Genomic DNA, 144,179 nt, shown 5'->3' on the forward strand with positions numbered 1-144,179 from the left:
CCCTACGCCCCTGGGCCTGCACAGCTGTCCCGGACGCGGCGTCCGAACAGCCCTGGGAGATGAAGCGTCCCCCTGGGGGGTGTGGTGCCCGCGCTGGCTTGTATGCAGCGAGCATGCGGGAAATGGCAGTGGGGCACGGAGCTGCCCTTCCCCTTGGGTAGGCAGGAGGGCAGCTAGATGGGGCTGTGACCTCTGTAAGCATACTGGTGGCAGTGCCATTGTTACAGTGCTGCTGGCTAGAGGACAGTAACGTAGGTATGTCTACCCAAGCCAGAAATTACACTCCTCATGGCAGCGTAAACATACCCTAACTAGCATATCATAGCCGTGCAGGACTTCAGGGTTCCCATCCTCTCCTTCCCCAACACAGGCCCCCCACCCCTAGACTGCAAAAAGGATCCTCTGGAGCTATTCACAGCATAGATCCTGTGACCCCTACCTGGGGAATTCTCATTCCATGCCGACTAAGCAATCCCACACTTCCAAGAGGTGTTTCACATATAAGTCACAGTGAGCAACTCTCTGGTCAGGGGTACAGCGTAAAAATCCTGCTTAGCCATTAGAACAAGAACTGTGAGTTAGGATACCCGGGCTCTACCACGGATTTCCTGTACTGTCACTGATTACTGTATACCAGGGCTATACTTAGGACTGCCGAGCAGTGTTCCCTATATTTTTTTCCAGGCATGGGTGGAATAAATTTTATGTGCACCAACGCATGTGCAGCTGTGCACCACCAACAGAAACACATGCTGCTTGTTGTGGGTGTCTGTCAGTACTCTGCTCAGCTGGGCAGCACCTGAACCTATCCTGAGCAGCCGCACAAGTGCTCAGCTTACACTGCTGCTACGTCCGAAAGTGCCATGTAAGTATGTGTGCTTGGTGCAGAAGAGAGGCAGTGGATGGAGAGAAATCAGTCCCTATGATATGTTTCTTCTCTCTGTGCTGCCAGATGGGGCAATCAGGCTCTGATATGCTGTTTCTACCATGCACCTCAACACGCCTCCAGCACCTTATCACACACCATTCACATTCCATTTGCCAAGGGTAGATAATCATGGGTGGTAAGTTATGAAATTTTCATAGCAATGCAGGAATCCACCTCTTTTTCTTGTGCTTTGGCCATGGCCTGCTGTGATTGTTAGCGAGTTACTTTAGCCATCGGGACAGGATCAATGGAGATGATAATATTGATCTATCTCACATTTTAAGGAATCAAGGTGATCTAGAAATACGAGCACTAATATTATTCCTAAGGGCTAGAATTTAACTACTTAAAGGATGGAAGCATTACAGTGCTAAATCTCTGGAATAAAGAATCTGTTCTAGAGAAACAGACCTCCAAGTTCTCTTTAAGGGTGTGTCTACACCAGATACAAGCCCTGCAGCTGAGCTGCAGCTGGCCCAGTTCAGCTGACTTGGACTATTTGTGAGATTTAGAAATTGCAGTGTAAATATTCAGGCTCACACTCAGGTCCCAGCATTCACCTCCATCCCCATGGGTTCCCCAGGGCCTAGCTCCAGCCCATATCTAAATGTCTGCATGTCTGTTTTATAGACTTGCTGAGCCCAAATCAGCTGACCAAGGTCAACCCCAGGTCTTCGATTGCAGTCTAGACATACTGAAAAACACATTTCATTCCAGAAACAAACTGAAATGGTGACCACATAGTTTTGTATTTTGGTTTCACTGAGTATCCGTCAGTTCTTTGGGTAGTGCTGAAGTATGACGGAGTCAAACTGTACAACTGATGTCTCCTGATGGCCTCAGGAAAACTAGATGTGTTTCTTGTGAGATGATTCCAGTAACACAACGCTTTGAAAGGACTTCTCCAACTACCCAGGAGGTGGCCCATTGCAGCTGTACATGCAGGAGAAAGACCTAGGTGAACTGAAAGAGGTTCATGTCAGGGTTGTATATGTACCTCTGATAATCTTTGCAAGTAGATTTGAGACACTAATATTTGTTTCCTGTTAATACCTATTCCCTTCAGCTAGTTGTAAAGATTCCATTTAGCAACTGAAAGTTGCTAGATAATAGAATATAAGATACAAAACTAAAAATAATTTTATCATTTTAAATAAAATAATCATTAAGAAACCTGATCCCGTTTCATTCACATGAAGTTAGCTAGCCAGACTAATAGGACGTGCTTCTCGCTTTGGCATTCATACACCTTGTGGAAGCAAGGACAGTTCTGAAAGATCAGGCCCCATCTGATTTAATTGTTCTTATTTGAGATTGCCAGTACTCCACAATGTAGTTAAGTCTAATACAAGTAGAAAGAGTTTACTGAAATGAAAAGTCTGTCACTGCACTTCTTTTATTAGAACTATATAACATGTATGTGCATTTACAACTGAAAACATAATTTAGCTTAGGTTCAGAGCAGATGCTGGTAGGAGAAAACAGCAAAAGTAAATGAAAAAGCACAGAAGAACCACAAAGCACAAACACATGCACTTTTTTCAGCAATTGTATACTTTCATGTAAAAGGCTTACATTTTTAAATAGTCATTATGTAGAACAGGAAGAGGTATCAATAACAAAAGTCAGACACTTGCCTTGGTCAGTTTCACACCATCTGTTCACATCTGACTTGTATGTAGGCGATCAGGGGAATCATTGCAAATTATGCAGTTTGCAAAACACCATAGGGGATTTTTACAGGGATTCCCCCCTTTATGATTGCAATATCTTGCGGTGTGCCCCTCACCTATCTGCTCACTCTACTCTACTTTAAATCAAGCCATTATAGGGATATTAATTCTTTAAAGTGCCATAAGATGATATACTCAAGTAAAATCAACTCAGGAGAGCACTAGCTAAGGATTTTTTTGCAGTTACCTTACACTGCCTTCATATCCATAATACTCTGCCCATAGCTCTCCATTGCATGCAACAGTCTCTCTCCCTTTTCTTTTTTTGGCTGTGTGATGAATTGGCATTCATATCAAGTACTGATAATATAGTGCAGCCGTTACAGGCAGGGACGCTCAACCAGATGGTTTAGATCTATAGCTGTGATAGTAGCCAACTGAAATAAGTGAAACTTCTTAGGCTATATCTAGATTGCAGGGTTTTGTTGACTTCCATTTTGTGAACAAAACCTGCAGAGTGCCCAGATTGCAAAGTGAGTTCCGTCGACTGTAAGCTGACGGAACACAGTGCTTTTGTCGATAGCCGTACCCCACTCACCGCAAGGAAGAAAGTCGCTGTCAAGAGAGATCTGTTGACAAAACATGGGTCTGGACATTCCTGGGGGCACTTCTGTCAACAGAAAAGGCCTCTGGGAAGCCATGCAGGTGCCCCAGCAGACACCCCGTCCACAGCAATCTGTGCTCTATGGTTCCTGCCTCTAGCCCTTTTTAAAGCCTCAGGGAGCCTGTGGAACCCCACAGCAGGAAGGTGAGAGTGTACAAGCAGCAGAGTTACAGGCTGCTCAGTGCAAACGCCCTCACAGGCACAGCCAGCAGCCAGATGCAATGGCAGAGGCCCACTGAGACTCCCCCCAGGCCCTCACAGGAGCAGCCTAAGGCCTCCCAGGACTCTCCCCTGGTCTGGCCCAGAGACTGAGGCCCTCCTGGATCTCTGGGCCAAGGAAGAAACTCTTCAAGACCCCAGGCCAGGCAGCAAAATGCCGAAATCTACAGCCCTATGGCCACCACCCTGGCCAAACAAGATGCTGCCTGATGCTTAGAGGTAGGACCACCCTTCTGCCCCTGCTACAGAGAGCTGAAGAGCATCTGGAGGGGACACCTGAGCCTCGACACAGGGTTTGAGTCACCCCCCAGCACAGCAAAAGCCCCTGGAGGAGGAGGGGGAGGAGCAGGCAGCCAAGGCCCAAATCCCACTGCCAGAGGTGGACTCGGAGGCTAGCAGCTTCATCCTGGACCCAGTCCCTGGCAGCCAGGCCCCATCCTGGGCATCGTCAGAGCTGAACGAGGGTCCCTCCAGTGAGTACCCTGCGTGTCAGACACCCCAGTGCATGGGAGGTGGGTGCACATGGGGCATGCTGCAAGTGTTACTGGCTGGTGTGGGCGGGACCTCTTCCTGCGGTCCCAGCACGTGGAATTAAGTGCAGCAGTAGCATTTGCCATCTGGACCCAGTGGACAGCCCCCAGGCATGGGCGGCATCCTGCTACCAGGCTTACAGGAGGCTGGATGAGCCTTAGGCCCCTGGGGAGGCCCTCCCAGCACCTGCCGCAGCTGGAAGCAGGCTAGCCACAAGGGCGCCAGCCTGACCCCAGACATCTGTCACATGGGAAGGCCTGCAGGTGAAAGGCAGCTGTGCAGCACTGTGAGCCTCGGGGGTATGAGTGGGCCCTGGGGAGGATGAGGCTGCTCCCAGCCCACCCCCCATCTGGGACCCCTCTGTGGCCAGGCACCCCATTTGCTGCTAGCCTGTTTAGGGCAGTGGTGGGGGCACTGCATCAGTCAGCCTGGTTCTGCAGGCAGCTGTCACCAGCGTCTGGTGGGACATACTGTCCCAGCTGCCTGTGGCCACCCCACCCCCACTGGACCTCCTGCAGGGCACCCTAGACCCCTGCTGGCTGCAATGGGCTATGACCATGGCCCCATTCCCTGGCTCCCAGATCCCTTCTGCTCCCCCTGCCCACCCAGACCTTGGCACAGGCCCTACCTGTCTCTACCTCCCAGTGGTCCCAGCCCTGGTGGGGGCCTTGAACACATTGCAGGAGGGGATTGCGAGGCCAATACTGCTCAGGGTCCAGCTCCCCCTTAGGTTTGCGGCCCCACACCTCCTGTCCCACACTCCTCGTCCCAGTTCTGAGGCCCCCATCCCATGCCCCCCACACTGTAAATAGTTCAAAGATGGTCGTGCTTTGCTGTAAATAGTTTTGTATTTCAGTTTCCTTTGCACATTTTTTCTTTTTGGTTCAGTAAAGCACAGTTAGTTAATTGTTCACCACACCTGCATTCCTCGTCATTGTATGCGGGGGGGGGGGGGGGGAGGGTTGAAAGGGAGGGGTTGTGGTCAGGGTGCAGTAGGGCTCGGGGACCTTGGGAGGGTTACTGGGGTTCTTGGGAGCAGCTCTCCCTCCTGGAATCCCAGATCTGGAGCCCATCTGGATGGGCCTGGTGGATGCTGGCTGTGCCTGGCAGCTCACATGCACAACCCTTGCAGCTGGCAGTCACCCCTCCACCAGAAAGTTACCATTAGTTCACTGGATGACCACTTCTTTTGGGTGTATTTCGCCAACTGACAAACTGTACTTCCATCCTGGTGCAGTTCCAGATGGGCATTGAATAGTTCCTGGCTGGGGTTCAGCTGTCCAGTATAGGGCCATCAGCCATGGCATGAGAGGGTAGGATGTGTCCCCCGTGATGGGGAGTGTCATCTGCAGATCCCCAGCCACCAGCTCTTAGTGAGGGAGGAATGTGCCTGCCTCTAGCCTCTGGCATAGGCTGAAGTTGCAGAACACACGGGCATTGTGTGCCCGGCCAGCCCAGCCAACATAAATGTCTGTGAACTGTCCACGGTGGTTGACCAGGGCCTGCAGCACCATGGAGAAGTATCCTTTCCAGCTGATGTACTTGGCTGCGCTATGGTTTGGGGCACAGATGAGGATGTGGGTCTAATCAATGACCCTGATGCAATTTGGGAACCCCAGAGTGGCGAATCCGACCATAACTTTATTAAGGTCTCCCAGATGGATGGTCCTCTGCAGCAGGATTGTGTTGATGGCTCTCACAATCTGCAGAGGGTGGTGACTAAATACACAGGACAGGGACTGAGGGAGGGAGTACCTGGGCCCCAAGGATCCCTGGCCCCTTCCTGTCCACTCTCCCTGAGCTCTCCAGGAGCTCCCCCCAAAAAGGCTGTCCCCTGGTAGCAGGGCTGTGTGAGGGTTGGATGGCATCGTCCCCCAGGGATGGGGCTTCCCCCCACCCCAAGTCCACCTCTCACACTCCCAAAGCCCACATACTGCTGTTTGAAATGGCAGTTAGTCAAAGTGCACTACAGAATTTATAGTGCATTCTACCAGTATCCACAGAGGACACGTACATATGGCAAGATAGTAGAGTCATATCCTGGTTTGCCATGTGGTATCTGCCCACGTAGACAAGATTCATTAGGCATTAGTTTGGGCCAGCATCTACAATCTCATTACCTACTTACAAGAACTGAGATTTTAAAAATTTCTTGAAGGCTTTTGCTTTGAACCGCAAAAGGTATAAAAGACAATCAAAGATAGAAAAGAGTCATGGACATGTAAAACATTAAATATCAGCAGTGATTTCATTACTATTGAAAATGCTTACACTCCAGATGCCTTCATAAATTGAATAGCTTTAGCATGGGAATCTGACCAGCCTAAACTGCATTGCAGTAGGTTGTTACCATAAAGAAAAATCTACATTATAATCACATTCATAAGACTCTGCCAGCCGAGAAGAATCTGATGATATACAAAGAGATTTCCTAATACTTCCATTATGATGTGGCTTTTGAGCAATGAGAGATCTGTTTTTCACATTGAAAAGACATTTAAAAGCCAACATTTGCTCTATGTAATGTTTTATTAGCACTTTTCCACCAGTCTAAGTACAAGAAAGTGCCATGTTTTCTATTAGTGAGATAATTATATTCTTACACTAGCATAAGATCCAGCTGACTTTTCATGTGCAATCCTGTAAATGATGCCAAATTATGTAATGTGGAGACTGGCCATGCATTTTGCTAAACTTAATCCTATAATTGTTTTACTCTTGGATAATAGTTGTACCTGTTAAAGGTCTCATAGCATACAGGGAGAGCTTGGAGAAACACAGAATCCTAGGGTTGGAAGGAACCTCAGGAGGTTATCGAGCCCAGCCACCTGCCTAACGCAGGATTAACCCTAAGTAAATCATCCCAGCCAGGACTTTGTCAAGTTGGGCCTTAAAAACCTCTAGGGATGGAGATTCCACCATGTCTCTAGATAACGCATTCCAGTGCTTCACCACCCTCCTGGTGAAAGAGTAAGAGAGAGAAAGCTGTGCTAGTCTATATACCACCAAAACAAAAAAGCAGTCCAGTAGCACTTTAAAGACTAACTATTATTTTGTTAGTCTTTAAAGTGCTACTGGACTGCCTTTTTGTTCTGGTGAAATAGATTTTACTAATATCCAACTTAGAACTCCTGCACTGAAACTTGAGACCATTGCTCCTTGTTCTGTCATCGGTCACTACTGAGAACAGCCTCTCTCCATCCTCTTTAGAGCCACCCCTTCAGGAAATTGAAGGCTCCTATCAAATCAACCCTCATCCTTCTCTTCTGCAAATTAAATAAGCCAAAATCCCCCAGCCTCTCCTTGTAGGCCATGTGCTCCAGCTTCTAATCATTTTTGTGGCCCTCCACTTGACCCACTGTCCACATCCATTCTATGGGCTTGGGGGCAGAACTGGAAGCAATACTCCAGATATCAGAGAGGTAGCCATGTTAGTCTGTGTCTTCGAGAACAGCAAGAAGTCCTGTGGCACCTTACAGACTAACAGATATTTTGGAGCATAAGCTTTCACAGGCGAAGACCCACTCCAGATATGGCCTCACCATTATAGATGCAGTTCTTGATTTTTAGAGAGAGTCAAAAGGAGCATGCTAAGGCAGGCATTTAGAAGAATGACATAGGTTTGCTCCAGAAAATGATGGAGGAAACAACAACAGGCAACTGCAATTATTTGTGTAGCAGTAGTAGGGTGCTGTGTTAGGTGACTTACAGACAAGTAAAGGTCATTTGAAATTCAATTTATTAACACCTCTCTATGCAGTTGGAAATACCAAAACATCTAAGTTATCAATGTCACAATAAATTTTACCTAATTTTTCCCAACTATTTCTGCATAGTCACATCCAGTAGCAATGTAGTTTGTTTTTTATTCAAACTTTCCAGTTTTATTTGGGCCTCCCCAACACACCAATTCGTTCAGATATGCAGCATGCAGAACTGCTGACAAACATAACTGTGAAGTCAAGAGAAAGGAAGTGAATTGTTAAGAATAATACCAAAGCTACTGACAACAGAAACAAAAGGGATGACAATATAAAAGGAAAGAGATGACACAGAGTTCAGTTTGAAGATCTCCCTCTTGCCCAAAAGCAGCATCTTTGTTCGGGAGGCATTTAGCTGCAGGAAGCTGAGAGGATACCATACATTTACTTTGCTAAGGTTTACAAAGGGGACAGAAAAGAGTCACCTCAGGCATCAAATGATGTGTAAAGCTGGATTATTTTTTCACAATAAAAGTTTACAAAACCTGAGAACAAACAGAAATTTTCCACTAACCTTTTTCCTTAAATGACCAGGAAAGCAACCTATTGGATTTAAACCACCCCCAGGATACCTCCTGTTGTGAGTGCAGGGAGACTGGACTCCATGACCTTTCAAGGTCCCTTCCAGCTCCATGAGATATCATGATGATACTTTTCTTCCCTGCCAGCTGCCGAAAGCACATCACAGGCAGCTCCACACCATGAAGGTGTGTCCCAGCATATACGTGCACGGCTTCCCCTGGCATTTCTCCCCTTAAGGAACGACCCCTGAAGCTGGCCGAGCTCTGGCCTCATCCCGACGCCATGCTGGGGCGCGACCCTTTGCAAGGACTTACATACCCGCCTGAACCCAGTCACCCCACCTGTGCGACCTGAGTCGGGGGGAAGCATGGCCAGGACCAACAAGCAGAGCGGGGTCGCCGAGGCCGGGGCACGAAGAGAACCCAGGTGTCCGGGCTGTACGTAAAGGGAGGTGGGGGCGGCTTTCCCCGCAGCAGAGACAGATAAGGCGGGAAGCCCCAGCAAAGCCCACGTGGGCGAGCGGCGGCCACCGCAGCTGTATTCCGCGCGCGGGCGGCGCCGAGCAGCGGAGGAGGCTGGGAGGCGAGAGCAGGGCGGGGCTGCTCGAGTCCCTCCGGGGAAGGGGTGTGTGTGTGGAGTCGCCACTTGTCCCGCCCCTTCCCGCGGTCCCTGGCTGTGTTCCCCCGCGCCTCTCCCAGCGCCATGTGTGTCCGGGTCACGCGCGCCAGCGAGGAGGCGCCGCCGCAGTAAGTAGCGGCTCGCGGAGGGCCGGGGTCGGGTGCGCGCGTCCGTCGTCGCTGTTACTGCTGGGCCGCGGGTAGACTTCAGTGTCGCCCCCCCGCTCCCACAGACAGATAGACGGACCGACCCTCACCCCCCCGACAGACGGACCGACCCCCATTCCCCCTCCCCGCGCACAGACAAACGAACTGACCGATCCTCTCTGCCCCACCCCCCGAGACAGACCGACCCTGATTACTGCTCCCCCCGCCCCAGCACAGACAGACGGACCGACTGACCCTCACTCCCCCGCCCCGCACGCAGAGGCGGACCGGGCTGCCGGGGCTGGATCGCTAGTGGCAGCTCCCCGATGCAGTCAGTCCGGGGCTGCACCCGGCCAGTGGCCTGTGCCTGGCAGGGGGAAATGGATCTGTGCTACAGGGAGGTGCTCCATGTGGGTATCCCCTCCCCATTGTTCCCATTGGCCTAATGACAGCCAATAGGCGCTGCAGCGGACGGCGCTTCCCTGCCGCGCACAGAGCCACGTGCACATCTGCTTCTTCCCACCGACCGCCTCCCACGTGCGTCTGACGGGCGCCTGTGCCCCCATCCTATGCTCCGTCCTGCCCAGATGCTCTCACACTGCTGTACCTCCTCTCAAGCCATGTCTTCCTGGCCCCTATGAGTTGAGGTGGAGCCCGTCGTCACTCCCTGATGTGGCAAAGGGGAGAGAGGGAGGGTGGAAGCCTGGACATAGTTTAAATGCTGCATCCCAGCTCCAGCGGGCTGGCTGGGAGGGGAGCCTGCTTTCTGGAGCTGACTCCCTGACCCACTAGTAATCGAAATAACTACTGAAATTTGGCATAGCATTGAGCAGATTTTGGAAATGTGTCTGTACTCGCTGTCTAAGATGGTGTATTCTATGGTAGATTTGAAACATAAATGCATTTGATCCTTATTTTGCTTGTTGTATGCACTACTGCTCTACAAACCTCTCTAATAAGACTATAACAATAAATGTAAGTGAACGTGATGTTTATGAGCAATTACTTCTGCTGAAAAAAGTGGGTTTGCTGTGGAACTATTTGTCTCACTGAAGTATGCCATGTTACTGAAAAGGCTGCAAACCACTGATTTAGCATTTATTGCAGGAGGACCTCAGGTCTGGTCTTGTCAATATCAGAGCACTGATCCAGATCAGCAGTAGCCCACCTCCAACCCACCCCACCGACCTCACCTGATCAGTGAAGTTAGGGGGAGCAGCTAGTTGGTAACAACAACAAGACAAAGTTTGTTTGTGTGAGTGCATATGCATATGATAAAATAGTGATTGATATATTTATTACCAATAAATGTGGTGTTTTGCCTTATCCCCCTGCAAAAGATCCTGCATAATTCTTTTAAGTAGATTTACTTTAGCTATCCTCCAGTCATTTGGTACAGGAGCTGACTTAAAGGATAGATTGCCAACAACAATAATAGTTCTGCAATTTCACATTTGAGTTGTTTTAAACGCCACCTGTAGTTTATCAATTTGTTCCAAAACTTCCTCTAATGACTGCTCAATCTGAGACAGTTCCTCAGATTTGACGCCTGGAAAGAGTATCTCACATTTGGAAATATTCTTCACATTCTCAGCTGTGGAAACCTATGCAAAGAATTAATTTAGTTTCTCTGCAAGGACCTTATCATCCTTGAGTACTCGTATAGCATCTCAATCGTCCACTGCTTGTTTTATTAAGCGTCCTGCTTCTGAGGTACTTTAAAAAAATCTGTTTCAGATTAGAAAAATCAGTTTACAAAAAGAACAGCCCAGCCTCCACAGTCACTGACCTAGCCTTAAATGAGGAGAGGGGGGAAAAACATGAACAGGGTCCTGCGGGGTTGGCATTTCCCCTCACAATGGCTCTGCAAAAACCCACTATTGGGGGTGGGGGAGCGAATTGACCAACCCTGCTCCAGCCAGTAGGAGGGGAAATTGATGAACCCCATCAGCTAGGACTCAGGCAGCCTTGCTGCTTGAGCCCCAGCTGGCACTGGGTTGTCAATTTCTCCCCCACCCCCCTTGCACTGAGGGGAAACTGATGAAATTTCAGGCACACTTGGACAGTTCTTATGGCTCACCAGTGTGTCACATCACACTGGTTGAAAAGCACTGCCCTAGATGTATAGCAGCTTCCCTCTCATGCAGATGCATAGTCATTAGTCATGTATTTGTTCATGCATATGCAGAGTCTGTGGCACATTCTTCTGGTGTTGTCTTAATGCTGCCACTCTCTGAAGAGGACAAAAAAGCAATCAAGTAGCGCTTTAAAAAGTAACAAAATAATTTACTAGGTGATGAGCTTTTGTGGGACAGACCCACTTCTTTAGATCTGGAGATAGTGCTGTACTAGCCTTTCAGCACAATTTCCAGTGCAGCACTATCTCCAGATCTGAAGAAGTGGGTCTGCCCCACAAAAGCTCATCACCTAATAAATTATTTTGTTAATCTTTGAAGTGCTGCGTGACTGCTTTTTTGTTTTGTTAAGATACAGACTAATAGGGCTACCTCTGTTATAAAACTAGGTGATGGGGCAACAAAGTGGCAGATGAAATTCAATGTTGGTAAATGCAAAGTAATGCATCTAGGAAAACATAATTCCAACTATATGTATAAAATGATGAGGACTAAATAAGATGGTACCAGTCAAGAGAGATTTTGGAGTTACTGTGAAGAGTTCTCAGAAAACATGCACTCAGTATCCAGCAGCAGCCAAATGTGAACAGGATGTTGGAAAGCATTAGGAAAGGGATTGAGAATAATATCTTATTGCCTCCATATAAATCCATTGGTATACCCACATCTTGAATACTGTGTGCAAATGTAGTTGCCTCATCTCAGAAAGGATATAGTGGCACTGGAAAAAGTTCAGAAAAGGCAACAAAATGATCAGGGGTATGGAATGGCTGCCACATGAGCCTGGGACTTTTCAGCTTGGAAAAGAGACAGCTAAAGGGAGATATAGTAGAAGTCCATAAAATTGTGACTGGTGGGAGAAAGTGAATAAAGAAGAGTTATTTACTCCTTCTGTTAACACAAAAACTAGGGGGTCAAATGAAATTAGTAGTGAGCAGATTTAAAACAAAAGGAAGTACTTCTTTATGTAATGCCCAGTCAGCTTGTACACTTCCTTGCCAGAGGGTGTTGTGAAGTCCAAGACTATAACAGGGTTCAAAAGGAGCTAGAAATTCATGGAGGATAGGTCTGTCTATGGCTATTAGTCAGGAAGGGCAGGAGTGGTGTCCCTAACTTCAGTTTGTCAGAAGCCTGGAATGTGTGACGGGGTGGATCAATTGATGATTCCTTGTTCTGTTCATTCCCTCTGGGCTCCCTGACATTAACAGAATGCTGGGCTATACGGACCTTTCATCTGAGCCAGCATGGCTGTTCTTATGTAAGTTTGGAGAAGAATTAAAAATGGACACTTGTCTGTGTGGTGTTAACTGAGGTCCCATAACTACCGCACCATAAAAAAGAGATTTAATAGGAAATAGTAAGATAAAATGAATTACTGATACAGCATAGTGTTTTGTACTTCTGATAAAATATAATGGTGATGCCTTGTTACTGCAGTGTCACAATAGATTTAAACTACTTCTTTTATGAAGGTAATCTTTTTTTTCTTTCTCCATTTTTTTCAATAGGACTTATCAGGGGTTGTCTGTCAAGCTGCATTCATCATGATAACTCCAGCATTTGAACTGAGCCAGGATCCAGATTTTCTTACTATAATAATCAATATACCTTATGCCAGAGTTTCTGAGTTTGATGTCTATTTTGAAGGGGAAGATTTTAAATTTTATGCTAAGCCTTACTTTCTCAGGCAAGTCATTTATGAAACTCAAGATTTTAAAATCCATATAATAAAAACACTGAAAAAAGAACGAACTTTTCTGTGTCTTATGAAATAGTCTGCTGGTGCAGTTCCTGTACTATGGGGAGCAGAGAGCTGGCTGATGATGTAGTACTGGTTTTCTTCTTGTTTCCAGCTGCTAAATCACATCTAAAGAAGCTAAGCTATATTAAACACTTTCCTGACATGACTTTTTCATGGGAAATAAGCAATACTATCATGAATGGTATAGAAGGTCCATCAAGCAATTTTAATATTAAGAAATCTTCCAAGCTGAAAACATTTAACCGTTGGCCCATTCTTGTATATTTTAATTTTAAAAATCTTTCTTCTCTCTTGTTATGGAAACTTCAAGCATCAGAGCACCAGTTCTTATCTTTTTGAGCATGGTTATAAACCATAAGTGGGGTTGAGAAGGTGTGTGGACAATGGTATATCAGTAGAAAGATCCTTCTGTTATTTTAGGCTGCCTTGTCATTCTTGATCAACTCTCTTCATTCTATAAAATGGTAAAATCCTTTACTTATTCCACATAGCGCCAAGGCTGTCTTCTCTCTAATGGGGTAACAGGAACATCACAGTCTCTCTCTCAAACACTGATCTCATTCATTATTGTATGGGGGAGGGGAGTAAATGTTCAAAGTAGCACACGAGGTTTTAGCTACATGATTTCCATTAGCATCCAATGAAAATCATGTAGTTAAATCCTCTACACTGCTTAAGGAACAGGCCATAGAGTTTTAGTGACTGAATTGTAAGTCTGGATGATAAATCTGGCATTTGATAAGATTTGTCGTCTTTGTCTGTAGATTAACTCTTCCTGGAAGAGTTGTGGAAGATGGGAGAGAAAAGGCATCTTATAATGTGGAAAAAGGTATGAGTTAACAATGTTCATCTTTTTTGTTATTAAAAACATAGCACATGAATGCTACCAGTGTACCTTTTGCTGCGTTGTAATTAAACAGAACTTCTAATTTACTTGCAGCAAAGCATATTTAACTGGAAATCTTCCTTGTTTTAGGTGTTTTAAAATCTGTATTTCCCCTTATCATTTAAACACAAATGCGTTATGTTAGCTGAAAAGGAGAAAGGTAATGACATCGTCATCTTCTGTTTATCTCTGGCATGAAGAGCTGGACTCATGGTGCCTAACTAGTTCTGAAGCCGTACCCACTACTTTGGGTGACCATCCCTCTCATTTTGGTGTCACAGTCCCATATTTAAGGCAACTCTCTCAACCTTTTTTTTTAAAGCCAATTGTCCTGTATTTTCAGCTTCAACGCTCCCCCTGCTGGGCAGTTGTGGTCAGTGCAGCAGTCTCCTGTTTGTGGGCTGACAGGAGAATGCCCGGCAGGCTGTGGCCAGCAGGTGGTGATGTCAGGTGGAGCTCAGAGGCAGATACACACACACAAAAGCAGCCTGAGGAAGGCAGCCAGTGTGTGATGGAGGGTTAGGGTGTGTGTGAGGGTCTATCACCCCTCCACATGTGCACCCTAAAGCAGCATTTCTCAATGGGAGTTGGGGGTAGAGTCAGCCAGCCCTTTCAGGCTGTCATGCTGAATCCCATATCCCTGGCACTCCTCTGGCCCCCATTGAAGCTGAGAGCTGCAGAGTTGAATGCCCAAGTTGGTGAGCCCACAGGACTGGGGACAGGAATTGAGGTATGAAGCCCCAATTCCTGGTGTGCCTGACCCCACAGGCTGAAGACCTGCTCCCCAGTGCACCATTCCTTTCTGCCACCCCCCCCAGTTGGACCCCCAGTCCCAGAATGCCACTAGAAACCCACTAGGCTAAAGCCCTGACCCCTGCTGTTCCCCCTCTCTCCTGCAAATGAAGCCGGGAGCTGTGGAACTGAACACCTGAGCCCTGGTGACTCCTGTGTGCCCCTCCCTCCACCCAATATTAAGTAAAAATTGCAGTGCAGTATGACCAGACAGGAGTGAGAGGGGCTTTCATAACATAGCTTTCTGTATTGAAGGCTGAATTCTTCATGGGTATAGATGATGATGTTTCTATTAAAGGGAGGCCTGGGTATTGGTTTCTTCAAAAGTGACATAAAAATATGTCCCTGAACCAAGATCGCTAGCCCAGTCAGCCATCAAGAAATATAAGAATGAATAAGTTTCAGTAACTAGTAAGAGAGCAGTTCTCAAAGACAGATTTCTGGCTAGACTTATAAAAGAACCCAATGGAAATACATCAGTATTTCTGCATCCTACATCCCATCATAAGTAATTTATTGCTGTGGACACAGGACTAATAAAGTTCTTGTGGAGTTCCAAAAAAAATTCTAATTGTGTTGAAGCAGCAATCGTAGAAATGCTATAAAATGTTCGTATTTGCTATATTTGCCTTATCTTTCATATGGTGATGTCAAAACAGTGAAGTAGACACACATTTTCAGGCCTTATGGTAAATAATATATACACAGGTTGCTGAAGATTTACAAATGTAATGTCTGGATTTGGTAATCAGATCTGTGTTGGGTTCTGTGCATTGTCCATTGATTGCTGTGGGACTTTGTGCAGATGTAAATACAAGAACTGCCTGTGTGAAAGTGACTGCACAGTTGGGGTTTAAAATTGTAAATTATCTGGTTCAACAATTTATTCAATTACTAAAACAAAGCCCCACAAGATTGTTTTGTAACCAAGACATTGTCTTACACTAAGATACAATCTGCTGCCTCCAAAGGCATGTTTATATACCTGAAACAGCGTAAGAATCAGAATAGTCAATGTATCAGAGAGGTAGCCGTGTTAATCTGTATCTTCAAAAACAACAAGAAGTCCTATGGCACCCAAATAACATTTAGGTTCAATAAGGAGAAATGGTTGTACATTTTTTTACACATTTTTTCTCTCTTAAATTGTTATACGTCTAGCCCAAATTCTAACTTCTCTTTCAAGGTGTTTTTACAGTTCAGCTGCCTAAAGAGACTCCCGGTCAGTATTTTGATGGCTTAGACATGCTGACAGCTCTGTTAGCACAGAAGAAATCAAGATCAGCTAAACCATTAGTGGAAGAGATAGGTAAATACAATATGTTTTAAAAGCTGAACTTGTGTGGTTGATTTTTTTTCTTTGTGTTTGTAATCTGAATTTGTAAGCAAGAAAACTCCCTTGTGTGAAGTGCCTTACATATTTACATTGTTTAAGGGAGTGTTTTGTAATACTTATATTTGCAGTCTTTCAAAATATCTAACACTTATTCATCCTTTGTTCCCCTGTAGTCTTTGAATGATGAATGAAGGTTTGAGATTCTGCTGCTGCTTTTATGCTAAGATATCTCAATTAATACGAGCTCATAAGATTAGCAGTCCCAGGTTCAATTCCTTCAAATGACTTAAGGATATTGCTACATACAGAAGAAGGCTTGGATAAATGTGGTTAATTGTGTGATTGCCTGTTTTCCCATATAATGAGCAACACCTCTTTCTTCACATGTGGTGATATTTAATATACGGAGTTGGGATGTTGCAGATGAAATCTTGGTCTTGTTGAAGTCAATGCGAGGTTTGCTGTTGACTTCAGTGAGGCAGTTGTTTCTGTCTTGGTACGCATCTGGTTTATCTCTGAGCCTCCATTTTCTCAGGTAGGAATACAGGGCTTTAATCATGCATGGAATATTAAGTGAGGATCTGTCTGTATGAAGCATTGCTCAGTGTTTGAGCATTTTGAATGGTCTTAAGGCATGTTCAAGGGTAGAGCACAATACAGTATCTCTCATCAGGGTGATAGAAGCAAGCATAACTGATGAGGTGCCAATGACAGTGACCCGTAACCATTCCTTCGGAGCTGTTGGCTACTAGAAAAGTTTTTCTAATGGTTTAAAAAATTAGTAAAACAGAAAAAGCCTGATTCATAAAGTAGTAATATTTTCATCAGCTAATACTTTAATCAACATGTAACTTGAAGATCATTTTCTTTTATTACACAAAACTTTACTAGGAACCTCTGCTGAGCAAGCTGAGGAGGAGGAGGAAGAGGAAGAATTTGACTGGGAAATTGAACAGACCCCTTATGATGAAACTGCAGAAAGCGCTTTTCGTTTACAGTGTTATTATGGGTTTGGAAATTTGAAATCGGGAGTTTTCCGACGGCTGCAGGTGTGTGATTTTTCTGTAAAATTTACAGTGTTTGGTATGATCTAGCATTCTGATTGTGACTGGACATATAGCCAGTGCAATAACGTTTTACATGTTAAATTTAGTAACCTGTGTCTGTCCACAGTAAATCATGCCAAATCATCCTAATTCCCTCCTTTGACAGGGTTACTGGCTTAGATGATAGCAGGAAACAGTAGATATTGTATGTCTTGATTTTTAGTAAGGCTTTTGACATTGATTCCTCATGACATTTTCATAAGCAAATTAGGTTATGTCTACAGCACAGCATAAAGTCAACTTTAAGGCACATAGGTCAATTTTACAATGTGCCCTGGGCCTCAGAAATTTTACAGGGCTGTCCCCCTTCCCAAGGCACCTTCCAAAATCTTGTGGCTTGGGGAAGATTTCTTATGATGGACTGGAGCTTGGCTCTCTCTCTTTACTGGAAGAGGCAAGGGAATCCCTTCATTCTTGCCTCAGCTTTTCTATCTTCTAATGCTTCCTTAACTTTTCCTTCTCTTCTCGAGCCACTACTACTTCTGATGGGGTAATGGCTCCTTCCAGCAGCCACTAGACACCAACGCCCTCTGGGATTCTTTCCTTCTCTTCTGTTTAGTCTTTGGGATTAATAATGGCTGCGTCTAAACTGGCAAATCCTTTCAGAAAATCAAACCCTCTTCCAAAAGAACAAGTAGAGTGTGCACACACAAAATGCACTTCTTTGAATTCCTTTCGGAAGAACACGGTGCTTGTTCCGGAGGCCATCTTCCTCTCCCAAATGAGGAAAAGTGCCTTTTTCTGAAAGAGTCTTTCAAAAAAAAATCTGTAGATGCTCTGGGGGCCCTTTGTTCAAAAGAGCAGTCTTCATGGTGCTGGATTTTTTTATCCCTGGCCTGGTCTAATAGCACATAAATTAATTGGTCTTTTGCCATGGAATTTGTGCAGAAGGTCATACTGTACCCATATTAATGTCCCATTAGTTATCATTATTACAGTGAAATTCAAAATTAACTAATGATTGCCACTTTCAAATTAATAATGTTGAAGTACATAAACAGTCCCATGATCTCTGGTGTTGAGTGTAGAATTCAGGGGAAGCTGGGAATATGCAACATGTTGTAGGCCCTAGACAGGCCCTAGAATTGCAAGAACAATAATTTCTTCTTTTTGTCTGTATTTTTATTGCAGGGATTCTCTAACTTGATTGCACTGCAACTCCCCCTCTGACAATATGAATTACTGCATGACCCCAGAAGAGGGATCAAAGCTCAGGTCCCATAGGATGGGGGAGAGGAGAGCGAAGGAAGCCCAAAGGCTTCAGCACCAGATAAGGGAGCCTCTAAACTAAGCCCCACCACTAGGTTTGATGCCCTCAGATTTTGGCCTTGGGTAGTGGGGCTGAGGCTTAAGCTTTGACCTCGGGCCTAAGCAAGTTTACGCGAGCCCTGGGGACCCTGCTAAAATGCAGTTGGGGCCAACTTTAGGGTATGCACCCACAGTTTGAGAACTGTTCCTGCAGGTTTGAGGCACTAATGAAAAAGAATATATATATTTCTTTGTAATCAGGAGAAGAGCCCAAGCAGAATTTATAGTGTTTGAAACACCTAAGGCATTTGGCCATTTTTTTATATAATCGGCATAGAATCAACAGCAGATACACTAAGATTCAAAAAGAAGTAGAACTGTAAAACATAGGGGAATTATAGGGTCCAGGACAGAGCTTTTATGTTATCTTGTTTACCATTTCCACTTTAGGCAAATGTCTTAAAAACAAATAAATGTAATTAAACTATTACACATAAACTCAAATTATGCACTTACAAGCTGTAGTGCATAGCTTTCCATTCAGGGATAGTTGTTAGGGCCTCTTATCATCCTAATAGCTCGCCCTAGTGTAAGGTTGTTCAGCACTGCTTCTGAACTCCCCTTTATTCTTATTGCATTTTCAGGATGAACTCGGTGAGGTTATTGATCTGAAGGATCCAGACTTAACATCTGCAGATGGACGCAGACAGAAACGACTGGAGAGTGAGGCTGCCAAGTTTGATCCTGATCATTATCTGTGAGTACTGTTTTATTCCTCCTGATCAAGTAAATATACATCAGCTAAAGTAAATGTATGTTGCTATTTAACAGACGATGGATATTAACATTCCTTTTGAAAATATTACTTTACTTTTCATTTGCCTGACCCTTTATGTCTCATCTATCTAGATTTAGAGTGTATTCATACATGTGACTTTGACACAAGCTATTACTCATCCACTTCAGGCTTACTTTGTGCTCAATTAAACTCAAAGGCCAGTCTGTACTAAAACAGAGCTGGTGCTGCTGTGAACTGCAGAATATTATTTCATAGCTGACCCCTCAAACATCAGGGTAACCATTCCTTTCCAGCACTTTAAGTTGTAGACATGGTATCTTTGTTTTCTTTAGTAACAATGGCAGTCTTCCCATAGATGGATTCTTGTGGTTCTCTGAGTTCTGTAATCATAGAATCATAGAATAATAGAGCTGGAAGAGACCGAAAAAAACCATCATGTCCAGACCCCTGCCCTAAGCAGGACCACACCCATCAGATCAGCCCAGCCAGGGCTTTGTCGAGGCGAGACTTAGACACCTCCAGGGATGGAGACTCCACTACTTCCCTGGATAGACCATTCCAATGCTTCGCCACCCTCCTAATGAAAAAGTTTTTCCTAATGTTCAACTGGACCTTCACAACCACAACTTGAGACCATTGTTCCATGTTCTGCCATCTGTGACCACTGTGAACGGCCTCTCTCCAGCCTCTTTGCAACCTCCCTTCAGTAAGTTGAAGGCTGTTACCAAATTCCCCCTCAGTCTTCTCTTCTGCAGACTGAACAGTCCCAATTCCCTCAACCTTTCTTCATAAGTCATATGCTCCAGCCCCCTAATTATTTTGGTCGCCCTCCGCTGGACCCTCTCCAGTGTATCCACATCCTTCCTATACTTGGGGGGCCCAGAACTGGACACAGTACTCCAGATGCTGCCTCAACAAAGCCAAATAAAGAGGAATAATCACTTCTCTGAATCTACTGGCAACGCTCCTCTTGATGCAACCTATTATGCCATTAGCCTTCTTGGCTACACTGGCACACTGTTGACTCATGTACAACTTCTCATCCAGGTCCTTTTCTGCAGAACTACTACTCAGCCAGTCGGATCCCAACCTGTAACAATGCTTGGGATTCTTCCAGCCCAAGTGCAGGACTGTGCACTTGTCCTTATTGAACCTCATCAGATTTCTTGCAGCCAAGTCTTCCAATTTGTCTAAGTCATTCTGGACCCTATCCCTACCCTCCAGCGTATTTCTCTCTCCCCCCTAGCTTAGTGCCATCCGCAAACTTGCTGAGGGTGCAATCCAACCCCTAATCCAGGTCATTGATAAATATGTTGAACAGAACAGGACCCAGAATCGAACCTTGGGGCACTCCACTAGAAACCAACTGCCATCCTGACATCGAGCCGTTGATCACTACCTGCTGGGCCCGACCTTCTCGCCAGCTTTCTATCCACCTTACTGTCCATTTATCCAGTCCACATTCCTTTAACTTGCTGACAAGAATATTGTGGGAGACCATATCAAAAGCTTTGCTAAAATCAAGATAAATCACATCCATTGATTTTCCCCTATCCACAGAGCAAGTTATCTCATCGTAGAAACTAATCAGATTGGTCAGGCATGACTTGCCCTTCATGAATCCGTGCTGACTATTCCTGATCACTTTCCCTTCCTCCAAGTGCCTCAAAATGACTTCCCTGAGGAGCCTCTCCATGTTTTTTCCAGGTATTGATGTACAACTGACCGGCCTATAGTTCCCTGGATCATCCTTCTTCCCTTTTTTAAAGATGGGCCCTACATTTGCCTTTTTCCAATCATCTGGGCTCTCTCCTGATCGCCACAACTTTTCAAAGATAATGGCCAAAGGTTCGTCAGTGACATATGCCAACTCCCTCAGAACCTTGGATGAATTAGGTCCGGGCCCATGGATTTATGTACGTTTAGGTTTTTTAGATAGCTTCTAACTTGTTCTTTCATCACCAAAGGCTGTCCACCTTCATCCCACAGTGCATCACTTATCGTGTTAGTCTGTGAGCTGTCCTTGTCCGTGAAGACAGAGGCAAAGAAAGCATTAAGTACTTCAGCTTTCCCTACATCATCTGTCACTAGGTTACCAGCCTCATCCCCGCAACCTCTCTGATCACCTTCTTGCTAACATGCCTGTAGAAACTTTTCTTATTATCCTTCACATTCCTTGCGAGTCGCAATTCCAGTTGCGCTTTCACCTTCCTGATAACTGCCCTACATTCTTGAGCTATACATTTATATCCCTCCTGAGACATCTGTCCAAGTTTCCACTTTTTGTAAGCTCCCTTTTTGTGCCTAAGTTTTCCAAGGATTTCCCCAGTAAGCCAGTCTGGTCTCCTACCATATTTACTTCACTTCTTGCGCATCAGGATGGTTTCTTTCTGCGCCTTCAATAGGGCTTCCTTAAAATACTGCCAGTTTTCATGTCATGCCAGTAATCATGTCATTTTTGCTCAAGCCACCTTCTATTTGTTGCTGTCATGAATGAGTGCAGGGAAAGGGTATATCTCTGCAGAAGGAGGTCAGGTAAGCCAATGGGAGGAAGACAAACTCTTTTGCACGAGAACAATTGCAGTCTGAGGGGTTTTTGTGTGGCTGAGCAGCCAGAATGAATCAAGTAAATATCCTGGCCATCTCATAATCAAGAAAAGCACAAAAACTTATGGATAGATTACATATTTTGAAAAATAGCAAATAAATGACTTCCTTTTAGGAGGTTTCTTTGCCAGGTTTAGACCACAGACTTCTCTTTTCTGCTTGGAGCAAAATGACAGTCTTCAGTAAGAAGGAATTATAGAAACCAAAAATAAACTTTGTCACAGAAGTTGTCAGCCCCACTTAAATCCAATCTGCCTGTTTCAGTACAAAGAGTATATGTCCAAACCACAGAACTCTTTTCAAAGAAGTACTTCAGAAAGAATAGAAAGAGTCTCTTTCCTCAAACAATCAAAGCTCTGGAAAGTAGTTCTTACTGCAATTGAAATAGTTTTAGGTCGTAATCTAGTGTCAGTTACAGGAATGGTAAATTTCACCCTACAATCTTGCAGCCTGTACATTGAGGCTAAATTCTTTGAAATCAGTAGACATTTTGGGTTCATAGGCTGCAGGCTCAAACCTATTAATAGAGTTTACATTTACATATACATATTTTGATACTTGTTTTAAAAATACAGTTATTAAACAAAGATTCTAGTGGCACTTTTTTAAGCATTTGTGTGTCCCAAAATGATGCTGCAGATGTATTTTGGTCTGCATAAGACATGTGTCTATCAGATTGCTAGACACTGGATTTTCAAATAGTTAATGCATTTTTGAAAATCATGTAAACTATCCTTAATAATATGTATTAAATCCCACCCGGTGAAGTCACATTATTTGGCCATATAATACAATCTTAGACCTACTTCATTGCTGTTTAGTATATAAGTCTGTCTTTCATGTGCTATTTGTTTCTTTTTCTTTTCTTTTTTAAAGAATCAAAACAAAAGTGATTTGAACCTCTCCACTTCCTATCATATCAGACTCTCTTTTTATGATCTCCTTAAGTTCTCTGTTCTTTGCAGTGTCCTTTTTGGTTAGTTGCATTTTCTGGGAAAAGGGAGTTTCAGTATTTCTCACTTGGGCTGGGTCTACACGTGCCCTGAGCTTTGAAGGGGGCATGGTAATCAGGGTGATGGGAGATTACTGATGAAGTGCTGCGGTGAATATGTAGCACTTCATTAGGCTAATTTTGCCCCCGCAGCAACTTCGAAGTGCCCGCGGCTACACGCATACCCCCTTGACAGCTGCGGGTGAGTGTAGACAAGCCCCTGGAGTTGTAATTGTCCTCATGTACTATAAAGGAGGATACCTACTGTGGAAATAACAGAGATGTGTGCATCACCCTTGCAGAATAAAGAAAGAGGTGACATAGTATTTTGGGAAATAATTCTTTTATAATGTTCTGTCAAAGACTTGTCCCTCTTCCTTCTTATTCTGTGGGCAGCTGCTAAAGCGTGGATTTTTGTAGTAGACATCTCTTGTGCTGTACATCACTGAGAGGTCCTGATAGAAGAACAAAATGACTGTGGATGGGAAGTGTGTGTGTGTGTGTATGTGTGTGTGTGTGTGTGTGTGGTGGGGGAATACATAAAGCAGTAGATATAAACAGGAAATACTGTCTGCATCAAAAAAAAATAGGCTGGGCTATGGCCTCAAATGAGAAAAAACTGTAATACATTAAAATATACCCTGCTATTTATTACTGTAAGTATAAGACACTGTATTTTTTATTTGGTAAATTTGAGCAGTACTCATTATGACACTTGGATATCAAGAAATATTTCCTGCATTTTCTGGTTAAAATGCAGAAAAAAATTCTCATTAGTGTACCTCTCAGTTTTCTTATTCCATTGTTGTATGGCCAGTAAGACAAGATAGGATGATAGCAGAAGCTTGAAATTTTGAAAATTCCCCAGAAGATCATGTGATAGTACATCCTTTGTCTGTTAGATAATGATGGAAGGAGAAAATGGACAAAAGGCTCTTAAGGGCAGGGCTTAAAAACCTGTCTAGGCATGGAGAAGGGCAGTAGGCTAAGCGTGGTAGGTAGGTACCCAAGGTGATGGCCTGCGTTTGGAGGGGGCAGGGCTATGATGTCACTATAAAAAGGTCCAAAGACAACAAACAACCTACAGAGAAATCCAGGCCTGAGCCTTTGCCTCACTAGTTAGCAGGAAGAAAAGATTTCTAAGATGCTCACCTATAGAGCCCTGAATGAGCTGAGCTCTGCTTGCTTGTGTGGCCACCTTTCCCTGTGTAACACAGCTATTTCTGCAGTCAGCAGGAATACACTGAGCTGGAACCCCCTGGATGTGAAATGGAGTTTTCTGGCAGTGCTAAGGGCTGTCAGTTTTGGAAACTATTTTCTCCTAACTGGTCCAAAACAGATCAAATTTGCTAACCTTCAGTTCTTGCTGAATTGCACATCTACTTCCCCATGCTTTGAGGGCGGTAAAAGGGTTGGTGTGTTGTTCAGGTTTTCATCTAATCTTTGGTTAATTATTTTCTGGTATTGAGCTGATTTTTTAATAATGTTATTGAGTTCATAGTGTAGGACAAATGCCTCTAGAGTCAGGGATTGGTGTATGTGCACTATCCATTGAAAAAAAAACATGCAACTCTTTTCTGCAGGGCTGACTTTTTTGAAGATGAAGTCATTCAGCATGTTTTGAAGTACAAGTCCTGGTGGGTTGATGCTTATGCGAAAAAGGTGGCTTCCCAGGGAAGAAGTGATCAGGAACATGTTAATCAGACGTCATTCGGTAAGATGTATACATTTTGTTTAATTTTTATTGCTTCTGTTCCACATTACTTGGCAGAAAACTGTCTTCAAGATGAAAAGTCACGGTTCTAGCTAGGCATTTCCAGTCCTGTCATATTAATACCATCCTTCATCGTTATTTGTTTGAAAGTTGATTATAATGGGTGGTTTGGAATTGCTGAGTGTCTGTTTGGACGAGAGATATTTGGCATCCCTCCTGCAGAGTTTTGTGCCATTTGTCATTATGCAACCTTGTATTCTCAGAACAAACTATTGTTTTAGTTCTTTGTCAGCTGTTCTCAAAGATTAGATTGGACACATCAGTGATATGTGATGGTTTAGATCCATTTTAAGAGCCTCTTAACAGTTGACAGTCACAAAATCTACATTCAAATGAAAACTCTTTGGCCATGTCTACAGTACAAAAATAACTTCGAAGTTGCTTACTTCGAAGTAACAGACTTCGAAGTTGAGCATCTCCACACTCCCTGCTTCAAAGGTAAACTTCAAAGTAGGGCACTGCACCATTCCTGGGACTAGACTAAGGATTTTGAAGTTGGGCTCCCTTACATGTGTAGGGTCTCTGCTGGCTACTTCGATGTAGCTCCTAACTTAGAAGTTAACTTCCAAATTAGGTCCTAGTGTAGACTCACCTTTTATGTTTGGACATTTATATTAGCTGGAAGGTGGGGTTGCCCCATGTGTTACTAGTACAGGGGTCAGCAACTCCCAGCACGTGTGCCAAGAGTGGCACGTGAGCTGATTTTCAACAGCAAGCGAGGTGGGAGCTAAACCTCACCCCTCCTCCCTCATGCAGCCAGGATCTTGCTCAAAGCCAGGCCACCTGTGGATTAACAAAAGACCAGCTAATGCTACCGAGCACCACCTAAACGGTAAACTTCTGGATCTTAATTTATTAATGAAACTGTTGTAAGTAGGACTGTTAGGGACTTTAAAATGTATCACTGGACCATACCTAAAGGTCAAAAGGTCAAGTTTTGTCACTCTGCCTTGGACAGGTTGCTGACCCCTGTACTAGTGTATCTCCTTTTTGCAGATTTTTATAAGTGATTTTTTTCTGGTACCGGCCATTTCCTTTTCTGAAAACACAGCAGTGACTGATTTTTGTATCCTCTCGTAAATATGATTCAGACACTGCACTGTAAGTCTCATCATTCAGAATCATTTACATAAAACTGTCTTAAAATCAATCAATATCTCTATATAATTTACAAATCCATCTTTAGACTTTTGTAGGTTATATTGTTTCACAGGTGCTTATTTCACATATATTTTATGTGTCCTTGGGGCTTCTTTCTTTTCCTTGTTTTATGACCTGCCAGATGTGTTTCAGCATTAGAGAATGAACTTGTGACTGTACTAGTAATGGGTATCTGTATGAGACTATTGTTTTTGTATATAGTGGTTTTAGAGTTGTCTCTTAGCTTTATACATGTTTCTCTGATTGTCATATTGTCTGCTAGATGACTTAGGGACATAGGATTTGCCATAATAAATGATAATTGTTAATTTGTCAAGCTTAGGATCCATAGGTATAAATATTACTGTGTGTTTCTAGGCTCTAGTTCCTTGTAATCTGAATTTTTACACAGGAAATAGAAGGGAATCTGTGTAGTGTGCATTGCAACAGCTCAGGGGCATTCTTTCATTATCTCCATCCAGCCATTGCCATAAGGTACGGTTAATACACACTTCATGTAAATTGGAAACATAGTGGATCAAAGATGTCGAACAAAAGTGTGAAAGACTTGAATACAAAAAAGTATCCAAGGGTTATTCCATTTGCTCTCACTGTTGTCTCCTCATTTAAGGAGGTCATTGCCACATTTGGCCACGTTACAGAATACAATTACAATGAAGAATATTGTGCAGATTATATTGTTAGAATAATAGGAAATTTTTGCAAATAATGTTCCTGAAATAAAATATGAGCTTTGTAGGAAACAACTCACAGAAATTACTCAGAAGCCTGACAAGTCTAAGTGACACAACTGGGAAAAGTTATGCAGTGATTGGGACATTCCTAAGGGACCATCTCTTTCCCAGATGGCTCAATATTGGGTGAAAAGTGTCATTTTGATATCACAAGCATGATCAAAACCACTCAGTTAGCTGAATTTAACTCATGCTATTTTATGAATCCTGTGTAAATCTAAATGACTCAGTAAAGAACTGTCTGGTGTTTACATTATGTAATAGCAGCAGCCAAAATAAGTTGTTGTCTGAAAGAGATTTGAGAACACAGTTCCTATTGTGTCAGTGGAAACTTCAGGAAGATATGACAGGGATCTGTCCTGCTACCCCTTCTAAGTTTCAGACGTATTCCTTTCCAAACCGTATGAAGAGAAATTCTTGAATGTTTCTTATTTATTGTGGACAAGACAGTGTTAAGGCCTCACCCAAAATTCATCCTCAGAGTGGTCTCGAACATCATCTGAACCAATCCATCCACAAATTATATTTGGCACTGTGAAAATAAATTGCACACTAACGGAATCCAGGATTTTGCTTTATTGTATTGATAGGTCAAAACCATTGGCACTCACTCTCTCTAGTAGTGGCAATAGCTGGGAGTTTGAAAGGTCAGGAGTATCTCATCTCAGATAATGCCAGAATTAACTACAGCAACGTGCTTCCTTGTGTTAATAGCTGGCTGGTGAATCTGTCCCACCTGGCTATCAAGACACTCCAGAATAATGTTTGTATCCTTCAGACATTTGCTAATATCTGATATCTGAGGTGAGAACATGAAGCCCTGATTTTTGTCAAACACTGTGCACTTAGGGGCTGGGTCAAGAGCAAGTTTAGGAGAGCAGTAGTACAGTTGTGGTTTGGTACAGCTGAAACTCCTCATTCCTTCTTCCTGGAGTAATTCTTGCCAGTCACTTGTTGAGAGTCCACACTGATACATACTTGAAGAAATATTGGCAGTGTGGCTCTTCTAATCTGTCTTCCATCCCTGATTTTTGGAATCCACATCTCCCACAGGCTTTCAGTTGCAAGGGAACTGAAAGAGGGTTGTTGCCACTCAGCTCTAGCACAGGAGCCATAAAGAGTCGCAGGGTACATTTGCAGCCCTGAGGGACACGGTTGTGTAAAAAAACCAAAAGATATCTGATCTTATGCTCATAAGATGCAGGGGCTCCTACAGTGTTTGAAAGCAATGCTTGTGGAGTACATGTATTCAGCTCTCATGTACATTTAGTTTGTATGTTGTGTAAAGAAAGAGGAAGACGTTCACTTACTAAAATCAGTGAAAGTTTAAACTGAAAAGTGAAAAATTATTTTTATGTAATTATCCACCTTCATCTACTTTAGTGTCTTTTTTTACTTTGGCTGTGGCCACACATTGCCAAAACTTCAAAAGGGCCATGCTAATGGCCAAATCGGAGGATACTAATGAAGCATTGAAAGTAATATTCAGGACCTCATTAGCATGCTGCCAGCCACGGCACTTTCGAAAGTGTTGCATTGCACTCGCGTGCATCTCGGCTACATGGGGGTCCTGTTTGAAAGGACCCTGCAGACTTCAGCCGATAGGAATCGGGGGTTTCAAAGTCTGTGGGGTCCTTTTCAAAAGGACCCCGTGTAGCTGAGCCGCGCGCAAGAGTGAAACGCAGCACTTTCGAAGTGCCATGGCTGGCAGCATGCTAATGAGGCGCTGAATATTCTTTCAGCGCCTCATTAGTATCTTCCGATTTGGCCATTAGCATGGCCATTTTGAAGTTTTGGCCAAGTGTTGCCACAGCCTTTGAGTAGCGACTGAGTGGATATTTGAGCTAGCCTGACCATGACTTATTTTGAATATCTATTAAGGTAATAGAAACATAAAATAATCACTTTTCCAGATTGAAGATGTTTGAAATGGGCCTGTATCTCCATTCTCTGCAAAATACTTTTTTTTTTAAATTTCGTATCTTCTCTGTAATTTCTTGAAACATCTGTGTTAAAAGTTTTGCTCCTTACCTGGTCAACCTAGTAAAATATCAGTCTCCTTCCATTTTTTTTTTCTTACACCAATTAAATGATAGTGAATGGTTTATTGGTAACACTATAATTTGGAGTGATACACTGACCATTTGATAATTCCTTTTAAAGGGTGTTAAACTATCATGACTCTGATATTAAGAAGCAATTTAAAATACATTCATATATGTTCCTGACAATGTACAACCATTCCAATTTACTCTGCTCCAAGAAAAAAAAAAAGTGCAGTCTTGCATCATTATTTGATCTGCTATGTGTTACTGTTGAGGAAAGGATATTAAGTTACTCTATAATAGGTGCCTGGTAATCTCTTGTGGTATTTGTCTTGTTCTGAGTTTCCCGAGATAACCTTTAATTTTATCCTATCTTACATTTTGAGCGTGGGAAAATCTTAAATTGTAATAATAAGAGACATCATTTCAGCACAGATTAATGTATAAAATGTTTTAAATCTAGTTTAAGAATTTATGTATTTAGCACACGGTAGGTGATAGGTGAGGCTACTTTGCATGAGATTAGCTTTAAATATTATGAAAATATTGTTATACAAAACACATTGGTAATGTAGAAGCATGCCTGGCACAGACTTAATGTGGCAGAAAATGTAGTTATGCATTTGTTGTTTTGTTAAACTTGAAAGGTGCAGAAATTTTTAAAAAGCAGGAAGAAAGAGAATAACTAGATAGGTAGTTTTGTATGTTAATGAGCAGTTTCAGGCGTAGCTAATTTGTAATTTACAGTCTTTGATAAATGGAAACATCTTTACTGGACAACTAGAAGAAAAGTATTTTCCCAAAGGAGAAATTTTATTAAGAACATCTGGCACTTGGTATCAGATAAACTAATGAACATCTCATCACATACACCTTGGGGAATTGTTGAAAATCTTCTTTGCCAACCTCTAGTGAATAAAAGTTTTCTCCTTATATATTATGTCCAGTTCAATATACCTTATAAAATGAAGTCTTAACATACACCTCTTCAAATGTGTATCCTTCATGCTCTTTTACATTTGTGGGTTACGGAGTTTGATCACCATTTCACTTGGTTTACGTTGCTTTTCTTATACTCAGTATAAGATGCAGTACTCATTGCACACACACTTACGCCTGCTGAAATGCTAATTTCAGATGCAGAATCCAGTTCGTTGTTGTTAATGGCAAATGTTTTAAAAAGTTAGTTTATATTTGCCATTTTTCACTTTTTCCCTGGGATAGTTAGGAACATCAGGTTTGGACTGTTTCCTGTTTCCGGTCTTTCTAACCTTAACACTGTTAACCCAACTGCCTGAGTTTCCCAGTGTCTCTGTGTCTCTGCAATGTCCTGTCCCTCTCAAGGGGCACTCAGTAGTTGTTTGCTCCCTCAAGAGACCGTACGTGCAGAAGCCTGTTAGGTTAGCTGAAGACTTACTATTTTCTTCAATATAACAGGGCTGAAATGGTTTATAGTGAAGCTAGGAATGTAACTCTTTATTCACAACCCAGACATTTGTCATCTGTGTATATATTTTAGAGCTATGACCATAAAATTTGGTATGTAGCTGCCCCTTACTCTAACTTGAACCCAAGTCATGGATTGGTTGTGTGCAGAAAATGGGAAATGCCTGAAATCCCAGTATTTCCCAGAACATGGGAAGAGGCAGAAGGAAGAGGGAGGCAAAAGGGAGGGGCACAGACAGGAGGGACATAATACTGAGCATGGCCACTGGGGGCAGCTGCAACACCAAGAGGGAAGTCAAGACCCAGTAAGTAGCTCCCCTGCCCTAAACCCAGAGCCTGCCCCCGCAGTTGAAAGAGCCTACAGGCCACAGAGGGAGCTGCTGGAGAGGCGCAGCCCTCAGACAGCCTGCAGGCCAGGCAGGCGCTGCTGGAGAGGGACAGCCCCTGGAGCCTGGCCCCTCTCCAGACAGCCTTCAGGCTGTTGGAGGGGAGGAGCAGTTGGATGGGGGCAGCACACCAGAGCCCTGCCCCACAAGACAGCCTGCAGACTGCAGGGGAAGGGGAGCCTGCTGGAGGCCGGGGGCAGCTCCAAGACGCTTCCCTCCCCCCCATGCTCACAGCCTGCAGGCGGAATGGGGGCCACTGGTGTCTGGGAGTAGCTCCCAGATCTTCATCTCTGCTTAAACAGCCTATGGGCCACGGGGAGGAGGAGGAAGAACTGCAGGAGCGAGAGGCAATCCCCAGAGCTTGGGCTCCCTGACAGCCAGTAGGTCACAAGGAGATGGAGAGCAGCCCTTGGAATGTGGCCAGCCCCTGGAGTGCCCCACCAAACAGGCTGCAGGATGGAGGGGGCTGCTGGAGCCTGGGGGTAACCCCCAAAGTGCTGCACCCCCAGACCAGTGCATGGCCAATGGTGGGGCATCTGGAGGCCAGTGTCAGCCCACAGAGCACTGCCCAACTCCCTGCTGCAGGATGGGCTGGCGAATACCCCAAGCAAAGACCCCTGGAGAAGCTTCAGGCCTGGGGGCCCCCGGAGTGCTGTCTCCCACGCAGGCTGGGGAAGTAGGGGGCAGCTGAAGGCCAGGGTCAGCCCACAGAGCCCCAGCCGCCACCTGACAAGCACACAGCACCGGATCCCTCTCTCCCACTTCTCTGGCCCGCTGGAAGGAACTACTGCCACAGTAGTGTCACCCTCGCTGCCAAAGGCAGCCCAGGTAAATACATCCATCTACCCACCTCCCAACCACCTGTCCTGAGATCATTGCCCTAATTGTTACTTATTCTTGGTGGGTCAGACTGACCCCTTATTCTCCTTTGGGTATCCTAAGCCTGCATGTCTCCAAGGTATTGAACAAATCTTTTATCTTTTCAAGTGTGTGGCTGTTTGTCCTTTAGGCTACATCAGTGATTTGTGGCACACTGCAGCAACCTGTGTCTGAGTCCGGGTCCATAGACTCAGGTTTATGGGACTTGGGTTACCAAGCTAACAATAGACGTGTAGGCATCGCAGCTCAGGCTCTGAATCCTAAGGGGAGGCGGGGCCCGAATTTGTACTTTGACATCTTTACAGCTGTTAGTGCTGTAGCTTGTGCCTGTTAACCATGGCTCTGAGACTTGGTGCGACAGGCCATATGGACATGCCCTTAGATTCCCTCTTTGGCAGCCATCTTTTCTGTCTTCCATTTTGGGATTGTTTATATTCTTTTATATTGGCCTCAGTAGGGTGGACTTTCCATTTGTACATAGTTGTGTGATAGATTTTAGAATGAGCTCTTACTGAAGCTTCTCAATTGGAAGCTAGTTGAAATTTGAAAATGACTTCCCCCCCCATTTGCCGTTACTTTTAAGTGTGGACAGCCTGGCATGACAGCTGCTGCTATCACATTAGCACCCACCCTAATGTAGCAAAATGCAAATGTTTTCTTGTCAAGTTATTTCAGAAATTAGTGGAGTTTTTTCAAATGTATTTAAACATTGCACATGTGGGCTTATAGATAAGTTAGTATAAATGAGCCAGATAATTTACTGAAAAAGTCAATAGATTTTATAGGGGGAAGTTTATTAACTTAACTACTTCTGTGTATATATGAAATAAGGGAGAGATACTAAATCATTTTGTACTGATGGAGAATAAGGATGAATTGCCATCTTTCTTGCTGCATTGTCATTTCTCACTAAAGCATGGCAACAGAGGGAGATCAACTTTCACAAGATACGACCAGCTTACATTTCTGGGAAGTTGGACATAAATTGGTTTCATTCCAAAGATATGTTTAGTTCACAAAGATGGTTTTATAGGAACTAAATTCGAAGTATGTAGTGCTTTTGAAGCAGAGAGGGACAGTAAAGATTTTTCAAAAAGAAGCATATGCATTTTGCCCATTTGCAGTCAGATGCCTTATGAAATAGTGTGTATGTGCTGGAGTCTTTGGTGTTCATTATATTTGTAATATTTTATGGTTTGTTTAGATAAACTCTTGAGCCAAGAAGGAGGACTGCATGTCTTACAGAGAAGATTGTCTGTAACCAGGAGGGTGTGGATTGTATGAAACTGTGAGCAATGCTCCAGTGTAAACACACACTTCCTGGATTTACTGCAATTGTTGGAGGAATGTGACATGGTTATGTTAAATAGAAGGGGTTTATGCATAAAAGAGAAATTTGTTTACACCACATAACTATGAAAAATACTCTAATTCTGTGGAACTGTACTTAATATTTTCTACATTAGTTAACTGAAAAAAGACAGTGTGCTAAATAACACACTCTCACACCACCACCACTTGAACACTGACATAACATTTCTAGTCTTAATGAAGGAAATATAACTTAGGTTCCTTGCGTTCCTTGACTTCTTAATTTCCTTTAAAAGGGATTTCTTTTTGATATAGCATGAGATTTGCTCAAGGATCATTTCTAGTCAGTCATCAATTTCTTCTGTATTTCATGGATCATTCCAAAGTACTGTTGCACTGCATTTATACTGTGATCACAAATGATGTTACACATCATTCTTTGGATTCCTTTAGAAAACAAGTCTTGCAAGAGAACAGATAGTAGCAAGTTCATTTAATTTGTGCTATTTTATATGTGAGACTAATTTTTTTATATGTTCTGTACACTGGACCAGAGATTGTGCCAAATTTGGATTCATGTAGAAAATTTTCCCTGGAAAATCTAATGGCAAAAATCTTTAACTGATATAATCAATGGCTAACATAATATATAAGAGCACAAAGTTGCATTGGGTTTCTTAGATCTGTTGGAAGGACCCAGACATATTCTTACTATTCTGCACCTGACAGCTAATCAGAGCATGTGATTTTTTTACTTGACGCTTTAAGAATGCTAGTAGGGCAGTAAAATGTGGTGATTCATATCCGTTCTTGGAATAAAACTGAACAGTGACTATGTTGTATTTATCCATATTTATAAAAATGTCTGTAGCAGTGTTCAAGATGCAGAATACTAATTCCACATAAAATCAAAACTTGGTTAGAATGGTCATAAAAGGAACTCCCAACCCATTGAAATAGACTTCTCCAGCTTCCTGAAACACAGATTAGCTTTCCTTCAGAGCAAAGGAGGAAGTCAGTTCCAGAATTCCAGACAGCACCTTGCCACCGAAACATCTCTTGTTTCCATCTAATGCCTAGAAGCTTGAGCATCTCAGAATGTTGCAGCTGTGAGATTAATACATAAATAATAATAGCTCAAATAGCTCTTACTAAACAATTTTACTACTTTAGAATTCAAAGCCAACAAACAGATAAAATAGCAGACTGTGCAAATCATGAAGCAGGAGTGTGACTTGCTCTCTATGGATAATATAGTAATTGGGCATCTTCTTAATACGCTTAATAAGATAGACACTTTCTTTACTAGCTACAAATTCTGAATGGGTTTAAGGTGTGGCCTCATCTGAAGCATATTGCTGTAATCCAGCCTTAAACTGTAAAGAGACAGTTGGCTCTGCTGATGTCTGTTTCTGTAGAAAAAGGCCATGAGCTTCTTGATGAGTACACATGATGGAAACAGAACTTGGCAGCTGCTGCCGCCTGACGTCTGAAAGCAGCTGGGGAATCAAAAAGACACTCAGATAGTGAACCTGAGTCGCAGATGGCAGGCATGCTCCCCTGTTCAGATGTGCAAATATAATTTTGATCAGTGTTTGAAGTTATTACAAAGTGAAAGAAGTATCCCAGCTTTCCTTCATACTTACTGTTAATTAACTACATTAGCTCAGTCTTACCTCAGTTTGGTTTCTGCCACCTAGCTCTTTTCTAATTTCAATCTCCAGAGGCTCTGGTTCTGGGTGAGTTTTTCAGATGTCCAGTGTCTCCAGTGATTCGTAGAGAGGACGTCAACAGCATTCTGAAGGCAGGTACACCATGCCTGCGCATAAACCCGCCTCACAACACTCATGGAGAACAGATAGTGAGAAAATGGTGCGCTCAGCAGGATCATTGCCCAGTCCTTCCCTCTGGGCAATGTAAAAAACGACAGAGAGTAGCTGTCCTAGAGCCACACCTGTCTGTTCCTGTTAAGGTCTTGCAGATCTGTTGAGAGCACCAGTATCAAAAGAAACTGACATAAAAAAAATAGCATGAATGCTGGGGGGTGACATGCTGACCTCATTGAAATGAATGGCATAATGGACTTGGGGACAGGATTTTACTCTTGATCTTCGTACAACACTGTGAAGAGATTGTCAGCCAATAAACCAGTACAGCTTCTAAATCTTGCTGAGGTAGCAGTTCAGATCTAAAATCAAACTTGTCTGGATTCAGAGAGAGAGAGAATTACTCTGGGGTTTTTGTTTGCTTGCTTGTGTGGGTGTTTTTGTTTGTTTGTTTTGGGGAAAGTCTGTTTTGTCATGAAATGCTGTGGGAAATCTAATATCTTGTTTCCTTGGTAAGAACTTCAGAAATTTTCTGACACTGTCTTTGGCCCTGATTTTGTAAAGCTTTGTATAGTGCAATCCTACTGAGCCCTGAGGTTTTAATATGGGTACAAGGGTTTGTCCACACAGAGTAACTTATATGATTGGTACCTTGGCAAGTCGAACACCCTATGGTGTTGTGTACATCATGGGGGAAGCCCACAATAATTGTTGTGTACTAGCTACTTCATGTTAACTCCATGACCACTTCTACACATGCACAATCTTCTGGAAGACTGGTGCCTTCTTCTGGAAGATCAGAGTAGTGTCTGCACATGTAAGGCGCTCTCCAGAAGGAATCCGGAAGAAGGTGCCTCATCTTTCGGATTCCGTACTCCACTATGGAACCAGGAAGAGGGCCTTCTTCTGGAAGATTCTTGTGGAAGAAAGCATGCGTACACGCTCACAGACTACTTCTTCTAGAAGAAGTAGTCTGCCTTGGCGGTGGCCTGGTAGAGAGCAGACGCTCTAGGCAATTCCAGTGGGGCTCTGTGGTCTCTGGGTCCTGCAGCTTTTAAAGCTGCAAGGACCTGGAGACCCCATGGCAGGAAGCTGAGAGTGTGGAAGGTGGCAGCATGTGCCAGCCACAGTCCACCGAGGCCCTGCAGCACTGAAAGGCCCTGAGCTGTAGAGATGGCCAGCAAGCCAGCACCCCGCAGCACCGAGGGGAGCCCTAGGAACCCAGATGAGGGCAGCCAGGACCCCGACCGGACTCCCAAATGGAAGAGCCCCTCATGGACAGAGTGGAAACCTGCTCCGGAATAGTTTATTTTGAAATAGTGCAGCTACACACAAAATGCATTTTGAAATAACGTTCAGTTATTTTTGAAATAGAGCTACCGGTTGCCCTATGGCTTATTACGAAATTATTCTCTGTCTACACAGTTCCTGTTTTGAAATAGGCGCTATTCTTCGTACAATGAGGTTAACCAATTTTGAAATAAGCCAAACGCTATTTTGAAATTATTTTGGAATAGTGGTTGTGTAGTGTTGACGCTCGCATAGTGGCTGCTGTTACGAAATAACTTTGCTGTATAGCCTTAGGCTGCGTCTATGCTATGAATCCTATTTTGTTTCGGTAGAAGGGTTCTTTTGAAACCAGGGTTTATTTTTGAAGGAACCACATCTAAACGACTGTTTTTGCTTTTTTGAAGCAAAAGCCTCTTCCAACAACACGATCATGTGAGATTATTCAAACAAAGTGTGAGATTTGTAAATCAGTGCTTCATTTGCATTTTTGATCTCCCTCATTTGCATTCCCCTTTCAAAAGGGGAATGTAGTGTAGACTCAGCCTCTGTATGCACTGACTGAGCTATTAGTACACTTAGAAGTATATTAAGCTAAACCACCGGAGGGCACTCTTAGTGCATAGTAAAGAGTTTTCACACACAGGCTACAGTTACACTACTGCAATTTGTTGACAGAAGTCACTGTCGGAAGAGATTTCCCAATAGAACTTCTGTCGACAGAGTGTGGTCATGTGCAAAAGCCGATCAGAAGAGCACTTGGCTCTGTTGACAGAGCGGCTGGACTGCCTGGCTGCTCTCTCAACAAAACAGGCACCTGGAAACACAGCAGACAGGGCTGCCCATTGTTCTGGATGCCCTGTCTGTCGAGAGAAGGCCTGCCCAGAGTGTCCACACAGCTTTTTTTGTCAACAGAATCTGTCAACAGCAGTGTTACGCCTCGTGGCTGAAAGCCAGAACCCTGATGGTGAAAGTGCTGAGTTTTGTCGACAAATTGTGGACAAAACACATTTTGGCTGCGTCTGCACTAGCCCAGAACTTCAAAATGGCCATGCAAATGGCCATTTCGAAGTTTACTAAGGAAGCGCTGAAATACACATTCAGTGCCTCATTAGAATACCGGCAGCCGCCGCACTTTGAAATTGACATGGCTCGTCCAGACGGGGCTCCTTTTTGAAAGGACCCCGACAACTTTGAAATCCCCTTGTTCCTAACAGCAGATAGGAATAAGGGGATTTCAAAGTTGCCAGGGTCCTTTCTAAAAGGAGCCCTGTCTGGATGAGCCACACGGCGGTGAGCCGCATCAATTTCGAAGTGCAGCGGCTGCTGGCATTCTAATGAGGCGCTGAATATGTATTTCAGCGCTTTGTTAGTAAACTTCGAAATGGCCATTTGCATGGCCATTTCGAAGTTTTGGGCTAGTGTAGACACGGCCTTTATGTGTGGATGTTCCACCAGTTTTGTCGACAGAACTCACTAGTGTAACCATAGTCAGAGAATTATTGCGGAATAGCTAGTAGTACACTTTAAATTTGCACCCTGGCTGACTTCACACTAGCTTCCCCCGTGTAGATAAGCCCTAAATCAAGTAAACAAATGTTGAATAAAAGTCTGATAATCAAAGTAAGGATGATTTTAGGTTTTCTCACTGGAATAGGTAATGTTTTAAATCTGTGATTCGTAACCAGTTTGATTTTATGAGATTGTGTAAAAAAGTATACTGTTTGGTAAAATGAACATTTTGATTGTAATTTATAGTTTCTTGTCCTTTTAACTTTTTTAAATAGTTTCCTTTTCAAAAGAAGAGAGAGAGCAGCTGGCAAAATTCACAAATACATCTTACCTGCTGGATAAAAGAACCCGTCATCAAGTGTATTTTGGTTTAATTGATATCCTTCTGGCATACTGTTATGAAATTTGTATTAATGAAGGAGACAAGAATGTAAGTAATTTTTCTCTCCTTAATGAAACTTTAGAAGTGGCTCAGAAGCCTGTCTGCAAGACACTAATTTTAAACTAGACTTTGTTCCAGAATTAAATGTTAGATCAAGTATAGTTTCTATATTAGCCTATTGGGCAGCAGCTTACAATTGGAATAAGTCCAAATAATTTTTATGCTAATGCTCCAGATCTGACACGTCATTTAGCTGTGGGAGTGAAAGGGAAAGAAGATGTGGTGAAGGAAATATATATTAAAAAAAAGAAAGAAAAGAGTCACTTCAGGTTATTTCGTAGGTTACTGGTATGCTATGACTTGATTATCCAGATAGGGATTACATTAAAGAGCAGATGTTTGATACTGGTTTTCTTATTTTTTGGGGTAATTTTATAATAGTTAGAATGGTTTGTAATAACATTGTTTGGTAGCATAAAATATCATTGTGGGCATGTAGGAGGAAGGAAGGTAGTTCCTCAGAAGTTGCTATTTTGAATTGCTTTTGTTGAGGGAATTCTATAGCTTTGAAGCTTTAAAACAACTCTGATTTTGTTATAAAATGCCTCTGAGGAGTGGGAAACACACACTGAAACAATGAACTAAAGCAGAACTTTTGAAACCTTTAAAACTGCCACAGAAGACTGCGCCCAGTTCTGAGTATTCTCATCCTCCTAGCTCACTGCAGCGTATGGGGAGGGAGACCTCTGCACCTTTGCAATTCCAGGCTTGCCCTTCCCACTTTAGAAGGGTGTAACATTGACAGACCCAGGTTTGTCAGCACCAGGCATGGAACTTGTGACCACATGAGCTAAAGCCCTGTGCTCTACCACATGAGCTAAAGGCTAGCTGCCTTTCAGCCAAGGCTGTAGAGCAGAGACTTCACTCACCCTCATATGAGGTCTCAGTGCCTCTGGATACAACATGCTTCCCTGGGCTGAGGAGGCACATCCTGAGCTTCTGAGACTTTACAGCAGTTCATCCCGGCCAACGCACCAATTGTAATGCTGACAGACCTGGGTCGCTGGCACCAGGGATTGAAAAGTCTGGCCTTTAGCTCATGCAGTAGAGTATAGGGCTTTAGCCCTTCTGATTGTGGGTTCAGTCCCTTGCGTTGGTGACCCAGGTCTGTCAGTGTTACAGGAGTAAATGTAAGTCTCCTGCTGTTTGCTTACGTTCTGTCTTCCATAGCCTCCTGTTTGCCTTCAGAAACAAAAGAGCCAGAGCATCATGTTCTCCTGCTATGTTCTCTCTCCTTCCCCAGAAAGTCTAAGCCTGCCCCTCTCCCCCATCACACACTGGATTGAGAGAGTGGGCACTGTTGAGCTCTACTTTGGTTTGGAAGGTGCCCTGCAGACCAGTGTTGATACTTTCAGAGGGCTGTTACCTCCCCCCTGTTTTGCTACCAGAATGGAATATGCAAATGGTCCAGCACTCTCCTAATTGGAGCAAATCTTTAAGGGGAGAAGTTAGAATTGTGTGCAGAACTTTGTAGGGCAGTGTAATAGTAGTGGAACTTTGTAGTGTAATAGTATAATAATACCTCTTACGTATATAGCATTTAACAATTTCAGTATGCTGTGCAAACCTGTGCTAATTTATCCTTACAATAGCCCTGTGAGTTAGAGGGGTAAATATTGTTATACCAATTTTTTTTAAATGGGGGAACTGAGAGATTCAGAAGTTAATGATTTGTCCAAGGTCACAAATGAAATCTGCATCAGAGCCAGGATTATAAATCAGGAATTCCTGACTCCTCATTCCACTAGAGATCATACCTTACAAATCCTGTGAATCTGCTATGCTTTAAAAAGAACCACACTGTACATGCTTTGCTGATGTAAGGTTCCCCCTCTTCCCCTCCCCAGAAGCCAAAAACCTTGAACAGTTTTCAGGGAAAAGATTCATTTAAATTTGAATTGTGTTGATTCATTGGGCAGACATTCAAGGTGCTTGGAGGAAAGTATTTGTTAAGAGACAGAATTATACTACAATACATTTTTCCCCTGATTGCTGTTGTGTTTCAAAAGCTTTGTGCATAAGCTAGATATGCCCAATCATTTAAATACACACATCACTATTTCATATTCATAGATATTAGTAACCTTTGCAGTTTTAAACATTTAAGTTACTGCTGATATAATAATATTAGAAAATAGCTTGCCAGCAACTTTGAATGTTGAAATAAATAATATTTGGTTTGTGCTATCTCCTCTCATCAAAATCAGGTTGAATCATCATGGAATATCAGGAAACTGAGTGCAACTTTGTGCTGGTTTGAGGTAGGTGGATTTCAAGAACTGTAGTGGTGGCATGTGTTAACGTTCAGCTTATTCGTAATTATAGATGTATTGAATGTTTCTAATGTCCTTTTGCTGTAATCAATTACGGCTACGTCTACACGTGAAGCCAACATCGAAATAGCTTATTTCGATGTAGCAACATTGAAATAGGCTATTTCGATGAATAACGTCTACATGTCCTCCAGGGCTGGCAACGTCGATGTTCAACTTCGACGTTGTGTGGCACCACATCAAAATAGGCGCTGCGAGGGTACGTCTACACGCCAAAGTAGCACACATCGAAATAAGGGTGCCAGGCACAGCTGCAGACAGGGTCACAGGGCGGACTCAACAGCAAGCCGCTCCCTTAAAGGGCCCCTCCCAGACACAGTTGCACTAAACACCACAAGATCCACAGAGCCGACAACTGGTTGCAGACCCTGTGCCTGCAGCATGGATCCCCAGCTGCCGCAGCAGCAGCCAGAAGCCCTGGGCTAAGGGCTGCTGCCCACGGTGACCATAGAGCCCCTCAGGGGCTGGAGAGAGAGCATCTCTCAACCCCCCAGCTGATGGCCGCCATGGAGGACCCGGCAATTTCGACGTTGCGGGACGCGGATCGTCTACACGGTCCCTACTTCGACGTTGAACGTCGAAGTAGGGCGCTATTCCGATCCCCTCACGAGGTTAGCAACTTCGACGTCTCGCCGTCTAACGTCGAAGTTAACTTTGAAATAGCGCCCGACGCGTGTAGCCGCGACGGGCGCTATTTCGAAGTTAGTGCCGCTACTTCGAAGTAGCGTGCACGTGTAGACACAGCTTACATGTTGTAACTTCCAAAATAGACTACAGAATTATTTAACATGGATCTTTCAGGAAATGCACTGTACACTTCGGGCTAAGCTTACTGTATGCAAGATATTTTTGGACTGGACAGATATTTGGTAAAGTTCTGATATAACTGTCAGCAAAATATAATATCCATTAGATGGAACACCGGTGTAGATGACAAACAGCTGTATAGAGAAAGTGAAACACATTCTTTGGCAAGATGCCTGCATCTGATGAGTAAGTCAGAACAAAATCAGGTGCTTTCTCTTGCGTGAACTGGACTGTCATTCCAGAGAAGTATTAAATATATCACTCTCACCACATAACCATTTTTCTTGAATTAATAAAGCTTAATTGTTGGGTTGGCTGGTTTGTGGTATAAGGATATTATAGCAAAGCTATGGTCTGACTAAAGTAGGATTTTTCTTCTTATAAAAAGAGTAATTTCTATACCAGTTTGATTCTGTAATATACTAAAATATTTGTCAAGTTGGCATATTAAGTGCAACCACATTCATAGAACTAGAAAACAATAGTATAAAACTCCAGCTGTTTGAACAAAGGCCAGAGACAATCTTCCTGTTTCAGTGGCTGAAGAATGCTTTAATGGTAAGACAGCATCTCTCAATCAGAATATTTGAAAAGTACTTTAAAAATTAACTGCAAATACTGGAAAGTGGCTTTATTTTACTGGACAAGTAATTTTAGAAAAGATTATTTTAATTGTTATTTTCACATTGAGCTCACACACAAAAGTATGTGTCCCGTTTGAGGGGATACTGATCATGTATTACTTTAAAACATTTCTGTAGTTCTATCTCCATGTTTCTCAGATCAGTTAAATTCTTTGATTTTAAAATGGTTATAAGATATTAAATTTATTTCTGTCAAAGAAGGTAACCACAGTATGGTAAAATATAGGTCATAAATATAGTGGAGAGTGCATTATCATGAAACGTCACTTTTAATGACTAGAAGTCCCTCTGTGAGTGACCAACAAACAATGCAGATATAAACATGAGTGAAAGACATTTGTTTTGCTAGAAAATCCCATCATTATGAGGGCCAGCTGACAGATAATATAAGATATAAATGTAGTGATAGTCTCATTCAGCATCATTATGGATCACTAGTTTTGCAAATTACTAAGGGGCAGTATAATTTTACTTTATGAAGATACATGCATAAGTCTTCATAAAGATTTTGTATATAACAAAATGTATAAGTGTTAAACCAAATGTGTATATTCTTTAAATGAAAATGTGATAAAAGCTAGTACATTATATACAGTAATGCATTGTAAAAGGATGGTGTTAAAATTGACAGGCTATTATCATTTCTATTTAAAATGCCCATGTTTTACTTCACCTTGGCTACGTCTACACGTGCAGCCAACATCGAAATAGGCTATTTCGATGAATAACGTCTACACATCCTCCAGGGCCGGCAACGTCGATGTTCAACTTCGACGTTGCTCAGCCCAACATCGAAATAGGCGCAGTGAGGGAACATCTACACGTCAAAGTAGCACACATCGAAATAGGGATGCCAGGCACAGCTGCAGACAGGGTCACAGGGCGGACTCAACAGCAAGCCGCTCCCTTAAAGGGCCCCTCCCAGACACAGTTGCACTAAACAACACAAGATACACAGAGCTGACAACTGGTTGCAGACCCTGTGCCTGCAGCATAGATCCCCAGCTGCCGCAGCAGCAGCCAGAAGCCCTGGGCTAAGGGCTGCTGCCCACGGTGACCATAGAGCCCCGCAGGGGCTGGAGAGAGAGCATCTCTCAACCCCCCAGCTGATGGCCGCCATGGAGGACCCAGCAATTTCAACGTTGCGGGACGCGGATCGTCTACACGGTCCCTACTTCGACGTTGAACGTCGAAGTAGGGCGCTATTCCTATCTCCTCATGAGGTTAGCGACTTCGACGTCTCGCCGCCTAACGTCGAAGTTAACTTCGAAATAGCGCCTGACGCGTGTAGACGCGACGGGCGCTATTTCGAAGTTGGTGCCGCTACTTCGAAGTAGCATGCACGTGTAGACGCAGCCCTTGCCTGTCTCTTTCCCACAAACTGGTTTATACCAGTAAACAAGAGCTGCGTCTACACGTGCACGCTACTTCGAAGTAGCGGCAGTAACTTCGAAATAGCGCCCGTCACGTCTACACGTGTTGGGCGCTATTTCGAAGTTGAAATCGACGTTAGGCGGCGAGACGTCGAAGTCGCTAACCCCATGAGGGGATGGGAATAGCGCCCTACTTCGACGTTCAACATCGAAGTAGGGACCTGTAGACGATCCGCGTCCCGCAACATCGAAATAGCGGGGTCCTCCATGGCGGCCATCAGCTGGGGGGTTGAGAGATACTCTCTCTCCAGCCCTTGCGGGGCTCTGTGGTCACCGTGGGCAGCAGCCCTTAGCCCAGGGCTTCTGGCTGCTGCTGCTGCAGCTGGGGGTCCGTGCTGCATATACAGGGTCTGCAACTAGTTGTTGGCTCTGTGTATCTTGCACTGTTTAATGAAAGTGTGTCTGGGAGGGGCCCTTTAAGGGAGCGACTTGCTGTTGAGTCCGCCCCGTGACCCTGTCTGCAGCTGTGCCTGGCTCCCTTATTTCGATGTGTGTTACTTTGGCGTGTAGATGTTCCCTCGCTGTGCCTATTTCGATGTTGGGCTGAGCAACGTCGAAGTTGAACATCGACGTTGCCAGCCCTGGAGGACGTGTAGACGTTATTCATCGAAATAGACTATTTCGATGTCGCAACATCGAAATAAACTATTTCGAAGTTGGGTGCACGTGTAGACGTAGCCAAGGTTTGCAACACATTTGAAACAGAAATTGTTCTTCTTTGTGATACGATAATAAAAAACTAGGAGTTTCTCCACACTTGTTAGGGCATAAATCTGATGTTGTGTGTCCATTCCAATCTGTGAGTGGGAATCTTATGCATTTTAACAATCTCTCTACACAACACAAATGGAAAAATCAGAGGAGAAAAGCTTTGTCAAAACACATGTGGCTCTACTAGTTCTGACAATGCATTATACATTTAATTGATTTTGTAATGTTTTTGATGTTGTTGGCTTAGTGAATTCTTCATAGTTTGAAATATCAAAAATTTATAGTATATTCTAATAATCAAAGTCCGGAATAGTACATGGCACAATGGAACCAAACTGCAACAGTGTTTAAGTTATGCTCCAGCACCTTCTAAATGCTGTAGCAATACTAATAATTTCATCACAATGCAATATTCTTCATTTCCTTCTTGCCGCCTCTACAAAAACACGTACAGCTGTGCGTCTGAAGTTAAAAAACAAAACTACTTCAGATTAAAATTTGTTTAAATGTGTTTTACAGTTATTGCTTTCAAGGATATTTTTCCCCCCCATACGCTTTAAAAAACTCAGTTCTGTACGCTGAAACTCAGCTCCTGCAGTATTTTCTTCATAGCCCAGCTCAGAACCACTTCTCCGATATATGAGAAAGGACTGTCATGTATTAGGTGTTTGTACAGGGCCTAGCACAATGGGAGGTCTGGCTATGCCCTGTAGTTGCTATTGCAACATAAATGTTTAATAATAATTGTTTCAGGGAAGGCACGGGCTAAAAGCCTGCTTCAGCTGCTCATCTCCAAAGCTCAGTATGTCTTGACTGCTGCACTCTTTTCCAGGCTTCATAGCCTGCAGCAGTGTGCACTGTTATCTTCATCTTGTTCCATGACTGCCAATTGGACTGTAATTCTGACCCCCCAGTCATGCCTCCTAACTTCAAGAAATAGACTAATGAGTAAGCTTTGCAATCCAATTAACTTCCCTTTATGAATGAGAAGGGGAAGCAAATGGTAACTGCAGTCTGGTTGCAGACCAAAGACAAAATGTTAGACTCTTGGCTTCAGCAAAATGGCAAAATCTGTAAAAGAAATAGTAAATTTTGTGGCATCTTGAAAAATATCCAAAACTACGTAGTTGCAGCATTGCAAAATCCACATATCCCTGATTGAGTTCACGTCTCTCAGAGCTATTGTCTGAGGCTGTCTTCATATGTGCAGAATGGATGCTTGCATTGATTTACCCATGGTTCGTGTTTTCAGCCATGTTTTTATTCATGCCTATGAACCCTATAGAGCCGACACAGCCAAGGCAGAGTGAACTGAATTTGGTGCATTTTTGTGCAACTTCCAAGAGAAGTGTTCTGTTGCCACCAGAGCTATTGTCTCTCAGGGAGGTGGATTAGCTACGCTGATGGGGGAGCTGTAGCACTGTATGCAATGACAAACTCTAAATTTGTTGGGCAAACCATGTTGTCTGCATCAATCTCTAAACAATGTTGCCTGAGATATGGTTTGTTTGAACTGACTGCCATTTTGCTGTGCATCAAATATGCACACTTTATGTCTCTAAATGTAATGACTAACAATATATAAATAATTAAAATGCTGATCAGTGCATTGTTAAAAGAAAAAAAGTTTGCAGTATTCATGTGAAAAAGTGCTGAGTGATCAACAGTAGTCTTTTTTTTATTAATTTTAATCCCTTGCAAATTCAGGATGAAAAAGGTATTTTGTTAAAAAAATTAATAAATGGAAAGTTTTATCTTTTGAAGAGTGAAAGATGGAAAGGAAATCATGGAAAGAGAGAATCTTTAATAATTCACTAATGCCTCTGGCCTGAGTAAATTAGAGGTCTCCTTCACTCATATAGGAAGGACAATGAGCTGCCTTCTCCAAGGAGATATATTTATCTCTGTTTTCAGTATCTATAACTTTGCTAAAAGGGATAGGCATATATAATTTTTAGAGCTCTTTTGTGTGTATACATGTATTGTGTTATCACATGCTTAATTTTTGTTTATTTTTAAAAGGGTTTTTATAGCTTTCTTTAATATACATAATGTTACAAGGTAGAATATTGCTTTTATGTGAAGAATGGCAAAATCTTCTGTAAAATGCTTTATTGTAATTTGCCCTAAATTCAATATTTTTTCAATTAAAAACCACTACAATTTATCAGACTTCTATAATTATATCATGCAAGTTGAAAGTGCTGGGCCATGTTTCTATTTAAAATTAACCTGTTGTTTTTCTTTTTTGCCGTATTTCTGCGTGTAGCTATGTCTTTTAAAAATAAACTACTCTGTGCGTTTTTGTTCAAGTGAATTAATTATTCAATTGCATTCATACACACAGACTTTCACTAGTATCCCTGAGGTCCTGGTATCCTTTGGAAGAAGAGTTTTATGTTATCCACTCTATAGACATTTCAGATTAGTGACACGAGCCTTCAGTGATACAGTCATGATATTGCAACTAGGTGAGATACTTCATTTTTTCTATATATTAATTAGTCATATACAGTGAAGTTTGGGTATACTGTATATGTATTTGTATCGGGGCTTGTCTACACAGCACATCAGTACGCACCAGCCTAGGTGTAAGTTTAATACACTCCAATATGCCACAAACTTACTGTCAGTGTGAACATTGCTAATGCACTAAAATTTTCTTAATGCATGTATTAGGGAACAGTTAGGCTATGTCTACACTAGAAGCATCCATTGACAGAAGTCACTGTCAACAGAAAAGGCTCGACAGAACTGCTACATGCAACTTGCTCTGTTGACAGAGAATTGCCAGACTGCACTGCTCTCTGGTGACAGAAAGCAGAATGGCAGCTCTGCAAATGGCTGCCCAGCAACTGGAAGTCCTCTCTGTCGACAGAAGTGTCTACACTGCAAGGCTGCAGACAAACCTCTGTCAATAATGTATTATCCCTCAAAGTTTTGAGGGATAACTCTGTCGAGGCAAAAGCAGATTTCTGTTGCGACTCTGTCAACAGAAGGCCTTATGAGTGTAGGCTCTCCCTGAGTTTTGTTGACAGAACTCTTCGGTGTAGGCAGAGCCTTAGTGTATGTCATTAGGATCAGCACAGATAGTTTCTGCATGGTGTGCTGGTGTACACTAGAATTTACACTGCTGCTGGTGCACATTAAACACATTATATAGACAACTCCTGTGTGGGTGTGCATGCATATGTGTTACAGAAAGGGAAAAGGTTTCTTTTTACTGGCAAAAGCTTAGTTATGAAGCTTTTGTCATGTGTAATTAGGTGTTATACTATAGTACTGTGCCCTGTTTTAAAGTATCTAAATTATATTTTTTATTATAATTACATTATGTTTCTGATGGTGGATCATGATCAAAAATTTACATGTACATCTGTAGTTTGTTAGCTCTTCATGTGTTATTTACTTGTCTGATGACAAACTTGCAGAAATAAACGGGGACTCCCGTTATCCTAAGTGAACTGTGAATCAGGCTGCAAAGGCAGTTTTGAAAGTGTGGCCTGTATTTGGTTGTGGCTGACATTCTGTTATATGAAACTCTGCTGATTCTGACATGGACTCCTCCACTGAAATATATACAGGCATGCTACACAATCTGGATCATCAAAGCAGCTTCCTCTCCTCGATTCACCACTTGGAAGAATTATTCCATTAAATTAATACTTGTGAATGGTGCTAAGAATTGTTCTGAAAGTAAATTTACTAATAAGTTCATATTCTTAGTGGGCTCATTTTCCAGAGATCAGACTTCTGCTGATCTAAGACTGATCTGATCTCATCACATATATGTTTTTCCTGTTTCAAATAGTAGACATATGAAGTAGGGATGTTATAAGTTAACTGGTAGAGGCTGGAGCAGCCCCCCACCAGCTGCGGGCAGGGGGTTGCTTCACCCTTCCAGGGCCACGGCAGGTGGAGGTGGCTCCACTGTGGCCAGAGCAGCTGCATCCAGCCTCATTGAACTGTTCTTGCTCACAGCACACTGGGAACCAACATTGTTCCAGATGTGCTAGAGTGCCCCCCACTCACCACAGCACGGTGGGCAGGGAAGCTCTAGCTGCTGCCCCCACCTTAATTGGTTAACCAATCAGGTGGGATTTTGCATCCCTAATCTGAAGTCCTTTATTTCCAAAAATATGCTGTCACTTGGTCCAGATTAATACTGGCATATGGGTAAACTAGTGTTTAAGAAACAGTTTTGGGGACTTTTGGCTCTGTGGTTCTTACTCAGTTGCCCCAGCCATTTTTCCTAAGCTCACTATTAGGTGAAATGGGGTAACAATAAGGTCAGAAACAGAGATTTTTTTAAAATGAGGTAATGGCTAGAAATATTAAACACGGACAAATTAAGTATTCCTAGAGATAAGTGTCTTTATAGTGCACTAAGGTGGAATACATTCTCACTGAACTAATGCATTGTTTTATCAGTGACCCAGAATGGATTGAAATAACAGTCTTGTGATGGGAAAGCATCAAAATAATGCGGTATAGATCATGAAACATTCTTTATCATTTTCAAGTCATAATTATGTATTAGTGGGAGAGGAGGAAATCTACAGGCATGTTTTTCAGTGTGCTGCCTCTTCCTTTACCTATGCAAAATCAGGCTGCATTAAGTAAAATAAATAAAAACCAAATACAGGTTGAATCTCTTTACTTCAGCACTCCCTGATCTGGCAATATTTGTGGTCCGGCATGATTTTAGTTAGCCAGATGTCCACTTACTGTGCGTGGCCAAATTTCCTGCGGTCCCGTAAAGTTTGTTTATAAGCACCAGTCCTGGCTCTCAGTGTTCTGTGCTGTTATTTAGTTCTAACTTACCCCTAAATGTCTTCTAAGAGCCCAGTAAGTGGTAGAAGTGCTGGTAATGCTGTAAACAATAATGACCTCCTGTGGTTTGGCAAATTCTCTGGTTCAGCACTGGTCAGGTCCCGAGTGGTGTGAAAACAAAACATATAGTAGTGGGATGCTATAAAGACATGTTTTGTTGTTTTAAATTGAGGAATTAAAAGTGGACTGCTCTACTTATTTATACCTTTGCGTTATTTCACACTTCAGGAGTAAAGCTGTTGTCATTTTGATGTCCTAAATGAATCTCCTAACAACACAGTGTTTATTATTTATCCTGTTTCAAAACCATTATGTCAGTTTCAGTTGTACAGTTGTACGCACCCATGTTGATATCCTGGGTTGCTAAAATCACTTGAAGCCATTCTGTGTACTTTGAAGTGTTACATTCAAAAAAACAGTTTATTCTATACTGATAACTTTTGAAAATTATAGATATTACACTGTCCCAGAATTAATACCTGCTATATAATTCTGGGATAGTGTCCAAAAAAGACAGCTGCTTGTTCCAATTACCACTGACAGCACAAAAGTCAAGTAGTGAAGTAAAGCAGGGAGAGCATCTAGTATCCTTTTCAATTAACTCAATGGGATTGGTATAGCATGTCTTTAGAGTGGAAAAAATTAAATCCTTATGATATCCAGCATAGCATGTTCAGGCAGTCTGTCATGGGCTGTCAGCATAGCACAGCTGCATATGGGCTAGCCTGGTTGGCCTGGTGTGGATGTTGATAATGGTGAAGACAGCATGTCATGGGTTTCACTGCAGGCTAGTGAGCCTAGGTAGGTACCTAGGCAAGGATTGTGCTGGGTTTGTATCGCTTGACCTGTTCCCACGTTGTGCTGTCTTCTCTACTGATCTTATCTATGCCAGCTTCGTTCAAGATAGTTCAGGTACTATAACATCCTCCACAGCTTTTATTGTCTCTGATTCTCTTGTGGGAGAGGCTCACCTGTAAAGATACAGTTTAGACCTCCCTTTACCAAACCTGGTTGGGTTTTAAACATCCTGATTTTAAAAGGCCCAGAGCACCTTCAGTTCCTATTGAATCATTATGGCCCTCAGTGTATAATTTAAAGGAGAATACTGTACAATGAGCCCTCAAGTTAGTAGGGGGAGGGGGTTGCATTCTTTAATTTTTGCACAAGTGACGGGGGAGAGGGAACCAGGCTGCAGCCTGGTTCCTGGCTCTCCTGCAAGTGGGCTGGTAAGTTTTCTGGCTCCCAGACTGCCCAGCTCATGGCCAGTGAGTTTCCCAGTTCCGCCAACGCAGGGCAAGGCAGGGCAGGCAGGAACCAGGCTGCTGCTTGGTTGCCAGCTCCCCTCTGTTTGCGGGACCAGGAAACAGACCAGCCCACTCGGGCTGATCAGTTTCCTGGCTGTTTCTCCCTGCCTTCTTCCAGTGTCACAGCTGTCAGCTGTGCTGCTGGAGGAAGGCAGGCAGAAGGCTTTTAGCTTGCCTACCTGCCCACAGTGGGGGGCAGCTAGGCAAGCTAAACGCCACTCCCCCCTGTATTCCCCCCAGTTGCAGAGCTGTCAACTTGACAGCTGCGCCACTGGGGGGAGACAGATGGAAGGGGCCACAGGGCAGCTTCAGATTGTGCTTAACTTCATTAAAGCAAGTTACGTGCAACTTGAAGCTGCGTATTTTGAGTGTGTACTGTATAAGAACCCTACCAAATTGGCAGCCAGGGAAAATGCATCATAAACCATGAAATATGGTTTCCCCCTGTAAAATCTGATCTTTAGTATGCATTTACACTCCAGTATGCAAATTTCCAAGTGAGAGAGGGACACCAGTGTTTCTGTAATTGGGGGACCCTGATCCAAAAGTATTGCCAGGCTTATTCCTGTGCTGCCTTCCGAGCTGGGTTTTCAGAGAATGGCAGCTGTTGACCTGGTGCCAAGATCTGAAGGCAATGTCCTGCCCACAGCTGTGGAGAAGTCAGGATAACATGGTATGATCTTGTCACCCTTACTTCTGCACCAATGCCTTCAGAGCTGGGCAGCTGCAGAGCAGTTGCTGCAGACTGAGGACCCGACTTTGTGTACAGCAGCCTAGAAGTATGGGTGGCAGTACCATACCATGCCATCTTCTGCGCTGCTGCTGCTAATGACATCTCTGGCTTCAGAGCTGGGTTTCCAGCCAGCAGCGCTTGGTTTCCATCTGCTCAGCTCTGGAGGCAGCACTGCTGCTAGCAGCAGTGCAGAAGTAAAGGCAGCAGTACCACAGTTCCTCTAAAATAAGCCGGCAGACAGCGTTCTCTGTAAGCTGTGTGCTTATGCGGCCACTCAGGAGAGTCTCAAATGCCACCCAGATTAGCAGAGTGCGCACAGCTAGGTTTTTGTTTCTACTAGTGGTACACGTTTGCACGTGCCTCAATGCACATAAAAATGTATTCCAGATATGGATGGAAAAGAGTAGAGGGAACATTACTGGCAAGACACCATCACGCCCTTCCCCACAGTCCTTATTGTTTCAGGACCCCTGCAAGTACATCACAGTGAAATTTCAGGTTTAATTAGCTTATACTATGAAATTTACTATTTTAAAATCCAACGAACCATGAAATTGCCAAAGTGGACAATGAATTTGGTAGGGCACTAGGTATCATATATCCTGTGAGCCATCTAATAGGCATTTTAATACTTAACAGTTGAAAGAAAAGCATTGAAAAAATGGAACTACAACAGGTTTAGTTTCATTCAACTGCATGCCATGAATTTCTTGTGCTGTATTGGTTACCTAGGAAACCATTGCGGGAAGAAATGTGATTGGCTGTATTGGTAGGTTGATTGTCAGAGTTGTGGGTAGAATTTCAGACCTCAGATTGTGCATGTAAGGCACAAAAAAGTGAACACTTTCCTATTTTATTTCAGTGTATGTTTTCATTGGTAAAAGACTGCAAACTGTACTGAGTGTAAGTCATGATGTTCTCTAAATGTTACCGGAGAAGCTAAATATATTCTAATTGGTTAATTTGGAAAGGGAAAATCGACCTAGTATATTGGGCAGAGGGGCAAAATGGTTAATATGGTGATGGTGATATAAACAAAGATGATTAATCTTAGCACTGTTGAAAGTGCGAGTATTTTTGTGCTCAGATTTTTTTTGCTACAGTAAGGTCTCGGAGTATGTGAACTCAGAGTACGTGACCGTGCTGTTACGCCACTGACCCCGATTCCCATTGTAAATCGTGTACCGTGATTTCCAGTTGTGCTTAACTCGCTCCCCTCACCCTGGCTCAACCCCACTGGCTCTGCACGCTCTGGGCTCAGCTTCCGCCAGCTCCACTCAGCACCAGCACATAACTCCTGCTCACCCCCCACCCCTGCCTCTGGCTCTAGCTCACCACCCTTCAGGTGTGACTCCGACTCAACCTCCCTGGTCCCCATTCAACACCCCCTGCTGGCTCACCGCCCGCGCGTGGCTCTGGCTCACCTGCCACCCCCACCCCTGGCCCTGGCTGTGGCACACCACCCCTCACACTTGGCTCCATTTCACCCTCCACTCCCTGCCCCGGTTTAAACCCCCCCACTCACGGCTCCAATTCAAACCTCTCGCATGCAGCCCTGTTTCCATCCTCCTGCCCCAGTTTAAACTCCCACGCATTGCTCCAATTCAGCCCCGACCCGCCGTGTCACCACCTGTGCCTGGCTCTGGCTCTGGCTCTGGCTCTGGCTCCAGTTCAACCTCCTTCTGCGTCCCGGCTCACCGCCCAAGAAGGGCTCTGACTCACCACCCCGCACGCAGCTCCAGCTTAACTCCACCCCTCTCCCCCCTGCAGCCCTAGCCCACCCCAGCCTTATCTCCGCCCCACCTCCCACAGCCCCAACCCTCCGCCAGGCTTAACCCTCCCCAACTGCCCCTGCCCCCACCCCAACCCCAGGACTTACCTTTCCTCTGTTTCCCCGGCTGCAGAACACGTGTTCTGCCGGGGAAAAAGCTGGACCGCCACTTATGCAAAATGCAGGTTACACAGGGGTACGTGGAACGAAACCCTCACACCCTCTGAGACCTTACTGTGTTGTGTTTGAGAGATTAGGGCACTTAAGGCCGTAAATTTTAAAAAAGCACCAGAATATAACTAATTTTAAGTGTATTTAGTAAACGCATAATTTATCAGAAGAGAAAGTGAAATAAGTATGGACCTATATGTGAATTTGATAAAGCTCAAACCACAATAATGTAAAGTTCTGTGTTTGTACTATCTAAACAGCATAGCACAGATACACTCAGTAAATGTTTGCTTCTTCAAAGGCCATGGGAAAATCTTAGAAGTTCCTTGGGCTTCTCTTTGTTTTGTTTTGTAATGCCTAGCGTATTGCACCTGCTACTGAAACCATAATAAAGGTAAGTAAAGTATTATATGGTGGGTTTCACGTTTATAGTGTAGACGTACATCTTGGATGCACTGAACCACCAATTGCAGGCTTTACCGTATAGTCAGACGTGACTTGCTTTCATCAGTAGAAAGCTAATACTTGTAATAAATCTTACCCATAAAACCATTCCACTTAAGCATGTACTTAACTTTCAGCAAGTGAGTAGTCTGATTGACTTCATGCTCAACTGAGGCCTTTTCCTGTAATGGAAGAAACTGTAGCATAGTGCAATAGTATATTTAGAATTTAAAGATGTATAGGATATGTGGGTAAGGAACATCATTGCAGCTATGGCAATATTTGATGTGTTCAGTTTATTGATAACATACACCAAATACATAGGCCAAAGGCTAGGATTCTGTGTACTAGATGTATACTGTTCAAACGCTAAATAATAGCTCTTCAACAGAGCACAACACTATGAATGTTCAGGAACAGCTCCTAGGAACTGGGTCATTCGTGCTCATTAAATAAGTAGTCTGTCAGTTTTTCCACAACCAATAATGGGCCTAAAGATGAGTCATTAAACGAGTTAATAATAATTTTTTCAGAAATTACTGCTATTCCAAAGTGTTATTGAAATGATGTAATAGAAAAGTGCGCATAAAAATAGAAAAACTATCAGCAAAACAGTTGGACCGGTGGGTCATGAGGGAAGATTGAGAGTGAATTTTCATTAAAGAGGTAGGGCTACATTGAGAGTTTACTCTCAATTATCTCAATATTGATTTTTTTTTTTTTTATTTGTGAGTTGGTTGATTACAATAAGGGGCAGAAGAGACATTCATTTTCATCTGTTCTTTCTGATTAGTCATAGAAGTGCAGTAGGCTAATTTATATTAAGACCTCTAGAAAGATTTCTCATGTTTTCTGGATGATCGTTGCTTTCCGTGTTTTTAAGTGAATTTACAACAAAGCTAGTTAAGTCTGAATTCTTTGACTGCAGTAGCCTGTCATAGCTACATTATCTGAATGCATTTACATTTGTTTTAGATTTAATAGACTGATTTGTTAGCTATGGGTACATACAAGCTATAAAATTGCTTCAAAATAAATATATCAAAGCTGAATATTAAAATTCAGATTAATCACATGTAGCTTTGGTATATTTACATAAACATTGTTTATCCTTTTCAGTAAACCTTCAAATATATATATTTTTTTCAAAATACAGGAGACTTACATTATTTATGTAACTAGATAATGCTAATTTGTGCATTTTACACTTATTAGCTGCTTGTAGAGATATAATTCTATACTCCTTTGTGTGATGTTAAAAATATCTTATGCTTTTTTCAGCATACGTGTGAACAATAAATAATTAATGACTATTACATACACACACACATATAAACAAAAGATTTATTCATACTTCTCAACGTCTTAATTTCTCCTGATAGCTGTTAGTACCAAGAGCTTTCTGCTTGTTTCATAACGTAGTGCTGGTTATAGATGGCAGCGCTTCATGTTTGGTTTACTTTCAGTGGACTTTCTTATAAGACTGAGAGACAGGTGATTGACTGAACCTGCAATCAAATTATAAAATGTATTGCTATAAAATTACCATGTTTGCCAACAAGTCTGGGACTTTATTTGCTCATGAGAATCTTTTAATATTAAGAATTCTGCAATAACTCTTGTGCCACTAACACTACGTATTGCTTTTGATACTTTTAAATGAAATTTTAAATGAATTCAAAACAGACTAATGTTCATTTACATTCCTTTATGTTAAAATACACACACGTGCGTGCGTGTGCATGCTCACACACACACATTTGGCATAAAGATTAACTGAGTTTTTAGTATGCCTCTCTTTGCTTAAATATTCTTGAGATTTTGCTTCAGAATTTGAAGACTAAATTGGTGCAGAAAGAAAGGCTTGGTGCCATCTTCTATATTCCTCATATATTCAATTTCATGCAGTCTAATGTCTTTAAGAGGCAGTCAACAAGTTCAGTTGATTTCTTTAGATGCAAACTCATTTTGCAGTTTGCAAGAATGTGGAAAAAACAGAAGTCTTTGGGGAAAAAAAAGCTTCATTTACTTGATTTGATGCTGTAGGCAGAAAAAAAATCTCATTGAGGAAATAAAAACATTGCTGAATGAATTGCATAGTTTCCTGTTACTTCATAAATGTTTTATTTTAAGTACGTGAGCTGTTGAGCCTGTGAAAAAGTTATATTACAGTGACTTTATTTATATCAAATGAGTAATACAGATTTAGTGCCAAATTATACCCTCCAAAACACAAACTCGACGTGGGGCAAAAGTCCTTCTGAAACTCCATGGCTGGGTCTACATGTGCCCCTTCCTTTTGAAAGGTGCATGTTAATGAGCAGGTTTGAATATGCTAATGAGGCGCTGCAATGAATATGCAGTGCCTCATTAGCATAAAGGTGGCCACGGCAATTCGAAAGTGCAGCTTTTCGAATCGCACGCCGCCCATGGAGACGGAACCTTCTGAAAGGACCCCCCCCAGTTTTCAAAATCCCTTCTTCCGATCACCAGATAGGAAGAAGGGCTTTTGAAAACTGAGGGGGGTCCTTTTGGAAGGTCCCTTCTCCATGGGCGGCACCCGATTCGAAAAGCTGCACTTTCAAATCGCCATGGCCGCCATTGTGCAAATGAGGCGCTGCATATTCATTGCAGCGGCTTATTGGCATATTTCGGACCTGCTCATTAACATGCTCCTTTCGAAAGGAAGGGGCACGTGTAGACCCAGCCCATGAGATTAAGATTGTGGAGTTTCTGTTGCAAGCAGTCATAGCAGTGAACTCCAGCTGAGTCCAACAATCTGCAAACAGATACACTGGCTCTTATGGCACTTTGTATGTTTATGTTTAATATAATGACCTCACACATATTTATAAAATTGTCATAGATTCTCTCACCGGTTTGGGATCTTTTATTTATTTACATATTTTTAATTCTGGCCCACTGATTTTTAAACAATCAGAAAACATCTGTTCAATGAAAGCAGTTTATTAAATGCTCAGTGTAATGTAATACCGTAACTTTACAAATTAAATTTTTATAAGTTAATATTTCCACTAGTTAAGACACCTTAAAATGAATTCCATTTACCACACTTAGGGTTGTTTCTGTGGTTATTGTGTGACTTGGAAAATTTTTGGTGCGACAAATACCTAAGATGACACAAAAAATGAGCTTGTGCACTTTGTCGTACACTTAAGGGGGTTGTCTACACTACCACCCTCGTTCGAAGGAAGGATGGTAAGTAGGGTGTTGGGCGTTTACTAATAAAGTGCTGTGCTGGATATGTAGCACTTCATTAAGCAAATTCCCCCCATCGGCAACTTTGAAGTTTTAAACTTCGAAGTACCAGCTCGCGTCTAGCCACAGCTTACCCACCAGTACTTCAAAGTTCTTCTTCGAGTGTCCCCGTGGGTGCTCCACATTAGGTGTCGGGCTCGCCCGGCGCCGCAGATCGGATCTTCCAAGCAGTTTCTGCCGGACCGCGCATGCGCCGGTGCGCGCCGCTCCCCCGCGCGCTCCCGGCCATGTGCGCGATCCGGTCCCCGCCAGTTCCTCTTAACCGCCGTCGGCTGCAGACGGAATCCAACTAGGCTAAGGCCAAGTAGTGTATTCAATGGCTTTATCTGTTTTTTCTTAAAGTTTTTTTCAGGCACTTAGGCTACTATAAGCTAGCCGGTTGTTATTTTGTAAAAAAAAAAAAAAAAAAAAACAACAACGAACAAGCTAGGAGAGCAGTAACAAGCGCCGGAGGCCAGGAGCTAGGGCTATCAGCCCTCCGGCTAAGGCAGACCATCGGACGGGGAAAACGGCACAAAGAAGGTGCTAAGTACCCACTTAAAAACACAAAGACTCACCAACAATGTCCTCTTCAGGCTTTAAAAAAAAAAAAAAAAAAAAAAAATGCTGCTTCTTGACAAGGCCCTCCAGCCAGAAGTGCCGGAGCGGCCGCAGCAGGAGGGACCCTCCGGGGCCCTTAAAAGGAAAGCTGCCTCCCTCACCCCATCAGCGCAGAAACGGAGGAAAGTATCTCCAGCCCGATCCCTGCCGGCAGCAACAGCGAGCGGGACGGGAGGAGCAAGCAGCCCCCAGCCGCAGCAACAGCTGATCGGCGGCGGCACGGAGAGCCACGTGGAAGCGGCTCAGCCTCCAATACTCAGCCAGCCGCCCCGCACCGCAGGCAGGGCGGCGGCTAAGCAAACGCCGGTACTGGCGGCACCGCAGGCAGCGGCACCGACCCCCGGGGAACCGGCGGTGCAGAGCGCGCAGGCACGCAGCCTGCCGGCACCGGAGGACACCGCACATGCGGCATCGCCCTCGAGCGTGCCGAGCTCGGTGCAGATGGGGCCGGAATCCCCTGTATGCTCCCCAGCCCGATCCCTGCCGGCAGCAACAGCGAGCGGGACGGGAGGAGCGAGCAGCCCCCAGCCGCAGCAACAGCTGATCAGCGGCGGCACGGAGAGCCACGTGGAAGCAGCTCAGCCTCCGATAATCAGCCAGCCGCCCCGCACCGCAGGCAGGGCGGCGGCTAAACAAGCGCTGGTACCAGCGGCACCGCAGGCAGCGGCACCGACCCCTGGGGAACCGGCGGTGCAGAGCGCGCAGGCACGTAGCCTGCCGGCACTGGAGGACACCGCACGTGCGGCACCGCCCTTGAGCGTGCCGAGCTCGGTGCGGACGCCGGAATGCCCTGTATGCCCCCCAGCCCGATCCCTGCCGGCAGCAACAACGAGCGGGACGGGAGGAGCGAGCAGCCCCCAGCCGCAGCAACAGCTGATCGGCGGCGGCACGGAGAGCCACGTGCAAGCGGCTCACCCTTCGATAATCAGCCGGCCGCCCCGCACCGCAGGCAGGGCGGCGGCTAAACAAGCGCCGGTACCACCGACCCCTGGAAAACCGGCGGTGCAGAGCGCGCAGGCACGCAGCCTGCCGGCACCGAAGGACACCGCACATGCGGCACCGACTTCGAGTGTGCCGAGCTCGGTGCGGACGTGGCCGGGATCCCCTGTATGTCAGGGGCGGAGTTACCTCCTCAAGGGAGGGGGAAGACTGCACACAAGAGGAGGCATTGCAGCCCCTCTCCGCACAGGGCTGTGTAGTTGCTTTCTCACAGCCCTCCGCTATGTTGCAGACTCCAACTAGAAGGCAGGGGTCCCCCCCCTCCTTGGCCTACCCAGAGCCCCCTTCTCCATTTCTGCAACCAGCCTCACCCTGGCTGGGACCACCTCCACCCTTCCTGGGATTTGAACCGCTGGACTATTAGGCAAAGTCGCTCTCTCCAGGGTCTCGACGGTCTCCCTCCCCCAGACGCAAAGGGTATGCACCAAGGGAGTGGTCTAGGTCACCTTCCCAAGACCAGTGCTTATACTGCCGTGGTCGCCCCTACCACGCAGGGCATAGACACCATCGGCAATCTACTAGGGAAAGATCCCTACGAACGATCTCGTACCCCCAAGGGCAATTGTGACCGGGGACAGAGACTTAAGCATCTCAGGGGGGACTGGTTATGGAACCCCGAGATTTTTCCTCGCACACCTCTAGTGAGAGGGTGTACCATCATCAGCAGGAACCGGAAGGGTCCAGAAAGACGTACCCCAGCGGTTCCTCGCTTTCCTCCCCGGATGAGGCTACGGCCCCGGGGGGCGTCCATCCTCCGGACGATCTCAAACAGTTCCAAGAGCTGTTTTACGAGGGTGGCCTTCACGCAAGGCTTCCAGACAGCAAAGGTGCAAGAGCAACACCATAAGCTCCTCAAAAATCTGAGACCTCCGGCCTCCTCCAAAATAGCAATACCGCTGATGACGCAATCTTGGAGCCTGCCACTATGATATGGCAGACTCCTGCGACTATTCCGCCTGTCCACAAAAGAGCGAAAAAAAAAAAAAAAAAAAATACTTCGTGCCCACGAAGGGCATGGAGTTCCTGTTCAGCCACCCACAACCAAATTCTTTGGTGGCCGAGTCGTCGCAACGTGGGGGAATAAACAAACATGCCAAAAAGCTAGAGCTGTTGGGCAGAAAGGTCTACTCCTCCTCCACGCTACTGTTGCCAATGGCAAATTACGCAGCGCATCTAGCGAACCATAATTTCAACAACCACATTAGGTTGACCTCCCTCATGGACTCGCTTCCAGAGGGCACGAAACCAGTGCTCAAGGCCATCATCCGACCATTTTATAACCAGTGGCAAAGGATCACCACAGACACATGGGTGCTGGAGATCATAGCCACGGGGTACGCCATCCCCTCCCAGTTGCTCCCACCGCCATGACCTCCACCCGGGGCCCCACCTCCAGGAGACCTCCCATGTAGCGAGGCTCAAGCAGGAGGTAGACCATCTCATGCTCGTAGGGGCAGTGGAAAGAGTGCCGGAGCAACTGCAAGGGAGAGGGTTCTACTCGAGGTACTTCCTCACGGGGAGGTCCATCTTAGATTTTCGAGGCCTCACCGGTACCTGCGCAAGCAACGTTTTCGGATGATCACAAACGCCTCCATCCTTACGGCACTAGACGATGGAGATTGGTTCGCAGCCCTCGACTTACAAGGTCCTACCGTTTGGGCTCTCCTCAGCCCCCAGAGTCTTCACCAAGACCTTGGCAGTGGTGTCAGCCTACCTGCACAGACAGGGGGTATTTATATTCCAGTATCTGAATGACTGCCTACTCAAAGGGGCCTCAAAGGAGGAGGTACTACGCATAATATGTGTCACAGCAGGCACGTTCTCTTCGCTCGGCCTGCTTATCAATCTGACAAAATCAAAGACAGACCCCACACAGGACATAGAGTTCGTAGGGGCACGCATAAATTCTATTACAGCGAGGGCGTATCTACCAGAGACTCGCTTTCGGGCCATCGGCTCCCTCGCGCAAGGCTTCACCTTCAGCCCTATGGTGCCGGTTCTGACGTGCTTACAGCCGCTGGGCCACATGGCAGCAGCAACGTTTCGTACAACAGAACGCCAGGTTACACATGCGCAGCATGCAGCATTGGCTGGCGAGCGTATACAAACCGGCAGCACACACTGTTCACAGGATGGCGTCGCCCACAACGGAGGTGCGCAAATCCCTGCAATGGTGGGTAAACCCAGAGAACCTGCTAACAAGGGTACCCTTCCACCAACCACACGTATTGGTTTTTCTTACTACAGATGCCCCCCTCATAGGGTGGGGAGCACACATGGGCGAAGAGGTGACGCAAGGGCTGTGGTCCTCTATGGAGCAGTCACTGCACACAAATATACTGGAGCTCAAAGCAGTGTTCAACGCCTGCAGACACTTTCGAGACCAACTGAAAGGCAAGGTAGTCGGGATCAGTACAGACGATACCTCCACCATGTTTTATATAAATCGGCAAGGAGGAGCTCGGTCCCGTGCCTTATGTGTAGAAGCAGTCCGGTTGTGGAACTGCTGCATCGCCAACAATGTAACCTTGAAAGCCTCGTACTTACCAGGCGCTCGCAATGTGAAGGCAGACCAGCTGAGCAGGCGTTTTCGCACTCACGCACGAGTGGCAGATCCGTCCCGATCTGCTGCAACCGATTTTTCCACGCATGGGGTTTTTCCCCAGATAGACCCTGTTTGCTACTCAGCACAACAAGAAGTGCCCACAATTCTGCTCCAGGGCAGGACTGGGACGGGGGTCCCTGAGGGATGCCTTCGCGATCTCATGGAGGGGCCCCCTGCTTTACGCTTTCCCTCCCACAGTGCTCATCCACAAAGTGTTGCAGAAAGCCAGGAGGGAAGGAACCTGAATGATCCCGATAGTCCCAACGTGGGATCGACAGCAATGGTTCCCCCTATTCCTGCGCATGTCGGACCGGCCACTGAGGTCCCCTCCGGTGGCGCGGGATCTGCTCACGCAAGCCCAGGGGTCCATAGTGCATCCGCACCCCCAAAGCCTGCGACTACAAACGTGGTTAATCCATGGCTCAGCTCCCTAGAGAGCACATGTACGGAGGAAGTGCAGCAAGTCCTAGAAAGTAGCAGGAGGACTTCCACCAGGAAGACCTTCAAGCAGAAATGGACTCGCTTTACGGCATGGTGTTCTACCAAACAGCTAGCCCCCTTTCGGTGCCTATGGCTGTGATATTAGAGTATTTACTGGACCTCAAGAGAGGAGGACTCTCGCTATCCTCGTTTCAGGTCCACCTGGCCGCCATTTTGGTGTTCAGACACGAAGAGGAAGGGCACACGGTGTTCGCCCATCCCATGGTTACCAGGTTCTTCAAAGGGCTGGTAAGCCTATACCCCCCTCAGAAACCGCTTCCACCTCTGTGGAACTCGGACCTGGTGCTTAATGCGAAAAGGGGACCACCGTTTGAGCCTTTGGCCACGGTTTCCCTCCGCCTCCTTATGATGAAGACGACCTTTCTTCTCGCAATCACGTCAGCTCGCAGGGTGAGCGAGCTTGAGGCAGTTATGGCAACGCCGCCCTGCGCTGTTTTTCCAAGGAGGCGGTAACCATACGGCTGCATCCAGCCTTTGTTCCTAAAGTTTCTTTCTGAGTTTCATACTAACGAACCTATTGTTTACCCTTGTTTATCCAAAGCCTCATAACTGTAACAAAGAGGTGCGCCTACACCTCCTGGACGTGAGCAGGCGCTAGCTTTCTATATGGACAGGACCAAGTCCTTCCGGAGAACGGATAGGCTCCTAGTCTCTATCGCTCCCAAATCAAAAGGAGAATGTCTCTCTTCGCAGAGAATCTCTAAGCACATCGTATCTTGCATAAAAATGTGCTACAAACTCAAAAAGACTCCTTTACTGGCCACGCCCAGGGCTCATTCCACTAGGGCGGTGGCAGCATCAACAGTCTTTTTTCAAGGGCGTTGCGCTAAAAGACATTTGCAGAGTGGCGACCTGGTCATCCTGTGACACCTTCGCCAAACATTACGCCCTTCACAGGGTATTCCAAGAGGATACCCGTCTCTTGGCAGCGGTCCTCTCGGGGACAAGCTGCACATAATCCGATTACCCACCTCCTATCTTGGGTTACTGCTGGGTAGTCACCTAATGTGGAGCACCCACGGGGACACTCGAAGAAGAAAGAAAGGTTACTCACCGTAGTAACGGTGGTTCTTCGAGATGTGTCCCCGTGGGTGCTCCACTACCCGCCCATCCTCCCCGCTCCGGATCTCTGTTTAGTGTTTTGCAGGAGCATCCGAGGCGGTTGGTCAAGGAACTGGCGGGGACCGGATCGCGCACATGGCCGGGAGCGCGCGGGGGAGCGGCGCGCACCGGCGCATGCGCGGTCCGGCAGAAACTGCTTGGAAGATCCGATCTGCGGCGCCGGGCGAGCCCGACACCTAATGTGGAGCACCCACGGGGACACATCTCGAAGAACCACCGTTACTACGGTGAGTAACCTTTCTTTTTGAGGAGTAAAGAGATGTCGAAGTTGCCCCGGCACTTCGAAGTACCGGTGGGTGAGCCGCGGCTAGACGCGAGCTGGTACTTCGAAGTTTAAAACTTTGAAGTTGCTGTGTGGGGGAATTGCTTAATGAAGTGCTGCACATGCACCACAGCACTTCATTAGTAAACTCCTAACTCCCTACTTCACCATCCTTCCTTCGAAGGAGGGTGGTAGTGTAGACAAGCCCAAAGAGTGTTTTTTTTTTTTAAATCTTCCGAATAAATTGTTTCCTCCTTCAATCTTGATATGGTAGATCCTCCCATCTTTGCACTGCACAAAAGAATTGAAATTACCCATGCATGGAACTTGGGAATCAAATTGATGCTCTGTCCTCTGTTTCCAAACTACAAAACAAAGTTAATAGCAGAAAGTGACTTCAAGAAGAGAAATTTAGAGACAATCAGTGTCTTAGTCTGCTAGGCCATTAAATCTTAAACTTGAGTAAAAAATTGATTGTACGTGAAGGTCAAAAACAAATGCCCCTAGGACAGAACTTAGCATTGTGGATTTTATGGTGATGGGCCAGCAGATGAGTAACACTTTCTAGAATAGCTTCATTAATTTTTGAATACTATTTTTATATACTTCTTACTTCTTTCTTTGAGTATAGTCCCTATGTATGTGTGTGTGTGCACAGGTGCACTCTTGATTGGAGAATGCGGCATAATGTCCACCAGCCCACACCATCACAGAGCAGTGCCTCCTGCTCAGAATGAGGGTGCACAAGGAACCATGAGCACCCTACTGCTCAGTTCCTTCTTAGTTTCCTATAGCTCAGGACAGAGAGTTCTGCTGTCTGCTCTGTTTGCTTCAACCTGGAACGCACTGCTCCCACGAGTCTCTAGGGAACATGTATTGTAGGCACAAAGATTATGATCATCACTGGGCTCCCTTCCCTTATGCCTTTCCCCAGTGGAGCAACCGCTCTACAAGAGCCTGAGAGAAAGCACCAGCGCCCATTTTTACTATGCCACCTAGCAGCATCTCTGGACTGTCCTGTGCTGTCTCAAACGTTGGTGCCAAACACTTCTGTGGCTTTGATGACATGCAAGAGGAACAAGAATCTCAGGCTGAAGAGATTTCACGACTGTATAAATGCTTCATCTCTGGCTCAAGCAGTAATGCCACCATTACCCTCCAACACTGATGATTTTAAGATGTTCCAGGACCACAATTTGACAGAATAATCAAGCCTTCATTCACTGGATATTGGGTGGTTGCTTTCTACGTCTACGCTGCAGGGACCTGCAGGGACCTGCCCTCCCTGGCTGGCATAGGCCTGCAGCAGTTCTTTCACCTTCCTCTGCACCTGTTCCTGGGTGCAAATGTGGCTCTTGCTGGCCAGACTCTTTGCCACGCAGCCATAGACAACCATGTTCCTGCATTAGGTGTGGAGATCCTGGAGGGTGCTCTCATCCACCCAGACCTCAGTGAGGTCCTGGATCTCCTCACCCATCATTCTCCTTCTGTCTGAGTCATTCCCCTCCAGTACAACATTTCTCCAGTTTCTCCACACCTGCCACTTAATTACTCCCTATCGTACAACTTCTCCTTTTCTATTTCTCTCTCTTCCATATAGACCCATGGTCACCAACACGCTAGCCACATGTGGCTCTTTGGCTGGTTGAGTGTGGCTGGTTGGCTTGAACAATAAATATTTCAGAATAAAGTGGCTCGTTTGCTATAGCAGTAGTACTATGATGACTACTGCTTCAGAGCAGGTTGGACATCACAGGAATAGACATGCAAAGTCTGGGGCACTCCTCTGATTAAATCTGATGATTGGACAGCAGGGAGAGTTCTGAGTTAACCTCTTGAAGATCTTAATTTTTTATTGATTTAGCGTGTAATTTAGCCAATTTAAGATTAAATATTCTAGGAGGTGCTCACCCAAGTAGAGGAGACTGCTGGATTCCCTTTGTACACCTTATTTTTTTTTTATTAGCCATGCTCATTTTCCCTGTTTAGTAAAAAAATACATTTCAAAAGCGTTCTCACTAACACTTAAGCTTTAGCGGCTTTGAGGCTTTTTAAAAAATGATTCAAGGAAATGCTAGATCATTAGAAAGTATTTGTAGCTGAACCTCTGCTTTTAAGGAATGGGGACATATGAAAGAAAAATGAAGCAGAACAAGTCTCTCCTGGCTGTGAAATAAGAAAATGTATTTCTGCTGCCAAATGCTCATCTTCCAGAGAGTTATCCAATAGCTTTAAAATGGAGATTGTTTTAGTTATTAGGAAAGTAGGATTAGTTGTTTTTTATACCAGATGTTTGAGCTGCCAACAAGATTGTCACTGACAACAGGACGACCAGCGTAATGAATACTAAGGGCCCGTCTATGCTTAATGGGAGATTGACATGCCAGAGAATGATCTCCGAGAGGTCAGTTTTAGTGGGTCTGTTATAGATGTATTAAATGAACCACTTGTTGCTCTCCTATTGACCCTGGTATTCCATTGGGTCGTGAGAAGTAAGGGAAGTCACCTGGAGAGTTTCTCCTGTTGACTTCCCACTGTGGGTATGCTGAAAAATTTGACTTAAGATACATCAGCTCCTGCTACCTTATACATCTAGCTACAGTTGCATATCTTACCTTCACTTTCTCTCTAAGTGTAGACCTGCCAAAAAAGGTTCAGATGCTGCAATGAACATCAAATGCGCACACCTCTGTTGACTTCAGTGAGTCTCTGTGAACGCAGAGGAAGTCCAGTGGAAGGGAACTTTTGCGAGTGTGACCTAAATCTCTGTCCCTTTATTTTATTTTATAAATGAAACGGGAGAATTCCAATTCAATGATTGAGGCACTAACTCAATATAAAAAGTTAGCAAGATTGCTGCCATAGATTTAAAATGTTGCAGTGAAATGTTTGTTGAAGTGTCATGTGTTAGATTGTAATGTTTTAGCTTTATTTATTTTTTTTTTAAAAAGCATGAATGTTTTTCCAGGTAAAAGTGCTGTTTTGAAGTGTTTGTTGGACATCCACAAGATTTTTCGAGAAAATGACCCTGCCTACATCCTTAATGATCTCTACATTACGGACTATTGTATTTGGATTCAAAAAATCAAGTAAGTTTTAAACAAGTTACTATTCTGAGAAAATGTTTAGCATATTTTATCCAAGAACAGGTGTTGATAATTTGTAAAATCCTAAAAATGGGGGAAAATAATCCTTAAAATCATAAATTGAAATCTGTTCAAGCTTTCACGTCCTGAACTTCCCTAACATTCTCTTCATGCACGACATTTTATTTTTAATAACAATGGTAGCAGTGGAAGAAGGGAGGGTTTTCTCTTACATGAAAGTAGACATTCAATTTGTTTGCAGACTTTTAATACATAATGACAGTGCAAAGTGGCAATTTTATAGGAGTGTTCCGGGGGCTGCTGGCCACTGCCTCTACCATGCCAGTGACTGGAGCCTCAGGTCTGTTGAATCACAGCTGGAATTGTGTGTGGTGTGCGCCCAGCTGTGCTGTAGGGCTTTCCGAGGAAGGCTAGCTCCAACCCCACCCCTTCTGCCCAAGGCCCTGCGCCTCCCGGGGTCCAAAGCCAGCCCCCTTTTCTTCTTCCGCACCCCCAGTCCCCGGACTCAACGAAGTCTAGCCTCAGCCCTGACTGCACCGATATCAAGAAGCCTCAAGGAGTTAAAATTATTAACATTTTTGAAAAAAAGTTTATGACCATGTTCAAATCCTGAATTGGATGCTTTGAGCCAATACCACACATACAATATTTCATCTGCCCTAAACAGCTTATTGAGGCATTTTATGTTTACTGGTTGTACCAATGTGTTTCAACCCCTAGAATGAGGATTTAACACAGATCCAACTGCATAAGTGCAGTCTCCACAGATTTCTTTTTAGGGTAGAGAGGAAGCTGTGATGGATGAAGCTGTGTTAATTTAGCTGATCCTGTGTCATCTAGTACAGTGTTTCAATACTCCAAGCAACCGTGTAGGGTACAGTTGCACCAGTAGCTCTACAATGCCCTGGTACAGCCATGGTTATAAAATGTACCATACGTGGATGTGTTAAAACTGTTCTGTGAAGGTCTTGCTATTGAAGGTATGGTAATGGATGTATGGTATAACGTAGTATCATCCTGAGATGGCTTGATGATTTGTAAGCAACCTCTAAATCTTAATCTGTATCTTCACAGACAAAAAAGCAGTCCTGTAGCACCTTAAAGATTAACAATATTATTTATTAGGTGATGAACTTTTGTGGGACAGACCCACTACTTCAGATCTGATATCAATTGTTCTCCAGATCCGAAGAAGTGGGTCTGTCCCACAAAAGCTCATCACCTAATAAATAATATTGTTAGTCTTCAAGGTGCTGCAGGACTGCTTTTTTGTTTTGTGAAGAAACAGACTAACACAGTGACCTCTCAAACTTTATTATAACACTGAGAGATCCACAAGAAGTCGTGAATCCTCTAAATTCACCAGTTCAAAAAAAGCAGATTATTTCAGATGATATACACCCCCAAAAATTCAGAGCACATATTGGAGCAGAAAGGGAAATTTTCATATGAAAGAGAATTATGTATTTTATATAAAATATGGATTCAATTTAAATAGGCCAAGGTAGAAGCCAGAGATGTGTCATTATTCTAAGGGTGATTTTTTTTTAGTAAAACACATGTTGTTTGACATCACCAGAACTTCTCAATGAATAATAGCCCTGCAATTCACAATTGTCCATTACTAAATTCTATGTATTACCTGATTTTTTTTTTCATTTTTTCATTAGTATATTTTTAAATGATGATGAATTTTGCTTCCAGTTTGAAAAATAGGGAAAAATCTATGGTGTAAGACTATTTAATCACGGTGTGTCAAAATATTTCCAGTTTAATCAGTTTTCATTTCTTCAGTTAGGCCAATTTAGGCCCACACCCAAAAGAGAGCTACCGGAGAATTCATAAGCAAACTGAAGCTTTAGTTGAGAATGTACAGTAAATGAAGATAAGTGTTTTTTTCTTTTTTTTTTTTGGGAGGGGGCAGGGGGGAGCATCGTTCATGAATAAATGAGTCCAAGAAGAAAAGTGTTGCTGCTGTCCATGTCAGTGAACGTAACATTTAGAAAGCTAGTCATCGGAACGTAATCTTTCTTCAGAAGCAGTGGGGGAAATGTAGGGTTGATACAAGGAACTGATAGAGTAATACATTTACTGCAAGACACATACATTAGATACAAGTTAAGCAGAACTGACATCCTCTGGAAAGAAGCAATTAAGCTATCTTACTGTCATTATGATATGGCACAATAGTTGCCTGTCATTAGGAGAACAAGAGACAGAGGAACTGCAGAATCAATCTCCTACTTTAGGCCCAGAAGCAGGAAAGCATTTAACCATGCTTATGCCTATTTCTGTTTCAGGATAATACTGAACCATAAGCTTGAAATTAAGCACTTGCTGCAGTACTGGCCTAAACAGAGATCTTTTCTTAAATCAGAGCCTTAATGTTTTCTACTAACAAACATTGTAGGAAATTGTTAGGGTCATATAAGGTTCCAAATAATATATAGGGAAGTCAAAAATAGGCATTGGCTGTTACGCTAACAGGGATTCTCAAACTTTGTCAGTGTGAGGACCAAATCTTAATAGAAAAATCACATGAGCCCCATCTGCTCTCATGTTCAATCACCCAACATTCCTCTGGGCAGCTGCTGCAATTGCTTGTATTGAAAAGGGATGGGTGGGTATGAATATGTATTGATAGCTGTCAGTTGTTCTTTGTAAAATAAATTGATACTATCTGCTTTTACTCTTTGTTGTATTGTTCTGTCTTACTTGTTCTTTGCTCCCTTTAACATAATGCTAAGATGCACTATCCCCTTCCTCCATGGGCATTCCTCTGCTCTTGTGGCTAGCAGCTTCAGCCCAACTGATGGTTCAAAGATTCTGAAGCCAGGTCCTGTTTCCTTGCCTCAGATCTGTAAGCAACTTCTTGTACAGGTTGAGCCCTTTTTGTTTCCATCTGCTTTTGCAGGTCTCCTAGCCCCTTTTTCCCCACAAAAAAAGCTTGGATATTTGTGAAAATGAAGACAGTCTTATTAGTTCTCCTTGGTTCTGTACCAGTGGACAACAGTTTGGGAGCTGCTGGTTAAGGACAGTTTTACATACTATAGCACTTTCAAATCCTAATCTAAAAGGGTGTCCTGGAGTTCTGATTACTGAATACAAGGCCTTGTCCCCAGTACAATTGTGTGTTTGTAGCCACTTATTGGCAAACTCATCTGATCTGGTTAGAGCAAACAATTTGAATTATGTGCACAATGCAGCTTTTCTGATTCAGAGCTGGAAATAAATGTGCTCACATCTCTGCCTATAAGGCTGTCTGTTTATATGTTGCTTCAGTAGGAAAGAGAGAGAGTGCCCAGAAGCAGCTGTGATGATTCTTAGGGTATATAGGACAGTGAATCGCTTTGTTCTGCCCCTGCCTCCGGCTGGATTTGCGTGCTTGTGCTTATAACAGTGTCAGCTCCCTGACACCATCAGCCTGTTTGCCACCCAAACAATCTTCTGTGGGCTGTGCCAGCCCTTAGTTCTTGCCTTGCCAGTGAGCAGTAGGTCTCGCCTACATTCCTCTTTTTGGGAGAGTTGGATGTTGCAGAAGAGGTGTTCTCACTTCCTCAGGGACAAGATCTCGGTGGTGACAGAGGGGCTAGAATTTCTTGGGTGCCTTTGTAGGCCTATGAGGCTGAGTTCATGTGGGAATGCCATGAGGCCTTCCCTTCCCAGTATTTGATACCTCACACTGGGTGATCTTACTGATGACCTTGAGGCCCAGTGGAAACCACAAAGATTCACCATCATTCCCTTCCTGGAGAGGAACTCAAACGTCCTCAGAACCTATGCGGGAGGAAAGAAGGGAAAACAACAGACGGAAGCAATGGTCCTGGCAATCCCACCAAAAAAAGTTCCCGTTTTCTCCTGTCAGGGAGGTTGCACCAGGCTGTTCTGCTTTTACTGATGACAACAGGCAGTCTAAGGTCTGCTAAGGAGGGTGGCAGATGCATTCCATTTCCCCCAGGGGAGATCCAAAAGACATCGCAAGGCTCTCGGATATCCGACAGAGTACTGTGCCTAATAAAATACTGCATCTCATCAGGTAATGGTTTTCTGGAGGCTGCCAACGCTGTCTTGCATACACCAGCTGCTTGTGCCCCCGTGCCTCAGGGACAGAAGAGAAATATTCTAAGACAGCCAAGGGAGCAGAGTATTAATTTACATGCCCTGCCCTGAACTCTTCAGAGCTGCATGCTGCCTCAGAGGGAAGTGGACAAGATAAATCACAGTCTCTGTCTAATGAGCCTAAAGGACTAGATCACCTTGGAAGGGGAAAAAAAAATCTTCACCTCAACCATCAAATTACCAAGTGTTGCTTTCTAAATATGACTTACTACTCAAATTCATTACATTTCCAAACACCCTCCCTCAAGAGAATAGAGAACAGTTCCAGATCTTTCTGGGGAAAGAGAAGCTGATTGCCAGATCCTGCCTCCAGGCTATGGCCGATACAGCTGACACAGCCTCCTGCTCAATGGCTATCCTAACCCTCATGCACAGAGAGTCCTGGCTCCACTTGTCAGGATTCCCCAGGAATGGTAAGGCAATAGCTGTGGACTTGGAAGTAATCGGTGGGTGTCCTCCACTCTCTGGGGATATACACTCAACACTTTCCAAAAGGGAGTTCCGTAGGTCACAAATATAAAAATCCTGACTGCTACCCGAGTTCTTTAATAGTCACAGACGATACAAAAAAGGTAACACAGAGAACCAAAAGTAATACCCCACTTTCCTCCTTCCTTCCAACCATAGCATCCTGCTAAAAAGCTCTTTGGATGGTATCTTTGAGAGCAGTGACTCCATCCAGATGTGGCATCCTTCAGCTGAGAACCCAAATATAGTAAAAGCTCGGTTATCTGGCACATTGAGTTAACTGGTATGCAGATTCTGGCAGCAGAGAGCCAGTGGGAAAAGGCTCCCAACAGTCTTCTGCTACTAAAGCCTGTCTCTGGTGCTGCCTCTTACTGCCAGAGCCTTTCACTGATGCATGTAGCCACACATTGCAGTGTGGAAACAACTTGCTTTTTCACTATGATATGTAGCTACATATATACCACATGCTGCTGCCAGGTATGTACAGATTAGAGATTACCTTAGTGGACAGACAGAGACCATATATGCATGAGTCCCATTTTCTCCCCTGATCACGAATGCCTCTTTGTTGGGATGGGATGCCCATCTGGATAAGCAGATAGTACAAGAAACATGGACTTCCAGGATACACATAAAATGTGTAGAGCTGAAAATAACATGAGACGCCTGCAGACGTTTGCTTTGGGTCAGTAGAATACCACCACCAGTCATTACCTACAGCCCCGAGCTAAAACTTCTCCAACACATCATCAAGGATCTGCAGCTAGTCCTAGGTGATGATCACATGCTCTCACAGACCTTGGGAGGCAGTCCAGTCTTCACTAACAGACAGCCCAACCTGAAACACATACTCATCACTGACCACACACTCCACAGCAGACACCCTAACCCAGGAACCAGTCTCTGCAACAAATCCTATTGCCAGCTCTGTCCTCACATCTGCCCTCCCGACTCCATCATAGGTCCTAACCACATTAGCTGTAGCATCAAAGGCTCAGTGACTTGCACACATCTACTAATGTGATATATGCCAACATGTGCCCTCAATGCCCCTCTGCCATGTACATTGGACAGATTGGTTTATCTCTATGCAGCTGAATAAATGGACAAGAATGGTAACATACAAAAACTGGCGGGAGAACACTAACCTTCCTGGACACACAGTTACAGACTTAAACCTTGCCATTCTCAAGCAAACAAAGCCTTCAAAACCAGGCTGCAACGTGAAACTGCTCAGCTGGAATTCTAATGCAAATTTGACACCATTGGAATGGGTCTGAATAAGGATGGAAATGGTTCACTTATTATAAGTAATTTTCCTCTGTAGATCTTCTCACATTCTTATCCGCATTCACCCTTATTGAATTAACTCAGATATAACACTCCCATCTGTGTAACCCATAATATCTGTTTCTCTTTCTGTCTCTTCATGCATCTTATGATGGGAGTTGCAAGTCATGAAAGCTTATGCCGTAATAAAATGATTAGTCTTTAAGGTGACACCAGACTGGTTTTTGTATTAATAGTGTCTCTGTTTGAGCCCTTAGTTATTTGCTTGCTGACATGACTGTCCATGAAGGTCTACTTTCTATCACCTCAGCTAGAAGGGAGCTGAGAGCTCTTATGGGTGATCAGTGATCACTGTATACAGTTTTCTTTGTGGCTAATGTTTCTTTGAGACTGCATCAGACCCATTTAAACCAAGCAGTACATTTATCTGAAGTCACACATCAGCAATGGCAAGAGACTTAATTCTCTGGATGTTTGCTGGGATTTGGCACTGTATCTGCAGAGAACAAGACTGGTTAGGAAATTGCTTAGACTGTTTATGTCCCTGGCAGAATGGATGAAAAGAGAAATGTTTTTCTTTGCAGCAGTTTTTCCAAATGGATCTCAGGCGGTATTCTACAATGTTGAAAGTTGGCAGATATCCCTCCTCTACAAGATGTGAGAGCTCACTTTAACAGAGTCCAGGCATTCTTGGTGGTCTCTCTCTGAGATGTTCTGTTCATTGAATTTTGCAAAGCAACAACTAGGCTTGGCTCTTACCTTACGCACTGGTACAGGCATCCACAGCTGATGCATCTTTTAGCTTGTCAGCAGTCCGGTTGCCAGCGGGGCTGAGCACCATAGCCGGCACCAAGAGTTTCTACTGGAGGATGGAAAAATTAGAGGGAATGCTGCTGGTCAGTCATACACAGTGGATTATACTTAGGAACCACATATCTTAAAGAACTCTGGTTACAATGAGTAAACTCTGTTCTTCAAGTGTTGGCCCCATTCTGTATTTCAGTACCTTCCCTCCCTCCTTCCTTCCTCCTGCTTATTTCACTCATTATGCACAGTAAAGAAGGAATCTGAGGGGTGGCTTGTCCCCACTACCCTTATACCATGGTTTCCCAAACTGTGGGATGTGTGCCCCTGGGGGGGCGTGCAGAAATTCCAGGAGGCCATGAAGTGACTCAGCCCCCACCCCCTCCCCCCATCATTCCTTCCACCTGAAAAAAGAGCCAGCGTTTGCTTCCGGCTCTCAGACCTTGCCATTTTATGTGGGTGACCCAGCACAGCTGCTATAAAAAGCAGACACCTGGTGAAGACCCACATGCAAAGGTGAGTGAGTGTGGGCGGGGGAGGATGGGGTTAGATGGGGGGCTGGTGGCAGCTAGCATGGGGCTCAGGCAGCTGGCCAGCTGGGGCTGCACCAGGCACCCACCAGCGCCAAGAAGAACTATTTGTGCTTATTTTTAATTTTAAATAACATTTTATGTCAAGATTTTATGTTTATTTTAAATTATGAATTGATTTTTTTTTTTGTTAAAAAGGGCTTGGATGGTGGTAAAGAAGAGGTGGGGGGGAGCATGAGGGTGTCTCAAAAATCTAAAGGCTGAGGTATAATGCCGAAAAGTTTGGGAACCACTGTCTTATATTCTCAATGTGCAGGGGAGATTGCAGGAACATGGAGAGGAAGGTAGGCATGGTAGTCACCACTAGCAAAAATCTTCCAGTTTCAGAAACATGGAGCACATGAAATAAAGATAGGGATCACTTGTTTCAAAGAACTCCAGTTATCTTGAAGTAGGCATCTTCTGTTTTCACACACGCCAATTTCAGAAGCATATGGCACTTAACCATGTTACTTTTCTTCATTAGGGCATCTCCTTAAACTTTATAGGAAAACTGAGGCGTTATTAACAAATGCAGCATGAATTTAAACTTGCCATTCATAATTTTAAGGAATAGTTTTCTAATGAATGTTTTCAAGATGCAGGCTTAATTATTACATAATGCAATTACTTCATTGAATACACTGTTATTAGTAACTTGTGGTTATTAACTTTCCATTTGTTTAGTGGGGAGGGAGCATATTACACCACAAACCAGAGGAAGAAATGTTAACCTGGGCATCAAAAACTCCATAGAATAAGGTGGAGGCAGCTCATTGTAAATCTCGGCATGTGGTGTCAACATTTGTGTTGAAAAGCCAGATGCAGCCAGATGGAAAATTACATCTTTAACCCCTGAGGTCATAATGGCATGTCATTGCTCCGTTTGATCCCCTGCTGAGTAAGCTTATCATCCGCCCTGCTGCTGTTCTTGTTATTACTTTCATTTCCATAATAAAATTACATTTAATTTGTCTGATACGCTTCCCCCCACCCCTTTCTAAAAGTGCTTTTACAAAGCGCTATGGTGTAGATTCAAGAATAATGGCTGCCTGCTGCAAGCTGACTGCAAGACGAGTTTTGTCTCCATTGGATCTCTGATGTGAAGGGCACAGGGGGATGGAAGGAGCAGAAGAGCTGTGGGGTAACAGTTTTTTATCTGGTGAGGATGGGAGGTGGCTGCTCAGAGCAAAAATGTAAATGATGTAGGGGAAGAAGGAAGCAGGAAGCACTGATGCTGAGAGAACCTCCAGAGTGAGCATCATGAGAAGAGACTCCTGCTGCTGTGACCACAGGTGTTTTGTCAGCTGTTGAGGCCACAGGAGCACTAGTGGTTTTTCTTACCTGCTCCTGTAGCCCTGATCTACGCTATGGTTCCTCCGTCTAGTATTTTCTCTTCTTATAAGCCCCAGTGTTTCCCTTGCCAAACAATTGCTGCCAGTCCACAGAGTCTCCCATATTCTGCTCCTTCACATCCCTAGCTCCAAGAGGTTGGCAGGGAGGGGCTCACTAGTATAATGCCTAGGCTAATTTTGTGGTATGATCAGGGAAGATTCTGAGCTGGGTGAGGTGTCCAGGGAAGAACAGTGGTAGCTGGGGCAGGGAGTGTAGCAGACAGTGGATGACTGGAGGCCACGGGGAGAAAAGCCGGACAAGGAGCCAGAGGGGAGAGGCTGGAGCTGACTGGGCAAGGAGACTGGCGATAAGGGGTACAGTTGTAAGAAACTGATCTGGAAAAGGAGGCTAAGGCTGGCTGGGCAAGAAGATTGGGATGAGAATCCTGAGCAGTGAAGACTATCATGGGACAGGCGAGGAGAGTGGGTTGAGGAAAGAGGGGTGGAGAAATGACAGAAGTGGGACAAGGAACAAGTTGAAGAGATGGATTCAAACGATTAAGCCTGGGAGGAATAAGCAGAAAGGTCTATTGCCACTAGCACACGTTCTATTTCAGAGGTTGGAATGCAACCTGAGTAGGTCTACACTGGCTGCGGAAGATCAAACACTTAAGTTCGATCCTGGCACCTTACAGGGTCAATGTTAACCCCAGAACTCCTGGTGAGCTGCAAGGATTAAGGAATGTCGGCAGGAGGAGCATTCCCGTTGGCATTCCGCAGTGAGGACAGGGACCAATGTCAATGGCTACACAATCGATTTTAGGCATGCAATTGGCACACCTAAAATTGCGTGGCAGCTGTCAGCATTCCCGGTAAGTGTAGACCGAGCCCAAGGTTCTTAACATTCTTTTGCTGTCAACAAGTCTCTGAAACTCTTGATGAAGTGTCTCTTTCTTGTCTTGCTAATGCTGGTGGAAAGAGAGGTTGACAGCCTGTGACTGTCTGTTACTGTTCGCTCAGGTGGCAGAGGACTGCCTGCTGAATTTGAAGTTTACAATTCTGCTGACGGACCTTATATATTTCAGTATCATGGAGAGAGTTTTCATATGCAAGTTTCTAGTTTTAAAAACAAAGCTAAGAGAACATAAAGGCTGCAGTGTCAAAAATTAGAACATTAGGAAATGCCATAATTAAGGTTGTTCTCGTTTCATTATTTTGACTTTCATTGTGTGTGATTGTTATGCAATGGTCTTTTATTGGACAATCACATATTTTTCCTGAGGGTTCCTGCGCGTTCAGAGTGTCGAATAGAACTGCTCAAAAATGAAGCAGAGTTGTATAATGGAGGTATTTGTAGGGTCCTTGTTTCATATATTCTAGTAGTCGGAAGGTGGGTAGTGAATGAGGCAAGGAAATAGAAGAACAGTATTATGATTGAGGCAAAAAAGTAAAAATTCTGTATACTTGATTTGCATTCTAGTAGTGTCAATTGTGGTAATTTATTTCAAAATACCTATCAGCAACAGTGTCTGTAACAAAAGGGAGTAGAGCATTAAAGAAACCCTTATCACAGCCCAGTTCCTATTCCTCTACTCCTGCCCCAGATCTCAGCTTCAGGTCTGTTGAGTGCCCCTCCCAGCCAGCTGGCCTACATGTCTGTGCCCACTCTCCCTAGAGGCCAGCTGAGAGATGTAGATACGCTCCAGACAGGTGCTTTGCAATTTTCTATTTTATAACTGTCAGAATTTTATGTAAACAGCGTTGGAGCTATGTGATCCCAGGATATTAGACAGAGAAGAATCATATATTTTATTGGATTAGCTCACTGAACTTTACTTAGTCACAAACTTTAACATACTATCTGTTGCTGCTAAGTTTTGTGCTCTGTTTTGTAATGTAAATGTACTTCTATTAAGGAAGCAAGTTGAGACCAACAGATTTATTTGACTTGAGACCAATGGGCAGGTTAGAACTTAATGTTTTTGTATGTCTGTTCTCTTTGTGTGGATACATAATAAACTTAAATCCCACTTGACTTTAAATTGTTCCTGGTAAACTACTTAGACCAATGCCAAGCCCCTATATAGATATTTATTTTAACTTACCCCCACAAACACTTCCTGGTTGCATGGGATTGTTTATTTTACACAAAGACTAGTACTTGCTGATATCCAGTTAACATCCCTTCAGTGAGACAAAAATATTTACGTAGTGGCCTTCCACCTTATCAGCGCTTGCTTAAACATCATTCTTTTTTCATTAATCTTCTTTGTAAAGAATATATCCATAATATAGAACATAATAAATACGTCTGAAAAGATTTAAAGATAAAGTAACCTTTTATAAGGAATCTGAGGGCAGTAAAAAAGCTGAAGAAGCCTGTCCCAGGTATAGAAGTTTTTTTCTTTCCTTTCATCTGTTAAGTCTTTTCTTATTATGACTGAATAAAGTCAAAATTAACTGAGGTCTGTTTCCCCTTCATACTTTCAATGGAGCTGCCCATTAATATTATTAGGAACTTAGTGTTCAGAGTATTCTAGTGACATGCATTGGTATAAAAATGCAACATTAGAATGATTTAATTCAATAAAACATCATGTACAATGTATTTTGGCTCACAGAACACCAATGCGATGCTTTGAGTATGAGACTGTCCAGGATGCCCTGGGCCTACAACAGCATAAACTTCCAAACTTTAGACATATTAGCCATTAGGGAGTCCATAGGAATGTATAGTTTGCCTTAGTGGCTCAGATCCAATGTTTGTGAAGTACCAGGTCATGTTTCTGGCCGTACCCCAGAATCATGTGCTTCAGACAGTGGGGTAAGAAGCCTGCAGTGAGCATATGTGGAATAGCCTGTTTTCCACATAGATCACATTGTGATCTGTGATAGATAGAAGTTAGCGTAAACCATGAATCACAAGGCTTAATGTTTTTTTTTAAATGTTGTCAGTAATTATGATAAATTTGAATATTTTTATATCCAGGTAAATATGTAATTCCTTTTTGAATCTTGTTAAGCTCTCAGCCCTAACGACTTCCGGTGGCAATGAATTCTACAGCTCAGTTATGTTTTTGGAGGAGAGAATATTTTCTTTTGTGTGTTTTGAATTTCGTACCTTTTAATGTAATTGGAATGTTCCCCTTGCTGTCTGATGAGCAATGGAAAACAGAAGTTAACAGACCTCTCTCTTCTATCATTCTTTATTTTCTTTTATATCCCCCATCCCTGCTCCGCTTCTTTCCTGTCTAAGATAAACTGTCCTCCTAATCTTTTAAGTTACTCTTCATATATGAGTTTTTGTAGACCTTTGGTCATTCTCCTTACTCTTTCCCAAACCTCCTCTAGTTTTGCAGCATCTTTGAGATGGGGTAAGCAGTACTACACAGAGTACTGCAGGCGTTACCACGTTATTGTTTTATTTAATGGCATTATTAATGTTTCCTGTATTCTCCATTCCCTTACTAACACCGTCACAACTGCCTAGCTTTTTCTGACCCCTGCTGTGCATCAAGCATATATTTTTAATGAACTATGTAGAGTGATGCCCAGGTCCCTGCTTATGGCTCTGAGCTAAATAACTACTCCTTTTCTTTGTTTCTCATGTATTCAGTGGCATGGAACTCGGTATATTCCCTCTAAATAAACAAGATTGTGCAAACTCTATCAATTTCTGCTTCTTGCTGGAACAGCCTAAGCATCCCACACTTTGACTAGCTGCTGAGCTTGAAAAAGGAAGCAGTATCCTACAGGTGGTAAAAAACCGACAGGGAATGTGATGGATATATGTGCTTTTGGTGCTCCCTGCAGGTGGGATCCCAGCCTGTCTCATTCCATTCCCATTTTGCTACTAGGAGAAGGCTCCTCCCTAGCATGATGCTTTGGGAATTAAATCTTTGTGGGGTTTCAGGGTTCTGGCTGAGATGGCCTCCCTGAGTGAACCAGTCCTATATGTTCAGACCCAAAAGGAGAATTTTGGCTGTTCATTTATGTGAATAGGTAGCTTTCAGTATAGCACTGGACCAGTTTGGCTTTATGTTCTTTTGGTTGAAAAGGAAGCCTATCTAATATATCTGAAACCCAGGGCTTTTTCTTGACTTGTACTTTCCATAAAGTTTCTCTTCAATGTGAGGCCCCAGTTGGCCTAAGGAGCATTATAGGTAAAACTAACTTGGGAGAAAATGACAGATTTAATATTGGACATTAGGCAATCATCTTCTTTCTTGTAGTATCCTGATTGACAGTTTGTGATGGTGTCTGTGTGTTTACGCCATTTGTAGTCATGTTGAACACCTGAGGTGGTATGCGGCTGAGTGAATCCTACATTTGTGCAGAAGAGGTGTTGCTAGCAACTGAGGTACTCAGTGTATTGATGACTGTGTCAGAAACACAATCTGAGTGATGGCAGAAGTAGGCTTGGTGTTAAAGGAAGGCTTTTGAGCAGCATTTTCCTTTTCATTCTCTGATTAGGATCGAACCCCAGTCCTTGTTAGAACATAATTACCTTGTCTGGAGCCAGCAGGGAGTTGCTGATTCATGTAAAGGGTGTGAAGTTTCTTAAGTAAACAGAGGATTAATTACATCCCAGCATGTCACTGAAGTGATGAGATTGATTGATTGTATCTCTCAGCTCTTCTACCTTTCCTGACACTAGGCTTTGTGAATTACTGTTTTCAACTACAGATAGTGGTAGAAATTGAGAGCATACTTGGAACCAGTGAGCCTAACCTTATAGTCTCAGAGGGGTAGCCGTTTAGTCTGAAGCTTCACAAAAACAGTCCTAAAGACTCTTTAAGGTGATACAGGGCTATTTGTTTTTTTATAAAAGCTTTAGTCTATCATCTGTTATTGGGTAGAAGGAAGTTTATGACCTGTATTCCCTAAGCTGCTTGGTTTTAGTTGGTTCCAAGTATCTACTCCTAATTATTTCAGTGGTCAGTGCCATTAAGCATCCACATAATATCAGTAATCGGGATATAAAACTGTGCAGTAAAAATTGCTCCCTGAAATATGCACTTGAAAATAAGAGGAATGTTGGCAGTTTGGCCAGACAAATTGGCTACGTCTTCCAACAAAACTTCTGTTGACAGATAGTGTGTACACATAAAAGCGGATCGATTTTCTGATCTGTTCTGTTGACAAAAGGACACCAGGGCGTGTCTACACAACTTTTTTTATTGATAGTTTCTGTCAACAAAATGCATTTTGTATGTAGACCCTCCACAAGTTATGTCTACAAAACTCTCTAGTGTAGACATTACCCTTGTGTCTGTATTATATATTTGCCTGAATAGAAACCAACACTTAGACTAACTAACTAAATAATAAAGTATTATGTCTTTTCAAACCTCTTTTTGTTTATTTGTGAACAATATTAATACAGTTTCACACATCCTATCCACTTTTAAATGAACTTTCACAGGGAAATGATGAAAGACAGCAAATACATGGAATTACCCGGGGGTGACCACCTTTCAGAGGTCTGATGCAGAGTGATGGTTCTAGCAGCCCTCAGCCTCAACAGAAACCTGCACAACACTTTCAAAAGTCAAGCCTGCAAGCTCAAATTGATTGTTCTTGCAAGACGCTAAAATCCAGGGACTGAAACAGATACTTTGCATTTATGGCCTATTAAGACAATCTGTTACCCATTAACCCCCTCATATGTCCTATGACTGCAGAGATGCTAGCAGGCCACTGTATCTTGAATGGTCCCTTACAATATCGGCTAACTATTTAAACTCTTTAGGCTAAACAGTCTGCTCCACTATGCATTTTTCTGGGATGCTGGGAGTACCTTTCCCATATCTGAAGAAGAGCTCTATGAGGCATGCAACCTTGTCTCTCTCACGCGAATAGAAGACATTACCTTGTCCATCTTCTTTCTCGAAGACTTTCTCTACACTACAGCATACAGTTGATTTTAAGGCACTTAGCTCAATTTTACAATGTGACTGTCTTCGCTGCAAATGTCGCTGGGTCAATTCTAATGGATGCTAAGGTCAACTTTCTCACGCCAGCCCTCCCCAGTGGAGTAGTGCCAAGTTTGAATTTAAAAGGTCAAATTAATGCTAGTGTGGAAACAGCGTTACTTCAAATTTATTTGATTGTTCTCCAGAGGTGCCCCACATGTCCGTTCTTGCTGCTTTCACCTCTGCTGCTCTCCAGGTGCACAGGAAGTAGGTAACAGGAAGCCCAGGAATTTAAATTCATTTTCTTTCTGACCAGCATGGCGAGCACACCTCAGAAGTGATTGCCTCTAGCTATCATGAGTTCTCAGGGTCACAAAAGAGCCCCAGCATGGTGCCATCAGGAGAGCTAGGTTCTCATTTCCGTGTGGGGTGATGAATCTGTGCTGAGCAAACTGCGAGCCAGCAAAAGAAATGTGGACATTTATGGGAAGATTTCCCAGGCGTGATGGAGAAAGGGTACACCAGGGATGCTCAGCAATGCTGGGTTGAAATCGAGGATCTTAGGCAGAATTATCAGAAGGTGAAAGAAGCCAATGGGCAATCTGGGACATCTCCCAAAACATGCTGCTATTACAAGCAGCTTGATGTGATTCTTGTGACAGACCCAACCACAGTCGTCAAGAATTGCATGGACTCCTCAGGAGACAATGCTCAGCTCTACAGTGAGAGCAGCCAGGGTGATGGAGAGACAGAGGCCGATGAGGAGGAGGATGCAGCCAGTCAAGAAATTCAGCAGCCATCTGAAGAAACTGATCCTGCTAGCCTTAGCAAAGCTGGATGCTCCAGAGTCCTGCAATGCTAGAGAGGGCTCTTCTGGTGAATATTTTTTTAAACTTATGCAAGTGGGTTATAGATGAGGCAGGATGGATCTATTCCCTGGAGCAGCTTGTTAATATTTCTGGGGATGGAGGGCTTTTTTTTTTTTTTGAGATCTCTATAAAGGCCTCAGCCAGGCCCTCTCTTATTTTTTGCACAAGGTCTTTGGGAAGGCCTGGTTTATTCCAGCTTCCACAATAGCACACCATACCATGCCAAGCCACCAATAAGTAATCTGGCATCATGGCACCACAGAGCATTCTTTTAATTTTCCAGCCCTGTGCCCATAGACTATGAACCTATTTTCTTTTTCACCTTGTTATTCTTAGGAGGCTGATGTCTCTTTTCGCAACCTAGAAGCAGCACGGGAAATTTTTTTTAAGTTTGTCCTTTAACATGATCACACTGCTCCCTGGCCATTTAAATTTCCTAGGACTACTCTGCTGCACCACGTGCCTGGTAGGCTCTCTGTCTCTCGACTCTGCGTGTTGGCATGCTCTCCTGGATCACTCCCCTTCCACCATGCTGCTGTCGGGTTCCCCGGGTCTCCCCTGCAACCACGCAGCTGTGAAAGATTACGAGACGCTGCCAAGAGAGCTTTTTTTCCTGCTCCCTCCCCCCATGCAGCCAGCAGGATTGAACCCTCTCCCACACCACGTGGCTGCCAGGCTATGCAGACCCTGCTTCCAGACACTGGCATGTCCAGCGTGGGCTGTCTCTACTTTTAATGGTCTTTTCCTTGCTCTGGATTAAGGAGGAGACTCCAAGACTTTTTTTTGTTCAGGCTTTGCAATCCACAGGAGTGCCCCCTCCCCCCCCAGCTCACCATGCAGATAGTGGGCTTGACCTTTACCACCTTGCCCCCACCCCACAGCTGCAGGGCTGTGTGGACCCAGCTGTCAGACACTGATGTGTCCAGCATGGGCTTTCCCTGCTTTAAATGTTTTTTTTCCCTGCCCAGGAAATTCCGAGAAAGCGTCTTTCTGTGCTTTACATTTTACAGGGCTTCGTTTCAACACCCCCCCCCCGCCCGCCTCCCCTATTAGCCACCAGGATCTTATAATGTCCACAATGAAATGGCCTGGAGAAGTTCTAGCTTCTGTTCTGCAGAGTTTGATTCGTTGTCCTCCTTACAAAATCAAAAGCAGCCTTGGAAAACAAAATTGCAATGATTGTCAAACAGACGCCCATTTAGTTTATGGATCAGTTTGTTGCATCACATTTAAAAATTGTGTCTTTAATTTTGACCTTGACTGTCTTCAGCAGGCAGCATTTTTGGGGCTGAGAAGATCAGTGTGGTGTGCAGGGGGAAACAAAACAGGATCTCACCCTGCAGCAGCTGCAAGAGGCCCAGAAAGAGCAAACCCAAGCTGCTGCTGATAGAAGGTGGACCCAGCAGTGGTGTCAAAGCATGATCCAGTACAGGAACCAGGACTCGGCAAAGCTCTTGACAGCTGTCAAGGAGTAGGCCAACATCCTCTGGTCCACACTGGAACAGCAGAGGAACATCCACCACAGAACTCACAGTTATGTGGCCTCCTCACCCTGTTGCTTGACCTCTCCTTGATATTACCTGACCTCCCCTTGTCAGGGGCCCCAAATGCGTGGGGGGTGGGGAGGACAGTCTCACAGTTTGCCCCCAGGACCTCTTCGCACTACAAAAGCTCACCTTCCCACATACATGACAGCAGGATTCCCTTTCTTTTTCCCACCCCTTGCCCCTAACCCCCCACAAATTAAAAAGATTCTGTTGCGAAAATCACAGTGTCATTTATTGGTTGACATGGAGTGGGGTGTGGTTGGAGCTGCTTTCACAAAGGTCAAGTACACATCATTATGGGGGTTTTAGGTGATTTCACAGTAGTCAAATGAAACAGATTTATGTGGCTTTTCATTCATAAAGCTATTTTTCAAAGCCTCCCTGAACTTTTCGTTGTGTCTGTGTGCAGATTGCTGATTGCCCTTGTGTCCAGCTATTCATAATCACTGCCTCTGCCACCCAGGCTGGCAAGAAATTTTGCCCCTTTGATTCACAAATGTTATGGGGAATACAGCATCTGAAACCACAGCAGGGATGTTGGCTTCACAAAGGTCCAAACAGGTCAAAAGGCACTTGAATCTGGCTTTTAAATGGCCAAAGGTGCATTCTGCACTTGTTCAGCCTGTAATTGAAGTGCTCCTTACTGCTGTTCAGGGTGCCTGTGTATGGCTTCATGAGCCAAAGGAGCAGAGGGTAATCAGTTTCACGCAGTACCTCTATGGGCATCTCCACTCGCTAATCTTGATTTTTTGGTCTGGGGAGGAAGTCCCAATTTGGGGCTTTCTGTACAGATCTGAATTTCTAAAAAGGTGCATGTCACGCATCTTTCCCAACCATCACATGCAGATGTTGGTGAAATGATCTTTGTGATCCACCAACGCCATGCAGAAGTACCCCTTGCAGTTTATATATTCTGAGTCCAGGTGGTCTGGGGGCCAGGATGGGAATGTGCATTCCATCTGTCTCCCTACTGCAATTAGGAAGCCCCATGGCAACAAAGCTGACCACTATGTCCTGCACATTTCCCAGAGTCATGGTCTTTTGCAGCAGACAGGAATGGATTGGATTGGCTACCTGGATCACCACAGCCCCCACTGTAGATGTGCCCACCCCAAATTGATTTCCAACTGATCAGTAGCTGTTGGGCATTGCAAACTTCCACAGAACAATTGGCACTTGACTTGAACTGTCAAAGCTCATTTTGGTATCACAGTGCTTTAGGGTGGGGAACAGTAAATCACAAAGTTCCATGGAAGTGGCTTTACACATGAGGAAGTTCTGCAGCCCCTGCTGGTTGTCTCAGCCCTCCAAAAAGATGAGGTCTCCCCAGTGTGTGCTGGTTTCACCTCTCCAGAGCCAGAACTCCACTGCAAGCAATGCATCCAGGGCAGCCAACAGCTGTGTATTCCTGGTCTCCAATCCTTCAGTGTCATCCAAATCAAGGGCACATCCACCTCATCTTCCCACTGGCTTTTTCTAGTAAAATACCACATAACACTTTGGGAAGAGGTCATAACATACTGTGCAATGGCTCTAAGCTGTTCAGGATACATGCTGGTGTGAGCTGAGGCAGGCTTTGGAAAAATGGCACTAAAAATGGCGAAAAATTCTTTAGGCTGTCTGTTTTCCAATGGCAGGGGAGGAAGGCATTACAGTGTGGGATACGACATCAGACACCCACAAGCACTTGCAGTGCATTTTTTCCCATAATGCCCTGGGGGGAAAAACCCAGAATGCAACAGGGCTGTAAGCACTGTGGGATAGGTACCCACAATGCACTGCTCACCCATTTGAACCTAGGTAAGGCTATGGAGACACACTGTTGACTTTCTGGACATGTGGACACACCTTCAATATCATAAAATCTAGTGGTAAAAAGTCGACTTGAGTAAATTTGACTTTAGTTCACAGTGTAGGCGTAGCCTAACTTTGTTAATCTCTCCTTTTCCCACTTCTGAGATGTTCTCTGAGCCCTAATGCTGTCTAGGGTGACCAGGCATCTTCATATCGTCAGGTCAATCCTATTATTAGGGGCTTTGTTTTATACAGGCAATTATCTTTTTTTTTCCCCGGTGGGTGGGTCTCAATTTTTCACACTTGCTGTCTGGTCACCCTCGTACTGCCCAATGCCCATTTCTTGTTATCTGGCTTTGCTTTTCCACTCACGAAGTCATGTATCTTTTCATCATTTTTATGGCACAGGTGACCTGGATGCAGCTTACACAAGCACAGCTTTCCCAAAATAGTTCAACATAAGTATAAGCACTTGCAGTATGGGCCAAGGTGTCATAAAACATCATGCTTTCTAAGTCTGTGAAGTATAGTGCTGTGTCTTTTATGTGACTGTTCAAAGATTTCTAAACAAGCGTATTTTAGAAGTTATCTTCATGGAACTATTCATCAGTCTATCAACCTTAAAAACTTAATTCAGTAGGGTCTCAACATTCACGAGGGTTCCATGTTGAGAACCCTCACGAATGCTGAATTTCATGAATACTGTATGGCAGCTGGGGAGGGGTGGGGGAAGTGGTGGCTGCTGACGCTCCCTGCCCGGGGTCCTGAGAAAGCAGTGGCTGGTTTATGTCACAGACAGAATTAAAGGGGTCTTTGTTTCTTACCAAGAACTCTCCAAAGTGGGTTTCTGGTTGTATCTTCTCCTGCTATGAAGTCACATTTATAAGATTAGGGACTCTGTCCTGGCAGTGACTCTAAATGCTGTGGTATGTAACCTCCTGAACGTGCTCTCCTAGTGCCGTAGCTAAGAGGGTGAACACACTAATTAGATATGTGAGCAGGGATATGTCAGGTAAGGCTAAAGGTGGTTTTACCTCCATGGCTTTACTGAAACCATTATTGGGATATTGTTCTCATCTTGGTGTCTACCATTCAAAAAGGATGTTAAAAAATTGAAAAAGATTCAGGAAGAAGGAATGAGTTGAGGTCTGGAAAATGCATGAACTGCAAATGTTCAGTAGTTTATGGAAGAGCACATTAGAAGTGACCTGGCCATGTTCTACCAGTATTTACTTGGAAAAAGGTTTCAGATTGTAGAAGGCTCTTTAATTTAGCAAGAAAAGGCATAACAAGATCCAGTGGCTAAAAACTGAACATAGACAAGATAAGGTACATGTTTTTTAATAGTGAAGTTAATTAACTATTGGAGTCGTCTGTCTAGGGACATGGTAAATTCTCCATCATCTGCAGTTTCTAAATCAAGACTGAATATCTTTCTAAATAATATACTGTAGTTGAAAAAGACGTTATAGGCTTCATGTAGAAATTACTGAGGCAAAGTCTTTTAGTCTGTGTTAATCAAAAGGTCAGATGAGGTAATAATTTGTGCCTGGGTCCCTTCTGGCCTTAAAAACCTGTGCAAGTGTTAACACTTTTGCCTGATGAAAACACAGAGGCAGAGGAGAAGTGCTGTGCCAGAGATCCCACTGAAAGCAAGTACCTGAACTGGGAATAGAAACTTGTCTTTTGACTCAGATTGCTGTATCGTAACCTCTAGGTCAATGCTTTGTAATCTTTTTGAGACCACAGAACACCAAACAGTAAAATTTTTTATGTGGAACACCTATAAAAATGTACTTAAAACAAAAATTGTTGGGCCAAAAAATACCACCCCAAAGAAAAACGTATACAGCAAAAAGCAAAATGAAGTAATTTAATCAGGTATCATAGCAATGAAGAAGTGACATTATATCTGCTTTTAATAACAGAAAATATATTCCATCAGTGTATGATATCAAAAAAGTGTCAGACTCTCACAGCACACCTGCGAGTTGTTCATGGAACACCAGTGTACCGCGGAACATAGCTTAAGAAACACTGCTCTGGATAACGGGTCTTTGATTAAAAACCGCAACTAGCATGCTGTGTGCATGCCCATAAGCTTTAGTCTCACCTGTCATTGTTGCAGTGGTTTTCCGATGTTTTCCTTTTGTAAGTGTAAGGTGGTAATACCCTACCTTTACGTGTAGATTATATCCTCTTCAAGACCCATACCTGTCATAGTAGGTACCTCTAGGGTTCTTTGTAAAGAGCCATGTAGTATAAAATACTGACTAGCGTTTAGGCTTCAAGTAACAACCTATTTGCCCTGCAGGCTTGTAAAAGCAACAAATAATTTGATATAATACCAGAAACTCCCCTTTATACATGTTATAGCAAACCCTGTAAAATATCGCTTTTTAATAAGGGACTTAATCTCTCTTCCCAGCTGCTGGCTGCGGTTTCCTTTGATGTTTTTCTCTTCTCATCTCTGTTGTTCTTTCTTTACTCTGTCACTTTTCTGTAGCTCGTATTCCTCCAGGCAGTGTCTGAATGCACCTTGCCATCAGTAATGGGGAGCAGAAGAAAGCCAATTTCTCTCCCCTCAGGGGTGGGTTTTGATTTTCCAAAGTTGTGAGGAGGCAGTTTCTGTCTGCCTTCAGAGGGCTCTGCTATTTGTGTTGTGTCTCTTTAGTCAGCACATCTCTCCTGACTCTCCTGATTTGACTACAGGAACGATGAGTCTGTGTACTTGTTGCCTTTTTAAGCAGGTGGAGTGTGCAGCTCTGATCAAAGGGGGAAAGCTGTTCTCCAGCCACATAACATCTTCCTTTTCTGTTTTCAGCTATGTCAGTAGTTGGCATGTTCTCCTCCCTTGGCTGTGATACCGCCATAAAGCACAAGTGTGAACACAGATGGAGTAAGAGGAGGGAAAGGGTGAAAGCTCTCTGTTAACAAAAACGCATTGAGATGATAAGTTACAGTTTGTGGCCTAACATGCCTGTTAGTCTGGGGACCCTTCCCTGGGGATTCACTCAACAATTATTGTTCTAGTTCATCTGCATGGAGCGTGGGCTAGCAGCTCTAGGTGTAAACATGAGATGGCCAGCAAATTCCCCTGGTATGGGAGGCCAGCGAGGGAAAAGATATTTTAGATGCAAAAGAGTATGGTAATTATTCATTAATTGTAGCACCTAGGCACCCTAATCATGGACAAGGGGTCCGTTATCCTATGTGCTAGACAAACACAGAGCAAAAAGATGATATATATGTGCTGTTTAGGCTGTTATGAGATGGAAATGGATATAGTTCTCCCCTCTGCCAGGGATTGGTCAGTTTTGGCAAATTTCCATTTTAAATGTGCCTAATACTGAATAATCCATGGTAACAGGTTGTGAAGCGTGAAAGCTTTTTTCATTTGTCAGGATTAGGAGCAGTCAGGCAGAACTATTATTTTATAACTTCACTAGCATTTTTCGGGGACTAAAGCATCTTTGTCTGCCTTTGGTCTTCTGGTACAGCACCAGGAGTGCTATGCACTAGAATGGGGGTTCTCAAACTTACTGAACTGCAACCCCCACAAAAACTGGGAACCAAAGCCTATATCAAGGTGGCTGAATAGATGTAGAAGGGTTTGTGAGTTGCTGTCTGCAGTACTCACACTTTACACTTTATTTCTTATGGGGAAACCCAAGCAATGAAACTAAGATGTTACTTCTTAAAGCTTTATCCTTAAATAACATGCATTGGCAAAAGCTGAGTCTTTAAAGTCGGTGTGAAAGGGAGCACCATAGCATTGAGGGAGATGTCATTTGAGACAACCAAACTCTTTAACAAGAGTTAAGGCTGTTGAATGGAAGCAGGGATACTGCATTTCAGATGATGTGTTTACAACATGTGGTATGCCCTGTGTGTACACTGGCTGGATTGCAGTAAGTACACTTCCTTTTCTCTGCCTTCCTTGCTATCGCCCTCTGAATTTCAGAACCCGTTTATGCTCACTTGGCAGCTAAACTTTCAGAGTGAAAGCCAGGCCTTGTGCTTCTCAGGCTCAGGGGATTCTTCCACTTTAGTCAAAGTTTCATAATACAGTAAACTCTCGATTTGACAGACCCTGATTTAACAAATTTAGAAAATAATGGATGCTGTCCACCAGCCCTCCCTCCCCCAAATAAATGCTGGTGACTCGCTAGAGCTGCCACTGCCCTGGAATCACAAGGACTGGAGCAGCTGCCACAGTGGCTAGGGCCACCGCTGCTGGAGCCACCAACGGCTGGAGGAGCCACAGTGCTGAGTGTGCCGAGAGCCACGGGAGGTGGAAGGAGCCAGTCCAGCATGAACTCCCAGTACCTGGGAGAGGGAGAGGGAGCTGTGTGGGGAAGAACAGGGCAGGAGGGGGGAAGGGAAGAGGAGGGACGGAGGACAGGAGTGAGTGATGGGCTGGGAAGGTCAGTGTCCGTCATACATAATAACTGCTTGGATTTCACAGACTCTTGGCATTAATGGACACCACTTCCCCCCATTAGCCAATGAAATCGAGGGCTTATTGTAATAGGAGCAGGTTCCATTTCTATTTTCTAACCCCTTGCTTTGAAAAGGAATCTCCTTCCGTCTAAACAGTTTAAAATTAGGCAGCACAGTCTCCATTTATAGGGGAGGGATTTTATTCTCTAGAGCTGCGTCTACACGTGCACGCTACTTCGAAGTAGCGGCAGTAACTTCGAAATAGCACCCGTCACGTCTACACGTGTTGGGCGCTATTTCGAAGTTGAAATCGACGTTAGGCGGCGAGACGTCGAAGTCGCTAACCCCATGAGGGGATGGGAATAGCGCCCTACTTCGACGTTCAACATCGAAGTAGGGACGTGTAGACGATCCGCATCCCGCAACATCGAAATAGCGGGGTCCTCCATGGCGGCCATCAGCTGGGGGGTTGAGAGATACTCTCTCTCCAGCCCTTGCGGGGCTCTGTGGTCACCGTGGGCAGCAGCCCTTAGCCCAGGGCTTCTGGCTGCTGCTGCTGCAGCTGGGGGTCCGTGCTGCATATACAGGGTCTGCAACTAGTTGTTGGCTCTGTGTATCTTGCACTGTTTAATGAAAGTGTGTCTGGGAGGGGCCCTTTAAGGGAGCGACTTGCTGTTGAGTCCGCCCCGTGACCCTGTCTGCAGCTGTGCCTGGCTCCCTTATTTCGATGTGTGCTACTTTGGCGTGTAGACGTTCCCTCGCTGTGCCTATTTCGATGTTGGGCTGAGCAACGTCGAAGTTGAACATCGACGTTGCCGGCCCTGGAGGACGTGTAGACGTTATTCATCGAAATAGCCTATTTCGATGTTGCTACTTCGAAATTAGCTATTTCGATGTAGCGTGCACGTGTAGATGTAGCCCTAGGTGTCTTCCTGACCATGATGCTCCAGTTCTTATCGCATTTCTCTTTTGAACTTCATAGTTTTATAGCAGAAGAATAGAGTTAAAACCTACTCCATAAGGGCTGTTCTCAAGGAAACAGTTAAAAAACACAAGCCCCATTCATAGGAGAAGAGGGGAAGGATGAAAGTTTACCAGCCCCTGCCTCCTGCAGTCACAGGAAATTTATATTGGCCAGACCTGTGTTATTGTAATAGCTGATACTGCCAGAGGAAGCTCAAAACTCCAATTACTGAGAATGAATTATTGCTTGCTCATAAAGGTTGTGATTGGTTTAACCTTGGTTCATATGAACAAATATTGCAGTATTTATGTCATGTTTACACTGTTCTGTCTTCGGCTGCAGATAGTATAGTAAGTAGCCTAAACTTTGGTTCAGTTTTCATTTCAGCTATGATTTTATGCTAAAAAAGCAACCTTCTCTCTTGAGCTCCCTGATCATATTTATAAGAGGTTTGGTTTGAGGTTCTTTTTAATGACCACCAAAAATATTCGTTATTTCTGGCTTATTTTGCAAAATGTGTAATGAAACAAGTATGTAAAACATTAAAACATGTAATGTTTGTATTTATAGTATTGGCCTTTAGCCATATCACACTATTCTGTCAGATCTTACTAGCTAAGTAGACTCAGGAGGTTTGAATTTGTCTCTCAGGGGGAACGGATTTAGTAAGAGCCACTGGAAACAGTGTTGGTGATTCTGTAGATGGTACCCTCTGCTCTTTGTCAGTATCTGTTTGGTGTTCTACAGCATGTTGAGCTGTGGGGCTTGCCATGTTTCGGACAGAACATGAAACAGATCCTGACACCCCCATGTTCCTTAAAGAACAACTGTTATTCTTTGTAAGCTGTGGCAATAAACGTTGAGTCTTTGGCACATTTCAGCTCAGTAATTACATTCTGCCTACTTCAAAGTTTCAGTTCTAGTTTCATTTGGCTGTTTTGGGGGGTTTGGGCCTCTGTGTGTGTGTGTGTGTGTGTGTGTGTGTGTGTGTGTGTGTGTGTGTGTGTGTGTGTGTGTGTGTGTACACTGTTGTGCTCTGTTAAATAGTAGATGTGTTTCACACTAGAGGTGGCTGTCTTCCCAAGTATGGATAAAATGAAAACTATGTGCAGTCAGTGCTGGTGTATTAGTTTATTTTGTAGAATATTTTGTGATGAAAAGACCTGTGTAAATATAAGATCATACCATGATCACAAGATTGATTATACACAGTATAGTCATAAAAAGTTGTTGATTCATATTGTCTACAAATATGTCCAATAGAGAAATACAAAAACCACATTAGACAGTTTGTATTTCAGAGCAAACAAGATAATATACAGCATTTTTAGATCCAAATAAGCAATAGAGGGCAAATTTGTTCACTCAATGCTATGCTTACTCTTTTTAAACCACTGAGTTAGAGTGCTAGTGACTGAGTAATTTAGAACTTGAAGGACTAATTGTAACCTTGAAATTGTAAAGAGCAGCATGGAAATCTGACATGTAATGTTATACACATATGCCAAAAATATAGAAAGTGAGTCAAAGATTTTTATCTCCAGCCACAATGTAAAGTTTATTTTTTGTAACCCAGTGTTTTTCAAGCATAAGTTCAGCAAATGGATGGTGCCTGTAAGTTGGTGTGTTTCTTTTTAAATGTTCATTTGTAAGGATTTATTAAATGCCCTGCAATTTCCATTATGCTTTTCTGTGCATATTAATGAAGGGACTACTTTAGCATTCTTCACCATCATCATTTTATCATTTCATTTTAATAGTACCTGATCAAGCCTGCTCTTTTTACTATCTTTTTAATTCTATATTTTATTGAACTCTAACTGAGCTCTTTCACAGTCTTTTAATTCTGTATCTCGGTAATTAATTTATGGTTGATTTTTCTTTCTAGCAGCTTAGAACGGTTTTTCCACATTTGGAGGAACTTTTATTTTTCAGTAAACTGTAGAATACCTTTAATCTGTCACCTGCTTGTAAAGGGCATTGTGATTTGAGGAGTACTTTCTAGATGTCAAAATATACCATTGTAGTGTCTTGACCTGTGTGTGGCTGGGGGTGGAGTGGTCAGCTTTTTCATTATCCTCTTCAAGAGATATTCCCAAAAGAACAGTATATTTTCCAGTCCCAGTTTTTGGCTGATGAAGCACCCATGTTGTACTTAATGGAGGGTATCAGCTACATGTCTCACTGACAATTTCTTTTCCTTTCAAGCACCTTTGGCTATTTTGCCATCCGTTTTATTTGGGGATCAAATTCTCTTTGGTTCTTTTCTCCCATTATCATATGCTCAACTGAAACTTTGTCAGAGCTTTCTGTTTCAAGGAAGCCCAGCTATGAGATGTCCTGTTATCTGAAAATTAATTTTCATCAGATTTTCTGTGCAAAGTTCATGTTAACATTGTCTCACTTTCCCTAAGCATATACAGTATATCCTAGGGGTCAGCAACCAAAATAGCAAGAAGAGCCATTTTTTTCGAATTTGGTAAAAACTCAGTTCAAGAGCCACAGTGCATGTGAATATGAGATGGTTGTTAACAAATAACATCAAACTGTAGTTTTTGTGTCCCCTATTTTAAGAACAGCGCACACACAATGATTTTTAATGTGATACATGTTTACTGCAGGACGTTCACAAACTTTTCACATATTCTGTTTCCTTATACTTTACATGTGTATGTTCTACCACTGTCTTCCTGACTTTCACTCCCTTTAATTATGGCAGTTTTACTCCCCATTTAATTTCAGTTTTCTTTCTTAAAATGCATGTTGCCTTTCACAGCAGGAGTGCCTCAGGCTTCCTTTTCCTCTTCAAAATCAAGACTTTATTAGCGACACAATCAAAACATAGATACAGTATCCTATTCCACAGTGTACTGCGCATATTAAAGTGAGAGTTACCCAGTGTTTCAAGATCACATCGTACGCTGTTTAGATACGAGTTGGGCTCATTGTTGGGCTTTTAGATATTAGCTGTGTATCGAAAATAATCAGTTTTTTTTTTTGTTTTTTTTTTTTACTTTGCAGTTATAGCATCAGGAGCCACAAAGAAGTCCTTAAAGAGCAACTTGTGGCTCTGGAGTCGCAGGTTGCAGATCCCTGGTATAATCCTAGTCTGGTTTGGGCTGGAAAACAATGGCACACTGGCTCCTGAGGGAACCAGGTTGCCAAGGGCAGGAAATAGTACCACAAAGGGAGTGACCCTTTGCAGTCGCCCAGTGATCTGTATAACTTCTATTCGCCATTGACGATTCATGCAGAAACATACATAATCTTACGGCTGTCTCTCCTCGTTGGGTGGCTAAGCAAAATAACTTAAGTGTGCAGGCTGATTTGTCATTTTGTCATCTTTTTCCAAACACTACATTCACATACTCTTATCTCACCTTCCTTGTGTCACAGGGACAACATGTCACTCAAAACGTGACTGGAACCACCCTGATTTGGGATAATCTTGGTATTTGAGTATGGCAGTGTGCTGGGCAAACCATATTAAGACTGGAGGAGGCTTAAGATGTATGATGCATCTAGTAAAGAATAATGGGCAGTGGTGAGCAATGCAGCGGGGTATGATTCAAAACTGATGCTGGGTGGGTACTCACCTGACGAACTCACTAATTTGCCATCAGCTCTGGTCTAGCTATGTATCAGATCATGTATGGTGTGTTTACTGCCATGGTGCTGAAAATTTTAAATTGTGACAGGCCTTTCCAAGAGCAGCAATTACTCTTCATCCCTTTTGTCATTAAAGCTCATTAACTTGTACAATAATTGTGTAACACTTGGGCAATTGGAAATGCCTTGCAATCCAGCATACACAGAGACTCTAGCTTGATAGTGCAGCTACTTCATTCTAAGGTGGATCTCAAGTGTCCACATCTCCTGTAGAGCAGAGATAAGTTCAAATAACCGCCCTTAGTAAATCAGTCATCTGTACTGATTGACACAGTATGACGTCATTTTGTATTTGAATGCACATCAAGGTACTGCAGTACTGCCTTGGAGCATGGCTGCTTAGCAATGTGAGAAACTCATTTTCTTACATGATAGAATCCCGGGAAATTATGTGAAGAGGTCTCTACCCAGGGGCAATCTTCCATGTCTTTAAGGCTTGCCTGCCTTTTCTTTAAGAATTTGAAATGCAGTTTTGAATTTGGGGCTTCATTTAGAGATTGTCTGCCCTACAAAGTTAGCAAGTTTGCCAGTAGGGCTGTTCTTCTATTCCAAGTACAATACAGTTAAAATTTGCTGTACAGGTTTGAGCTAACTGCATTGTAATAGGGCCACATAATGAAAAATAGCCAAGGCTTTGGTCTGATTATTAGAGTACAGTCAAGTCTTGACCACACAGTAGATTTAACCATGCTGCACCTGGGACTAGGGACAGCATTGTTGCAACTAGTTGTAATGTAGTTAGGCTCCTTTTCCAAGGAAAGAAAAAGAAAGTAGAACACAGTATCAGGGTCAAACTCATATAGTAGAATTTTCCAGAATATCAGGAAACGTAGATGCAAAATCAGATTAGCTACAATTTGTGCGATCTACCATGACAGCATCCACGCACCAGGTAGTAAGAATGCTCTGCAAGCACAAGTAGTAGGGAAGCACTGGTGAGCTCACCTGTAATGTGGTTGCACCCAGTTAAAGAGAGAGATCTGAAGATTATTTAACTGTGTAGTGTTTCTCAAAAACAAACACTCACTATTCTAACAATTATTCTTTTGTCCCTTGCATTCAGATCATGTGGATTTGCAAACCTTTTTAAAACTGCCTAAATAAATGAGTAGCTATAAAAAGCACTAATGCCTTATGTATGTGTTGTGCCATGCTGAACTTACAATGCTGTAGAAAAATCTTTTTATTGTGGATTTTTTAAAGTGGTGTTTTTATCTGCACAGGAAGAAGTTTTATTATTTTCCATTCAGTAACAATGTCGCTAGCTATGAACTCAAAGCCTGATGTGCCCGCCTGGTCGCTGTGTTTATGCAGAAGGGTGTAAATATTCCATGGAGTAATTTAGCTACATAACTCAGATGGTGATGATGTAAGTTGCATGGTTAAATGTCCATGTATTCTCATTGGTTCCCCTTGACAGAACAAGGAGCAGTAGTCTCAAGTTGCAGTCGGGGGTGTTGGCTGGATATTAGAAAAAACTACTTTACTAGGAGGGTGCAGGAGTACTGAAATGGGTTACCTAGAGTGGTGGTGGAATCAAGACTTTTAAGGCTCAGCTTGACAGTGCCCTGGTTGGGATGATTTGATTGGGGTTGGTCCTGCACTGAGAAGGGATTTGGACTAGATGCCTCCTGAGGTCTCTTCCTGCCCTAATCGTCTGTTATTCTTTTCTGCCTGCCGTTCGGTGCTTAGCTTCAGGCTCCTGCTAACCATGCCATTATTGCCCTCTTGCTATTGGCCTCACTCACCCTGCTCCCCGAACTCAGCACCGTCCTTCTCTCCCCATTCTGTTCCCATTTCACCTTCTCTCCCTTTCCCACAAAGTTTATTTTGTCCCCTTGCCTTTGCCACTTTACTCCACCTGTGTGCTGTATCCAGTTCCTCCACATTCATCTGTTTTTAGATGATAAGCCATGTGTGACAAAGACTCTCTCTTCGTACATATTTGGAAAGCACCTAGCACATCAAGGCTCGGTAATCTAATGACAATAGTATTTCAGCTTTGTCTTCCAGCTGTTGCATCACAAGTATGGAGAAGACCTGTGATTTCTCTGCAATCTATTCATCAAAACTTTATATTAAATCGAGCGTGCCTATTATCAATTTAACCTGTGACTAAACATTTTCCCAATGCATTTGGCGTCTTGACAACTAATAATTATCATGTGTAATGTTTTAAATACCTATTATTCATGTTTATTTAGGATCACTATTAACAGAATAATAAGATATTGTTACCAAAAATGTGCAGACCGAATAAGCATATCTTCAGGTAATCATGAGATTACATTAATCATTATTGAAAAATGAACATGTTTTATCTTAAATACTGTTCCAGAGGCTTTTGAAAAAGCAGAGCATGTTTATTAAGTTCCTAAATTCTGCACTATATTCCCCCGTTTTGTTCATGATTTATGGTCACTTCTGTTCCTTGGGCTGTTGCTTTAACCTGCACAATTTATCAAACTAAACCCACAGTCTCACTTGAGAAAGTGTCCTGTGCTGTGATTTCTGCAGTGTGGCCTGTCTTTCTCCTACTGAGTCAGGTTTCTATTGCTACCATGTTCTCTTTCTGACTGACAGGGAATGGATTCCTGAGATTCATTTCTCCCTGCAAAGGGATTGTTTCCTTAAACATAAAATTAATTGGCAATTCCTAATTACAGGTGTGAGCCCAACAGCTACTTAATTCTGTTTCCTCTCTCAAACAGAAGAGCAAAACATTTTCTTCTGGTGTTTGCTGACTTTTACTTGCCTTCATTCCTCTACAATTCGAAGAATGCATCTGCAGTAGTATTTCAGTCAGAAGTTGAAGTAAGGAGGTGCTCCTGGTTTGCCATGCTGGCAAGAGAGCTGGCCCCGGGTGCATTGCTGAGAGCTGGGAGAGGGATTTCAGGCCGCGGGGCAGCACAGTCAATGGGCCCCCATCCCCCTTCCTCAGACAGAGCCACACGTCACCCCCCTCCCCAGCCACCCCTCACATCTTTTCCCCAAGTGGTCCTGTGCCCAGCTCAGCTCCTTCCCCTCTCTGTCCCCCGCGCGGTCCTGCCCCCCTCCATTTGGATCTTTTCTCCCAGAAGTTCCGACCTACTCTGCCTCCCCGCCCCCACCCCATTCTCCTCCCTTCCCAGCCTGGTTCCTCCAACCCCCTCAGACCTTGCTCCCCACAACCCTGTGTCCAGCTCTACCTCAGAGCTCAGCTCTCTCCTTTTCTTCCCAGCCCGGCTCCCCCTCCATCCCCACCCACCCTGCAGCTCCATGGATGTGAGCTCCCTGGCTCCCAGCCATCCTACCATGCTGTTACAGCAGCCCTTTTTACAAGGGCCTTGGCAGGGCTACCTTAGCAGCATTGGCACTGTCAGCCTTGGGCCTCCCTAAATCTGCCAGGTTCCTGTGCAACTGCCCCCTTTGCCATGTCAGCGAGTCTGTTCCTACACACCCAAGTCCCCCTCCTGCAACCCCCTCCACCCCAGTTCTCTTCCCTGAGCCCCTGTGCTCTACCTCACACTTAAACTTCTTACAAGTACTGTCATGTTGCAACTCCCTCCAGCCCAGCCCAGCCCACCTTCCCCCGCCCGTGAGTGTGAGAGAGAGAGAGAGAGAAGACGCTACCTATAAGAAATTTGTTACTTTTGTCCCTGTTTTCAGAAGATAATTTGTCTCTTGATGCTTCATCTTTGCTCAGAATTTAGTGTCTGTCTACAAGATATTTTTCTCTCCAAAGAATATCCAGAATAAAAGAAGTTTTCTTAGGTAAATAAAACCTACTTCTACGCTGCAAACTTTAAATGGTAGTTGGGTTTGTCTTTCTTGTCTGTGTAGTTCCATTATTTCCTTTCCATGTTATGCAAAGTCATTCTCTTTATCTTTCCTCTTCTCCACCAAAAGACACCTTTTCTATCATAAATCCAGAATCGAATTAATTGTCAGTTGTAGAAAATCTGTTCACATTGTTCTTTATGTTCTGAGCTGGGGATACTTTACATCAAGGAAAGTGATTAATAATTGCTTTAGCAAAAGGATTTTAAAGGGTGAAAATTATTTAAAAATACTTTTTATCTTAGTGTGCATGTTTTTATGTGATAATAGGTTAGAAAAGGTGTGTGTTAAATACATTTAGACAATGGAGTTTTTGCAAACTATGGAACATTACAAAATACAGAGCTGAGAACCCCCACATAATGTTTATAGAATCTGCTCCTGAAAACATAGGAAGCTCTTGCCTTTCTTAATACCTCCTTCCAAGATGTCTCAAATATCAAGCATGCTGCTGATTAAGTCAGCTTATTCCTGAATCATATGCAGTGTCATCAGGTGTTTCTGTATGCCTTGTGCTCATTGTTCTGTTTTAATCTACCATTCATTCAACAAAGGGAAAAGCACGCAAAAAATCAAGTTTACATGATGCTAACGTTGCAGCACAATGAATGAATTGTAGGGGATATTTAAATTGGTCCTTCCCAGGAAAACCAGACACTGTGCTTTGTATATGCTGCTTTCTGATGTACAAAGAAGGCCTGAAAGTGGGGAGTGGTTTCTGCTTGCTTTTTTTACATTGGAAATTCCAGCTTTGTATGCTCCAGTTTTCCTGGAAGAGACTATGGATGATTGGAGCTTTCCTAGAAGTAAGACATTACTTGTACTAAGAAATGAAATCTGAATAATTGAAAGGAAGAAGGATTTTTCAGACTCTTGAAAATCTGTTGAACACAAATATCTGACACTTATGGGAGGAAAATATATTTGACAAAGACTCTTCTAGTGCTTAAGTGAGAGCTAAACAAACTCCTGTTCCAGTTCCTGGCCCTCTTCCAGGAAAAGGGGGAAGATGTGACAAACCAGGGCACAGCCCTTCTTTATACAGAAAACTCTTTCATATCTGGTCGCCCTGGGACTGAGAGGTTGCTGGATATTCAAATATTCTGTATAATAGAGAGGTATACTCAGCAATGCATAACACTAAAGAAAAACAAGGTTAGATATTAAGAAACAAACAGAAATGTATGCAGAGTACTTTATTTACCAACAACAGTAGTATTGTACACTGTAAACTTATACTGTCTTTGCTGTATCAGTTGTATTTACTCTCACTATACTGTATTTATGGAAGACGTACCTAAAATATACTTAGGGTTCAAAGGCTGGTTATTTGTGAGTTCCGGACAGTAGAATGCCGGTGATGAAAGCGTTCACTGTACATTATAGAAAGAGGGAGAAAAAGGGCACAAGCCAATTGTTTCATTTGCAGGCCACCTGGTCATAAACCAGATATGGTCATCCCACTTATGTGTGTACCACAGGGCTCTCGGATACATCTCCAGTGTCATTTAACCTCAAGAGCTGCTGAACTTAGCAGAATAAGAGTAGGATGCCAACACGAACTCCAAAGTGCCTTGCTTTTATGTGATTCCAGAACATGCATGTCTGTGAAGGTGGGGTTCTGAAATGGATGCAGTCCAGTCACAACAAAAATGTTAGTCCTCGGGCTATTCTGCAGGTAGGTTAGAGCAGTTTTGCAGTCCTCCACCAGCACAAACTGTCCTAACGAAACTAACCGTGTATGGGGGTCACTGATTGTCATAGAGCCTCTGTCGTGCAGATGCTACTATCCTCCTATTGAAGGTGGGGCCGAGGGTGCAGCCAGAGTGTCCCTGCCCCCTCGTGGTCCTGGCTGCGGTATGAGCCCTTTGGGTTTGTGGCAGTCTGCTTCGCTGAGAACCTACATTTCCTCTAAGCTGCACTGCCCTCTGGCTGCACAGCTGCCCAACAAGCTCTTTGCAGAGGCTCATGGGGGGCTTGTGGATCATGCCACCTCGGCCCAGCTGCCCCATCAGGGAGCTGCTAGGGCAGTTCTGTGATGGGCTAGTGGGGAAGGGCCCTTCCAGGTTCCTGCTAATTTTTTCCATCCATGGGCAGAATAAATTTTGTTACATGCACCAAGGCATGTGTGGATGTGCACCACTCATGCTGCCCACTGTGGGTGGCAGTGGGTGCTCTGCTAGTCAGCTGGGCAGCACCCAAATGTCTCCTGGGCAGCTGCCCAAGCCCTCAGCTAATGGGGAACACTGGGCCTGCTCCACTGGTCATGGCAGCCGAGGGCTGGAGAAGGGAGCATCTCCCCCATTTCTGGCCGCAGCAGGTCAGTGCTGGGAGTGGGGAAAGGTACACCTCCTCTGGCCGCCTCATCCATCGCCGCTCCGTGCAAGGGCTGGGGGAGGACTCACTCCCCCCCTGCACCAGCCACAGCTGCTCCGTGCTAGGATCAGAAGGACCCAGTCATGGCACCCTACCTGGAGATGCTGTTGCCACTGGACAGGTGCCCCCTTCCATAGCTCCCACCCAGCCTAGCCTGGACCTATCCCTGCTGGGGGAGGGATAGCTCAGTGGTTTGAGCATTGGCCCATTAAACCCAGGGTTCTGAGCTCAGCCCTTGAGGGGAACATTTAGGCATCTGGGACAAATAGATTGAAGGATGGGGGTGAAGGGATGGTGCTTGGTCCTGCTAAGAGGTCAGGGGGCTGGACTCAATGACCTCCCAAGATCTCTCCCAGTTCTGAGATGTGTATCTCCTTAATTTCTCTCTTTTCACCTCTGACCTGGCCCCAAGCTGCTGCGGTGAGAGAGGGCTGGGCTGGGGTGTGGGGGAGCAGTTCTTTCTCTCTGGTGCAGCCTGCACACCAAACCCCTCACCCCAGGCACCAGCCCCGGGGCCTCATATCACCATACCTCACACTCCTGCACCCCAACCCTGTGCCCCAGGCCTGAGCCCCCTTCCACACTCACAACCCATTGGCCCCACCCTCGCTATGAATTTTATGTCCACCAATATTAATGTGATGCGCTCCACATCACCTCCATGACGGTGCACACAATAAAATCCATTCCACTCAAGGAGCTGGAAAAAGTAGAGAGAACACGGCTTAGAACAGCTTCTCTGCTGCTTCAAGTGGGCCTGGGATTAAGGGAGGGCAACAGTAGCTTCCACCTGACATCCATTATGTTCTGAGCTGTGCCAAGGACTCCCTGAGCTCAGCTCAGGAGCTCTGCCATTATGTTTGTCTGCTGTCAGCAGGCCAGCAGCCCCCCAGAAGCCTTCACGTAAAGAGTTACAGTAAGTCAACTCCAGAGCGCAGGAGGGGACAGGTGGAATTGTTGGCCTTTGGAGACCAGTTGGTACTCACAGTAGCTTCAATTTTTTTGATGGAAAGTAGTGGGCCCCACTGAGTTATTTTTATCTTCTTTCCCTTGTAGCGCTTGGTACAGGGCAGAATACGCCATCTCCCAGCCAAATGGATAAAGCTCTCAACGTGAAGGATTGATATGGCTCTTTTAGCCGTAGTTGCACAATGAAAATCAGTTAAGATCGTTACATTACTATCTAAGCACACCACTTTGTGGAATTTAAACCTGGCTTTTCAGAAATTGTGCCTGCACCAGAAAATAACATACCAGCTATAGGAAAGCATTTATTCCTTCTTGATTTGCACCTGCCAGACACCCACTGTTTCACACATTTCCTATGGACTTTCTGCTTAGTATGTATAGGTTGAACTGCTCTAATCTGGAACTCTCTCATCTGGCAACATCTGTAATCTGGCATGATTTTAAGTGCTAGCCATCCCGGGAGCTGAGAAGAGGGAGGATGTGAAGAATCTGTGATCTGGCATGATTTTAGTTAGTTGGACAACCACTAATCATGGGAGCGGCCAAGTTTCCCCGGGGTCCCATAAAGTTTGTTTCCAGCCACCAGTCCTGGCTCTCTCTGTTCTGTGCTGTTATTTAGCTGTAATTTGCCCCTCAATATCTTCTAAGAGCTCAGGAAGCAGTGGAAGTGTTGGTAATGTGCTAGACAATATTGACCTCCCATAGTCAGGCAAATTCTCTCATCCAGCACCAGTCAGGTCCCAAGGGTGCTGAACTAGAGAGATTCAACCTGCATTTGTGTTGAGTGGCAAGGACAGGTATTTGCTGCTTCAAAGTGATAAGTCCATTATAGCTGGAGTATGACATTTTTGTTAAGGAGCATAGTACAAATGAAGGAGCCAGAAAAAACATATCCCCATATATTTTCTTCTTGAACTCTTGGCTTTAGATACTCTAGGGCACAGATAATTATTAGGGTTTAGTAACAATTATACAGTACTGTAAATTTACCTGAAGTTTTACAAGCTTACACTAGGAATGAGACATGTCTTATAAGAACATAACAACATAAGAATGGCCATACTGGGTCAGACCAAAGGTCCATCCAGCCCAGTATCCTGTCTGCCGACAGTGGCCAATGCCAGGTGCCCCAGAGAAGGAGAACAGAAGACAATGATCAAGTGATTTATCTCCTGCCATCGTACTGAAGGCTAGGGCACTATACTTTACCCCTGGCTAATAGCCATTTATGGACCTAACCTGCAAAAATTTATCGAGCTCTTTTTTAAACCCTAATAGAGTCCTGGCCTTCACAGCCTCCTCCGGCAAGGAGTTCCACAGGTTGACTGTGCACTGTGTGAAGAAAAATTTCCTTTTATTAGTTTTGAACCTACTACCCATCAGTTTCATTTGGTGTCCCCTAGTTCTTGTATTATGGGAAAAGGTAAATAGTTTTTCTATGTTCACTTTCTCCACACCATTCATGATTTTATATACCTCTATCATGTGCTAGCCATCTCAGGAGCTGAGAAGAGGGAGGATATAAAGAATATGAAAGAGGAGGGAGGTGGGGTTATCGGGCTAGCTAGTTTTAAGGGAGTGATTTGAAGCAGGTGTGGAGAGATGCACTTGACAGGGAAGAATTCAACCGATGGAAGCCAGAAAGCGAAGAATGAGACGAGATGAGCAAGTACAGAAAGCATGGGGAAGAATAGCTTGGAGAAACGAGAGAAGAGGAATATTCAGATAAAATGATGTAAGGCTCTGCGTGCGACAACAGCTGTCTTGAATTTCAAGCGATAAGAGAAAGGAAGGAGGGGCTGTTGTGGCTGGAGAACACTCAGCAAAGAGAAGAACGTTCAGCCATGGTTTACTATGGAACCAAAGGGCAGCACATTTGAAAGTTATAAAGGCTGCACATCTCATTGCCACAGGATATCACTGAGGCCAAGAGTTTAGGAATGTGAAAAAAAGAGCTTTTTTGTACAGTTACTGAGACTATGTTATAGAGAGTTTAAAAAAGAAAGATGGAAAAGAATCGTGTTAATGGAGGGATAGAAAACCTCATTCCTCAGAGCGTAAACCAACTTCTCAAGAGTGGGGTCAGGAATAAACCATGTGGACAGGTTATTCCTTTGCAGCCTACGTGCAGGGGTGATTGCATCTTCCAGTGGAGCTATTGATATTAGTCATTGGAGGAAGCAGGGTAAAGAGACCTTTGATCTGATCCACTCTGACAGTTCCTATAATCCTCTGTAACACACTTTTAAGTAAAATTAAAGTTGCTAAGAGGATTTGGGGAAAATGTTGTGACTGAACAGCACTGGGTTTATATAATCTCATCAACTAGTGTATTAAATAGTTCATGAATTTTTGAATAATCTATCAGGTGTTGCGTAGAGAAGTTTAATTGTGAGCATCTGTAAATGCTTTTTTTGGGTTTAAATTTTTACATGGTTTTGATTACTCTGCATAAACATGCATTTCTGGGTTCTTCGGGTTGAATAGAGAAAGTTAATAAATAGTCCATTTCAATCCAAGATTTGTTTTTAAACGCTACACTATTTCTGTAAAGAACGTGTAAGAAGCAGCATTAAATTCCCATTCCCCAACCTTTTAAATAAAATTCCTTTAGGAGAAAAAAATTGCACAGTCTGTGTTACACTGAGTAATTATCCCCCCTGGGAAGCAGAATATAAAGATCTTTAAAGTCATTCAACTGAGAGAACAAGCACTTTAAGTTTTGCCTCGAAGGAGTTATGTATTACATTATCAGCTGCTTGCTCCAGTGTCAGTGTGTCATGCCTTGCAGGTTAGCAGGTTTTGGCAGAGGAAATGAAACCCAGTCAGTTACTGCAGGATTTATAGTAGACCTGCTGTTGCAGGAAGTGGTGAAAAGTTGATTGATAGTCTGAGGCAAAACTCTACAGTAAGAAACAGGATGTATGTTTGCTATTTATACCTGGTTTTCTCTTTTCCCACATTTCAAGACATTCACTTGCTTTTTGTTCTCTGTGTTTATGAATTTATGGCACAGTTTTCTGGTAAAGCGTGTGCTGAATTTCAAATACTTGAAGAAACTTTTATGGCTACAGCTGTACTAAATGAGCTTGCTAAGCCTGAAAGTTGACCTGCCCCATCTGTTGTCCGCTATTGTAGGCCTTACGTGAAAGATTTAGCAGGGTTTTTTTGTTTGGTTCATTCTTAGGAACAATACTAAATACATTTAAAATAAATCCAGAATTGATTTATTCCACAGTATGTTCTAAAACAGGTGTAAGCATGCTGCTATGATAGGAGATAGAACACATATGAAATAGGGCTGTAATTAGTGATATAGTTGCAACATGTTTTTCTTTTAAACTTTGGGTGTGTCTACACAGGCACAAATCTTCAAAAGAGCCATGTTAATGACCATTTTGAAGATTACTAATGAGGCGCTGAATTGAATATTCAGCACCTCATTAGCATTAGGACACTTCTGGCTGCGGCACTTCGAAAGCACCTTTCGAAATCTGATCGGAATAAGGCGATTTCGAAAGGGGCAGGTCCTTTCAAAAAGGACCCCTGTGCAGCCGTGCAGAGCCGTGCGCTTTCGAAAGCGGGGCTTTCGAAGTGCTGCAGCCGGAAGTGTCCTAATGCTAATGAGGCGCTGAATATTCAATTCAGCGCCTCATTAGTAATCTTCGAAATATTGCTATTTTGAAGATTTGTGCCCATGTAGACACAGCCTTTATGTATCAGGAAAGGTCAGTTTTGGAAAACTCACTGTGTGAGATAATCGTCAGCTGATCAGTTCTTAAATCTAATTTTTTGGCATTGTTACTTTTTAAAAAGTAGAATGCATTATTAGCATAATGAGAATTTGTTTGCTAAGTGTGTGACACAAAATAGACTGACTAGGCAAATATTGTCCCAAAGATTATATTTTAAACCTACCATTTTAAAAAAAAGCAGGTCTAAATCTTAGCCTTTTAGGATTTCATTTTTCTTTTTAATGCAACTGATTTTCTTACTCTTAAATATGTATTTGGCATGTCTCAGTGATTCAGGAGGGTAGGCATCAGACTCATTAAAGATGAGACGGGAAGGTTTGTCTTCTTCAGGAGTTGTGGTTTAAGAAATTGTAGAGGAAAGGGAAAAAGAGGAGCAGTTAGAAGAATGAGCACGGTATTTGAAATTATTTGTATGCAGGTTTGAATATGCTGTGGGTGAATAACATTTAAAGTAGAATGATCAGACTTGTTTAGAGGAGAGGCATATTTGTAACAGATGTGAGACATTTCTCTTAGCCATGAAATCTGAGTTCATCTTTTTTTGCAGTAAACTCTGTTTTGACCAGTATTCAATGAACGGGTACTCTCTAATAACCACCATTAACAATAGCTGCCACCAGGCACTATCCTGGCACCTAGGTTTCTTCGTCTGGCCTTAGATAACTGAAGGACATTAAAGAGAAAAAATGATAGTTTAAAAAGAGTGCAAAAGCCCAACAAGAAGAACCTGATAAAATATATTTGGGAAATACATTGTATGTTGGTTAATACTAAGAGAAAATTGTCATACATATTTAAATTTGGGGTAGGACTTCATCCCCGCTAGATTCACAACTTACGAGCTGCTTCATACCAGCTGACAGGCCCTTGGCCGGCCAATTGCTTAAGTTTTACAACATTAAAAATAGATAATATCTCTGCTGAGATTTTTTTGTTGCTTTCTCATCACTGTTGTAGTCCGTGTTTCTCATCACAATGTATTTCTAAAGCTTGTAAAGAAAAGCGGGCTTCTGAAAAATTAACAGTAAGGCTACAGCTACACTACGGGATAAATTCGAATTTCAGGCAGTTAAAGCTTGATTGTACTAAGTGACTGTCGTCACTGTAAATACCATTAGCTCGATTTTAGCAGCACTGATATCAGTAGCATAATATCCTCAGAAGCGCGTGGGTTCCAATGTAACAGTTCGAATGAAGACTGGAGGGGAAGCGCCATGTCTTTGAATTGAATTCATTAGCCTTCAGAGGCTGACTGGCACTTTTGCACCTGGCTCCCAGCTGCGGGACACTCACGGGAACAGGGAAACTGACCAGCACAGCAGCCCTGATCAGTTTCCCAGCTCATGCAAGTGGCGGGGAGCTGAGAAACTGCGGGCATTGATGCACCTGGCTCCCTGCTGCCCATCACTCATGGGAGCCAGGAAACTGACCAGAGCAGCACCTGGCTCCCTGCTGTGCCTGGCTCCCGACCCACCCCCCCCGAGCCAGGCGCAGCAGCGCTGGTCAGTTTCCTGGCTCCCTCAAGCTGCAGGGACCCGGGAACCAGGCAGCAGGGTCAGTGCTGCCAGTGGTGGGGGTGGAGCAGGGCCTGTGGGGGAGGGCATAGAATGTGGGGCTGAGGGAACTGTGGGATAGTTTCCCACAATGCACTGCTGCAACAGTCGATGTTTGGCCAGTCGAGTGTGGCAGCACTAACTCGACTCTGTGGGAAGTGAGGATACTCAAAATCGAATTTATAAAACCCAGTGTTATAAAATCAGATTAATCTGGTAGTGTAGACGTAGCCTCTGTTTGTTGAGGTGACAACATCCATCTCTGCTTTTGTAGCCTAGAAGGGGAGAATAAGTTCAAGTAGATAGGGGATAATTTGTATTTTTGTTCCCTTTTCTGTAGGAGGAGGTTGTTTACAAACAGAATGAATAACAAAAATGTTTAACTCCCTGCTGCTTATTATCGGACAGGAAATGTTTTTTTCTAGAATTTAACAATGTGTGTTGTTCTTATTTAAAGGTCAAAAAAGTTGGCAGCGCTGGCTGAATCCTTACAGAAAGCCAAACTAACCAAGGCCCATTTAGGGTTTGAACTAGAAGAGCTGGAATCAGCTGCACTTCTGGTACAAGAGGAAGAAAATGAGTTAAAAGCTGTCGTTGCAGTTTCCAAGCAACAGCTGCCTTCCTCTGAATTGGAGACGAGTGACTCTGAAGAATCAAGCAGTACTTCATCAAGTGAGGCAGAAAGCTCTGATTCAGATGAACAAGAGTCCTCAAACAGTGAAGATGGGGAAATAAATTCTCTACAAGATTCACTCCAAGAGGAGAGGACAGCCTCACTTATTGACTGCAGCGGATCAGGGAAAGACACAGACACTTCGAAGGTATATGTTAGTGATGAAAAATCAAAGTCTTCTTTACAATCTACATCTGTTCCTGGAAAACTGATAGAGGAATTAGGAAAGAAAATGCGCACTGCAGTTAGGCTTTCAGAGCAGCCTGAAGAATTAGCTACTGCAAGCCACGCAACTTTGCAAGAGAAAGGAGCAAATTATGCATTTGAACCCCAAAGACTTTCAGAGGGGCCAAGCGGAAATGAAAATTTCTTGGAGGTTTCCCCAAAGAAAAATATACTGCTGTTTGTTGACAGCACAAATGAAGAGGAAGACTGAACAAGTGCATTCGGAAAAACTCCGATCCTTTAGGTAATACAGCTCATTGCTAAAATGACATACAGCTGCTACGTCGAGTGTGCAAAAAGGGGGTGATGTTTTTCTTGTTTTTTTTTTCCCACTTCCTTGGTTGTTTTTAAACACAAGACTGCTTTAAAGGGACTCAACAGGACTTTCTCAGTCCCTCATAATTAGATATATTTGCTACATCACTGATTCATCAGAAAAGAAATTGTTGATCCCCAAATGCAGGAATCTATACCTTCAGTAACTACCTTCAGGAGCAGTGTTCATTAAGGTGAGTATTGGAAGGAAGAGAGAATGAAATAGAATTGAAAATAGTTGAATCGTCAGTTAACTTTCTCGACTACTTGATAAATATGTTTATATATGTTTGTGGGACTTTTTTAAAATGAAATTTTACTGCATTTCAAATATTTTGTTCCTGACTTCTCTACTCTCAAAAGAATAAAGACTGTCATTAAAATACAAGCAGCACTGGCAGTTTTTGTTTGGAGCGCCAAATAAATGTCCCCCCTTTTTTGTTAGTACAAAGTAAAGGGCATTTCTTTACTGGGCGGTGCTATGTATAAGCTTCTGTTTCTCCAGTCTCGTTATAAATGATGTCCTTTCCTACTTTCAGCGTTTTTGTTTTACTGAGCCATCTGTGTTCTGAAGGGTTTCTAAGCGTAGATGTTGTTTCCCTTTCAAAAATGAAAAATTCTTATTTCGTGTTACTGTTCTAGGGATATTATGAGCAGACTGCATGGTCTAGTGCTCCAAGCATGGGAGCAAAAGTCAGGAACTCGTGATTGCTTGTCCCAGCTGTGCCCCCCACTTTCTGGCTCTTTGAAAAAGTCACTGTACCTTCCTAGTCCTCATTTTCTCCAGCAGTAAAATATGAATAATATCTGCCTGTCCCAGAGGGATGTGGTGAGAACATTCATTAATGTCCTCATAATAATAGTGCAGTTTTACCAATAAAACGCTCTATGTGTTTCCAGGCAGGTCTGACTTACCTGGAAAAAGTTGCTTTAGGAGGAAAAGTAGTTTCAATGGTCTTTTGCGTCCATGTGTATGTCTGTGTCACTAACATTAAAATTCAGCTTTGGGGGACTGACCATCCAAATTTGAATTTGGGAGCATCTCTAGTGGTTTGTCATTAGTAAGTGACGGTGAAGAGGAGTGGTTATTGCCTGGTGGAAGGTTCTGTGCTGTCATTGGAACAGGGTAACAGACTGGTGAAGAGGAACAGGATTTCCATGTTCTCGTGGGAGCTGTGAAACTCCAGCACATCTCAGACTGATTCTTCCCACGCTTTCCTTTCAACCTTCGCTTTCAGTTACGAATGCACACAGAAAGTCCCAATTAAAAACGTTACATTCTTCACCCTGGTTCCAGTACACCCAGCACCTCTGAAGTCAGCCAGCTCACTCAGTGCCAAGTCATGCTCCTTTTCCACTCCTGTTGGTAGGAACTGCCATCCTTCACCCCACTTATCCTGAACAGAGGTGGGGAAGGTACCCACAAAGTTACTTGAGTACAAGTGCACCTGCTTTCGCTTCTGGATACCTGAATACAATCAAGATGTGTGTGTTCGCGTGCGTGTGTGGGTACTTTTTCCAGAGAGACACCGGTGGCCTGTGTTTAAGTATATCCACCCACCTTCCCCCAAGCAGCTGTAGTTTTACTCAAGTAACTTTTTGGGTATTTTTCCACCTCTGATCCTATATTTATAATCCTAGGTACCCGCGAGTTACTTCACCACCCCTAGTTTTCTCCTCTTGCTATAAGGGTATTTTGAAACAACTGTGAGTTATTTTGAAATAATGTGGTCCTGCTTTTGGGGGGAGTAAGCATCATGTCCCTCCCTCCCCTGCCCCCCAGCTTCTGTCCTTCCCCTCTTAGTCTCCACAGGGGCCACCAGGTCCTCAGAACATGGGGAGGTGGGTCTCCCCACTTACGCCCAAGCAGCTGCAGCTTCCCTACCACCTGGAAGCAGGTAGCATTCACAGCCTCATCCCTGCGCCCCTCCCACATTCCAGGTTCCTGTCCCCTTCCCTCCCCTCTTATATGTCCCCCCTAATAAAAATGTCATTTTTGGTACCTTCCTCATCCGACAACTAATCGAGCATTTTTTTCTCTCCCAACTGACAATCACATCCAAAATATAGCTGTATATGAGCAAGATACGTTTGAGAAAGGCAGAGAGAAAACAGGTAGAAATAAAGGGTGAATGTTGAAACTTGCTAGAAACAGGCTTCAGAATGCTTAACTGCGTACACCAAGCAATTGTGTAGCGCCTTAAAGACTAACAATTTGATTATATTAGGCAATGAGCTTTTGTGGGGAAGTGGGTCTTACCCACAAAAGCTCATTACCTAATACACAAAGTGTTAGTCTTTAAGATGCTACAGGAGTGCTTGCTTTGTTTTGTGAAGCTACGAACTAACCTCTCTGTTAACTAAATACAGGTGAGTTTCTGAGAAGTAGCCATGTTAGTCTGTAGCTTCACAAAAAACAAGCAGTCCTGTAGCAAATGAAGGTTGCAAAAGTTAGAGGGGACACATTAGAGTCCAGGTCTGCTGCTTTCACTTTGTTTTTGCTCTCCCCCATTTCGTGGCAGGCTGCCAAGGACAGCTGGTTTGCCTGTTCTGTAAACAGGATTGTTTCTCTCTAGGAACTGGTTACCTCCTTTCGAGAGAAATAAATCTCTTTGTTCCAAAGGATTAACCCTCTTAGTGACTAAGGACATTGCACCACTCTGCCTTTGGCCGAGCACATGAGAACTCTCTCTCTTCCCATTATTCCGCAGGGAATCTTTCTGTAGTCAAATGCCTGCAGTGTTTCCTCAAAGCGACATGGTAGAATATGTCTTATACTGAACATGGTAACTCCCTGGGACACTTTGGGGTTTCACCCAGACTTGTAAGGGGCTGTGTCGCCACCTGACCTGTAACCGTTTGCACTTCTGTGCAGTGCAGCTTTGGCTCAGAGCCCTGAGACCATGAGTCTGTTTTCAGCTGTGACCTTCTGTTACCCTGGTTACTCCTCACGGGGTGACAAAACAGCCTGCCAGTGCACGTCTCCCCGAAACCATCTCCTTTAAGTGCACAGATGCTCTCGCTACAGCGCACTCCAAAGCTTATCAAGTTCCACCGTTCCATAAAAGAGACAGAATGCAGCATGAGTCTGTTCCTTGGCTGATGATTTTAGATTCATTTGAAGGAGGGAGCGGTTTTTAGTATAACAAGATGGTTATGTTTATTACCAAGGACCAGCTATGTTGGTGATACTGAGTAGGAGTGGGGATAGAAGTCATTACAAACAAAAGTACATGTGCTTTAAAGACTGAAATATAACAAGCTGGAGTCTTGTTTGGAGTCAGTTTCTCACCATAGTCAGAAGAACATAAGAATGGCTGTTAGTGGGTCAGATCAAATGTCCATCTAACCCACCATCTTCTCTGCCGACAGTGGCCAGTGCCAGGTGCCACAGAGGCGGTGGACTGAAGACCATGATCAAGTGACTTGCCTCCTGCCATCCATCTCCAGTCTCTGACAAACAGAGGCCAGTGACACCATTCCTACCCCCTGGCTAATAGCCTTTTAGGGACCTAACCTCCATGAATTTATCTAGCCCTTCTTTGAGCTCTCTTATAGTCCTAGCCTTCACAGCCTCCTCTGGCAAGGAGTTCCACAGATTGACTGTGCACTGTGTGAAAAGGAACCTTTCTTTTATTAGTTTTAAACCTGCTACCCATTAGTTTCATTTGGTGTCCTCTAGTTCTTACATAATGGGAACAAGTAAATCATTTTTCTTTAGTCACCCTCTCCACACCGCTCATGATTTTATATACCTCTATCATATCCCCCCTCAGCCTCCTCTTTTCTAAACTGAAAATCCCAGTCTCTTTAACCTCTTCTCACATGGGACCCATTCTGAACCCATAATCGTTTTAGTTGCCCTTTTCTGAACCTTTTCTAATGCCAAAACATCCTTCTTGAGACGAGGAGATCACATCAGTACGTGGTTTTCAAGGTGTGGGTGTTCCATAGTTTTGTACAGGGGCAGTAGAATATTCTTTGTCTTATTTTTTATTCCTTTTATAATAATTCCTAACATCTTCCAGCATGTGTGCTTTGTCCTTCCAGATAGCCCAGGTAGAAGAGGGTTAACCACCTGGTAAGCTGGACATGCATGCAGTCTGATGTATTTTCGTGTGATCTGCATCCTCTGAAATGTTTGAATTCTAAATAAATAATGCTTTGCTTTATTGAAGCTGTCTGCTCACTGATTACTACTGTCATTGTCCTGAAGAGAAACAGAATTGCAGACTGGCATAAATCAGGCCTGCTGAGATAAATCACACATAAGAGATTGCAAGCCAGGAGTCAGTCTGTGTGTTGGGGGACATCACCTGATTTCACCTTAAGAAAGAGGTGACAGCTACAGGGGCTGCACTCAGAGAGTAGGAGAATCAGAGGTGTAATTTGCCTGGTGACTATGGCGCATGCCATTCTATGCTCACCTATATCATTAATGATTCTGAGTAGTTAAACACCATGGTTCATGTTCTAGCCAGCGTGGGTCATGCAGCTGATGCAAAGCTGCTCCCAAACCACTGTAGCCAACCATGGGAAGATCACAACAGCGCAAGGAAATCTTCAGAAGGCCCAGGGCGGCGTGATAACTTCTACACTACCTGTATCTCCTGATTACAGTCGGGGCAAGGGGCATGCTGCTTCCTGCTAAAGCTAGACAGACAGGGATCTGCAGGGCAAATAATGCTCTTAGTGACACTAATGCCAGCCCTACCACCCTGTAACTGGGAGTTGTTGCTGATGACGTCTATGGGGAATACAGTCCGGCTCTCTCAGGCTTGGCTGTACTGACATTACAGGGCAAAGAGGAGAGGAAAAAATTGGCTTTGTTCCTAAAGTCAGTAGATGTGATGCTGAATGAACAGGGAGACCACCTACCCAGCAGAGCGTGTCTACCTAATCATTGCAGTATTGCATGTCTGTATTACCAATGATGGGAGAAGTCCTGGGCCTATTGAAATCAATGGGAGTTTTTTCCATTGACTTCAATAGACCCAAGAGTTCACCATCCTGTTGTCCTCCCCCAGCTCCCAACATAAAGGTGTCTGAAACTCTTCAAATTAAACAGCTGGTTTGTTTTTTTAATTAGGTTGGTTTGTCTTCCTTTAACTTTCCAGCCTGTTTTCCTAACAGTCCACGTAGCCGTCAGCCCATACCCAGCCAGGGAGGGAAGCATTGCCGAGACTTGATTTACTGCTGCAAATGATAAATGTGGCAAAGAAATTGATTCACACCCCTGGAGTGAGCAGGGGCCCACAGCTCTTCACCATAGACACAGCTGAAGATTGTCAAAGCTTGCTCTGGTTGGCTCAAGCCTGGGGAACCAAACAGAGAAACGCATGTCAAACAGATAAATGGCTTTGCTGTCTGGAGTGCTCCATGGAGGCCATTGGTTTCCAAGATAAGGTAGAATGTACTCCAAAGCAGGGAGAAGATAAGCCAGGGGAGCAAAAGGAATGGGGACTTGTTTGGACACCTGAACACTTGCAGCAAATGCTCTGCCCCACCCCGCCCCTGAAAAAGCTGCTAGTATGTCTCTGCTCCTGTTTTCTTAAAATATTCTGATACAGTCTTCTAACAGGCGGTCATGATACAGGATGCTAACACAGACAAATGGCCTCATACCTGTTGCCTTATAGTGTGAACAACTAACTTTTCTGGTAAAAACAACAAGTAGTCCTGTGGCACCTTATAGAGTGTGGCAGGGCCAGGGCAGAGGGCCCCCTCAGAGGGAGTCCAAACAAACAGAAGGGCCTGCCGAGCACTAGCAGGGCAATCACAGGCAGCTGGGCAGGAGATGGCTCAACCTAACTGGGGCCAGCTGACTCCATGACTGGGCTACTAAGGGGCCTTTAAAAACCCCTTCACAGGAGGAGGACAGAGGACAGGATGAGGATGAGAGAATCAGGAATACCAGAAACCACTGAGGGAGCATGAGGAGCTTCAGCAGTTCAAGAGGGGGGCCTTGCGACTGCTGCAGCCTGGAGAAGGTACCGGGGGAATCGTCTGGGGAAGTGGCCCAGGAAGGAGAGCTGCTCTGCCAAGGGCTAAGGGAGTCAGCTCTTCCCACTAGCAGCTGCGTAGGGCCCCTGGGCTAGACCCTGGTGGGAGTAAGTGGGGGCTGGGTTCCCCCCCCAGACCACCCCTCACCCCAGTGAAGGCAACTGGGCCCTTAAGTGGGACCAGTGGACTGGATAGAGGCCAGAGGCCCAGGAATAAGACTGACTTTGTCACAAGACCAACAGCAATTTTGGAGCATAAGCTTTTGTGGGCAAAGAACCACTTCCATCTGACACAGCGGGTCTTTGCCCACAAAAACTTATGCTTCAAAACATCTGTTGTTCTATAAGGTGCCATAGGACTACTTGTTGTGCGGATGCAGACTAACACAGCTACCCCCGGGTAATTCTTCTGATGTGTCCCACTGATGTGTTTGTAGGTATGGGATGGTTGATGATAAAACCGAGACTGAAAAACTCAGGGACCTAGAAAGTCAGACTTTTTAAAGTGAAGAGGTCTGGGCAGCAGGCACAGACAGGTCTGGAACCCTGGCTTGCAGCACAAATGAGTGCTTGGTGATTAATGTTAGTCTGGCTCTTATTAGATGGACAAGGTGGGTGAGGTAAGATCTGTCATTGGAGCAACTCCTGTTGGTGAGAGAGATGAGCTTCTGCGCTTAATGCAGAGCTCTTCCTCAGGCCTGGGACATGTCTGATTAACCGTTTGTCATGCTCCAAAGCCACAGCACAGTTCAGCATCATTGAGGAAGCCTGGGACACAAACAGGAGCAGTATGAGATAGGTTAGGATTAAGAGAGGATGGCAGAGCTCCATGAGGACGACAGTTTCCTTGTTTGAATACACCTGGAGTGGGGAATGGGAGCGTTATTGGGTGGTTCCAGTGAAGGAGAGACACGTGCTTCTGGTTCAGGCACTGTCCTGGGAGTCTGGAGTTCGCTGCTCAGTCTTGGCTTTGCTACTAACTTTCTGCTCTGCACATGCCACCTGGGGTAAACCGTGAAGATGTCCCCTCCCAAGGAACCCTCTGCTTATTGATATCTAGCAGTGATCTCTCTGCTTCCTCCTTTGCCAACTGCGTCATCCACTCCTGGCATAGGGCAGCGAAGGCACAGTCTGGAGGTGGGACTTGGGGAGGGAACAAATGGACCATGGAGCTCTGCTTTGACTAATCCTTCAACTGCTTGACCCTCTGCCAATGGGATAAATAAGAACTCTTCCAGTGTCGTCCCAGCATGCACTTGGGTCAAAACACTCCAAATAGGGATGCTGCAACTGGCTCCTGGAGCTGCCACTCCCTAGTGTGTTGGAGCTCTGCCTAGACCCTTAGGGTACATCTAGACTATGCAAAAGATTGACTCAGGTAGGGTCGATCTTCTGGAGTTCAATTTTGTGTGCCTGGTAGAGACACGCAAAATCAAACTGTCTGAGGTTGGCAGTTGACCCTTCCACTCCTCAGTAGCACAAGGAGTAAGGGAAGTTGACATGAGTTTCTCCATTGATCTCCCACTGTGACGATGGCCAGGTAAGTCGATTGCAGGTAAGTCGATTCTAGCTACACAATTGCCACATAGAATGGTGTATCTACAATCAACTCACCTGCCTAGCATAGACCAAGCCTCAGGGGATGTCTTCGCTACCTGGAAGGTTGACTGGGTCAGAGTCGATCTTCTGGAGTTTGATTCTGCATGTCTAGTGGGGACACACACCTATCAGTTGTGTAATTAGTTTCTGCCTCATGTCCGGGATTTTTAGCAATTGGCAGATCCATCCTATTTACAGCAATAGATAAAGTGAAATGTGTGTTTTGCTTTTGTGTCCCACCCACAGTAGTAGCGGGATCAAAAGTCAACCCCTGTACTCCTCAATCCCACGAGGAGTAAGGGAGGTGAACAGGAGAGTTCCTCCCTCAATGAGCTCAGCTATGTAAGTCAATTGCAGAGAAGTTAATTCCAGCTATGTGATTGCCCTAGCTGGACATGCATTTCTACAATCATCTTTAAGGTCTAGGTTAGACCTGGCCTTAGTCTCTGAGGAGCTGAGGCACAAAATCTGCACAATGAGGCTGATGGTATTTCCACCTTTGCCTGTCTTGTCTCTGTAGTCCATGAGATATGGGGCATGAGGTAATGCTTCTGAACCTTTGGCTATCAATTTCTCAGGGTCTCTCTACCCTTCTGTAAAACGGACAGCCGCAGGCCTACCACACAGGGCCAAGTGTGAGGCTTACTGACTGATTCTCCTGTGCTTTCACAGCTGCAGATGAAAGGCTGGGTGGAAGTGCCTGTAATTCTGTTGTTGTGTGAGCCAGGGCTGTTCATCCAGCAGCTAATTTGCCTGCCCTGTATTCCTTATTTATCTGGGGCTCATTAATGATATTAAAGTGAAAACTAGGAACTAACAAAAACCCAGAACATTTGGTACAGGAAACTGCCATGAAACCATGATTTTCATTTTGCGAGATGTACTCCCTGAAAACGATCCCCCATGTGATACTAAATTGCCCTGAATTCACCACACCTGTGTTACCTTTGCCGTTACACTAGTGTAAAAATAGGACCAGGACTGTAATTGACTAGGCTTCACCACGGGTACTAGCTGATGATCTCGGCACCAGTGGCTACAGTGGATGTAGAAATGAGACCTAAGGAGTTGTTTCTTCTGGCAGTAGTTAGGCAAACAGAACTCAGAGCTCACTCCCTCTGCTTTTGCTCTTGAAAAGACCTGTCTTCAGTCCTTCCCTTCGGCCTAGGCATTGCAGGAAGGAAAGGTGTCAGCACCATGTCTTTGCTCTGTGAATGAGCCGGGGTTTGACTGGCACTGCTGCCTTGTCCCTTCTGAGACGCTTAAAGGGATAACTCCATATTGCGTAATCTGAGTCAGCCTCTGCATAGGCAATGGGTGGGGGTGCACAGGGGGCCACTCACACCCTCTCGGCATTGGGGGGCCCTCCACATTCACTATCAGTGCTGTGCTGCTTCTGATCAGTGTGGGGGGACAGTCTCCCCCGTTCCCCAGAGCAGTGCAGTCTGACAGCAGTGCCAGCTTCCTAGCTCATGCTACTCTCAGGCCGCACCACTCCAGAGGAATGTGGGGGGAAGCTGGGGGGGCAGCCCTGTGCTTGCTAAAAGTGGTGCAGGATTTCTGCAGGAAGAGGCAGGTGCCAGGGAGTAGGGGCTGGGAGAAGGCGGGACATGGGCAGAGTGGGAGGGGGAGGGATTTGGACAGGGGGGCGGCAGGCGGGGCACATGGCTAATGGACCCCCAAAATCCCCACCCTGGTCATGTCTGATCCTCCGTAGCTGGGTGGAAATTGCTTGGAAACCATTGGCAGAGTCCAGATTCCCAAAGCAAGGCATGAGCTCCCAGCGGACAGTGGCCTTAGGGAGAGCAGCGTGCTACAAGGTCAGCAGTCTTCCCCCAAAGACCCAAAGTGAGGGTGTGCATTGGCAGCCTGTCCCCTGACTCGCTCTCGTTAGCATGGCGCCTGTGGACTAGGTGGCGAAGGGGGCAGAGAAGCAACCACTGCATGCTAAGCATCCTCTCCAGCAGTGCCATTTGCCCCCATGGGCCCCCTCAGCCCTGGGGTGCGGACCTTGGCAAGATGTAGGCCTTGCCCTGGTCCTCACCACCATGGCTGAATGTCGCTGAGATGCTACCTTGCCTTTGCGGATGCAGGCCATGATGATGTTGATTCTAAGTGAGCAGCTCCATGCTGGCCTCCTGTCGGTGTAAGTCACTCATGACCCTGCAGGGGAGGAAGGGTTACTGATCTGCACGTTCAGACAGTCTGAAGAATCAAGTGGCTGCTCTCCAGCTCAGACAGCTTCTGGCCAGGGCCTGTCCTCTGAGCCTGGGCGTTATAAGAAACACCTCTGTGGTGGGGTGGCTGCCCCACACAGGGAGGAAGGGGTTGGCGGCAGCCCTCAGAGAAGCTGCAGAGAACACCAGCCAGCTAGGAGAGGGCTTCTGGAGCTGACCAATCAAGGACAGACTTGCTGGAGCAGCTCCTATAAAAAAGGCTGCTCAGGAGAGGGTCTGTTTTCTGGAGGAGGAGGGACGGGCTGCCCAGGCAGGGCTAAGGTACTGCAGTGCTGGGCATAGTAGCAAAGTACTAGTGGTGGGTCTTGGCTCGCTGTGGCCAGACTGAGGCCCTGGTGCAAGAGCATGAAGGTGACAGGGCCATGGAGGAAGCAGCCAGGGAATATAATATGGCATTAATGGATGGTGATACACACCCTAGAGCTGGAAGGGACTTCACAAGGCCATTGAGTCCAGTCCCTTGCCCTCCTGGCAGGACCAAGCACTGTCCTGTCTTTTTTTTTTTTTTTGCCTCCAATGTGTTTGCCTGCGATCCCTAACTGGGCCCCCCGCCTCAAGGATTGAGCTCACAACCCCACCTTTAGCAGGCCAGTGCTCAAACCACTGAGCTATGCCTTCCCCCTACTGCTGCTGCTGCTGCAGGGTCACATTTAAGCAACAGATTAATTGGTGGCTTGAAAGTAGGACTAGGAGAAAGGGCGGGAAGTGATGGCCAGCTATAGGCTCCTGGGCCAGGACCCAGAGTAGTGGGCAAGCCTGAGCCCCCCACCCCCCCGCGCCGCCTTTGCTTCTTCTCCTTCTAAGGAAGAGAGTGGGCTGAGTCCAGAGTGCAACTTGCTCCTGAAAGGAGTGGCTGGAGGCTTCACTTGCCCACTGAGGCAAAAGGTGGGCCTGAGGGCCGCCTGCAGGCTGGGAGGGGTGAGGACAGTGGGCTGGGGCACAGCTGGACAGCCTGGACATTGTGCTCCTGAAGTGATGTGGGTCCAGATGGTGGAGAGAGAAGAGGTGATGGTGGGGAATCCCCATTAGATGGAGGTGCTCTGCTGGTCCAAGAGAGCTAATTCCCAGCATGACCAGCTGAAGTCACCACAGTGGCCAATCACAACCCATTACAACCTCCTCTACTTGATGATAGTTCTGCCTGTCACTTGCTTTGCCTTAGTAAACCAGAGTAATGAGTGCTCACCCAGCGAACACCCAGGGTGCTGTGTATGGCAGCCAGATCACATTTCAGGAGAGAACAAATGGCTCATCCTAAATTCCTTCAGTTATCTGCAAGTAGCTTTGTGGGTCCTGACTCTCCATTCCAACCATTTTGTTCTGTCACCCCACAACATATGACTTCCCATCAGCAGTGCTCAGCAACAAGCCAGCTGTTCAAAGGAGGAAACCGTGACCAATAGCATGATGTGAAGAGACATCCCTGTTGTCAGAACCCCCCTGAGCCTTTCAAACAGTAGTAGCTGCAAAGAAGGAGGAGGAGAAGTGGTGAGAAGCAGGGCAGGGTGCACAAGTCAGAGAGGATCAGATCAGCATTCGCCTTGGCTAGGCTGACAGAGAAGGTTCAGAACATAAGAATGGCCATCCTGGGTCAGACCAAAGGTTCATCTAGCCTGGTAAGTACCCTGTTATCTGACAGGGGCCAGTGTCAGGTGCCTCAGAAAATGAACAGGGCAGAAGATCAAGTGATCCATCCCCTTGCCCATTCCAACGTTCTCGCAACCAGGCTAAGGACCCCATTCCTGCCCATCCTGGCAAATAGGCATTGACAGACCTATCCTCCATGAATGTATCTTATTCTGTTTTGAGCCGTATTATATTCTTGGCCTTCACACCATCCTCTGGCAAGGAGTTCCACAGGTTGATTGTGTGAAGAAACACTTCCTTTTGTTTCTCTTAAACCTGCAGCCTATGCATTTCATATGGTGACCTCAAGTTCTTGTGTTATGAGGAGTAAATAACACTACCTCATTTATGGTCCCCATACCAGTCATGAGTTTATAGATTTCTGCAATTGCCTTTAATCATCTCTAAGCTGAAGAGTCCCCATTTTATTAACCTCACCTCGTATGAAAGCTCTTCCACACCCCTAATCATTTTGATTGCCATTTTCTGAACCTTTTCCAATTTCAGGATAAAGATTGCTCCAGGACAGAGTGTGAATGTGGGAGCAGGGACCTTCCATGATTGGCCTGATGTCAGAGAGCTGCAGTTCCATTCATTGGCAACTACAGAACAAGTCCTACGTACTACAAGAGAGGCCAGACATGGAGCAATAACTTTACAAGCTGTATCCGTGTAATTCAGTGTGACATCCCAGGTAAGGAATACAGTGGTAAACATCCCAGCATCTAATTACTCATTGATGGGTGGGAGACTTGAATGAATAACTCATACATGTGAATGAGGCTTCTATGCATAAATCACCTGCACACCGTTCAGCAAAACCACCTGTAAGATATACCACTCCATAGTCCTTGCCAGAGGAAGGGGATGAGTAGACTCCCTACCTATCAGTTGCATAATTCATTTCTGCCTCGTGTCCAGGATTTTTAGCGATTGGCAGATCCGTCCTATTTACAGCAGTAGATAAAGCGGAATGCATGTTTTGCTTGATGTAACTCCGCCCACACTAATATGCTGCATTGTCCATTGACTGGGCTAATTATGTGTATTACAACTGCCTAACACTCAGTGCAGCAGCAGGGGTCCTTACTGTGGAATGAGCAGAATGATTGTTCCATCTGTTCTCTCAGAGCAGAAGGGAGAGGATGAAGGGGAGGGAGGGGGATCTGAGGGAGGAATTACCAAATAGCACAGGTGCCTCTGGAAGGGGAATCCCATTGCCAGGTGCTGATAGACAACACGTCTGCCTCCCCTGTATGCTTAATTACAGTACATCAACCTGCCCATGTAAAATTAGAGCAGGTAATTGCACCTGAAGTTGGGAAACCAGGTGGGGAATATGGCTGTGTTGCATCTATCTTACGGCAGAGACCCGCATGGGCAGTGCTGTGAGATTCCCTTCCCAAACATGGCCTGGGATGAAGGGATTCATTTTAAATCAGAATGCGACAGCGCAAGGGCCGAAGTAGCATCAAAACACTTGAGGCCGGGAATCGGTACCGAAACGAAGGCATTTGAAAATGCCAATAGAGCCATGCTGTGTCATACCGGCCTTGAGGCAGAAGCACGTTGCTATTCAAGCCACCAATTAATCTGCTGCTTAAATGTGCCCCCAGCGAGGGAGCACAGGCTAATGGGCAGAGCAGGCAGCTGAATTCTCCTGCCACTGCCTGACACATCATCTAGCCTTGGGTAAGAGGTAAGTCGCTGACCCTGGGTGCAGGTACAAGAGCTAAAATGATCAAGCTGCAGCACCGCAGTCGTGCTGCTGTAGGCAGGCCTGCCAGTGGGGGTGAAGAGGGCAGTTGTCCCTGGGCTCAGCGTTTCAAAGCAACAGCTGCTGCCACTGCTACTCTGGCAGCAGCAGCAACCAGCGCTCCAGGCCTATGCATGGCAAATAAGGGACAGCAGCCTCCACGGATGGGGGTGCTCTTGTCCTGTGTCAGGGCCCCTCAGTGATGGGGGCTGCTGCCCCACGGTGTGGCACTGGGAATGGGGGCTCCACAGCCTCCTGGGGGGGTGCTGAGTATAGGGGCTTTGCAGCCTCCCAGCAGAGGGGGTTGGTGAATGTGCAGCCACACTGTGGCAGTGGTGTCTGGCAGTGGGGACTGGCCTACCGGGGAATGCAGCAGCTGCCTCCCTGAGGTGTGGGGTGCTGGAGAACGAGGCAGCCAGCCCACGGCAGAGCTTGCCAGCAGCAGGGGCTGCCAGCGGCAGGGGCTGCCACCATGGGATGCCAGGGAGTGGGGCAGGTGCCCCACAGAGGAGCTCCCTGGCAGTGGGGGCTGCTGCCTCAGCAGAGGGTGCCAAGGAACAGCATCCCCACAAATAGGGGCCAATTTGCCCTTTTCCATAAGGTTGGGCCGCCTGTAAGACAGCTGAAATAAGGGACTGTCCTGGTAAGAACAGGACGGATGGGCACCCTCGCCAGACCTCTTGAAACGCCCCAGCAGTGCTGCTCTGCACTGATTCAGAGGGAGGGGAGAGAGGCCCAGTGCCAAGCACTGACTACGCAAGGTCCTGCCCCTTCCACCCTTTGCCTGCCCCTTCTGGGAGTACACAGCTGAGCCCGCCTTCCACCCTGCCCTAAGGCCGACAGGGCCGGTTGGCCCTGCTGGCTGTAGCGGTTTTTCTACCATAATAATCCCCTCCCTTGAGAGGTCCTAGCTAGATTGACAGAAGTCGTCTTCCCTTGACCTAGCTTGCGTTTACACAGGGGGTTAGGCTGAACTGTGTCAAGCAGGATGTAAAATTTTTCGCAGCCCTGAACAATGTCACTGCGTCAACCTAAATTTTGGCATAGACCAGCCCAGAGCCCTTTTGCAGCTTAAATTTCCCACTGGTGTTGCTCCATCCGTGATAACCAGGGGAGTGTGGTGGAACATCAGTCTCTCTGGGACCTATTTTCTCCATGCTACCGATAGCTGAATCGAGCCAATCTGCATTTAAAAATGTCCCACCAAGCTCTGTCCCTTTGTCTATCTGTCCATTTGCCTGTAAGTGCTGTGGGACAGGAACCAGCCCTTTTAGAGCCCTTCCTCATTTTATTTGACCATATTAACATTGTACAGTCCTGCTCTAGTCAAATAATTTTGCCCATGGCTCAGAGGTCAGACTTAGAGGATAAGGCCCCAGTGAGATGCAGCAGGCAGGGGCACAGGTATTCGCAATAGCAGATGCAATCAAACACTGGAACAAATTGCCAAGGGAGGTGGTAGAATCTCCATCACTGGAGATATTTAAGAAGAGGTTAGATAGATGGCTTTCAGGGATGGTCTAGAAAGTGCTTGGTCCTGCCATGAGGGCAGGGGGCTGGACTCGATGGCCTCCTGAGGTCCCTTCCAGTCCTACTCTTCTATGATTCTAATGCAGGGTGAAGGATTAAATTCCTACAGCGCCCCATGGGTCTCAGGGTCACTTCCATCACCTTGCCTAGTTACTAAACTCTGCAGTGGGGTAAAGCAAACACTTCAGCCTGAAACTGTCAGCTGTGAAAGCCCCGGGGGTAGTAATGCCTATGAGTCAATTCAACCATGAGAAAGTGAGCCTGCCTCTGGGACTTGCGTTATTAATAATCATACTATTAAACCAACGGCCCATTGTCACTTTCAGAGGTGTCAGTATGGATCAGAACAATGACTAAGTGCAGGGGATCACTGGCATACACACCTGAAAATTGTTTCAATGTAAAAACTTTGTGCCGGGCTTTTCTACCTACAAAAAAGTCCCAACCTGGCAATCTTTGGTGTGTGCGTATATTTTCGTCCCTTCTCTCTTAAACGCGGCATAAAAACAAAAGTCAAAGCTGGAGCTCCCACTGCGAGGTGATTTCCCTGGGTGCTGTTCAGTTCACAGTCTCGGTGCTAACTGCTTATTGTGCTAATGGTATCCTCTCCACAGAGAAAACATTATACTCCAGCTCTGAAGTGGTTGGCAGAAGCTGTAATTGAGGTGTGAAGTGACTTTCCACATGAGAACACGCTTTTCAGCATTGGGTTCCTCACTTGTCTTGCCACAGAATGCTATTAACGAGGCTCTTCAGCAATTAGCGCTTATAAATGGGTCTGGTAGCATTAGGAGCATGCCACTTGGGTTGCTGTCCCTTAAAACTAATGCACAACCACCGGAAAGCTATTGCCCTGTTTTCCCAAGAGACGCGAGGGCACGTGCCAAATGATTTGCAGCAGACAGACCTAGCCATGGTTTCGGCTCCCTGGTTTACTCTGGAGGTAACCTCACCTGAGTGTGTGGAAGTAAACAATGTGCGTGTTTTATTTAAGTGCTAAGGCGTGAGGAACACTTATCTAGAGCATTGCTGGCTCAGCAGTTCTGCTGTGTGGAAATCTGACTCCAATCTCTTTGTTTAATGGCTTGTCAGCTTCCCTAATTTGAAATTGATTTATATGGGAACAGGCAATGGGTTCAGCACAATATGGACTGAGTCAGCTGGAGGTACAGCTCTGGAATTAAGCAAGAGAAGGACGCTAAGTCCTGAATGCTGCAACTTTGCCTCTCTGGCAGTGTTGCCTGTAAGCTGAGCAATTGGGTGGGTGAGTGGGTGGGGGGGGTCTCGTAAGAGAGGGGTCCAGGAGCAGGCTAGGGGGGGTGTGAGTCCAGGTGGGAGGAAGGGTGAAGGAGGGCTTGGGGTCTGGCAGGGAGGGGCCAGGGTGGGGTAAGGGGCTTGAGAGGGAGGCAGGAAGGCAGTCGGGGGTGGGGGGCTTAGGAGAGAGGGGCACAGGAGGGGGTCAAGGGGCACAGGGTCTGGGTGACTGGGAGTGCATTCACCTGCTCATCCCCAAATGCACATGACTCTGTGCCCACTTCTCCTGCTCACAGGCTCCACCCTTCACCACTCTGATTGGCCAGAAGTCCAGCCAATCAGAGCAGTGGGATAAAGCCTCCAGGCAGCACTGCTGAGGACACTGGTGCTGCTGTGCCCGCTTGCACAGCTGCGAGCAGCACTGGCTTCCTGCCCGGCCCCACAGTAGAGCCCCCTGTCTGGATCTGGCCCCAGCTAACCTGCTCCGGCCCGTGAAGCTCAGGGTGCCAAACCCTCCACCCTGCTACAGGCCAGATGCTAGGGAGGGGAGGGAGCCCTGAGCCTCGTGGTGCAGATCCAGACTGTGGGCTGGGGATTCCCCACCCCGCTGTAATGAGAACTCAGCCCCTTCGCCTGCCATTTGTTTGTGTCGCCCCCTCCCTTCGCCCGGCTGCAAATGCACCGGAATTCTGGGCAGGGGACCACCGTGCTCAGCTCAATCTTGACTCTCTCAGGAGCTCTTCTTCCAAATATTCCACGGCTTCTTCATGCCCTTATAATGTCAGTGACCCCTCTGAAGCATAAGGTCATCCTGAACAGAAATGCAGCAACAAAGCAACAGTGTGCTTGCTTAGTAGTGTGACAATAGAAAGACCAAAAATACCTCCTTTTCAAATTGGCTGGCTGAACAAGCATCCCTCTGTATCATATGCGGAAGCCCAAGGGGCAATCACTAGATCGACTCCCACAGATAGAAAACGAGCCATTTTGAGAGCTCTGGAGCAGACTGCCGCTGTCCAGTGGATAAGTACAAAGCTGTTTAGCCCAGGCTTTTTCAATAACAGCGGTGTCTCAGAAACACAGGTTGAACCTTTCTAACCTGGCACTCTTCAAGCTGATAACATCCATGGCCCAGCGTAATTTTCCTTAGCCGAATATCCACTTACCAGGGGTGTGGCCAAGTTTCCTGCAGTCCCATAAAGTTTGTTTCCAGCCACCAGCCCTGGCTCTCAGTCTTCTGTGCTGTTATTTAGTTGTAATTTACCCCTAAATGTCTTCTCTGAGCCCAGTAAGCTGTGGGTGTGCTGGTAATGTGCTAGACAATATTGACCTCCTGTAGTTCAGTACATTCTCTTGTTCAGCACCTGTTAGGTCCTGAGGGTGCTGGACTAGAGAGATTCAATGTGTACAAGTGTTCAGTGGTCTTTAAACTCACTCCTGCAGCTGCAGCATGCTCTGGGCTGGTCTTACGTTCCTCCTCCACCTCCTTTCCCCAATATTGTCTGCGCTTCTGCATTGGCAAGAAAATGTGCTTTTCAAAGGGAGCAAAACTCAGTTTTTCCAAGACTGACTTGGGAACCAGGACTCTCACCCTGGGAGTGCATTCCCAGCAAAGCACAGCAGCCCCTTCCCTCAAGCCACAGGGGTGCAGCAGTCCCACGCCCCAGCTGCTTATGTTATGGCTGCAAAATAGATTCCGTTGTGAATCCTTTTTCTCACCAGCTTTCTGAAACAGTCACAGAACACTAGAACGGGAAAGGACCTCGGAGGTCATTGAGTCCAGCCCCCTGCACTTACGGCAGGCCTGAGCACAGGGGGAAGGGCGGGCTGTCCTGCACGTCTGGGAAATGGTGTGGCACTTCTGCAGGAAGGTGGGCGGGGGGTGGGTAAGGGAGACGGTGGGGCATGGGCAAAGCAGAGGCAGGATGGGGGGGCAGGGGCAGGAGGGGGTGGGACATCGGTGTAGCAGGGGCAGGAGGGAACATAAGCTTTCGTGGGCAAAAACCCGCTTTGCCAGATGCATCTGTGTCATAAGAACATAAGAACGGCCATACTGGGTCAGATCAAAGGTCCATCCCACCCAGTATCCCGTCTGCCGACAGTGGCCAGTGCCAGGTGCCCCAGAGGAGGTGAACCGAAGACACTGATCAAGTGATTTGTCGCCTGCCATCTGTCTCCAGCCTTTGACTAAAGGCTCGGGGCACCATACTTTACCCTTGGCTCATAGCCATTTATGGACCTAACCTCCAAAAATTTATCAAGCTCTTTTTAAAACTCTGTTAGAGTCCTGGCCTTCACAGCCTCCTCCGGCAAGGAGTTCCACAGGTTGACTGTGCGCTGTGTGAAGAAAAATTTCCTTGTATTAGTTTTGAACCTACTACCCATCAATTTCATTTGGTGTCCCCTAGTTCTTGTATTATGGGAACAAGTAAATAACTTTTCAATATTCACTCTCTCCACACCATTCATGATTTTATATACCTCTATCATATCGCCCCTCAGTCTCCTCTTTTCTAGACTGAAAAGTCCCAGTCTCTCTAGCCTCTCCTCATACGGGACCCTTTCCAAACCCTTAATCATTTTAGTTGCCCTTTTCTGAACTTTTTCTAATGCCAGTATATCTTTTTTGAGGTGAGGAGACCACATCTGCACGCAGTACTCAAGACGTGGGCGTACCATAGGTTTATATAGGGGAAGTATGATATTCTTCGTCCTATTCTTTATCCCTTTTTTAATAATTGCTAACATCCTATTTGCTTTACTGACTGCCGCTGCACACTGCGTGGATGTCTTCAGAGAACTATCCACCATAATTCCAAGATCCCTTTCCTGATCTGTTATATCTAAATTTGCCCCCATCACATTGTATATATAATTGGGGTTATTTTTCCCAATGTGTCTTTGCCCATGGAAGCTTATGCTCTGATAAATCTGTTAGTCTATAAGGTGCCACAGGATTTCTTGTTTTTTGAAGATCCAGACTAACTCGGCTACCCCTCTGATACTTGTCAAAATAAGTCATGTCAGTGGGACCTGGGGGCAAGGTGTGTGGGGGGAGGCATCTCTCCCCCAGAAGGGGCAGAGCCTTGGGCAGGAGGCACGGGGCCCAGGGCAATCACGCCTTAGCGCCACCCGGAGCATGGTGCTGGGTCCCACCGGCAGCCCTCGGAAGCTGTGTGGTGTGGTGGACTGATACTCTCACAGGCTGTGTCTACACTAGCTCCCTGCTTCGAAGGGAGGACGGTAAGTAGGGTGGTGGGAGTTTATTACTGACGTGCTGCGTTGTATATGCAGCGCTTCATTAAGCAACTTCCTCCCCGCCCCCCACCGCACAGCAATTTTGAAGTGTTAAACTTCGAGTACCAGCTTGTGTCTAGCCGCAGCTCACCCGCCGGTACTTCGAAGGGCCCAGGGTATTTCGAAGTCCCTTTCCTCAAATGAGGAGTAAAGGTACCCCCCGGCACTACGAAGTACCCCCAGGTGCGCCGTGGCTAGATGCAAGCCAGCACGTCAAAATTTAACACTTCCGAGTTGCCGCGGGGGAAGGGGAGGGGAATAGCTTAATGAAGTGCTGCATATGCACAGCAGCACTTCAGTAATAAGCTCCCAACACCCTATCCTCCCTTCGAAGTGGGGAAGTAGTGTAGACAAGCCCCGTGTTTCAAAGGGGTCTGGGGCTTTGGCCACCCCCACTGTTACCGTGGCAGGGTCGGGGGGCTCCTGGAAACGCCAGCCCCCTGTGTATTTGTCCCCCAGCCCCCCCATGGTGGGCCTGACTGATGTAATTCAAACAGGTAAAGTGGCTGTTCCATTACACAGGTGTCTGTAAGGTGCATGGTGAGCAGGTCAAGTACATGGATGTAGCATATGAATTATTATAATTAATTCTATCCTGCACCTAGCTAGAACCAGGTCTGCCTTGTGCTGAGTGCAAAGGACAAGTGGACGGTTCCTGCCCTGAAGGGTTTACAATCCGAGTGTCACACAAATGAAAACACCAGTGCACAGGGTGATGGGATAAGGGAAAAGGGGGACGAAGATGTACAGAACTCCATTGCCAGTGTCTCTGGCCTGCACTAGACTCTCCTCTACACTGGGCCTGGTGCACTGGTTTTAAGAACCAATAACACCTCAGAACACACTGCGTACGCCAGGCCAGGCCAGGCCTCTGCTCTTGGGAGCCTGCCATGTCCCCAGGCACTGGAGCTGAGGGTGATAGGCTAGATGGTGGGGCCAGAAGTGGAGTGCACTCCTGGCCATGTGCTAAGAGAGAGGGTGCTAAGCGCAGCAGATGCTTCCCCTACAGGCCCCACGGCCACCTGCATCTTCAGCCACAGGGCCCTGTGGTCTCGCCAAGCAGCAACTCAGCCCTCTTTGGGTCTGAATTTTCTCCAGAGTGGCCAGAGTTCCTCATCCTGCCGAGTGAAAGCAGCCCCGCCCTCACCAGAGCCAAGCTAAGTCTCACCTCTGGGCCCTGGTGCCTCCTGCTCAGGTGAGATATTGGGCGGCACTTCGCTCACCTGTCCACCTCCTGGCTGCTGATGTGTTGCTGTTTTAGCTTGACTCTGCTCCCTGGCAAGCCTGTGGTATAGGGAATAGGGGGCTTACAGGCCTTGGTACAGACACCGGTGGTAGTTGTATGGTCAGAACTGGTTCTGCTCCCCTTCCTGCTTAACCTGTGTCTGCATGTGAAAGTTTGTATACGTCTTGCCCTGTCTCCTCTCCTCCAGACCTTGGCTACGTCTACACGTGCCCCAAACCTCGAAATGGCCACGCAAATGGCCATTTCGAAGTTTACTAATGAAGCGCTGAAATGCATATTCAGTGCTTCATTAGCATGCGGGCGGCCGCGGCACTTTGAAATTGACGCACCTTGCCGCCATGCGGCGCGTCCAGACGGGGCTCCTTTTCGAAAGGACCCTGCCTACTTCGAAGTCCCCTTATTCCCATCAGCTCATGGGAATAAGGGGACTTCAAAGTAGGCAGGGTCCTTTCAAAAAGGAGCCCCATCTGGATGCGCCGTGCGGCGGCGAGCCACGTCAATTTTGAAGCGCCGCAGCAGCCCGCATGCTAATGAAGCGCTGAATATGCATTTCAGCGCTTCATTAGTAAACTTCGAAATGGCCATTTGCGTGGCCATTTCGAAGTTTGGGGCACGTGTAGACATGGCCCGTGGGGCCAGATGGGACCACAGTTCTATTTCTGCATAAAAATACTGAATTTGTGAAATCGCAGAGGTCGGCTTGATTCTGTAGACCAGTGTTTATCAACCTCTTTTTACAATATACCCCCAGCTTCTCTCACAGATGCCTTAGGGTATACCTACCACCAGTTGAGAAACATAGTCCTAAGGTCATGAAACAAGTGCCATTCAACTTATCTAGACCACTGTACCTCTTGGAGGAGTCAGATTTGGTTTGCATACCACCAAGTTACTCCTCACTTCAAAACTACTTACTTACAGAAACATGCAAAAATATCACAGAAGACTGCTCCTGAAAACTGGCTGACTTTCTATAATCTTATCGCATAAATGAATTTTAACAGAAATATTGTACTTACAATTCAGCATGAGGCATATGAAGCAGTAGAAACAAGTCATTGCCTGAATGGACTTTGAGATTGTACTGACTTTACTAGTGTTTTTATGCAGCCTAGTATGTAAAACTAGGCAAATCTCTAGATGAGTTGATGACCTGGAAGACCTTAATGTACTCCCAAGGGTACATGTACCCCGGGTTGAGCACCACTGCTGTGGGATGTTCTGCACAATAGAAGAGAGTTTTTGCCATGAATAGTCACAAACAGTAAGAGTCCAAAGCCTTGGCAATCATGCAACAAACCAGGGAATAATTTATTACAAACATTTTCCCAAGCCCCTGCCACAATTTTCATCCAACCCTATTTCAAAGCCGCCCACAGCTGATGAGCCGGGTGAGGCTGGCACAAAGGTATTCTTGTTGGGTAGTGTTAAAATGGAAAATTACTTTCAAGTTTCTATAAAGTGGAGTGGGTTCACTGATGGTTCTGCTTCCATTTTTCTGTTACTTTTGCCCTATCACTAGGACAATTCATTAAAAACCCTGTTGATTCATTTAGCACTTGGAAACTTAATGAGGTGTAAACCTACAGACGGCCTGGTATAGCTGACATCATAATTTATATCAATTGATGTGATTAGTACAGGCCCTCAATCACTTTATTGTTACTCCCTGCAATCTGTCATAGTGCTAAAAGGGGAAGCTTAACTTTGAATTTCTGTTAGATTCTGCTAACAAGAGGAGTACTGTATAGTGAATAGACAAACCAGTCACTTTGTAGCAGCAAGTTGCTTTTGCTGCAGAGGTGACAACTAAGGCTCAGGCTTTAGAATCACTTGCTGTCTAATTTGTGCTTGCAGTTACAGTAGTTGGGTGTTCAGGCATACGAGCTATGTGGGCAAGTAACCTGCTTGACTCATTTGCATGGAGCATATTTATACAAAGACCTAACTATTATTTTAAGGATATTAGGATATTTGCACCTTCATGTTCCTAATTCTTCCGAACTCTTACATGTGGCTGTGCTCTGGAAAGTGACTACAGAAGGCAGGTGCCATAGCTTTGTGGAGTGGCAAGGTTGTTGGGTGCCCATGATTTCCAGGGCAGAGGCACTTGTGCTACAAACCAAAGTCTGATTTGTTTTTTTTTTTTTCTTAACAGCCAGGCCTGAAAACTCAGCTCGAGTCCTGAGAGTCAAGCTAGAGTCTTCCCCTTTACATGTATTAGTGTTAATAAAGCTTCAGCAGGCCCAGGAAAACCCTCTTTCCAGCTGTGCAACTCTACTGGCCCGTTGTGCCCTAAGTGACATTTGGGGCAGGTCTACACTAGACCTTAAAGTCGATTGTAGATATACAATTCCGACTATGGCCATTGCATAGCTGGAATCAACGTCTCTACGACTGACTTACTGGCCATCCTCGCCAGATCGGCCTTTCCTGTCGACCTCCCTTACTCCTCACAGTGATGAGGAGTAAAGGGGTTGACTGCCAACCCCAGTGATTTAGTTTTGCATGTTCCCTTTAGGCATGTCAAATCGAATCCCGGAAGATTGACCCTGATTGTCTCAATCTACCAGGTAGCGTAGATGTACCCTGTGTCAAAGGGAGAGTTTCTACCCTCAACATAGTGCTGCCTGCTCGGGGCAGGAGTGGGACAGGGTGTTATAAGTGCAAACTCTGGGGTCTGGAGTTCTCATACCCTGAGCAATGTAGTTACACTGACACCAGTGTATGGGGTAGAGCTTATGTGAGGAGAACCACGCTCTTGAGTGACACAAGTTTTGCTGACAGCTGTGATCGTGCGCACAGCTCTCCATCGGCAGGAAAGCCACACTGCCAGCCCAGGTGGTTTTATTGTGTTGACAGCAGAGCGCTCTCCCCGTGGCAGAGACCAGCTACCTGAGCTGTCTTACAGCAGGGCGCTTGCATCAGTTCAGGACGTTGCTGGAATGTAGCATTAATGCAGATGTGGCCTGTTTGTCAGGGCAAGTTTGGGGTGTGGATGCAATCAGCTTAATTTATTTACTTGAACCTCCTGAAGAAAAGCCAAACAGATGAAAGCGAGGCAACACAAGCAAGTATGTAACCAGGGGCTTGCACCACCTCCGTTTTAAACCTAGTCTAATTCCAGTGAGAAAACTTGTGGGTGTTGCTAAGACATAAGCAGCCCGTTTTAAAGTCCAGTTTTGCTCTTTGGGAAAAATGAACTTTGATACTTTTTTCAGTATCAGGCTAATGCCATTGTTTTCATGCATATTTATTGTGTGAAATAGAAACATAGAAGGCCAGATTCTGATTTATGGGAAAGCTCCTTTACACACCCCAGCACTGTTACAGTTGGTGTAAATTACATTAAAGCTGATTTTTAAGACTTCAGTATAACCAGTGTGGTGGGAAGGGGTCTTAGGGGATATGACAGTATGACCCATATGATTCTGTGATGAGAACAGTATTTGGGGCCTGATCCAAAGCCAATGTAAAGGTGTATAACATATTGTAACTGGATTTAGACTGAAGAATGTTGCTCTTTGTCTAACAGCACTTGATATGGGCAAAGCCACGAGACACTGGACCTGCAAGCACAAATGCTCATTTCCTCAGCAAAATTTCAGCAAATGGACCCTCTTCTGTAAAGTGCATTTGGTTTGATCCAAGGATCTATTTCCATAAATTACTGGATGGGAAGTGACATAAATCAGCCAGCTGCCAAGTGAAATGTTAATTGAGCGCCGGGAGAGTGATTGGAGCCCAGGGAAGAGAGGGCATGACTCTCTACCGGGCTTGGTGAGGTGGGGAATTGGGGCTGGGACATTTTAGTGTGGGCCTTGGGCTCGGACATCCCTTAGAAAACCCAGCATGCGTAGCACTGTGCTGGGAATAAATTCACCTGTTGCCTTGGTTGACATGGTCCCTGGCCACGAAAATCTTTTTGCAGGCTCCTGCGACCTTCTATCCGCTGCGGGGCTTCCGGTGGGTGACGCCGGCCTGGGGAGCAGTGTGGCTGGGATGACCAGAGACTGCATTGATTCCTCACCTTCCTCAGACTCATCCTCTCCCATGTTGGTGGCAGTGGATTCCCCAGGAAAACAGTAGCCCTTTTCGCTAGCCCAAGCTGGAACTGATTGACACGGTCCTTCTGACTCTTTCAGTACTAACACAGACCACACTGACTTGTCTCTCGCACAGGGGCTGTGGAAGAGTGTTTGTGCCTTTCTGTGGCAAAGGCATTGCTAGCCCAGGAGGCTGTCAGCAGTGCCTGAGCGCTAGGCGAAAGAGAGACCCTTAGAAGTGACCTGCCCAGGTTGGCAGAAGAGACTTGGGTACTCTCCTGACCAGGGTGAGAAAGAGGAGGGTGTTTGAATGCGGTTCCTAGGAATGGGAGGGGCCGCCAAAGTGCTGAGGTTTTGGCAGGGTCCACTAATGCCCCTGCGTTCCAGCCCTGCCTGATGGGTTGGGACAGGCATGGCTCCACACGCTGTCACTCCCTTCCCACCCCGGCAGAAGCTGCAAGTGCCAGGAAGCTCCATTTGCGCACCTCCCTCACCTGCAGGCTCCATCCCCACAGCTCCCATTGGCCAGGGTTTGTGACCAATGGGAGCTCTGAGGGGCTGTGCCTGCAGGTGAGTGCCAGGCAATGCACAAAACCGTTGCCTCCCATTTATGGGACCAGTGCCACCAAAGGGGAGCGCCAGGTAAGCGCCCTGCACTCCAACCCCCTGCCCCAGTCCTCAGCCCTCTCCTGCACCCTAACTCCTGCCCAGACCCCACATCCCCATCCCACCTCCTGCTCTGAGCCCTTCCCACAAAGTAAACGCTTTAGCTCCAGCTTAGAACCCTCTTCTGCACCCACAGAGCCGCCTCCTCCTCCAACCCCACCCCTAAGCCTGCATCCCCTGCACGCTAGCCCCTGCCTTAAGCCACAGACCCCTCATTTTGCCCCACAAAATCTAACAGCCTCAGGCCCCCAGAAGACCTATGCCGAGGACTGCTCACTCTGCGCACGATCGAGCTGATCTGTGATAGCGCCAGGCAGCCCGGGCAGAAGGACAATGAGGAAGGGAGAACTGGAAATGGGGCTCCCTTGCCCAGTGCATCCCTAAGGCTTCTTGTGGGGTCTGCCCGTGGTTCTCTTGGTTCTTTGACAGTTTGGGTGTGACAGGAGTCTGGCTCCCCTTTGCAGAGAGCCCCTAACAGTGGGGCCGACAGGCCCTGGGGCAAAGTCGGGGGGGGCGGGGAGTGGGAGCCTGCTCCACTTCCAGACGGGGTGGAGTCAAGGGCAGTCAGCCCTTAGCATCATCAGGACTATGGCACTCCTCCCACAACCCAATCCCTCACAGCTACACAGCCCTGCAGCAGCACTGCTGTGGCATTTGAAAGGGGCCCAGAGCTGCAGCTGCCACCACACCCAAAACAATGGGGACAGACGGTGCTCTGGGCAACTTTGAAAAGCCAGGCCTTGGGCAACTGCCCTCTTTGGCTCCACCCCACCCTATTGGCAGGCCTGGCCCCTACAAGGCAGGCTTTGTATCCAGGCAGCGGAGTTGGCTCCAGTATGCGTCCCTGATGAATTGCCTGTCTGTAACAGGGTGTCACATCGCTGCGTGTCAGGCCAGCTCGTGGCACGAGCACTCTTACTAAAACAGTTAGTGCTAGTGACCCTCAGGTTTCCAGCCCTGCTGCTGAGGAGGCTGTCATGATCCCACGTTATCAACGGTTAAGCAGGGATGTTCTTTGCTGAAGCCTGGTCCCACAGTCTCTGCACCAATACAGCTATGCTGGTTAGGAGATGTGATTTCTGTACCAAAATACTGATACCCCTGCCACTAGTAACCTGGGGGTCATCTTTGACTCAGAGGTCTCTCATGATGCTCACGTGCCAGCTAACCGTGCGGATCTCCCTGAGCAGCAACGCAAAGATAACAGTCTTTCCTAGCTGACGTTAATCTGCCTGGCCGGGCTGTCGTCATCTCACATCTGGATTACTGCAATATCCTTCTTCCTGGCCATACCAAAGCTTGCCCGCTCCCAGCCATTCAAAACGCCATGGCAGAGATCTTCCTCGTAGCTTCTCAGTTTGACCAAGTCATCCTTCCGTTGGCACCCTGTCTCCATCACGTCAAACACAAGCTGCTTCTCATCACTTTCAAAACTCTTCCTAGAGCTCTTAGCCTAGCTCCACCCCAAGTCTCCTCTTTCATTGGCTGTTGCCACATCAACACTCACCCTGAAAGCCAATGTAAAGCTTCCAGTAGTGAGTGACACGTGTAAGCCCCCACTTCAGGCCGGGGACAAAGCCCGGATTGGCTGTGAGTTCTAGTCTTAGATTTCCCCAAACAGTTACTGAGTGTAAAGTGCTCTGGCCTTGACACAGCCTGACATGGGTACACTGATCCTTCTCTCCCTCCCGAAGAACAAGCCTTTGTGACAGATGGTCCTCTTCAACAGAAACCACAGCAACAAGGACCAGAGACTTACCTCAGATCAATTGCTCCTTAGATCTCGCACCAAAGCCTACACATGAGTCAGTCCTATAATAAACTATATTGAAGAATTATTACTTAGGAAAAGGAAACAAAGGAGATATTGACAAGGTTAAAGCAGGTAAACATGTATATGCAAATGAGTTACAGTCATAAGTTTCAAAAAGTAACGGAAGTGTCTAACAAACAAATTCTAGCTATCCTTGGGGACTAACCCAGGCTAAGCCACTGGGCTCTGTCACTTACGCCTTTTATACCTTGCCCCTCAGAGTCCAAGCAGCTTAGAGATCCAGTTTCTTTCGGTTAGGTGTTTTTATTCTCCTCCGACCTTGGGTGCTGCATTGACAGCTTAGCTGCTTGGAGGAATCCACTACCATCACTCGTCTTCACTGGCTGCAGCAGGGTGAAGATTAAAACAACAAACATCTTTTATGCTCTCTGTCCTCCACAAGTCTCCTTGTTGGTCATTCGGTAACGAGAAAGATGTCTGCACATCACCCTTCTATTTGTGATTCTGCTGATGGCTGATCAGCCCAATTCTGGAGCCACAGATCCTATCACAGAAGAGGCAGGTCGCTGTTGGAGGGGTGCAGGGCAGTTTTTGATGCTCTTTTCTTCTTCTCTGCCTCTCCTCATCTGTACTGCAGCGGGACCTCACAAATTGCGCCGCCGCCACCACACAGATTACCATTCTCCACTGGGAAAGATCTTGGGCAAGGTTCTCCCAAATGTCAACACTGATGCTGCACTTTTTCATGTGTGCCTTCAGCATGTCCTTATGTTGTTTCCACTGGCCCCTAATGCTCCTCTGTCCTTTCTCCAATTCGGAAAACAGAATCTGTTTTGGGAGGTGCTGATCAGACACCCAAACCACATGACCAGTCCAGTGAAGTTGCTGATGAATGATAACAGCTTCAAGTACCTCAGGATGCCCCCACAAGCACAGGAGAAGCAAAATCTCTTCTCTATCCCTTCCTTTTCCTGGCTGGCCAGAGGATGGAAGAGAGCAGACTTTCTAGCAGCTCATCATGGCAGTAATAAGGAATCCACTGCCAGAAACCTGCCTTAAAACCTGAGCATTCTATGTAGGGTAGAATGGTTTCACTCTTCCAAATAAACAGTCACATAACCCAGTGATACCTGTGGAAGCCCCCGGTCTTCAAGAGTAATAGATTCTGAGTATGCCTACCTCCTGTTGAACTGAATGGGACCTGAGGCTGCTTGACACCTTCTGGGATCAAGCTGGGAATCAGTATCCTAATGACGAGCCATTGGCAAGTGTTACTGGCACTAAGCAAAGTGGCCATCAAGGAGTGAAGAATTGTGGGATGCCCGCCCAGGCAGTGCATTAAAGATGCCATAGTTGGGATCCTATTCTCCCAGTGAAATTGGCTGTACCTTGGCATGCTCTTAAACAGTCCTTTGAGTTGTTATCAGACAGGCAGAAAGGGTACAGCCTTCAGGAGACCTGGGTTTGATTCCTACCTCTACTGGTGACAATAAATTACATCAGAGCTCTATTTTTCTTCCCATTCTTCGTCTTGTCTGTGTAGCTTATATGCTCTGTGGGGTGGGGCCTATCTCTCGCTGCTGGTTTTTGACTGGAAAGACTGACTGAAAAGGGGACCTGATTGTATCGGGCCAGAGCTAGTGACCAGATACCCAAAGTCTTGTTACTGTGAGGGAGAGAGGCACCAGGTGATCACATGCTCCAGACCCGCGTCAGCCCGGGCTGTCTCTGAACTTCAGCACATGGATGCATCTAACAACCCTGGCTCTGCTGGCAAGTCTCTCCTGACCCTGGTGGTAGAGGAAAGACAGCAAAGTGAACAGAGGGACAAGGAAAGAGGAGTGGACAGAAATGGGCGTTGGGAAGAAACAAGACAATGGGAGGGGCTTGGAGAAAGGGGTGGGGTCCTGGGGGGGAATGGGTGGGGCAGGGCAGGGCCTCAGGAGGAAGAGGCAGGGCAGGGGTGATTCCAGCACTCCTGCTGGGGTATCTGCTATTTAAATAGTACCAAGTTGGCAACCCTAAGGGTTGCACCAATCAGAATGGGGCCTGACTTTCATTGTGAACCTTGGCATCGTACTGCAAATGCCAGTAATGAATAATAATAAGAATATACCATTCTAAGCACATGTAGGACCAAATCTCTTCATAATGACCACCAAAAAAGAAAAGTCTGGGTACTGAGTGGTTTTCAACGCCTTTTTGGTTTTTCTCGTTTGTTTTAAAAATGTTGTTGAGTGAGAGAAAACAGGAAGCAGTGTCAACAACACCATAGCTTTTGCATTCTACAGACACCCTTTAAACTTCCTTTACTCTCCTTCCTCAACTTGCATTTAAACGTGACCTATAAATAACCTGCTCTTTTTCTGAAGCTTTTTAGTGAAGCCAAAAAGTAGCATTTTAAAAAAATTCAAAGTATTGTTCTCTACCGTTTCTACACAGAATTCTTAAAATCTTTCAAACAGCTGTTTTAAGCAGGGTGAAGGTTTAATTTGTTGTACTTTTCAAAAGCCAGGTGAAGGAAAACACCATACACTCACTGGCTATGTCTACACGTGAAGCCTACATCGAAGTATCTTATTTCAATGAATAACGTCTACACGTCCTCCAGGGCTGGCAACGTCGACGTTCAACATCGACGTTGCGCAGCACCACATCGAAATAGGCGCTGCGAGGGAACGTCTACACGCCAAAGTAGCACACATCGAAATAAGGGTGCCAGGCACAGCTGCAGACAGGGTCACAGGGCGGACTCAACAGCAAGCCGCTCCCTTAAAGGGCCCCCCCCCAGACACAGTTGCACTAAACAACACAAGATCCACAGAGCCGACAACTGGTTGCAGACCCTGTGCATGCAGCATGGATCCCCAGCTGCAGCAGCAGCAGCCAGAAGCCCTGGGCTAAGCGCTGCTGCACACGGTGACCATAGAGCCCCGCAGGGGCTGGAGAGAGAGCGTCTCTCAACCCCTCAGCTGATGGCCGCCATGGCGGACCCCCCTATTTCGATGTTGCGGGACGCGGATCGGCTACACGTGCCCTACTTCGATGTTCAACTTTGAAGTAGGGCGCTATTCCCATCCCCTCATGTGGTTAGCGGCTTCGACGTCTTGCCGCCTAACGTCGATGTTAACATCGAAATAGCGCCCAACACGTGTAGCCGTGACAGGCGCTATTTCGAAGTTAGTGCCGCTACTTCGAAGTAGCGTGCACGTGTAGACACGGCTACTGTGAGCTTGCAAGGGCAGTGATTTTTGAGCAATGCAGTTCACTCAGTTACACAGGTGCAAAGAGGGCAACTCAGGGCACAGTTTTGCCCGTTATGAGATCTGACAGGCTGCCCTGAGGAAAAGTTGTAACAGCTAGCTGCAACACTCTGACTGTTCCTCTTAACTTACAACATCCGTATGCAGTAAACTCTTTGCATCTGGCTGTCCCAGGTCCGGGAGGTTGTTGCATATTCAAATATTCTGGATAATTGAGCGGTATACCTCGTAATGCATAACACTAAAGAAAAACTAGATTAAGTATTAAGAAAGAAACAAAAATGTATGAAGAGTACTTTACTTACCAACCACAGTAGTATTGTACACTGTAATCTTCTACTGCATGTGCCGTATTGTTTGTATTTAGCTTCACCATACTGTGCCTATGGAAAATGGAACTAAAATTTACTGATGGTTAAAATGCCAGTTATGTGAGTTCCAGGTGAGAGAACGCTGGTGATGAAAGTCTTCACTGTATGATGTTAAATGCATTTGAAAATCAATAGCAGTTGTTAAGAAATGCAGCTCTCAAATGGAGCAGTGAGAATTTTGCCTGAGTAAAGACTGCAAGATTTAAGCTGTACTTTGTGAAGCAAGCACACTGCATAACCTCCTATATAATGTGCTAAAAGAAATCGCTGTGACTAAGTGATGTGGGGCAAAGAGATTTCTTCCTCCCTTCTTCAGTGGTGTCCAAATTTGCTTTTGTTCGTCACTTTTATCTCTTTGAAGCTCTGCAACTCCTCCCTCTTCCCAGCAAAGCATAGGGAAGAAAAGAGGCCTCCCTCTCCCAGGTAGGTGTTGCTGGTATGTTTTTAAAAAACATTTGCTGAACCCGATTTTTGCATGGTGGGCACCTGCTAAAATCCAGCCACCCAATGGATTCTGCCTCAGTGAACATTCAGTCTGAATAAAATTCTTCTGCCTGAGTGCAGTATTGAGCCATGGAGGAGGTGCTGTAATGTAGTGTAGCTGTGCTCTATCATCACCAAGTGGGGTGACCGGACACCAAGTGTGAAAAATCAGGATGGGGAGTGAGGGGTAATAGTTAGTCAAAGCCTGTTATGCCCGTTGGTGTGTGGGGCAGCAATGAAGGTCCTCCACTTCTGTCTGCCTTTGGCCATTTTCTCCAGTGTGTCCCAGCAGTAGTTCATTCTCTTCGTGTCTGCCACAATAGTATGCTTCCATGTTGTCTTGGGCCTTCCACATCTCTGTCATCCTTCAGATGGCCGGTGAAGTGCTTCTTTACAATGGCATCTGCCTCCCTTCTCATCACGTGCCCTGTCCATCTCCAGCGTCTCCTCATGATAGTGGTCATGTTCCCCTGGTGGCATTGCAGGAACAGGTAGGCGCCTATAGAAAACAAAGTCCTGAATATTGGAACGGACTCTGTAAAATCAGGACAGCTGGTCACCCTGTCATTAAGGGCTAGTCATGCATTCCTGTTGGTGCAAAGTGGAATGTCTTTCATACTACGTATTACTCTACATCAACTGGGGGGGAAGGGAAAAATTTAAGCTATGAAATTGTCTGTTGCTTGTTGCAGAAAAGCACTGAGGTGCAGGTTTCATTTTAAAAGGGCTGCAGATGCTCTTGAGTGGCCTTCCTGAATGGATCCTAAAGCAATATCTGTTTTCTGACCCACTGAATACAATGGGAGACTTACCCTGGGCTTCCCTGATGCCAGGATTAGACCTTTTCAGAGGGATCGACCTGTCATTTAGACTGTGATCACAACAGTGTAACCCCACTAACTCCAATGTAGTTACTTCTGATGTGTACTGGTGTAAAGGAGAGAAGACTCAGGCCCTGCATAATTATTCCCAAGGATGTGCAGTAGTAGATATAGAAGCTCAGTTGTCTTTCTGATGCACTTAAATGACTTCAAGCTAGGGTGACCACCTGGCCTGTATTGGGCAGGATGGTCCCATATTTGACTTCTTTTTTAAAAGGGACCAATTGTCCCGTAATTGAGTCCTCCCACTGACCTTTCCACCTGCTGGTGGGAGTCACTTCCCTGAGCCATGGGGAAGTGTGTGGGGTGGGGGAGGGCGTGGGCAGCTGGTGCTTCCCCAGGGCTCTGGGGGAGGGCTGGCATCTGCCGCTTCCCCTGGGGCTTGGACAGCACTGGGGGCTGGTGCTTCCCTGGGGCTCCAGGGCAGAGCCGGCGGATGCCGCTTCCCCAGGGCTCTCAGGGAGTGCTGATGGCTGCAGCTTTCCCGGGGCTCCTGGGGATTGCTGGCAGCTGGGTTACTATCTGCTATTGCTATTAATCCCTTGCTTTGATTATCTTAATGACAGAGACACCTATGGGGCACATCATGACCACAGTGAGTTCTTCCTGCCTTTTATCTGGTGCTGTCATCCAATCCCTAACAAACTACCAGCAAAGTGATTAAAGACATGTTTCACTGTGTCCCCTCAAATTAGATGACATTGAGAAAGCTAACAAATTTCACTGAACTCTCAGTTAATTGGGCATAAAAAGCTTTCTGGGAGGTTAATGAAACCCATAGGTAAACTACTCCTCCCAGCCTTGCAGCCTAGAGAAGTATTCATCTCTGACTTGCATTATCTCACTGAATGATTAAAATCTTATCCATCATCATCTATCTCCAACTTACTATGTCAACATGTCTAGTCCAGTATGTAACCCTTGAGCTTATCTTGGTGAGTGATGGGGGATGGAGCAGGGTTGCTCTTGTGCCCTGCTGCTTGATGAATGCTCACTGTAGTCGCCTGCCATGGTGTCTGAGGAGGTAAACTGTCAGTCTGAGGTAAATTGTGTCTGCTCTCCTAAGAGGGTGCAAGATTCGCTGGGAGGCTGTTTAATGCAACTGCTCGCTGATGGAAGATTGACATTTGACAAAGGGGCATTCCCTGTCACATTTCCAAGAATGTTAACATTCTTGTTCCAATTGTCTAATCTTCTCTCCAGATGAAAGTCCAGCCAGATGACGTGGACCATTTACGTCTTCTTGGACAAAGGGTCTTTGGCTTTGCCTCCACTATGAAAAAAGAGGTATGTTCTGAACCCTGGTACCTGGAGCTTACTAGCATGAGGTAAAATCCTAGTGAAGAAATGTCAGTTTGCAGTTTTCACACAGGCTAGCAGGTCACGTCAAAGATGAGGTTTCCCCATAGCCTTAGAGTCTTTGGCCCCATGTAAACTAAAAACTGAAGCTGACCCCGCTACATCACTCAGGGTGTGGAAAATCTGTATCCTTGAGCAATATAGCTAAGCAGAGCTAATCCCTGGCGTTGACAGCACTAGGTCCACGAAAAAATTCTTCTGTTGACCTACCTGTTGCCTCTTAGGGGAGGAGGATTTCTTACGCCAGGTAGAAATTCCACCTCTCTCCTCCCCAGCTTAACAACACTGAAGTGAAACTGCAGGGTTTCAAGAGCAGATGCCCTTAGTTTTCCTTGGAACAAAAATGGATGGGGGCAGATTTCACAGAGAGGTAACGAACACACAACTGTTCTCACACTGTGAAAAGCCAGTAGGGACAAACCACTTACCACCGGGTAACTATGCAAGGAGAGAGCTGTACGCTCTGTGCACGGTTGCCGTTGTTGCCTGGTTTAGTTTGTGGTGGAATTATCCTGGCTCCACCATGTGCTTGCAGCTCAGTTAGTCCAGGATTAAAAACATACCTTTTTATGTTTGATTTGGCGGATTTTTTCCCTAGGTGCCAACTTGCTCCATTCCGGGGGGAGTCCTTGATCCATGCTCTGCCTCAGGGCCTACCCCCTGGCACCTCTGCGCTGCCTTTTCTGCCCCACCTCCTGCCTTTTCCCATCTCCTCCTCCACCTTTTCCTGCCACTTTCCCTCCCCACCCCTCCAGTACCTTCTTCACAGGGCTGAGCAGCTCATGGCAGCAGCTGCTGGGAGGGAGCGGGAGGAGCAGATTGGCATGGCTGCCAGTGAGCAGAGGCAGGGGAGGGGAGAGGGAGGAGCTGATTGGTGGGCTGCCAGCAGGTGGGCGGCACTGAGGTCAGGGGCAGGCACTGGCCCATGGAGCTGCCAGTGGGTACTCCACTGTTATGTTTTTCCATGAGTGCTCCAGCCCCTCGCACCTGTGGAGTCTGTGCCAATGTTTTTTGGTCAGTCAAAACATGACCCAGCTTGAAGTGATAACTTATGTTACAACTACTAACAGCCTTGTTTTCACTAGGAGTTTATCTGGAGTTAGCTGGTGTGAGTTAAGCACACACCTTTTTTTTCATGGTGAAGTCAAGGCCTTTAAGAGCTTGATTCTCATTTGCGCTAAGGTTATTTCATACCCTTCTCTCAGTGTAAGGTCTTAAATTACATAACTTGTATTTTTCGCCCTCCGTAAGCCCCTTTACACCACCAGAGGTATGAAATGGTCTCAGAGTAAATGAGAATCCAATCTCCAGTGCATGACACTGAAAAATGGTTATATAAAAATGCTACCTTCTCATTTAATAGATCAACTCCTTGTGGCATGCCATAGGTTGCGAGCTACTTTACTAGCAGAAATATAGTTCTATAAGTGATAAGGTGGGTAAAGTTTATTAGACCAACTTTTATTTATGAGAGAAATAAGCTTTCGAGCTTACACAGAGCTCTTCCCCAAGCCTGGGAAATGTACTCAGAGTGGAACAGCTCTTTTCCCTGTTTGTTTCAGATTTGCTGTGATTTTCCAGTTACTGGGCTGGCTCCCCCATGCTTTGAGGGAAAGAACTACATTCCATCCTGACTCGGGCATCAACAACAACATTGTTAACAGTGTCAAAATATTACTGCTCACAATGTGAAAGTCAGAAAGAACCCAGCTTTATTTCTCCAGCCCTGTGATGCATTTGCAAAGTTGGTTTAAAAAAAATCCTTCTAACGTGCAAATTTGATGTGAGAGACAATAAACTCATGTACCTCAGAGTGCCATTTTTGTAGTCTCTGTTCAAAATATGACTATAATACCAGGAAATGGGATATTTGTCAGGGGTGATCAGAGCTGTGAAATATATATAAAGGTTAGGGGGGTGCCCTGACTAATATTTAAAAACTTATGTCTGGAGTTAACTTTGTTAATTTTCTAGTGAGCATAAAGCTGGAGAGGGATTTGGGGGACAGTATGTGGTATTTCCTCTCAGACCCAGGTTGATTGATTTGTAAAGTAGCAATAATCTTTGTCCAGGGAAAAATATTTTCTTGTGTCTTTTCTATTACTGTTTGGACAATGGAAAGAAACAATAAAAAATATTCTGGGGTGGGGTGTGTGGAAAGCTTTTGTCTTTAATCTACATTTTTTCACCAGTTCTAATCTCTTCCTTATTGAAGATAATTTTTCTGAGTTTACAAGAGGAGAAAAATGAATTTAAAACAAATATTAGATAAATCCTAAAATAACTTAAGTCCACTTCTCTGGACAATCCATTCTTTTCACATAGCTGCAAACAACAGTGGCTCAGTGAAATCCAGTCATACCTGATGAAAAAGCTAGCAAAATAACTGTTTAATAATAGACACATGCCACAAACCATTCTTTAATAGGAAAGGCTTAGTTATAACTTTTAAAAGGGTTGACATGTAGCAATTTACAGAATAGCTCCCGGCAGTCAATCTGTTAGCTATTTCGTAACTCTTAAAAGCATAGGGCTGGAGGGACCACAGGAGGTCATCTGGTCCAGCCCCTGCTTCAAGCAGGTTCAGCCCGCACTAAGTCATCCCAGCCAGGACCTTGTCAAGCCGGGACATAAAAACCTCGAGGGATGGAGAATCCACCACCTCTCTATGTATAACTCAGGTATCTATAGTCCTTCACATTCACTGGTTTGGCTACCTACCAGTATTAAGAACATAAGAACAGCCATACTGGTTCAGACCATACGTCCATCAAGCCCAGTATCCTGTCTTCCAACGGTGGCCAATGCTAGGTGCCCCAGAGGGAATGAACAGAACAGGTAATCATCAAATGATCAATTCGCTGTCACTCATTTCCAGCCTTTTGTGTAACTAGGGAGTCCACAGCAAAATAAGTAGTTAATGCACAAGACCAAACCCAACGTTCTTGCTGTTTATAAATATGCTGTTGATATAATTGGAAATGATGAACGTTGCAGCAACTGAACTGCTCTGGAGGGGAGAAATATTTTGGTCAGTCTATTTGCAAGTCTGGCAGGTCAGTTTCTGTTCTGTACGCAGCTTGTGCAGCAGGGAGGGAGATGAAGCACATTAGCTAAGTAAGAGATGTTGAGTGCTCATAGCACTGTTGGTCCATGGATTCTGCAGCTGGTAAATTTCAGCCTAACCTCCATACCTCTGGATGCAGAGAGAAATTAATAGGCACAAGAGGTGATTTCCCAATGCTGGGATGACTTTTCTTTTTCTTTTTTTCCTTTCCTGTAGGACAGAAGTAATGGCATATTTTTTCAAAGCTCGAAATACTTTACATTGCGAACAGTTACATTAAATTTACATTTCATGGGTGAGTGGCCACAGCCTCAGCTCGCCACATCCTCACCGCTGGTGACAGTGCAACCGCTCGCCATGATCTACTGCTCTGGTGCACCAAGCGTGCCTGGCTTTTGCAGGATGAGCGACTGATGCTGAAGTCCTGTTTAGCTCCTTGAATATGTTTCTCAATCTTGCCTCCAGGGCCGAAGAGCAACAGATGAATGCGCCAGAGGATCTCACCATGGGGGAGAGCATTTCTAAACCAGGTACGGACTTGCTGTAGAACAGAGGTGCTAAAGGTCCTCAGGTGCCATGATCCCTGTTCCTAATGCACACGATGAAGAGAGAAACCCAGAGAAGGAGTGGTCATGCTGCACCTTCCTTTCATCCTAAAATGCGCACAGCAAGCTGCTGCTATGGTGAGTCCTGCAGACTCCAGCCTATGGATGCTTCCTGCTTCAGTCATAAAGGTCAATACACTTTCCCTCCCTGTTGTCTCTGGAGATATTGATGTGATGCAAACACCACACTGACAGTTGTGCCTGCCACATAAAACTTGTTTTCTGCCTCTCCTCATGGGGATGTGCGGAATGCCTGGTTCCCCTCCGATTGTTGCCATATATGGCCACACCACACTGTGGCCAAAGTTTGATGTGGGCACACGTGATTTTCATAAATTCCTTTGGGAGCTCACAGGTTACAGGGGGTCCTGCCATTCTGAGCTTGATGATTCCCACCCCCTATCAATCACATCATGGTTATTTGTATTAAAGTAGAGCTGAATAGCCCCAAGCATGATTTG

The 144,179-nt window shown here is 45.1% G+C and overlaps 1 protein-coding gene across 2 annotated transcripts; it reads left to right on the forward strand.

The window, feature by feature from the left end:
* Positions 1-8,969: 8,969 nt before the first annotated feature.
* Positions 8,970-107,012, forward strand: SHQ1 (SHQ1, H/ACA ribonucleoprotein assembly factor). Of its 2 annotated transcripts, XM_075005241.1 has the most exons (13): positions 9,030-9,044; positions 10,170-10,317; positions 12,706-12,884; positions 13,724-13,788; positions 15,824-15,946; positions 16,865-17,022; positions 18,972-19,084; positions 24,308-24,438; positions 37,361-37,515; positions 39,735-39,788; positions 45,803-45,926; positions 65,048-65,168; positions 105,901-107,012. In XM_075005241.1, exons 3-13 carry the CDS (start codon positions 12,742-12,744, stop codon positions 106,550-106,552), a joined length of 1,839 nt encoding a protein of 612 aa, XP_074861342.1. In that variant the 5' UTR covers positions 9,030-9,044; positions 10,170-10,317; positions 12,706-12,741; the 3' UTR covers positions 106,553-107,012. The 2 variants fall into 2 exon arrangements, with proteins under 2 accessions (XP_074861341.1, XP_074861342.1); XM_075005240.1 differs by lacking the exon at positions 10,170-10,317 and having other exon boundaries at positions 8,970-9,044.
* The last annotated feature ends 37,167 nt before the right edge of the window (positions 107,013-144,179 follow it).

This window comes from Carettochelys insculpta, chromosome 11 (assembly GCF_033958435.1).
Source record: "Carettochelys insculpta isolate YL-2023 chromosome 11, ASM3395843v1, whole genome shotgun sequence".
Lineage (NCBI taxonomy): Eukaryota > Metazoa > Chordata > Testudines > Carettochelyidae > Carettochelys > Carettochelys insculpta.

What these genes read in the sequence shown, in the direction of transcription:
- SHQ1 (XM_075005240.1), top strand. Translation starts at nt 12,742, where the DNA reads ATGATAACTCCAGCATTTGAACTGAGCCAGGATCCAGATTTTCTTACT. An exon ending in ATCTTATAATGTGGAAAAAG is followed by an intron (nt 13,789 to 15,823) that starts GTATGAGTTAAC and finishes TTCTCTTTCAAG; the next exon opens with GTGTTTTTACAGTTCAGCTG. An exon ending in ATTTGGATTCAAAAAATCAA is followed by an intron (nt 65,169 to 105,900) that starts GTAAGTTTTAAA and finishes TCTTATTTAAAG; the next exon opens with GTCAAAAAAGTTGGCAGCGC.